The 144,179-nt window shown below is 37.3% G+C and overlaps 2 protein-coding genes and 1 long non-coding RNA gene across 3 annotated transcripts in view; 1 reads left to right on the forward strand and 2 right to left on the reverse strand.

The window, feature by feature from the left end:
- Nucleotides 1-7,581: 7,581 nt before the first annotated feature.
- LOC144226307 (uncharacterized) lies at nucleotides 7,582-23,683 on the forward strand. The gene is made up of 3 exons (XR_013333599.1): nucleotides 7,582-7,789; nucleotides 14,022-14,130; nucleotides 23,592-23,683. It is a non-coding gene; the product is annotated as an uncharacterized LOC144226307 (long non-coding RNA).
- A 17,426-nt stretch (nucleotides 23,684-41,109) lies between these two features.
- SCIN (scinderin) lies at nucleotides 41,110-117,038 on the reverse strand. The gene is made up of 16 exons (XM_077757630.1): nucleotides 116,803-117,038; nucleotides 109,873-110,027; nucleotides 104,563-104,724; nucleotides 92,606-92,755; nucleotides 71,386-71,478; nucleotides 68,322-68,454; nucleotides 67,576-67,664; nucleotides 66,550-66,765; nucleotides 58,491-58,609; nucleotides 58,318-58,408; nucleotides 54,961-55,131; nucleotides 48,480-48,657; nucleotides 48,081-48,202; nucleotides 44,873-44,950; nucleotides 42,607-42,667; nucleotides 41,110-41,982 (listed from the first exon to the last, which is right to left on the reverse strand). Exons 1-16 carry the CDS (start codon nucleotides 116,999-117,001, stop codon nucleotides 41,855-41,857), a joined length of 2,145 nt encoding a protein of 714 aa, XP_077613756.1. The 5' UTR covers nucleotides 117,002-117,038; the 3' UTR covers nucleotides 41,110-41,854.
- Nucleotides 117,039-143,299: 26,261 nt separating this feature from the next.
- Nucleotides 143,300-144,179, reverse strand: part of CUNH7orf78 (chromosome unknown C7orf78 homolog) — a 5,125-nt gene continuing 4,245 nt past the window's right edge. Inside the window, exons 4-5 of the mRNA XM_077757631.1 lie at nucleotides 143,772-143,851; nucleotides 143,300-143,438 (exon numbers count right to left, since the gene is read on the reverse strand). Of these exons, the coding sequence (XP_077613757.1) occupies nucleotides 143,300-143,438; nucleotides 143,772-143,851 (219 nt within the window). The remainder of the gene's footprint in view (nucleotides 143,439-143,771; nucleotides 143,852-144,179) is intronic.

Below are 144,179 nucleotides of genomic sequence, written 5' to 3' on the forward strand. Positions count from 1 at the left end.
AAAAAATAGAATACATAAGAATAAATTCAACTAAGGAAGTATAAGATCTGTATACTGGGTGCCTGGATGGCTCGGTCAATTGAGCATCCAACTCTTGATTTCCACTCAGGTCGTGATTTCAGGGTCATGGACATGAGCCGCATGTTGGGCTAGTGAGCTAGTGTTGGGTTCCACACTGAGCATGGAGCCTGATTATGATTTCCTGTCTCTTCCCCTTTGCCTCTCTTCCCTGCTTGTGTGTTCTCTCTCTAAAAGAAAATAAATAATAAAATAATAAAAAAGATCTGTACACCGAAAAGTTAAAAACACTGATGAAAGAAATTAAAGAGGACACAAAAGATTCTCTGTGTTCATGGATTTGAAGAGTTAATATTGTTAAACTGTGCGTACCAACCCAAGCAATCTATAGATTGAATGCAATGTCTCTCTATATTCCAATGGCATCTTTCACAAAAATAGTAAAAATAATCCTAAAATACATGTGAAATCACAAAAGACCCCAAATTACCAAAGCAATCTTGAGAGAAAGCTGGAGGTATCACACTTTCTGTTTCAAAGTGTATTTCAAAACTATAATAATAAAAAGAGTATGGCACTACCATGAAAACAGACTTAGAGAACAGTGGAATAGAACTGAGATCCCAGGTATTGTCATGCACATATGCTCAACTAATCTATGACAAAGGTGCCAAGAATACTCAGTAAGAAAACGATAGTCTCTTCAATAGAAGGGGATTGGAAAACTGGATATTCATTTGCTAAGAATGAAATTGGACTCTTATTTAAAGACTTAAATGTAAGACCTGAAACCATGAAACTTCTAGAAGAAAACAGAGAGAAGAAGCTCCTTGACATTGGTCTTGACAATAATGTTTTAAATATGACACCAAAAGCGCAAGCAACAAAAACAAATATCAGTGAGTGGGACTGCATCAAACTAAAAAGCCTCTGTAGCACAGAAAAAGAAACAATCAACAAAATGAGAATATAACCTATGGAATAAGAGAAAATATTTGAAAAGTGTCTACCTGATAATAGAGAGACATGGGATTAATGCCCAAAATGTATAAAGAACTCATAAAATTCAATAGCAACAAACAAAAGAAAACAAAACAAAAACACACCGAAAAAACTCCACAAAAAACCCCACAATAAAACAATATAAACATAATTCAGTTAAAAATGGGTAAAGAAACTGAATGGACATTTTTCCAAAGAAGACACAGTAATGGCCAGCTGATACACCAAAAGGTGCTCAATATCACTAGTCACCAGAGAAATGTAAACCAAAACTACAATGAAATATCACCTCACATTTGTTGCAATGGCTATCCTCATGAGAACAAGAGGAAATCTGTTGGTGAGGATGGATAGAAAAGGAAACGCTTATGCATTGTTGGTGGGAATGTAAATTGGTACAGACACTATGGAAAACAGTATGGGGTTTCCTCAAAAAATTGAAATAGAACTATTACATGATCCAGCAATACACTGAAATCACAATCTTGAAGAGACATCCCCCCCTATGTTTAGTGTAGTATTATTCATAATACTAAGACATGGAACCAACCTAAGTATCAGTTGATAAATGGATAAAGAAAATATGGTATAAGTATACAATTGAATATTATTCATCATAGAAAAAGAAGGAAATTCTGCCATTTGCAACATGAACAAACTTGGCAGGCAATATGCTAAGTGAAATGTCCGACAGAGAGAGAATAATACTGCATGATATCATTTATCTGTGAATCTTAAAAAGTTGAACCATACAGGGCCACCTGAGTGGCTCAGTCAGTTGGGTGTCCAACTTCGTTTCAGGTCATGATCTCATAGTTCCTGAGTTTGAGCCCCACGTCAGGCTCTGCCCTGACAGCTCAGAGCCTGGAACCTGCTTCAGATTCTGTGTATCCCTCTCTCTCTTCCCCTCCCCTGCTTGTACTCTCTCTCTCTCAAAAATAAATAAAAGCATTAAAATTTTTTTAATAAAAAATTAAACCATAGACACAGAGAGTAGAATGGTGGTTGCCAAGGGTTGGTAGGAAGGAAAAAAGAGGAGATGTTGGTCGAGGGTACAAACTTCCAGTTATAAGTTCTAAGGATCTAATATACAGCATGACGACTATAATTAACAATAATGCATTGTTACTTGAAATGTACTAATAAAGTAGATCAGAAATGTTATTACCACACACACACACACACACACACACAGGAATGGGAGCCTTGTGAGATGATGGATATTTTAACTAACTTTATTGTCGTAATCACTTCACAATATATCAAACCCATCACACTGTACACATTAAACTTACATGATGTTACTTGTCAGTTACAGCTCAATAAAGCTGGAGAAAAAAAAGATGTGCCAGCAAAAGGATATTTTCCTGAACTTCAAATGATAGAAGAAAAATGGACACATTTTATGTTTCTAAAGTGTGTTAATATCATTCATATTCATGGTAAACTATTCAAGTTTCATAACCTTATATCAGAAAATCTTTTTGAGCTAAACTCCCATTTTGAATTGTCTCTTGAACTTCTCTGCCAAAGACCCAGAATGTTCAAAATTTAATTATCACCTTATTACTACTGTTGCTGAAATATGGCCCTATTCTTTTAGTTCCTGTTTTGGCTGATGGTAGTTCATTTAATAGCCCCAGGCAGAATTTCAGGGCCATTTTAAAAATTCTCCTATGTCCCACTTACAATTAGCCACCAATGTCTCTTTAATCCATTTCTTTCTTTACATTCCATTTCCAGTACTTCCATCTGGTTCTCATATTGTCTCTCCTAAACTAGTTAATTTACCTCCTAACTGATTTTTCAGTTAATAGGCAGTGGCGCTGGGATTTGTCCCCTATGTCTGGCACCAGTGTTTGTTTTTTTCTGCATTACACTCTGGGGAGTCCACATTTAGGCTAATTCACTTCGATCCACCACAGCACAAAGCCATGGTACAATTTTGACAAGACTTTAAAAAGAAAATGTCGGAAGGGAACTAAAACCTCAGATTTACTTAGAATGACTCCTAGATAAGAATTCACCAGGCCGATGTGTCCAAAACCCTCCTCGTGAGCTTCTTTTGTGGACAGCTTCAAGGACTAGCTTCACCAGGTTTTAAGTCCATGGGGCAGTTTACTGTTTCTTCTGAGAGGGCCATCGCATGCCTCTAGACACCTAGTCAAGGCCCAGCTGCCAAAAGGCACAGCGGTGGAAAGCTATCATGCCATAACACAAACAAGGTCTACTCTCTGTGTCCCTCTGGCCTTGGCCCTCTTTCTGGGCATGACTGACAGTGAGAATGTCCAGTGTAGCAGCACCCCGGTAAGGCTATTGCGTCAGAACAGAGGCGTCCTGATTCTGCTCATTTTAACAAGCACTGTGTGTTATATTTGACTTGAACAGTCCAGTCCTGTCCAGTCATTTTTGCATTTCTTCCCTCTGTCGTGAGCATTGTGATCCTCTTCAGCACATTCACGTTGTCTTTTTGGAACGCGCCAAAGCTCAGTCTTTAGGTAATTTCATCTAGCACCACGACTTTAAACGCCCTTTACTCCCCCAAATTTGTTTACAACCTGGACCTATTCCCGGAAATTCACAACTGAGATGAACACAAACATCTCAAACAGTTCCTAAACCTACTCCTCAGACTCAGTGTTTCCCATCTTCTACATTAGCACCCAATTTACCTACTTGCTCAGAGCAAGAACCTAGGAGTCTTCCTCATGTACCGTATCTAATCCATCCACAGATACATACATCCAAACCAAATTACTTCTTACCCGCCCCCACTTCTCCCTTACCACCCCACTCTCCAGTCTATGTCCAGTGTGTTTCTGGTCCTCTTGTGTGGTCTCTCTGCTTCTGCAGGAAAGTTCTCCCCCCCAGGCACAAATGTCACCCCCTGAGAAAGGCCATCCCAAACATCTTATCTAAAGTATCTGCCCAGACCTCCCTTTCATCTCTGCCATCACTTTCTATCCTTTACTCTGCTTTATTTCTTCTTCCTGGAATTTGTATTTGTTTACTGTGTACCCTCACTATCTGTCCCCTTTTCCATTATTTATAACTTCCAGCAGTCAAGGATAATGTCAATATCATGCCATTCCACCCCCAGTGTCTACTTCGGTGTCTGGCACATAGTAGGAGGTCAGAACTTATTGAATGAATGTTTAATAGCCTAAGAATAATTGCTCAAACAGGAACCAATTGACCCCCATAAAAACAAGTAATAATCTTAAAGGCACAACTCTACACAAAGAAAAAACCAAACAAATAACGTGTACATATTGATTCTTAAATAGGCAACAGACCCTAGAGAAACAGCTTTGAATGCACCATTATGACAAAATAGAGTGCTTAGCTTCCCCAGGTGAAATATTTTTATTAAATTTAGTACTTATTTCAGTACTCCTGAGACTAGTCATCAGGTACTTGCTGTAACTAATGTAACTAAGGTAGCTAATGGACCCTTTGCAGTGTTTTTCTCAATCCCCAAAGTAAGGGGACCCAAAGTAGTGTACAGATTTTTGCAACTTTTGAGGCAATAACTAATTATAATTTTGAGAATAATAATTTCCTCTACCTTCACACCATCCATGTTTCAAATATCTTAGTTCAATTTTCAGCCAGATTTTTTCTGTTTTCAGCTTTTCCATTTCTTTCTTTTCACCCAATATTTGTTTTTTTTGTTTTGTTAGCAGTAGTTATCCTGTGGTGGGGGTAGGGGGACAGTATCAGAGTACAGGTGGTTGACACTGTCACACTGCTCCTCTTAGATAAGGAGTAAAAAACATTACTACAGGGGCGCCTGGGTGGCTTAGTCGGTTGAGCGTCCGACTTTCGCTTAGGTCATGATCTCTCAGTTCGTGGGTTCGAGCCCCGCGTTGGGCTCTGTGCTGACTGCCAGCTCAGAGCCTGGAGCCTGTTTCAGTCTGTGACTCCCTCTCTCTCTGACCCTCCCCTGCTCACGCTGTCTCTCTCTCTCTCTCTCTCTCCTAGAAATAAAAAAAAAAAAAAATTAAAAAAAAAAACATTACTACAAGTCAAGAATGGGCAGAAATTCCCCTTTTCAATTCTTCAAAATGTATCCTTATACTTTTAAGGTCAAGGATTCATATGTGCCTGGTACAGAATACATGGTAATCAATCTTAAAATGACTGTTTATTTTATTTAAATTCTTTTCTAATGTTTATATGTTTTTGAGAGGGGAGAGAGGCAGAGAAAGGGAGACAGAGGATCTAAAGCAGGATCCATGCTGTCAGTGTAGAGCCTGACACAGGAGCCAAACTAACAAGCTGTGGGATCATGACCTGATCCCAAGTCAGACACTTAGCCAACTGAGAGACCCACGCACCCCTTGAAATGACTGTTTAGAACAACCATTTATAATTGAAGTGCTCCCCCTTTTGCCAAACACAGTATAAGGGATTTAGATAACTAATTTCAAGTTCTCTAATCTATACTGAACTTCTGTGTAGTTAGAGAAATTAGTTATTACCCAGAATAGAATTGACATCATAGCTCTTTTGGGTATTTTAATTAAGACAAAACCACAATTTTAAATCTAGCAAAATGATACATAGTAGAAATATTGCCTCATATACACCCCTATTATTAAAGAATTCCTAACAGTTAAGGTATCTTTAAATGAGCTTTATGAATATATATAAACAAACAGTAGATTCTCTTTGCAAGAAACCGTCCAAGTAAGTAATTTTGTTAGGACAATTTAGAAAAACTATGGCCTAATATCCTAGAGCAAATGAGAAGAGAAAGTTCTGTTACATTACTCTGAATCCCATTTTTATTTGTTTATTAATTTACTTACTAAAACACCAATTTCATAAACAGTTTTTAGAGTAGTAGCCTAGTACTGGACTAGATATTTAGAAAACCACAGTTGATCTTTGCCTTAATATGTGTGTGTGTGTGTGTGTATGTGTCTGTGTATGAGTATATCTGTGTGAGTGTTTGTGAGTGGGTATATGTGAGTTTTTATAATGACATTAGAGTAGTTGACCAGGTAAGGCAAGTTATAATGTGGAAGGGAGGCAAAGGATAAGTCAAACAACTCAATATGATTTATAATCCTGAGGAAAAAATGATGAATTTATGATGGTAAATGATATAATAAACTACTTTTTCATTGTCTTACATTTAGTATTTAATGGCAGCTTGAAGTTTGGTTTATTTTAAAATTATAAGTCAGGTAGAATCTTTGCTTCCCTTCTATGCATTTCCATGTACTGATAAAAAAAACAAAATACTAGGAACTTTGCTGTTGACAGATGCAAAGAAAATATTATTTAATCAAGAAAAAGGGGCGTTTGGGTGGCTCAGTTGGTTGAGCATCCGACTTCACCTCAGGTCATGACCTTGCGGTATGTGAGTTTGAGCCTTGAGTCAGGCTTTGTGCTGACAGCTTGGAACCTGGAGCCTGCTTCAGAGTCTGTATCTCCCTCCCTCTCTCTCTCTCTCTCTCTCTCTCTTGCTCTCAAAAATAAATAAAACATAGGGGCACCTTGGTGGCTCAGTCGGTTAATCATCTGACTTCAGCTCAGGTAATGATCTCTCAGTTTGTGGGTTCTATCTCCGCCTTGGGCTCTGTGCTGACAGCTCAGAGCTTGGAGCCTGCTTCGAATTCTGTGTCTCCCCTTCTCTCTTCCTCTCTCTGTTTATGCTGTCTCTGTTTCTCAATAATTTCTGTTAAAAAATTTAAATAAATAAATTTAAAAACGAAAAAGAAATAGATGATGATTGGGTTGCCTGGGTGGCTAAGTCAATTAAGCTTTCTAATCTGCCACCCTTCCCTCATCCCCCCTTCAACACCCCCATTCCTGTGCTCCATCCACATGAACTACTGCTTCTCCAAGAATCCCCTAGCATATATACCACACTCTGAATCATGTTTTTCTACTTTTTATACAATGCCCACAATGTCCCATATCCATTCCCTTCCCAGCCCTGCACTACCCCGTGTCACCTTGGAGATCTATTTATTGTTCAATACACGGTTCCGGAGGCTGCACTTTGGTGAGGCTTTTCTCAGTTTCCCAATCAGAGTAAGTCACTGTTTTCTTTACGCCACTTCTGTTTCATGTATCTACCACTACTTAAGCGCCGATCCCTTTGAAATTCTGTTTTCATGTCTAGTTCTCCTGCTAGACTCTTTGATCTCCGATGTCTTGCGCAATGCCAGTACAGAATTTATCACAGGCAGGTGAGTTATTAGACTGATTATAATTTAAATCCAGACACATCTGCCATGTAAAAGTTGCCAGCTGCCTCTCTGACTGCGAGTGAGTGTAAGTCTCATTGAGGCGTAATTTTGGTTTGTAAGGAAGCAGTTTAAATGCCCTTTTTAGTTAAATAAATGCAAGGCAATTAGGTAAAGATAGCCTGGGGAACAAGACATAAGGGGCCACTTTTTGTAAACAGGACTGCCAGGCGAATGGAATTGTTAGCTAGGAAAAGGTACAAAACATTGTCTAAAGCCAGGGAACATCTTGGGTGGAAAAGGAATATAACAAATGTATCTTATTGAATCTTTTTTTTTTTTTTTTTTTTAGATTGACATGGCCACAACTAAGATCTATAGGAGGAAGAGGCTTCATGTGGGAACTTCCGTAAGAGAAGGAAGGGGAAGGTCTGCCCTGGGGACCTGGACTCAACAGCCGGGTTTGAACAGACGTGGGAGAAAGGTCTGGTTCTGGTGTACACCACAGATGAGTGCCACAGCCCGCCCTCATCCAGTCTTCCTAGCACGGTGGACTTCCGCCACAGGTAAGCTCCCTCTTCCTTTATGTCAGAACTACTGCAGTCTTTGAAGACATCTCAGCCAATCATCAATTATGATAGTAGGTCTTGTTTGGAACAGCAACACTGCTGTACAGACCAAAGTAAAGTGGCTCAAAAACAGGCCACTGGGAGACTGGTCATATGGTCATATTATCCTCGACTCTATCATCACAAAGTATTTAAAAGGAAGGCTGCTTCTTTAAATTCAGTTCCTATGGTTATGGGATCATTTAAGGAGAGACAAGAGGCCCCAAGAAGAAGATGCGGGTCTTCCTGCTAACCTAACATTTGATTCTGAGGTGGTTTTATTTTGTTTATTTACTTTGAGAGAGAGAGAGAGACAAGGAGAGAGAGAAAATTCCAAGCAGGCTCCATGCTGCTGGCACAGAGCCTGACATGGAGCTCAAATCCATGAACCATGAGATTATGACCTGAGCTGAAGTTGGATGCTTAACTGACTGAGCCACCCAGGTGCCCCTGAGGTGGTTTTATTTGGAAAAATAAATTTTGTGATCTTACTTTTAACCTCGGCTCTTGAGGTGGGTTCTACCAATTACAGAGCGAATAGTCAAAGATTTTGTTTTTCCATTTAAGGAATGCCAATTTCAGATCTGTGGTTTAGGAAGATTATGCTGACAAAAACTGGTAGTTTTTGAATTAAGTCTGAATTAAGGTTAGTAACACAAACTGATACCAGGGGTGAGAAGGGTATCATATCGCTCTCATGTATTTAGCCAGAGTAACCAAAAAAAATGTTGGAACCATTAACGAAAAACAGGAAGCACAAAGGTGAATCAGCATGCGAGAATTTAACCAGTCTGCAATAAGAATGCAGGTGTGACATGGTGGTGATGTAGGCGTACATGTACAGAGCGGTCGAGCATGGTGGTTTTCAAAACTATTACAGTTGGAATGTTTAGATTACAGTTAGATATGTTATGATTGATTAAGCAGGTAACACATTTTGATTTTCTCACACTGTTACAAACTGCCATTGATTATAATAGGACCATGAACGGAAAGTGGGAGGTAAATAATGATTGGAAAACAGCAGCAGCATTAAAATAAAAGATGTTTTCTTAGGCAACAGCCACTTCGTGTGGCTTTGTGCCTCCTAGGTCAATACTTTTTAAAAGTGGTGTATCTACAAATTCCTGGGCTATTAAGAGTTCTGGAAGGGCAGTAATAGGCAACTCTACATGAAATCATATTCACATTTGCTTGATTTTGTATCTATTATGTAGCCATATTCATTATCATTTTAAAAAGGTACAAGAAAACTTTTTTTTCTATATGACTAAAATTTTTCAGATTCAAATTCTCTTTTTCATTTTTCATTGAGGTACTTGCTTTAATACCATACTTTGTGGTAATGCATGGTCTCTTAGGAATGTAACTCTAATGTATGGTCAAAAGATTTTAGTTTTCCCACCCAGATCCACCAAATCAGACTGCCTAAGGCTAAGTTCTTAAACAACTTCTAGAATAAGAAGTAACTGGAAATTACTGACTGAAGTTGATGACAGAAGACGGTACAGAATAACTTTCTACTGGCATAGATGCAAGGTAGGTGTGATTACTAGAGACAAGGGGAGGCCAGAAACTTGGAGGAAAGCCTGTGTTTTCATGTTGATAGAAATTTTTTTTTTAAATATTTTTTATTTATTTCTAGGAGAGAGAGAGAGAGACAGCGTGAGCAGGGGAGGGTCAGAGAGAGAGGGAGTGACAGACTCTGAAACAGGCTCCAGGCTCTGAGCTGGCAGTCAGCACAGAGCCCGACGCGGGGCTCGAACCCACGAACCGCGAGATCATGACCTGAGCGAAAGTCGGACGCTCAACCGACTAAGCCACCCAGGCGCCCCGATAGAAATTTTTAAAAGTTGCATTACGCTATACAATTGCTCAATTGTCAGGAGGAGGTCAGAAGAGATGGTGCCAGAAGCGATGGGAGTCAGAAGGGGTGTGTTTGCTCTGGCAGAGGGACTGCTTGTCCATTATGCAAATGATCCAGGCCAAAATGCATGAATATTGTGATGTTTGTGTGTGAACTGAAAGGGGGCATGAGCAGANACATTGTTAAGTACTGATGCCTAGTCTTCCTTTCATTAGAAGGGAATGTAGGTCACACCCCACTCACAAGGTGAGGCTGCCAAAGTAGAAATCAGTTAACAGTGGAGCGCTGAGACAGGAGTAAAAGAGCGCCCTCTGTAGGTGATACCATATCAGAGGCCGTCTCAAACAACCTTGGTTCTTACAGATTCTACTAGCCCCATACCTGCAAACAGACAGGCATTTAGAAAATATTCAGAGTCGGGGCGCCTGGGTGGCTTAGTTGGTTAAGTGTCTGACTGCCAGCTCAGAGCCTGGAGCCTGTTTCGGAGTCTGTGACTCCCTCTCTCTCTGACCCTCCCCTGCTCACTCTGTCTCTCTCTCTCCTAGAAATAAATAAAACATTAAAAAAAATTTAAAAAAAGAGAAAATATTCAGAGTGAATACATAAGCAAATTAAGTGTGCTTCAGGGCCATTGTGCCTCATCTCCTCCTCTGCTTGTTTTTGGGGCATTGAATGAAATTACACTGCATATGCCAACAATTGTTAGATAAAATAGTACTTTATTTTCTGTGATTTCATCGCATTAAAAATAGTATTTTATTTATATATGATTACTTTTATTTTTTTAGTTTACTGAGGAGCACAGAACTTATTAACTAAACAGCATTTTAGTTATAAGTAATTAAGTCTTAAAGATTACTCTAGGGGCACCTGGATGGCTCAGTCAGTTAAGCAATCAGTCTCAGCTGAGGTTATGATTTCACACTTTGGGAGTTCAAGCCCTGCATTAGGCTTTGTGTTGACAGATCAGAGCCTGGAGCCTGCTTCAGATTCTGTGTCTCCCTCTCTCTCTGCCCCTCCTCCTCTCCTGCGCATGCTCTCTCTCTCTCTCTCTCTCAAAAATAAATGAACATTTAAAAAAATTAAAGGTTACTCTAAACTACTGCCATCTTTGGCACAAAACAGGNAGTTAAGCAATCAGTCTCGGCTGAGGTTATGATTTCACACTTTGGGAGTTCAAGCCCTGCATTAGGCTTTGTGTTGACAGATCAGAGCCTGGAGCCTGCTTCAGATTCTGTGTCTCCCTCTCTCTCTGCCCCCTCCTCCTCTCCTGCGCATGCTCTCTCTCTCTCTCTCTCTCTCAAAAATAAATGAACATTTAAAAAAATTAAAGGTTACTCTAAACTACTGACATTTTTGGCACAAAACAGGTAAACTGAGCAAAGATGCAGCATTGTGCCTGACCTATTAAAAAGAAAGATAAAATTGTTGGCTATTTGCAAGTAATTTAATGAACAAACTGAATCCTAAGTTTGATATCCGATAAATCATTAACATTTTATAAAAATCAGTTAATGAATACCAGAAGGACAATTATAATTTACAAACTTACTTTGTTTTTCTAAAGTTTATTTATTTATTGTTTTTGAGAGAGACAGAGGCAGTGTGAGTGGGGTAGGGGCAGAGAGAGAGGGAAAGGCAGAATCCCAAGCTGGCTACTCACCGTCAGCTGCATAGAGCCTGATGTGCAGCTCTAACTGACAAACCCCTGAGATCATGAGCTGAGCCAAGATCAAGAGTCAGACGCTTAACTGACTAAACCAACCAGGCACCCTTACTTTAAAAAGAAGCTTTCCACATTTATCAATTATCCTCCAAACTGCCTTATAAGTGAGATCTGTGTGATTTATCTCAATTTTATAAATGAAGAAACTGAGGCTCTGTAAAGTTAGGTCATTTATTTGCTAAAGGTCACTGAGCTAGTGTTTTAGAGTTTTAACTTGGCTAGGTCCGGGTAAGAGCTCTGTCTATGACCACATTCTGACTTACTTTGGTATGTGGAGAGCAAGAGAGGGAAAAAAGTTATTTCAAAAAGTTTCCAATATAACACACTAGGGGAGCAAAAAAAAAAAAAAAAAAGGAAGATCAATATGTTCTTGTTTTGAAAGTATATTTTCTGCTTTTAGCTTATTAATTCCTCAGTATGCTTCACTTATCATGAAGATACAATATTTGAGAGTTAATAACTATCAGTCTGGAATCTACTGAGAGTTGGTAACAAATTTATGATATTCTCAATCCAAAAGGATTGCCCAGTCTTAAGGTATGTCCAGGTGTAGTTTCAAAATAGGGAATGAAATCAAGGTTAAAGCTTACTACTCATAGAGAAACAACGAGTGCTGAGGAAGTATCCTGCTAGCTTCTATTTAAAGATAACACTGCCTTTTAGTAGAAAGTTGGGTATTACACTGAGGCTTTTAGAAATCAATTACCATTTAACATTTTATATTCAAAACTCTAATTTCCAAAGAATTAAAAAAAATTCCATTTGTTTAGATTTTACTCAAATATTAAAGATTATTATATTATTAGGTACAGAGATTCAAAGCTGTAATGAATTCCAAGAATATGTAAATATTTGGATATTAAAAAAACATATGCAACTGCTGATGGGAATACACAATGGGGCAGCTGCTTTGGAAATTGTCTGGCGGTTCTTCAAAAGGTTAAAGAGAATTACCATAGAAGCAGGCAGTTCCACTCCGGAGTATATTCTCAAGAGAAACAAAAACATGTTCATGCAAAAATTTGTATATGAATGTTCATAGCAGCATTATCCATAATAGCCAAAAAGTGGAAACAATCCAACTGTCCATCAAATGGTGAAATGGATAAACAAAATGTGGTGTATCCACACAAAGGAATACTGTTTGGCAATAAGAATAAATGAAATACTGTCGCATACTGTGCGAGAGCGAACCCTGCAGACATTCAAGGTGAAAGAAGTTAGTCATAAAAACCACATATTGTATGATTCCATTTGCATGAAATATCCAGTATGAGCAAACCTATAGAGACAGAAAGTATAATTATGGTTCCCTTGGGCTGGGGAGAGAGAGGGATAGGGGAAAATGGTAAGTGACTGCTAATGGTCTGGGGTTTCTTTTTCATAGTGATAAAAATGTCCTAAAATTGATCTTGATGTCGATTGTACCACTGTGAATATGCCAAAACCATTTAATTATTTTTTTTGAAGGAGGGCAACAGTAATCTCTCAAAAACTAACTGGTTTTTCCAAGTAAATCAAGTTTCTTTTACAAAGACTTCCATGCTTATTCAGATACAAAAATATATAAATCTAGCACAATCACAGGGGTAAAAAAAGAAAAAAAGATTGCAATGCTCCAGTTTTTTCAGACAGCCCTACAGGCCATCATTCATGGTGTGTTCAGAAAAGCAGACATTTGACTGAATTCATTGCAGTTCTTTTACTTCAAAGGGCAAATAGTATCAGGCTTTGATAGATCTTGAGTCTTTGTATCAAAATGTCTGCTCATCTGAAGAGTGATTAGCTGACAAGGAAATAATTAACATGTACTAGCTTCAGTTACATATGCAAGACTTCAAGAAACAACACAATGCTTTGGAGAGGTTGAGTTTAGGATTGTGTCTGCTACTTGTTTTCATCTCACAGATAATTCATTCCAAATAAGTATAAAAATTGCACTGCTACAACATCAAAGAGGACTAAACAAAGATTAAGCAAAGGTATTTGGCAATCCACTGTGCCAGGAGATGGAGACACAAATCTCAGTTTTGGCAGCTGTGTTTGTATACATTCTAATCCAGCCTGACACTCGGACTCCTTACCAAGCTGAACACACATGCAACTGGTAAGACTTTGGCATAAACACAGTGTTATGTATATGAATTCCTTTTGCAGCCTGAGATTTATGTCTTGGAAATTAAACATGCATGTGTGCAGAGGCAGAGTATAACCACACATATGTACAATATTTATAGAGTCTTTTCTTGCCAGCACTGTGCTAGGCTCTCGGGAAATGAGATGCATATTGATACCTATTTATAAAAAAAAATGTACAAAATACAAGATGTTCTGTAACCATTGTTGTAATAGGTCTCACCACATATTATCTTCCTTCATGATGTTAGTGCTAAACACACTATCAATTATTTAATCAAATACATAGAACACTAAAATTTAAATTTGCTTTCGTTTGCCCCATGCCTCTTTTACATACGTAACTTGTGACTAAGTGACTAAAGGGACAAGGACGGCAGGTTTCTCTTTATCCATCCTGAGGAACTCTGACAACAAATCATCTCACACATGGAAGAAAGAAACTTTTTGTTCTTTCTTAGATTTTTGAGATATCTGCAATTATCTACCATGGCAACTCTGGGATTCTCCTGAGATGATGGAATTTTCAGCATTATCTGCTGATGTTCTGGAATCACAGTCCTCACTGAGGTAAGAATTAAAGGTGACTGCATCGGAAAATCTATTTTTTTTTTCCAGGAAACCCTCAACTACAATACTTTGGTCTCTGTGTAACAGTTGAGGTTTCAAGCTGCCAACAAAGGAAATCAGTTCCAGTTAGTTAAGCAGAAAGGGAACATGTAAAAATGTCAGATAGTTCTTTGAATCTGCGGGAGAGCCAGAGACCTTGGCTTAGGGGCTACACAGCCAAAGCCTATGCCAAACTTCTTTCAAGAATTTTTTGTACAAGCTCTTTCAATGATGTCACCTCATACTCCCTCCTCAGCCCTTGAGCTTCCATGGTAACTGTTCTCACAGAAGTCAGGAAACACCATTAGGGCTGCAGCCAACAGATAAAGCTTGCTCTATCAGATCCTCCTTGATCACTCACTCAGCAGCTTTGAGACCTTAGACACCTCTTTCCACCAGATTTCTTGGATATCATAGTCTTGTTTTCCTCTTCTTTCTTTGGCCTCTTCTTCTGAGTGTTCTTAGAAGCCTTTATTTTCCTACTATTTTTCTTTTAATGTTATTATTTCCCAGCTTTTGACTTTGACCTCACCTTTTCTTTCTCCACATGCCTCTTTGGGATTCTGCATTTCCTCTCATGGTCCTGAATATCATCTAAATGATGACAACTCCCAAATCTGTCTCCTCTACCTAGAGATATATCCTAAGTTCCTGATCTGTGTTTCCAAGGCTTTACCTCACATGGCCTCATGGACATGACAAACTCAGAACGCTCAAAACCAAGCTCATATTCCTCTCTCAAAGCTTGTTTCTTTCCACACTCTGTCTCTCTCATGAAATGATAACCACCCTCCCAGCTGACTGAGCCAGAAAACTGCCATCACCTTTGCTCATCTATTCGTCTTACCCTTTATACCCAGCCATATGCAGAGTTCTTCCTACTGATTCACTACTTCAGTATCTCTCCGAACTATTCACTTCTCTCCATCCTTGAAGCTACCACTCTAGTTTATACTCTTACTATCTCATGTCTGGATGGCTGCCCAGCTTCAGTGGCTTTCTGCCTCCAGTTTTGCCCCCTCCAGTACATTTTCCACACTGCAGCCAGGGAAACGTTCTATTATGCAAATGTTGCTACTGGCTTCTTTATCTAAAATCTTTTAGTGGTATCCCAAAGTCTCCAAGGATAAAGTCCAAACTCTTTAACATGTTTTAAAGTCTTTCACTGATCTTGTTCCTGCTTGCTTGTCAGCCTTAATCTTTTCTTTTTTCTTAGAGGTTTTATTTCTAAGTAATCTCCACACCCAATGTGAGGCTTGAACTCACAACCCTGAGATCAAGAGTGTCATGGTCTTGACAGAATCAGTCAGGTACCCCTTGTCAGCCTTAATCTTCACACACGATGCAGCAGCTGTATAGACTACATGAGATTCCATCCAGCTGTCTGTAACTAGTGACTCAAATAACTGAAATTGGAGGTGGTTTCATTATTATCATTTTTGACCATATCAAGAAATTCAAGGGTAGACAGTTCAGGGCTAGAATAGTGACTGCAGGATATCATCAGCCTCTCAGTCTCCTTATTATACCTTTCTACACTACCCCTCATTGCTTGGCCCTTTCTCCTCATGGTTCTTTCATGGTCTCAAGATGGCTGCTCCACCTCTAGAGATACATCATATTCCAGATAGGAAATGAGGGAGGAAAAATAAGGAAGAAGAGCCAGCACGCGTATCAGGAGAGCATCAACTAAACATCTGTTTATGTCTCATTGGCTAGAATCCTGCCAAATGGCCCTTAATTATAAGTCCAAAATGTTGTTTTCTGGGTGTGTTTTTATATCTTTTAACATAGATGTTTTTCTGAGTTCTGTTCATAAGAAAGAAGTAGAAATTATAGATGGACTAAATAATAGCATTTACCACAGGAGCTTTCTCTGAATTCCTGAAATATGAAACATTTTCTAGAAGATGGAAAATGGAAACATTTTCTTGTCATTGTCGCTGTTCCTCTTTCCCCTGAAATAGTTTCTCACAACACTTATTTGCCTGGCTAACGTCTACTTAGTCTTCAGGTCTAGCTTAAATAATACTTCTGATAGAGTATCTTCTTTCAGGTCCGCCTATCCTACCCTTCCTCAGATTCCAGACTAGCCTCCTTATGTACTCTCAGCATGAGTGAATTTTTAAAATGTGATATAATTTTCTCTTTAATGCTCCAACTTTTTCACTAGACTGTGCCTATCTTGATTACCACGGCATGCTTGTAGCACATAATGTATGTACTCAATATAAATTGTAGAATGGATATGAAATATACATGAATTGGATGATGGAAAGGATATCTGTACAGTATATATTATAATATATAGCTAATACAGTATAAGGAGATCCAAAAAATTAGAACATACTTGAAAATAAATATAGGGTGAATCATATGAAGTAGATTAATTTTTTGTAATTAATAATATGTCCCTCTGCTCCCGTTGTGGTACTAGAATTATCCTTCTCTAGGCTACTTGCTTATTTTTCTCAGAGTTACCATACTCTAGTGTTAGTATATTTAAACAGTTCACTGAGACTCAAAGGAGCTAGTTATTTTGAAGAAATGAACAACTAGTATAAGGATAAAGATTAAAAAATATACCAGGTAATGGACCAAAGGAGAGATTCTAATATTTTTCTCACCTGGGCAATAAAAGCTTTCTAACTTGACAAAATAGTTATATTTCCACTTAACAAATTCTTTTTTTCTTTTTTTCTTTCTTTGTCTTTCTCCTTCCTTCTTTCCTTCTTTCTTTCTTTCCTTCCTTCCTTCCCTCCTCCTTTCCTTCCTTCCTTCCTTCCCTCCTTCTTTCCTTCCTTCCTTCTTTCTTTCTTTCCTTCCTTCCTTCCTTCCCTCCTCCTTTCCTTCCTTCCTTCCTTCCTTCCCTCCTTCTTTCCTTCCTTCCTTTCTATTTTTATTTTAGAGAGAGTAGAAGTTGGGGAGAGGGGCAGAGGGAAAGAGAGAATACAAGCAGGCTCCACGCTCAGCATAGAGTGGGGCTCAATCCCATAACCCCGGGATCATGACCTGAGTTGAAATCAAGAGTCATTCACTCAACCAACTGAGCCACCCCTCCACTGTATTAATTCTTATACGTGTTTTAAACTATCAACATCAACTTTCAAATGTTATTATGCATCTTCTCATACTTTCCAATATCTTAGCAGATAATAAATAAATATTTGTTGGATGAAATAGGTACCAGAAAAGTGGCATTTTCCTCATATTAAGAGGGAAATAATGAAGATTTGATAAAACTTAGCTTAGAATTCTTGTTGAGGGATTTTCATATTGTGCAGAAGGCTAAGACTCCATCCAGGTTTCTTAGGCCTAATTTTTTTCCAGGGCAGAATTTTGTACTTCTTTGCTAATCATTTTCTTATGACCTATACGGATGATTTAACACAGAAATCCTTACTTTTGGCTAAACATTGGCTCAAAATCTAGATAAATTATATGAATTAATGCTTCCTGAAAGTTGAAGAAAAATTAAAACATAAACTGGAAATTAAGATTCAGTATGTGTTTATATTGGCTAACATCATTCTAAGTGAGACAGCCATCAGAGAATATGCTTTGGGAAAACAAGCCTTAGCTCTGAATCAAATATACAATTTAACTCTAAAGTTTCACCAATATGAATAAGTGATGGCATCTGATGGCATTTGTATTTTCAGTGAGCTATCATGAAGTAGTGGACACAGGATGAAAACAATTAAATAAAGAATAACTCGAAGGCATAAGTGAAGTCAAAAGTCAACTTATAGACCATTACTTATGCATTCTACTTATCTTTATCTAAATTTCTCACATGCTGCAATATGGTGGGCCTTGTGGATTTTTCTGGGAAAATGTTTGCTCCAAAACCTAGAGCTAGTATTTCCCCATTTCTTCTCTCTTATTTACCCCTAAATTTATTGGGGTATAATTGGCACATAACATTATGTGTGAGTTTAAGAGGTACATGTTAATTCGATACATTTATATATTGCAAAATGATTACCACCCCTTTTTTTGTGGTGAGAAAATTGAAGGTCTGCTCTCTTAGAATTATTCAAGTATATACTGCAGTATTATTAGTTATAATAATGTTAAATATTAGGTCCTCCGAATTTTCTTTGTTTTCTAGTCCTTTCAGTAAGCTACCGCCAAATCTGCTCAGAGCCCCCACTGGCTCCACAGGCCATTAGAAGGTCTACCTCCATAGCCATCATTGCTTCCCCATAGAAGTTGCCAGAATCTGTCAGGGGAATTATTTTTTGTGCTTTTATTGTTTTTTAATCAACTCTTTACTTTGAATTTTGCTTTTTTCTCTTAGCTTGTTTTCTATAGCTTTAATTTTAATTCATCTTCTAACCATGTGTATGACACTTTCAATGCAACTTCCATGTTAGGCTGTGCTTCTCATGGGTAACCAGTTTTCCAGTACAGCACAAAGAACTTCACCTTTAGTTTCCTACCCTTACCCTATTATATTGCCTGGTATCTTAAAAAGAGTGCGGCGGCTAGCAGCACCTTGTTCTGTATTTGTTAACAGGTTACCAAACCATTGGTACATTTTCTCTCTCGCTATCCAAAATGTTTCACTTCTTCCAGTCCAAATAAACCCCTTCTCTTAAAACTGAATCTCTCTCTCAAAAAAAAAAAAAAAAAGCCCACTGCTAACTGCCCTTCTTCCCCCTTTAGATGTCCTCCAACCGTAAACACACCACTCAGGCTTGCCTCTGCAGAAGTCAAGAGTGATAGGTGGCAGCCCTGCTTCCCCTGGGCTGATTACTCGCCTCACAGAACCACCGAGCCACGTTTGGGGAGCCAGGGATACCAAAGCACTAAATGATGCCAAGCCACACTCACTCCTCACCTCAGCCAGTATCCTTCCTAAGAAGGTTTCAAGGACGTTTTTCATGTTCAGCTGTTACAAGGTCACAGTCTTCTTAACTTCTGAGAGATAAACATATAGATGGTCCATTGATGTGAGCAGGATTTCTCTGTGTATTTAATCAGATTCCCTCCTCTCCTGACAAAGACAGGGATGAGGTAGTGGTACACATTTAGTCCTGGCAGATCTTAACTATTTTGATATAGAAAGACCCTCCGGTCTTTCAGTTCCTGCTCTGAAATATATTCTCTATTTTAACTATAGAAAAGCTGCTCCAGAAGCTCCTGGATGGCTCAGTCGCTCCTGAGTGCCCAACTCTTGATTTTGGCTCAGGTCATGATCTCACAATTTGTGCAATCAAGCCCCATGTTGGGCTTTATGAAGACATAAAGACATAGAGAATCTTGAGATTCTCTCTTTCCCTTTCTCTGTCCTTCCCTGGCTCGCACGGCCCACTCTCTTGTTCTCTTTCAAAATAAATAAATAAACTTAAAAAATTTTCTTAAAAAAAAATAGAAAGAAAAAGCTACTCCAGATTCTAGTGTAGGTCTGGGTAGTGGGGAGTTTTCATTACCAGGTAGAAGCACTTAGACAGAGGCGAGTGTTGGCTAATAATGGGTCGTAGAAGTGAAAAGTATATGCTCTGTGTTCACATCACAGCTCAGCTAATTTTACCAGCTTATACTCTGGACAATATCAGAAGGACGTATGTCTGTCTAGGCTTTTACTCTGTGCATAAACAAGGAAACGTGAGTTGTGGTGTTCATTTGTACCTGTGAATGTGACCTCATTTCAAAAATGGGTTCTTGCAGATGTAATTAAGCTCTTGAAATTAGATCTTCCTGCATTAATTGACTGGACCCTAAATCCAATGACAAGTGTCCTCATAGGACACAGTAGAAAAGACACAGTGAAGGAAAAGACACAGTGAAAAGTGCCATGTGAAGGAGTCAGAGGTTGGAGCTGTGTGCAGTGAGCCAAGGAACATGTGGAACTTCCAGAATCTGAAAGGGAGAAGATTCTCCATAGTGAAGAGACCTCATAGTGAGTCTTCATAATGAACATGACCCAGAGGAGACCTTGATTTTGAATTTCTGACTTCCAGAAGTGCGAGAGAGTAAATTTCTGTAGTTTTGCACCACCAAGTTTGTGGTAATTTGTGATGGCTGCCTTAGGAAACATACGGTTTGTGACAGTAATAAAATAAATACAATTAAATAAGATTTTTAATCCTCCTGACTTCCCTTCCTATCTAAGGAGAGAAGCATTCTTGTGTCAACTCAGCCCTGCATTGTTTGCTTGATCGTGGGGAAGGGTGCAAAGGAGAATAATGTCGAGAGCAGGAATCGGGCTGGAAGCTGAGGACAGGGAGGGTGGCAACAGAATGAGAAAAATTAGGAAACGCGAGCAGCCGCTGTGAAGAGCAGATTTGGAGGGAGGCCTGCTCTGTGTTCTAATGTGTTAATTCGCCTCTGGCTGCCTTCTCAAGAGAATTTCGACAAATACTGGAGCGACTTCAGAGGCTTCCTGGAGCTGGGTCTTTGTTTCTTTAGGACGCATTACTATGCTGAGATTAGCGTGGCGGTGAGGAGCGCTTAAATTAGGTTATACTTTTATAATCAGAAAATAAAGGTAGTTTCTCTTTGACAACACAAAAGTGTGTGTGTGTGTGTGTGTGTGTGTGTGTGTACACACACCAGCGTACTCTTGATATATTGTATTCAGAGATGGCTACAGGTGTTCGGGAAAAGAAAAGATTCCTCTACTTCCCCCCGGACCAGGGACGCCCTGACCCGTGCAGACTGACGCTACCAGAACGTCTGCCTCCAGTTGGACAACAGATGTTTCCTGCTAGTCCTGAGAGCTTCCATCCCTGCACGATTTGCCTGGGAAACTGACCCCCAAAGTTCTTATCTAAAAATGGAAATTACTTGTCAAATCTGCCTTCCGGGCGCTGTGGCACTAATCGGGTTATAATCTGCTGTAGCCTGGAGCAGCTGCCGAGAGCCCCCAGACTCTCCCTCCTTCGCCCCGTAGCCCGCATATCTTAGCACTGTAAATGTGCCAAAATCTACATGCGGGGCCTCTCCCCAAAACGACAACAGCAGCGCCAATAGCAATATTATGGAACCCTTTGAACCCCAGCAATCAATTCACAGAGAAGCGCCAAACATGAGAATACCCCTGCTCTGAAAACTTTGCTTTTCTTAATTCCCATTTGATCCTGAAGGAGCGAGGCCACTGTGTGTACCAAATACATACAGCAGGCTATGTATATAAAAATTCCAAGGCCAAGTGTGATGTGACCTGTGTAAAGTGAGGGACTGTGTATTTGGCATGGGGCAGACTATGGGCAGGATTTGCCACTGTGACATTTTAACCAACCACTGTATTAAACGTATTAAATATGGTTTGGAACAGGGACAGTGATTTGTATTATGTTTACTTGTTATCTCTGTCTCCAGGTTAAGTGGTAGTAAAATGGATTGTTTAAACCATTTTCTCCCGGATGACCAGAGACACTGATTCTGGATTTTATCTCCCTCATTAATACAAAGCTGTCGTGGTGGAATTATGTATCCACACCAAAATGGCACGTGATGTCTTACCTCCGCTCTAAACATCACCAGTTCATCTCCTGATTCCATAGACAGGTCTGCCTATCTGATGTATGGCTTCTGATTTTAAAGATGGTATTGAGATACAGTCAAGTCCGTTTTTACCTGTCCATTGTTTACCATCCATAGAGAAGTGGATTCAATCCACAGACAAATGGGTCAGTAAATGTGCTTTTCAAAAAGCATATGCAGTGGTAGTGTTGTTTACATTCACCGCACTGAATTAAAAAATGTAACAGCTCCATCAGAATTGGTTATTCTCTATACCAATTACATTTTCCATTTCTCATATTCCACAAATGCTCCAACATCACTGATACCTAGAGGTAATCTATATCTAAAAGAAATGATAAGATTGATATGAATACCTCCAGGACTCCTTCCTATAGGCAAAGGGCAGGGAGAAGAGATTGTGCAAGCTAGAGAGAGATCTTATGAGTGAGCCTTGTGTCACCTTTCATCACAAACACCCTTTCCAAGCATCTGGTCCTTATAAAATGAGGGAGACAGTCAGCCTCATTTCAATGACCTGCCTGCCTTTTTTCATCTTATTTCCTAAACTCTATCTGACATGAGCTTCATTATGTATCTACAATGTTGGCGAGACTCTTTTCTAGAAGATAGCGTTACTAAAGACTCCATATTCAGCTGTTATTTCCAGTTCACCGGAAAAGGAAGAGGTCGGGAGGGATTTCCACCTGTATGGCGTCTTTGGTGGGTCAATGTGCTGGTGAAGACTTGTCCCCGTTCATCTCTTCCTCTGACCATTCTAAGGAGTTAAACACCCTGTTGCCCCTTACAGCCAGGGATCACCAGTCCCCTGGGAGGAAAGACCTTTAAAATATTTTCCAATACAGACCTCGCACAAGTGAATGCCAATGTCAGATAATTAGGAAAATTGAAATTATCTCATTTTTGTTTGCTTGTTTACTTGGGAGTTGACATTAGCCAGAATCATTTGGATAACATCAACATTAATCTTCTTTCGTGAATTATTAAAACCTTAGACTGTGTCGTAGTAAATTTGCAGGAATAATATTTTAATTCAGTACTGTTTGCAATCAGTATGGAAATGTATTTTATGATCAAGCATTTTTAATAAAGGTGTCATTTTTCTCATTATAACATTAAATATAATCCCTCTAAAGAAAATGGATTTTGTCATATTAACTAAATCAAGAGGTTACAGAAAACATTATGACTACTGAATTCTTATTCTGGCACCAAGAGAAAAATGTATTAGAGATCATCTTTCTAAAGAGATAGAGGCCTGATGAAATAAATGCAGATTTCATAGTCAATTATATACGGAAAATGACTGAATACAGGACTGCTGTTTTCAAATAATAGTCAGCTGCTTTTCACATCAGCATGAAAGAGAAAAACACAAAACAAATTGCAAGCACAAGGGAAACAATACATCTGATTTGCCTTCCACTGATTGCATTATACAAGGAAATTGCTCATCAGTATCTTTCTTTCTTAGCCAATGCAAAAAATAAATAAACAAATTTTATCACTTAAAAATTTGGTTATATCCTTTGGTGCACTTTTGTATGCCTTTTTGTTGTGATTGTACCATAGAGTGAAATTTCTGGGTTATAAGGGAAATTTATGTTTATTTTAATAGAAAGTGAAAGTTCTTCAAAACCAACATATCATTTCAACTTTGAGCCAGCAGTGGATGAGTGTTCTAGCTGCACCATATCCTTACTAGTGTTTTTACTTGGTATTTCCAAGTAAAATATTTGATTTTAGGCATTCCCTAATGACTACTGAAGTTGAAACACTTTTTATAGGTGTAATGGCTTTATTTATATCGGGTTTTTGGTTTGTTTATTTGTTTTTTATTTTTATTTTATTTTTTTTATTTTTTTATTTTTTGTGAAGTGCATTTATAAGCTTTTCTCCCAGTCTCTCAGGTTGTTTTTCTTACCCAGGGACCACAGCCACCTGGAATGAATGGTCATTCTACATATGCTGGGCATATGCAAGCCTTTAAATTCAAACCCTGTTCAAATGCATTAGGCTTAAAATAAATGTCAGGGCTTTTTTTCCTATTAATTCAAGGTAAGTTTCAAGTTACTATTTTTAGAAGAAGGACTGGTTTCTCTATACAACAGGACACATTTACAGTGTGTTGCTTTGGGAAATTACTGGCATGAGAAGTGTTCCATGGCTGATTGATGAGCCTGGTGGATAGATACTAATGTTTAAATCTATAGTGGTTTTCTAACCATTAGTAGAGGCCAAATGCTGCTAAAAATACAACATGGAGGCAATTCTCTTTAGAAAGACTTTTAGAAGTGGGTGGTGTGAAGAATAATTTGATAAGCTACTGAGATAGGAGATGGGAATAGTAAGCATTATGCTTGAGTAAATACAGATAATCTCTAAATGGCTCTCCAATACAGAGGGTAATGCAGGACTTCTGATTGGCTGTATTCTTGTAGGAAAATGTAGCATCTATTTTTCTTTTATGGCTTCTGAGAGCATATGTTTTTGCTGTGATGCATTCAGAAGTTATATAACTGTGCTTTCTTCTCTTCACTTTCTTTTGTGTAGGTTAAAACTCTTGGCAACAGAACTGAAGAGTTATTTTAGGTTTTCCAACCTTATCATCTTCCTGTCTATCCCATCTGAGATTGCCATTCAATAAATAGTAACTGAGACCCTACTATATGCCTAGAAATCAGAGATAAGAAAGAGCTACTAGATAAACTACAGAACCATAGTCAAATACAATGTACATCGAATCACTAAACTTGTGGACAAGTACTCTTTAAATATTTCCTTCTCACCAGCCTTAAATAAGTATATGAAACTTGCTTCATAAGATACTTATAAATATATTTTAATATTTTTCACTCCATTATTATTCCTGGAAATAGTTAAATGCCTTCCTATCTCATTGTTGTTGAATGCTCAAGTGCTATCTTTATTAGTATACAGGTCAATGCCTATTAGGTAAATGTCAGTACTGACTGACGTGACCACAATAAGCTCCAAGGAAGCCTGAGAAATTTCAGTTATACCTAGTCAGCACATATTTGCTAAAATTTTGGTGGGTTCTATGATTAGAAGGAATTAAGAGATGTTGAATACTAGAGGACACATAGGAGCTTCTACTATGACCTATTTGTATGGTAGCTCGATTATCTCCTGTCTCTTTCATCCCACACTCTTCTAAGCATCAACAATCCAGTTTATCCCCAAATCTAATCTCTACATGATGCAAAATTATTTCTACAAACCCTAACGAGGCTTCATCAGGTCCCATGATCTACACTAGTAGGTACTTTCATGACCACACCCACAGCCCTCAAGTCCGCACACATGAGTACAATTAACTCTGACATACAGGGATGAAAGACAACCAGGAAAACTATAAGAAAAATTTCCACCTGCACATGCAGAATCACTTATCTAGAGCAGTACTGAGATCTTGCTGAGTGGAAATTGTGAGGACTACCCTTACTAGTAGTAGTGGAAAAGATTCCTCAATGAAATCCTGCTCTGCTGTCTGAAGCTCAGGTTTCTCGGCTCTTTGCTGAGATGATCTCAGGAGGTGCTTTCTGACTAAATAATCACAAATGTTTGTAGATTAGACTTGTGAGTTTTCCAGTGGTATAATTTGCTTACAACAAGAATTGACTCCCTATCTACTTGGCTCCAGGAACTTGTATATAAAATAAACCATGATCTGAAGCTTTATCTGGCTAAAACCCTAACAGTGCTATCATTCCTTTCTCCCTTGAATTAAGAGCAGCTACACTGGGTAGAAAAACGCCCTTAATCTGATTTTGGATTGGCTCACATTCCTGGTTGAGAACTCTTAAAGGAAGGCTCTTGAACGGAGTCCTGAGTGACAACTTTATCTACTGTTATTTTGTTTATAGAAACAGTTGGCTTTTCCAAGTTACTAATCCCTTAGTCAATTTAGATTAAAGGCCACCTGCTCAGAATAGAGCAGATTTAGATCCCTTTTCATCCCTGCTTTAAACTGATTAATTCTTGCCTGACTTCATCTTTCTCTTAGAGCACATTGCTAAAAGCTGCATGGAACAGCCAACACACATTAACATCTGCACTTTCTCAACCTTAAGAGGCATCTGATCTGCCTTCTTAGTTTCCACTGGTAACAGTCGTATTGCATGTTTTACCGTACAAAGGATTGCTGGCATCTCCACCTACAGTATCTATTTACTCACTCTTAGCAAGTCTATCTTTAAGGCAGGATGCCGTACATTCGAACATTTTTTATGAAAAACTCCACTTATGATATCAGTTTTTATATTAATCAGGGTACAGGCTGACCTGCTCTATAGAGACTCTAATGATAGAATGTTCTTTCTTTTTATCTAACAATCTTAAAATAAGCAGATCCAAGTCATAGTAGAGATGACTTGGCTTCTGTCATCCACTACTGTGGCTTCTGTCTCTTGGCCCAAGGTACGTATTTAAGCTCTTATCACTTTCCAGCTAGTGGGAAAGAGAATAGAAAAGTAGAAGACAAAGAACTTCCTTTTTAAGGAATTGACTAGAAACCTGCCCTTATAACTCAAGGAACTTCTCAGGTTTTTTGTTTTTTTGTTTTTTGTTTTTTTTCCCAGAGCGAGAGAGAATACCTCTCTAAACTTCTACCTCCTACCTTCTGAATGTTCAATATAACTGAAATGTCTTACTGATGTGCTTGTTGGTAGAAGCCTATATATGGTAAATGCAAGAAGTGAGTGAGTACATCATATGTAGAACTTGAGAAACTTAACAGATGATCATAGGAGAAGGGTAGGAAAAATAAAAACAGAAAGGGAGGCAAACTATACGAGACTCTTAATTTTTTCTTTTAATGTTTATTTATTTTTGAGACAGAGCTTGAGTTGGGGAGGGGCAGAGAGAGAGGGTGACACAGAATTTGAAGCAGGCTCCAAGCTATCAGCACAGAGGCCAATGCGGGGCTTGAACCCATGAACCTTGAGACCATGAGCTCTGTTGAAGTTGGACACTTAACCTACTGAGCCATCCAGGCACCTGATAAGAGACTCTTAAATACAGAGAACAAACTGAGGGTGGCAGAAGGGGACGTCAGTAGGAGAATGGGCTAAATGGGTGATGGGTGCTTTGGAGGGCACCTGTTGGGATGAGCACTGGGTATGTATATGTATATGTATATGTATATGTATATGTATATGTATAGGTAGGTGATGAATCACTGGATTCTTCTCCTGAAGCCCACAACTACACTGTATGTTATCTAATTTAAGACTAAAAAAAGTTTTAAGTGAGTAAATACATAAAATGTTTAATAGCATCCCTATTAGAGATGGATCTTTCTTCCAAAAAATTCCTTCCAAAAAAGAAGGAATTTTCCCTGTCTTCTGCATAACTGTTGTTTATTTTGTTTTTTACTTCTCATCTCTTCATATGTGACCAATCTCATCAAGCACAAAGTACTAGTAAGAGTTTCTGGCATTCAGTTTTATTCATGGTCACCTCACCCTCATCACCATTATTGTCTTATTTATTCTACTCAATCTCTTACCTCAAGGTTTCCATGAGAAGTGAACAATTAATTATGCTTGTAAATCCCTTCCTTAGCCTATCCACTTTTTGATACATGTGTTTATTTTGGTTTACTTCAGACGGTCTTTCTTATCTTTTCCATATTCTGTACATCCAAAGACTGGCCATGTTCTTGTTCACCGTCTCATACTCTTATCATTTGGCTTAGCCTGGTGTGGCAGTTTAATGACCTTATTTCAACAGTTATACTGTGTTTTCTCCAACATCCTTGCTCACCAATGAAGACCACCTTATATATGTGGATTTGAAGGTGAGTAGGCAAGCAAATGCGTCCTTAACTATTAGAGAAACTGAGGTTAAAAAGCTGTTTAGTGATTCTAGGGCACCTGGGTGGCTCAGTCAGTTAAGCATTCCACTTAAGCTAGGGCATGATCTCATAGTTTGTGAGTTCGAGCCCCTCATTGGGCTTTGTGCTGACAGCTCCGAGACTGGAGGCTGCTTCAGATTGTGTCTCCCTCTCTCTCTGCCCCTCCCCCACTTGCACTCTGTCTCTCTCTCTCTTTCTCTCTCAGAAATAAATAAACATTAAAAGAATTTGTAAAAAAAAAAGGCAATTAAGTGATTTAGCTAATACATCAATTGCAACTAGTAATGATGGAGCCAGGATCCTTCCAAGGTCGTTACGCTAAAGGCCCTATGAAGACACCATGCAGTGTTCTTTTGTGTTGTGGTGGTATCCTAACCAACTACACTGCTTTCTGACAAAGCAAAGCAAATCCAACACATCAGTAATCTTTCCATTATATTTATATTAAGTGTCATCATAGGGATGTCCATAAGGCAATCGGGTTCTGCTAAGACTGAGTAGTTTCCTTACTGTGGGGGAAACCATGCCTGGAATGAAATGACACCTTTTTCTCTTTGGTTTCACTTAATGATTATCCTGAAAGTCAGAAAGTACTAAATACATTAATAAACTAAAAACCCATAGAGCTAGAACTTTTAGGAGCATAGAATATTTTAGCTGACTATAGGGTACCTGTAATCCTTACTAGGAAACAAAACATAGTAACTTTGTTTATTCATGTCTTTTCATTAAAAGCTGTGGAATCATTATTCTGTGGGTATTTTGGCCTACATAATCTTTAGAGCCTGGGGCATTTTTGGTACTGGAATGAAATGATTTGCCCCTATGTACCATTTATACCGTTTCCTGAGAAATATATTGTGTTTGGCAGCAGCCTCTTTTCCTAACGAATATCCTAAAGAAGTGGGTTGTGTGGATTCTATAGGGACAAGTAGGCATTATATAAATTTTCTGCTTTGAGTAACAGATGACCTCTTGGGGCCTAAAACATTACAAAGGCAAGAATAAAATGCAGACTTAAATGAGCAGCCAATTCAAAGATTGTAAAACCAGATATTATCCTTCATGAAGGTTCATGTAAAATAATACTTGACCTAATAAAAATAAGACCTTTTTTTGAAGTACTTTTATATTCAGAAGTCAAAATTTCAAATAATGATTCTTCTCACTGAAACCTGGGCTGAATATTATGTACCATTAGAAGCCTGTTGGCTAACCTCTCTAATGACCTGCTAGGATTATCAGTCTAGCAATATCTCTACTCAGATTCTTCAAATATAGGAAGTTCACAGATATCTGTGCCTGAGGACAGAAAAATGTCACTCTCAAAAACCAAGGCTCAAAATGATCTTATTAAATTAGATCTGTGGCTGTTCAAAATATTTTGGTTTTGGCTAAAACCAAATGAAATATTGCCCCCCACTCCCTTATCTCCATAATTTCCCCATATTTACTTTTGTCTTTCAAGTAGTGTTACTATAATTGTACAGATAGCAACTGCCTTATGTAAGCCCAGTACGAGAAAATTATTTTTGCCTCCACTTATAAGATTCTCAGGGTGGAGCAAGGACAGAAACTTTGCAAGAATTTTGAAAGAGATGAAATGCCGACTAGGTTCCCCCTCCAGCTACAATTTATTTTTGATTTCGGAAATGAGGGTCTAGGCTAAAGGTGGAGATGGAAGAGAGTGGGAAAAGTCTATCAGTTTCTCAGCTTTCATTCAATATGCCAACCGACTATTATACTGGCTTCTTTGTATACCCTTCTACCCAGTATGGTAGGTGGAATAACAAACCATCAGAGAGACCACATCTTGTCTGGATGTGGCAAAGAGATGGTACATATGTGATTACATTAAGGATCTTGAGATAGGGAGATTATCCAGGAAGATCCAGTGTAATGACAAACTCCTTATAACTGAAGGAAGGAGAGGAGTTAGGAAAATAAGAGTAAGAGAAGAAGACATTAATAATGGTCACATAGCAAAGTCAGCTAGGGAGAGAGAGATTGTTGAAGATGCTGCACTACGAGGTTTAGGATGGAAGAAGTGGCCACAGGGTAAGGAACGTGGAGGGTACTAAGAGTTAGAAAAGACAAGGAGGGGGATTCTTCTCCCAGACCCTCCAGAAGGAATGTAACAGTGATGACCTATTTTAAACTTCTGAGCTCCAGAACTGGAAGACAATATATTTGTATTGTTGTAAGCCACTAAGTTTTAGGATAACTTGTAACAGTAGCAATAGCAAATGAATATACCATGATTCAATAATGATTTTAAATATGGAATATCAAAATTGTAGTGTGGACTACCAAAACTCAAATGGGAAGAAATAGAAAAATGTGAACAGACCCATAACTAGTAAAGAGATTGAATCAGTTATCAAAAATCTCCCAACAAATAAAAGTCCTGGGCCAGATGGCTTCCCTGGGGAATTCTACCAGACATTTAAAGCAGAGTTAATATGTATCCTTCTCAAGCTGTTCCAAAAAATAGAAATAGAAGGAAAGCTTCTGGACTCATTCTATGAAGCCAGCATTACCTTGATTCCCAAACCAGACAAAGACCCTACGAAAAAGAAGAATTACGGGCAAATATCCCTGATGAACATGGATGCAAAAATTCTCAACAAGATACTAGCAGAGTTAATTCAACAACATATAAAAAGAATTATTCACCATGATTAAGTGGGATTCATTCCTGGGCTGTAAGGATGGTTGAATAGTAACAGGTCAATCAATGTGATACATCACATTAATAAAAGAACGGATAAGAACCATACAATCCTGTCAATAGATGCAGAAAAAGCATCTGACAAAATACAGCATCCTTCTTAATAAAAACCCTCAAGAAAGTCGTGATAGAAGGAACATACCTAAAAATCATAAAAGCCATATATGAAAAATGTACAGCTAATACCATCCTCAATGGGGCAAAAATGAGAGCTTGTCCCTGAGATCAGGAACACAATAGGGATGTTCACTCTCACCACTGTTTTTAACATAGTGTTGGAAGCCCTAGCATCAGCAATCAGACAGCAAAACAAAATAAAGGGCATCAAAATTGGCAAAAAAGAAGAAAGAAAGAAGAATTGGCAAACTTTCACTTTTTAAAGATGACATATACTCTACATGGAAAACATGACAGACTCCACCAAAAGGCTGCTAGAGCTGATACATGAATTCAGCAAAGTCGCAGGGTAGAAAATCAATGTACAGAAATCAGTTGCATTTCTATATACCAATAATGAAGCAAAAGGAAGAGAAATCAAGAAATTAATCCATTCACAATTGTATGAACAACCATAAAATACCTAGGAATAAACCTAACCAAAGATATAAAAGATCTGTATGCTGAAAACTGTAGAAATCTTATGAAGGAAATTGAAGAAGACACAAAGAAATGAAAAAACATACCAAATTCATGGTTTGGAAGAATAAATATTGTTAAAATTTTAATACTACCCAAAGCAATCTACACAATCAATGCAATCCCAATCAAAATTGCACCAGCATTCTTCCCAAAGCTAGAACAAACTATCCTAAAATGTGTATGGAACCACAAATGACCCAGAATAGCCAAAGTAATATTGAAGAAGAAAAACAAACCAGGAGGCATCAAAATCCTGGACTTTAGCCTCTACTACAAGCTGTAATCATCAAGAGGTATCGTACTGGCACAAAAACAGACATATAGACCAATGGAACAGTACAGAGAACCTAGAATTGGATCCACAAATGTATGGCCAACTAATCTTTGACAAAGCAGGAAAGAATATCCAATGAAATAAAAGACAGTGTCTTTAACAAATGGTGCTGGGAGAATTGGACAGCAACATGAAGAAGAATGAAACTAGAACACTTTCTTACACCATACATGAAAATAAACTCAAAATGGATGAAAGACTTAAATATGAGACAGGAAATCATCAAAACCCTAGAGGAGAAAGAAAGCAATAACCTCCTTGACCTCAGTCACAGCAATTTCTTGCTTGACACATCTCCGAAGACAAGAGAATCAAAAGCAAAAATGAACTATTGGGACCTCATCAAGATAAAAAGCTTCTGCATGGCAAAGGAAACAATCAACAAAACTAAATGGCAACTGACAGAATGGGAAAAGGTATTTGCAAATGACATATCAGATAAAGGGCTAGTATCCAAAATCTATAAAGAAGTTACTGAACTCAGCACCCAAAAACAAATAATCCAGTGAAGAAATGGGCAGAAGACATGAGTAGACACTTTTCCAAAGACACCCAGATGGCCCATGGACACATGAAAAGATGTTCAATGTCACTCATCATCAGATAAATACAAATCAAAATCTCACTGAGATACCACCTCACACTGGCCAGAGTGGCTAAAATTAACAACAAAGGAAACAACAGATGCTGGCAAGGATGTGGAGAAATGGGAACCCTCTTGCACTATTGGTGGGAATGCAAATTGGTGAAGCCACTCTGGAAAATAGTGGGGAGGTTCCTCAAAAATTTAAAAATAAAACTACCCTATGATCTAACAGTAGCACTACTAGGAATTTATCCAAAGAATACAGGAATGCTGATTCATAGGGCTTTTGTACACCAATATTAAGAGCGGCACTTTCAACAATAGCCAAATTATGGAAAGAGCCTAAATGTTCATCAATTGATGAATGGATAAAGAAGATGTGGTTTATATATACAATGGACTACTACTTGGCAATGAGAAAGAATTAAATCATGCCATTTGCAGCAACATGGATGGAGCTGGCAGGTATTATGCTAAGTGAAATAAGTCAGTCAGAGAAAGACAGATATGTTTTTCACTCATATGTGGAACTTGAGAAACTTAACAGAAGACCACGGGGGCAGGGATGGGGAAAAATAATTACAGAGTCTCTTAAACTACAGAGACTCTTAAATACAGAGAACAAACTGGATTTGGGGGCAGGGAAGAGGGGAAAATGGGTGATGGGCATTAAGGAGGGCACTTGTTGGGATGAGCTGTGGGTGTTGTAAGTGATGAACCATGGGGATCTACCCCCAAAACCAAGAGCACACTTTACACACTGTATGTTAGCCAATTTGACAATAAATTATATTTTAAAAAATAAAATAGAAAATTGTAGTGTGTAAAATTTTAAAAATTATATACATACTTGTATCTACATGTTTTAATATCTGCTAAACAATTATGTCTTAAGGTCTCTATTTCATGGTGAGAAGAACATGGCAAATTTTGTTAACTAATTTGAAGATCTTATTCATCCTTTATGTGAAACATCATGTTTAGAACAAAAAAAAGCAGCTGTCCTATCATGTGGTAATGTCTTATTTTAGATTATTTCCTTAAATTTCCCTGTGGTAACACACAACTTTCTTTTCCCCATTGAAATGTAGTTTCTCAAGGGTAGGGAATTTTGGCCTTTTGGTTTAGATAAATAATCCTTTGTTGCAAGGGGCTCTCCTGTGCTGTAGGAGGAATAGTGGCATCCCTGGCTTCCACTCACAGATGCCAGTAGCACTTGATGTTCCCCAGCTGTGATGACAAAAATGTCATCAGACATTTCCAAGTGTCCCCTAGGGAGCAAAATTAGCTCTGGTTGAAAGTCAATGCTTTAGGTAACGCACAATTTGGCAATAAATACCCCTTGGTCATCCATGACAACATTCACAAGAATATGGTGATATTACTGCAAGATTATCAGAAAGGCAGTTTGTTGTATGACTAAAGCAGGCTGACATTCTGCCTAAAACATTTCATCATGGACTGCCTTGGTTTTCTTCTTGCCTCACTAAGATCTTTTTCTCATCCTCTTTGCTGCTCCTCCCCATCTCTCACGTCTCTCAGTGATGGAACATCCTGGGACTCAGTTATCATCTCAGATGCCTTCTTTATCTACACTCACACCCTTTGTCATCATGTCCACTCTCAGGTCTTTAAATCTATCTATGCACTGACTCATAGCAAATACACGTCCCTGGCCATGAATTCTCTATTGAACTTGAAGAGCCTACTTGACAACTTTCACTGACTGTCCAGTAGGCTAAGCATCTCAAAAATGAACACGTTCAACTCTGGTTTCCCAGTCAGACTTCTCCCACACTGTTTCCCAGCTCAATAAATGGCAACTCCTCTGAGAATCAATTCCTCTCATTTTTCTCACACTCGTTATCAAATCCATTATCCTCCTATTGACTTCATATTACCAACATATCAGAATCTAGTGCCCCCTCACCACCATCAGCTCTGGCTTAGATCCTAACCAGATGCTTTCCTTGGGCCTCTTTTTCTAGGTTTGCCATTCTCAGTCTCTTCTTGACTCAGCAGCCAGAGGGAAAATGAAAATGCCACAAGTTCTATGTGATCTTGCTTCTACTACCTTTCTGCCTCATCTCTCAGACTTCTCCATCCCTCTCAATCCTCTTTAGCCACACTACCTTCCTCACAATGCCTTGAACAAGCCAGTTTCTTTTCCCTCTGTATGAAAGACTGCTGGTTACACCTAGAGATATGGCCAGGGTATAAGTCATTAGTCATGGTTCTCCAGAGAAACAAAACCAATTGGAAATATGTATGCATGTGTGTGTATGTGTGAAATGAGAATTATTTTTAAGAAATTTGCTTACATGATTATGAAGACTGAGATGCTTTCTACAACTTGGGGACTCAGGAAAACATGTGGTGTAAATTCCAGTCTGAGTATAAAGGTCCTGAGAATCAAGATAGTTGATGGTGTAAATCACAGTCCGAGGAAAGAAAACTGCTACTTGAGTTCAAAAAGTTAAATAAAGAGAGCCAATTGAACCTTCTGCCACCATTTTGTTCTCTTCGGGGCCTTCACAGAGTGAATCATGCCCATCCATAGTGGGGAAGGCCATTTGCTTTACTCAGTCTACCAGTTGAAATGCTAATCTCTTTCAGAAACACCTCCACAGACACACCCACAAACAATCTTTAAACAGATACCTGGACATCCCATGGCCAGGTCAAGGTGACACATAAAGTTAACCATCAGAGAATTATCTCCTCCCTTCCTTTTGGTCCCTGATGAAATGTCACGTTAGAGAGGACTTTCCTATCCACTCTATCTAAAATAGAATTCCTCATCTCACAATTGCTATCCCTCTTTCTAGCCTTGCTATATTGCAGAATACATATACTGAATATTTGCTTCTTTTCTGTCTCTACCCACTAAATTGTAGCTCCACTGAGGGCAGGGCATCCTTAACTATCTGCCCTCTGATGTATCGCTAGTTTACACACACACACACACACACACACACACACCAGGATATACGTGCCAGCATAGCCTGGAATGTAGCAAATATATCATAAAATTAATATGACTGCACTCTGTTGAAGCTCAAATTTAGAAGATAGTATAAAATAGTTTTAGACTAGAACACAGCTACATCTGACCTGCCTAGAAGCACTATTCTTTTTCAATCTAAAATAAAAGTAAGACTGTATTTCTCAGCGTTTTCACAAACTAGCAAAGACTATATTTATTAACATGGAGAAAGAGAGCCCTCTACCGTGCTGTTTAGGTATACACAGTTCTGAAGATTTTTTAATGACTTAATTTTTGTTTTAATCAGAACATTGTTTTAATGAATTTGAAGAGATTTATAAATAATTTCCATTTTGATAGCTTTAAACTAAAAATATATTTCTCCAGTAAATGAAGTAAATCTTACATGTTGTCGTGTGGATTTATTATAATAGAATTTTCACTGCCTCAAATTTGATTTGAAGCCAGAGTAGGGCAGGGACAGAATTTTTAAGTCAAAACGATGTTTGCCAGTGAAAAAATACTGTGTCTGAAAGATAAATAATTATAGTTTTTGCTATTCCTACATATGAAAGTAATGTAAGTATGCTTCCTGGTTAATGAAAAAGCCTCTAAAGTTGGAGAGATCTTCATTTCATTTGCAGAAGGCTCTAGTAGGTCTCTAATCATGTTGCATATTATAATGGGAGCATTTAAAAATTATTAATGTCCAGATCACTTTCACCAAGAGTACTTCCTCTTTTTCAATCTTTGAGCTTTCTAGTTCTTTCTCTTATCTTATTGAACTGGTTCTCCATGGAGGAACCATTTTGCTTCTCTGTCTCCCCAGGGACATTTGAAACCATCTGGAGGCATTTTCAGTGGAGGTCGAGGACAGTGATATGGGTATCTGGTAAGCAGAGGCCAGAGATGCTACTAGTCATCCTGTAAAACACAGAACAACTCTCCCTCTCCCACAACAAAGAATTATGAAAATGTCAGTAGTGCCAAGGTTTAGAAACCCTGCCTTATTAGGCTGCTTATAACCTCCAGTAAAATATGGGATAGAAATGATGAGAACAAACAACTGTATCTTGTTCCAGATCTTAGTGGGAAACATTTGGTCTTCCTCTCTTATTTAGGACCTAATATTTTTGCAGATACCCTTTTCAAAATTGAGGAACTTCCATTCTAGTCCTAGTTTGTATTATGAATGGTTATTGAATTTTATTAAATGCTTTCTGCATCTATTCAGATGTTTAGTTTTTTCTTTTAATTCTGTTAATAAGGAGAATTCTTGACTAATTTTTAACTATTAAAATGGATTCCAGGGATAAACTCCTCTGATTTTTACATATTGTTGGATTCAGTTTGATGTATCTCAAAGGTTTTAGGTAATACTGGTATGTAGTTTTTCTTATGTCTGCTTCTTTTTGATATCAGGGTAATACTAGCCTCCTAAATGAATCAGGAAATGTCTTTTTTTTTTTTTAATCATTATCTTCTATTTCCTGGAAGATTCATGTAGAACTGATTTTATTGCTTTCTTAAATGTGTGATAGAAATCACCAGTGAAGTCCAATTAGTCCTACACTTTTCTCTGCTAGAAGGTGCAACTATGAATTGGTTTCTTTAGTATGTGCACACATTGCTATTTAGATGGCTCTACTCTTGAGCTTTATTAGTATCTGTCTTCCAAGGAATTTGCCTGGTCATCAATGTCAAATTTACAAGCATAAAATTATGTTTCTTATTTTCTTTTCAGTCTCCATAGGTCCTATGGCAATACTGCCCTTTTCCCCTTGATACTAGTAATTTAAATTTTTCCATTTTTCTTTATTAGTCTGTATTCCTCATTCCCTTCTCCCTGCTTTCTTTGGGTTTAGGTTATTCCTCGTTTGGTTTCTTAAGGCAGACGCTTGCATCATTGACTGAAGGCCTTTCCATTTATCTAATGTTAACATTTAAGGCTATAAATTTCCTTTTAATACTGAGTCAGCCATATCCTACACCTTTTGATAGGCATCATTCCAATTTTCACGGAGATAAAAATATTTTCTCATTTCTCTTGTGATTTCTCCTTTTATCTAAATATTTAGAGATTAGACAGATATCTCCTTATCATTAATATCTAGTTGAATTCCACTATGGCTAGAGAACATTTGTTTGTATGCTTTTTCAATGTCTTAAATTTGTGGAGATTTGTCTTCTGGCCCAGAGTATTATTTTCTCTCTTGGTGAATATTTTAAATGCCCTTAAAAAGTTACGTTGCTATTATTGGTGGAGTATTCAGGATATATCAATGAGGTTAAATTGGTTGAGAATGTTGTTTGAGACTTCTCCATCCTTACTGATTTTCTTCTCTTCTACCAGCCATTGAGAGATGATTTCCCTATTGTGATGGAACTCCATGTTTGTTTCTATTATTTTCAGTTTCACTTACACTTTAGCTTTTTGAACCATATGAACTTGATCTAGGCACATACAGTAAAATGTGGATCCAACCTTCCCTTTTTCTTCTTCCAGCACCAAACTAGTTTATCATTAATATTTTAGGTAGTGTGGTAAGGATGATGTTTAAGAGAGAAAATTAGAGAACTTGTAAAATACATAGCATACTTTAAAAATATTTAATGTTAAGTCTTTAAAACTAAAAGAGAAGAAATCATGGTAGAGAAAAAAAAGATAGTGCAAGAAAAACGTTCCAAAAATACATTTTTGAACTGCAACATATACATCCTCTCTCTCTCTGTATATATATATGTGTCTGTATAAAGTGAATACTATTATTCTTTTCTTTATTTTCACTAGAATTCCATCCCTCTGAATAACCTGTCCAAATAGAAGTTATTTTCAAGCCAATTCTCTAACGGTCTTGCAAAATAAAACAAATACTAAGAAAAACACTCGGTCCTTTTATATAGATTCCTTGTATCCTTTGTCTTTTGCTCAGTTAATGCTCCAAATCTGATTTCTTATTTAAAATTCCTGAGAGGGTCACGTGAGTGGCTCACTTGGTTAAGTATCCAACTCTTGATTTTGGCTCAGGTCATAATCTCACGGTTTGTGAGTTCGAGCCCCATATTAGGCTCTGTGCTGACAGTGCAGAGCCTCCTTGGAATTCTCTCTCTCCCTGTCTCTCTGACCCTCCCCTGGCTAACATGCATACGTGTATGCTCTCTTTCAAAATAAATAAATAAACTTTAAACAATTAAAAAATAAAATTCCTAAGATGTGCTACTTCTGACTAGAATATTTATTTCTTGTTGGCACTTTGTTTTACTGGATTCACTAAATTTTTCTAGTCACATATTTCATACAAAAATGAGTGTGCTATAATATTGGATGCAAAGAAAGGTCTGTAAAAGAACTAGTAGCTGAGGAGTAACTTATGTTTGCTTTGGCTTTTCATCACAAAAATCTTTGAAGGAAAATCAAAGAGAAGAAAGAAATCTAAGTTTCATATTAAAAATTAATAATAAGCAATTGTTCCACTCAAGAAAAGCAGAAAATTATGAAACTTTCATATCACTTTAGGCTGTATACAACTGCATTTTAAAGTCAGGAGACTAATTTCTACAGGGGTTTACATATCATTTGAGTTTTGAGACTACACAGTACCATAGATTGATGACCATTTTATAATCCAGCAATCACCTTTTCAGAGATACATAGGTTCCCCTGCCCTCATAATGATTTTACATGATTTGCAGGTGTTTCTTTAACCACTATCAGCTTGGAGTATGAAACTAAAAAAGAAACTCCCTAGCTCACCCTTCCCAGGTAATATTTACACATCCTTTTTCCCATTTCTCCACCAGCTGCGCTCCACTTTACTAAATGTAGGGCTTATAAATCTTGATGTAGCAGCTGTAGTTGCTGGTAATTTCTGTGGTCACCTCCAGTGTTTCGGCTGGGCATGTTGCTCAGTAGATACATCCTCCTCATTGTGCTTGTGCTGATGACGTGGGGCTGTCTCCTGAGGTGTCACCATCTCTGCCTTGGAGTACGTGGGCTTAGGACTCTTAGGAAAGCAATGTTTTCATAGCTCAGATCTACAACAGCAGTTCAGCTTAAGATGCATTTGTTCCGGTCCAGAGGTGAAAGGAGGCATCTCCCTGCTTCTTTAGAACACAGATATAATTCTCCTACCTCTGCACCTCTGCACTTGGTTTTTTTTATGTTTTATTTATTTCTGAGAGGGAGAGAGGAGAGCGAGTGAGCAGGGGAGGGCCAGAGAGAGAGCGAGATACAGAATCTGAAACAGGCTCCAGGCTCTGAACTGGCTGTCAGCACAGAGCCCAAAGCAGGGCTTGAACCCATGAACCGCGAGATCATGACCTGAGCCGGAGTCGGACGCTTAACCGACGGAGCCACCCAGGAGCCCCTGCACCTGTGCACTTGGAATGCCTTTTCCCTGGGTGTGACCACAAGATTCAATCCCTCCCCCTGTCTATTCCATGTTCAAATATCATTTACTTAATAGGGACTTCTGGAACCACCCTGTTAAAATTGCACTCTTCCCCACTCTCACTTAATATATCCTGTCCTCCTTCCCTATATATCTTCCTTCCACAGAATTTATATTCCAACATATTTTATAATATACAGTGGCCCCCACCTATTCTGAGGGATACATGCCAAGATACCGTGTGAATGCCTGAAACTATGTTTAGTACACAATCCTACATATACTGTTTTTTTTCTGTACGTACACATAGCTCTGATAAAGTTTAAATTATAAATTAGTTCTTGCAAGTGCATACCAACAATAGCAGTGCAATAGAACAATTTAACAAGATACTGTAATAAAAGTTATGTGAATGTGGACTTTCTTTTCCTCTCTCAAAATATCTTAATGCACTGTACTCACCCTTCATCCTGTGGTGACGTGAGATGATAAAATTCCTGCGTGATGCAATGAAGTGAAGTAAATGGCATAGCGTAGCTTTAGGCTACTATTGACCTTCTGCATAGACACCAGAAGGAGGGTCAGCTGCTTCCTGACCACAGCTGACCACAGTTAACTGAAACCATGAAAAGCAAGACTGAGGGAAAGTTGGGACTCTGTATCTACTTAGTGACTTTGTTTTTGTTAGCTTCTTCCCTGGAATATAAACTCTCTGACAGTTTGGATTTTGTCTGTTTCATTCATGTTGGATTCAAAGTGCCTAGAATAGTGTCTGACACCAAATAGACACCTAATAAAAATATTTACTGAATGAAGGAATAGTCCCTGGAAGTGCAGCTTCTCGCTGCTTCCTTACCACTCACACAAGCTGTATTTACTTTTCAGTCATAATGATACTGGACCCACTTCTCCACACCAGGACCCATGCCAAGACCCAGTTTGAAATGTACATGCCATTAATTTCCAACTGAGAGAATGTGAGAATTTCTCAGATCACTCCTTGGCTCTGATTCCCCTTTCCATGGAAATGTAGCTTCTCCTCCTCAATGAGCCTCCTTCTAGCCTACTTCCAAAGTTGGTTTCTACTTTATTTGATCTCCACCTTCTACCCCAAATCCTCTGTTATGGGGTCTGTCAAATTATTTAAACAAGGAGATCATTAGACTGATGTGGCTCTAATGCTGTGGAGACCTATGTAAGGAAACCAAAATCTAAGCCTGTAAATGCCTCAAGATTACAAAATCAAAATCTGAGGACAACCAATCACGAACAGTCACTTGGGCTTTAAGCCTAGCCAGTCAATAATATGCTTATTTTGTTTTACTCTTTCTCTATAAAAGTCTCTTCCTGAGTTCCTTCTGGTAGAGTACTCCTAACTGCTTCTAGTTTGGCACTGCCCAATCCAAATGGATTTTTTGCTCAAATAAACTCTTGAAATGTTTAATATGCCTTGGTTTATCTTTTAAAAGGGACCAGGTTTCCCATTCACTATATATTTAAAAACCTTCATAATTATGTAACCTTAGAAAGGTTGTTTAATTTTGACTACTTAATGAGGATGAATTAAGAAATATTAAATTCTAGGAGTGCCTGGGTGGCTCAGTCAGTTAAGTGTCTGACTTCGGTTCAAGTCATGATCTCACAGCTCGTGGGTTCGAGCCCTGAATCCAGCTCTGTGCTCACAACTCAGAGCCTGGAGCATCCTTTGGATTCTGTGTCTCCTTTTCTCTCTTCCCCTCCCCTGCTGTGTGTCTCTCTCTCTCAAAAATAAATAAACATTAAAAAAAATTAAAAAAGAAGTATTAAATTCATATTTATTTGTGATTAAAAGTATTTAACCTTAAAACTAATTATGTAATTAACTCACATGTCATATTTGAATAAAATGTCACGACAAAAAACCTTTTCAAAAAGAGGTGTATTTTAATGATGAAAGACAAGCTTAATGAATTTTTTTGTACATAGCCTTTGTAGTATTAAACAAGTACTGTCAAATACATATATCTAAGCAGATAAGGATACAATTATTTTGTCATGAAAAAGCTGTGATTTCAAAGGTCTTTAAAAAGGAAAAAATGGTAATTCTTACTCTTAAGAAATGACAGTTGGGAGTTAATGGTGTCAGAGTCATATTGGCTGAAGAAGAAAAATAACAACAAACCCTAAACCCCCCTTAACATCAACCTCACCACAAACATATAATCCTTTTGAACACAAAGGAGAATAACTTCAAAGGCATTAAGGCTTACTTCTCTGGCATATTAAAGAAAAAGTTTGGCTAATGGCTCCTGATTTATAAAATTCCCTGATAAACTCCCCTAGATTATGCATAAATTTCCACTTTTAAAAGGTCATATAAAAAGATATGAATCCCAGTTTCCAGCAGAGCTACTATTGGTCCATAACAAAAGTTTACTTGAGGTTATTTAAAAATACTAACATAAGAAAATTCTTATTTTTAAAAAGAAAATTTTTTAAAAGAAAATTTAACTAGAATTTCAAGCTAACATTAGGTATGAAAAAAACAGCCATATGGCTGAGGTTAACTTTCTAAAGTCCAACAAGCAAGAAAACCTTCCTCCCCCCCAAACAGCAATGGGACAGTTGCGCCATAACATTTGTGTGGTTCTTCCTACAAAAACTAGTTTACCACCGGTGGGAGTCCCAGCCCAGGAACCAGCCTGTGAATGTGGGTGGCTCGTGGCCCTGTTTTACGATGACAATTGGGGTCCTCCTGTCTCTTCCAGAAGGGTCTGTCTCAAGGTACATTTTAGCTACAAAGAATGGGCAGAGACATACACATTCGGTTAGTTCCAATGGACCTAAAATAATGACAGAATGAAAAGTCTTCCAATTAAAGTGATGAATCACATTTTCGTTGCCGCCAAAGTAGCCAAATGCTGTTCCATATGAATAATTCCTTATTGATTTCTCTCAGCTCCTATGGATTGCATGTGAGTGTCTCATGACTGCCTGAAAGTAAACTAAACTTTATAGAATAATCCTTATGGCATACTTTTTCTTATACTTTTCAGTAATAAAAAGCAATTGTGCCAGAAAGAACAGCATTCCCCAAAAGGAATTTTTAAAAACTTAGGTTATCACAGTTATAAAGGTTTCAACAATTTCCATATAGAACATTATTTCAGTGAATTTAAAATTTTCTGCACAAATTGATGTAATCGTATTCTAAATTAGGTAACAAAGTCTATTTTTCTTATTCTGAAATTCTTGAGTTTAAAAGACTTCCATTACTCTTTAGTTTTGAAAGCGAAAGCTTATTAGATTCTCCTCGGTTTTAATGTGCAGTTTTGAAGAATGTGCTGGAAAGAGCAGTCAGGGACTCAGACATAACCATTCAGGGTAACTGCCATCATTGTGCACGGGATTTCACTTACCAGACTTCAGAGATTCTGTTCTCTCGACTTCATTGGCATCTTTGCCAACCCAAATAAAAATCTGGAAAATGGAACAATAATAATATGTACTGTTTGGGGAGTACTGATTCGGTGCAAGCCCTAAGCCAAGGGCTTCTCACACGCTGTTCATTATACTCTTCACCACAAGCCCAGAAGTTAAGGATGTGAACAAGGAGGTGAAGAGAAGTTCCACCACTTTCCCAATGTTTGCCTTATCAGGACACATCTAAATTGATATCCAGCCAGTTTGACTCCAGATTTCACACTCTGATATTCTGTGTTTACATAGTATTTTACAGACTTGCTCCAAACAAAATATTGGCCACTTTCTGCACCCACTTCTGGGGTGGAGTGTGTAATGCAGTCATTATCTCTGTATTATTATGTGAGGACCACACTTAGCTTGTTTGTGGAGACCTCAGACTCCCTTTAGGAACCTCTGACTTCACCCTGTAGTTTACACCTATAAAACTGTATCCTGTAACACTTTGGTAAAGGTGCTATAATGTTTAGTATTTCAATACTGAGGTCTTTAAAAAAATTTTTTTAATGTTTTTTATTTATTTCTGAGAGAGAGAGACACAGTGTGAGCAGGCTAGGGTCAGAGAGAGAGGGAGATACAGAATCTGAAGCAGGCTCCAGGCTCTGAGCTGTCAGCATAGAGCCCTACATGGGGCTCAAACCCACAACCTGTGAGATCATGACCTGAGGCAAAGTCAGATGCTTAACCGACTGAGCTACCCAGGCTCCCTGAGGTTTTTTTTTAAACTGATATAATTATAAATTCTGTACATATCCTTCTTGTCAAATGTGTAGGTTGGGAGCTGAAAAACATTCTTTTGAATTACTTATATTTAAATCACTTTAGAGTAACTTGTTGGCAGAGAAATTTTGGTCAAATTAGTTTTGGCTGTATTCTAATTCACACTGGAAGTACTGAAATATCTGCTTGCAGGGCACAGAACACACCATGAAGCATGGGAATACAAATGAAAAATGTGATTAAAAATAAGTCATAAGGGAAATATTCTAAAGTATCTGTGACTATAGGATTGACTACAAATGGAAATAATTAAATTCTTCTGAATAAGGAAACATCATTCTCATTTTAATTCTTAATACACAAAGATGTTTTGACATGAGGTTTTAAATTTCATATTGAGAGCCACCTGGGTGGCTCAATAGGTTAAGCGTCTGACTTCAGCTCAGGTCATCTCACCATTTATGAGTTCAAGCCCCATGTTGGGCTCGTGCTGACAGCTCAGAGCCTGGAGCCTGCTTTGGATTCTGTGTCTTCCTCTCTCTGTCCCTCCCCCACTCATGCTCTGTCTCTCAAAAATAAATAAACATTAACAAAAAATTTAAGAAAATAAATTTCATATCCACAAATAAGTGATCCATTCACCTGGGGAGAGTCTGTAGCTAAGATGTCAAATTCAAATATGATTAATTCCAGACCAAGAAGCTAAGGTGTAAAATAAACAAATGAGTTTAGCAATTAAGAACAGACCTATAAGTAACAATTAGTGGGGTTAACTCTAAGACTAGGCCTAATTCAGGGATAAGGGTTTCGTAATTGTTCTATACAATTTAATTCCTAATATATGTATTTTTCCCTTTTACTATTTAATGAATTTACATAAAGGTTAAAAAAAAAAAAACCCAAAAGCCAATTCTCATATATGGCATGCCAAATCACCATTCTTTTTTCTCCAAATATATGTGTGTGTGTGTGTGTGTGTGTGTGTGTGTGTATAAAACAATATGTATTTTACTGTATAGATTCAAAACTATTCTGCGTTTGTTTCTTCCCCAGGGGAAAGGTGCTCTATGACTTCATGTCAGATTTCAAGAAAACTTCTGAATCTCTCAGTCTTCCTCGTGGCACTGTACCCCCATGGCATTGTATCCACTAACGCTTTTACCAGTTAAATGAATAGATGAATGCATGAATAAGTTGGAGTGAATGAATTTTACAAATAAGTGAAAAATGGAAGTGTTTGTTTTTTGTTTTTTTGCCTAAAATTATACAGAAACAGATGGTAGCGATAGAATTATTTCCACATTAAGAAATCAGTTTCCTATACATATCAGTTTTACCTTTTGCTAAACTATGTTGGGTCTTTCTAAAATATTGCCTAAATCCATAGGTCTATTTACTATTAGACTTGCCATTTTTCAAAGTTGGTTTTGTGAGCTCCCAATGATAAGCACACTGTCTTGTTACTATCAAATCAAGTTTTACCTGTTCCCAAGCATCCAGTAACATGACATCATCTTCTGCCAAATCATCCTGGGTGAACTCTCCCGGAACTTCTTCAATCTGAAATGTATGAGAAAGCTTTATGATCAAACAGTAGAGCAGTAATTTTTCTAACATACAAGCTACAAATGCATTGTATTATTTTAGAGAACCACAAAAATAAAGTTTAGTAGTCATTTTTTTGTTGTTTTGGGGTAATAAAGATTTAAACAATTGTTTATCTGTTTACTCATGTATCACAAACTGATTGAATCTTGTCTGGGAAGCATAGTACTTAATATAAACACTGCACCTGAATGTCTTAGGTAGGCTACATACAGTGTGACCACAGCTCTACGTCCAGTCCTAGTGACAAGCTGCTTCACCGATTTCTGTCACCTTTGTAGTCCATAAAGGTATTTGAGTTTATGGTCTAAGTATTAAGCTATCTTTTATATTGTAGGTCAAGATTATTTTAATAAAATTGATAGGTCTGATCATTTTTTAAATCAATAATTTTTGACAAGATGATATAACAATATTCTATAAGCAAGGTTTTATTATTATTATTTTAAATGTATTAAATTGTATCCTCTATAGTTAACATCACAGGGCAATGGGGAGGGTTAGTTTAATGCACTCACCACTAGCGGGCAGGTATTAATCTGAAGTTCACAATGTTTAAAGGATTCTGGATAAAGACCCCGCCGGTATTTAGGAAGGTGTGGTAGATTGGATGATAGTCCCTTTGGTGTGTGACTTTGTAGTATAGTCAAGTAAGTGGAGGTAACCTTGGCCCTGGCCATGTCAATTAAGCAGATTAGGGGCCCTCTTTTACTCCTGGGTTCAGTTTTGGGAAAAACAGGCATGAATCCAACCACAGCCCAAAGGAGAACCTCCCAGCTGGGCCCAGCCTAGGTAAACCTGGTCCCAGGCAGCCTGTAGCCCTCTGAGCAGAATACATATTTGTTATAACCTGATGAGATACTGAGACTGCTATATAACAAACAAAAACTATTTACCAAAGGCAAAGAGTTTATATTATCTTTTTACAGAATTTTTACCAATCACATAGAGATTTTAAAAAGCAAAAACCTGAAATATCACTTATCCCATGCCAAAACCTATTCTAATCCTTTATATGTAACGAATGACTTAATATTCACAGTAATACTATAAAGTAGGTACTAGGATTATCCCTATTTTATAGATGAGAAAACTACAGCACAGAGAAGGTAAGCAACTAGCTTAAGATCACACAGCCAATAAGTAATATCACCAAGTAAGTGATATTGCATGGGCAGACTGGTTCTAAAACCTGTGTTTTTAACCAACATGCTCTGCTATCTTATGCGAATCTACAGGGCTACAGTTGGCTTTCCGATTGTGATGATAAGATCAAACAAACACCTGTTAGTGACATTTCTTTTCCTTAAATTGTGAAGGGAAGAGTAGGAGTTCCAAATATCAAACAAGAAAATGAGTAGGTGTAGAGAAAAAGCATATTGCCATTAAATATGTTCATGACAAAGAAAAAAACAAACAAAAACAAAAACATAAAGACTAATAGATTTTTCCAAACTTCACTGAGAACAAAGCCTAGTTACTATTTTTGTAAGATATATCTTCATTGGAGACAAACATGTTATTTAAAGCAATATTAGCATATTTTGTATACTAAGAAGAAATTACAGAAGCATTAGTTGAATAAGAAGTTGGTTAGATGCCATATAAAAGTAACAGTCAAAAGAGTAAAATAGATTTTTTTCTAAAAAGTTTCTAAAATACAGGGATTTCCTAGAAAGTAGGTGAGCAATTGTGATGCCCAACAACCAAATATTTATCAAAACTCGAATTTTTAATTTAAACCTTTAACTTTTAGGTGAAATCACTTATCAAGTGTGGTTTGAACATGAGCAGTTTCTTCTTCAAAGCATTTTTTAATGTTTACTTATTTTTGAGAGAGAGAGAGAAAGAGAAAGAGAAAGAGAACAAGTGGGGGAGGGGCAGAGAGAGACGGAGACACAGAATCTGAAGCAGGCTCCAGGCTCTGAGCTTACAGCACAGAGCCAAATATGGGGCTCAAGCTCACGAACTGCAAGATGTGACTGGAGCCGAATTTGAACACTTACCCACCTGAGCCACCCAGGTGCCCCAAAGCATTTTATTTCTGGCAAGCTATGTAGCTGGGAAAAGACTTCGGCAATTTCCGTGTGAGTGTGTGTGTGTGTGTGTGTGTGTGCGCTGAAAAAAGCTTGTATTCACCAAGACATGCTGACCAAATCTTCAGATCAAATTATATATAGGAAAGAAGTTTGTCCTTTAAATAAAATATTTACATGAAACTCTAGCATGTCAAACAGAGAAAACCAAATTTTTATGGTTGAATTGAGATGAAGGGCTGTTGTCCAAGATATTTTGGAGCCCAGTATAAAATCAGTCTTGTACACAAATACTTTTACTTTGAAATGTCTGGGATTCAAAGCCTGTGAATGATTATGAAATACAACATTTTTGCTGATTTCAGTTAATTTGCAGGTGCATGTATAGCTTTCTCTGATTCTGCCCAATGATCATAATATTTCCATAACATTTTTATTCAGTCAATGTGGTGAAACCTTTTATTCTCTGGGAAATTGAAGTGCAAAGTTGACATAGTTTGATCACAAACCACTACGGTTTCCCAGAGAAAAGTGTCAAATTATTAAATTAGTAAATCCAACCACATGCATATTCATAACAACCTCATGTTGACACAGGTGCAAAGTAGCTGGTATTTTTAAGAGCAGTTTGATTTATTTAGTACTTTACAGTATTCCTATGCTTTCACATCCATTACATCATTGACTCTTTTTTTTAATGTTTATTTAACAATTTTGAGAAAGAGAGATCGAGTGTGCATGCATGCGTGTGGGGGAAGGGCAAAGAGAGAGAAAGAGAGGCTCTGTCTCACAAACCATAAGATCATGACCTGAGCCGAAATCAAAAGTCTGATGCTTAACCGACTGAGCCACCCCAGTACCCCACATCATTGATTCACTGACTCTTACATTGATCCTGCATAGAGCTAAGATTATCATTTATGGTTTGTAGATAAGCAAGCTAAAACTGAGAATCGTAGCACTAACATGGCTGAAAAGTATTAAAGCCACACCGGAATGCCTCTCCCAAGGTTATTCAGTTCTACCCCTGTGTTCGGCAAGACACTCACAATGAATCTTCCAGTTTTGTTAGAGCAGCCGTAAAGCCGGGGCGGATGGTCTTCTGCCTGGGTTTCTAGTAGTGGAGAGGTCTGGTATTCCTTCTTCCCTCCAAGGGTATTCCAGAACTCCTCTGTGAAAAACACAATGAGTTATCCAATGCATTTCCAGGAGCACAGAGTTGGTATTGATTTACATTAACAAATGTATTACTTTACCTTGACTGTAATGTTAAGAAATTACTTAAAAATGGCAGGTACCATCACCCACTTTTGCAACTAATAGAAGGATTTTTAATGCCCTATAAACATTACAAAGGTCCTATTTACCAAAAAAAAAAAAAAAGTAACACGATTAGCAATGATACCAAATAGAAGTCCTGGCTCTGTCCTTCACCCCATAGTACACACCTGGCTCCTTGCCTTCCGAAATCCTTGTGGTTTTGCATTTGAGGACACTTGCTATATACTCTGCTCCTTTCTCCTCTTCCTGGCTAGCGCCTTTTCCTATCCAGACGTAGCCATTGTTTTGCCGCAGTTTCAAGACAAAAACATCATTGGAATTCAAGGAATGTGCATCAACATCTACCTAGAGTACAAAGAAAAATAACAGAGTGATTCCAATTCATTGCTGTTCCCTCAACAAACACGCCTGAGAAGCTGTGATGGACAAACCATCCTTTGCCTTCCGTCCTGATCCCAGGGTGGCATTACATAGGACACCACTATGGTCTTAGAAATATTGGGGCACCTGGGTGGCTCAGTCGGTTAAGTGTCCCATTCGTAATTTCCCTTCAGGTCAAGATCTCATGGTTCATGAGATCAAGCTCCATGTTGGTCTCTGTGCTGGCAGTGAAGAGGTTTGGAGTCTCTCTCTCTCTCTCTCTCTTTTTCTGTCTCTCTCTCTTTCTCTCTGCTCCTCTCCCACTCAAGCTGTCTCTCCGATTGTCTCAAACTAAATAAATACTTTTTTAAAATAAAGAAACACTAGTAGCACTTTTCTCTGTGTCACTCATAATGCTCAACTGCCTCCAGACAAGCATGGTACGCTGCAAATAAAATTACCCAAATGTAAGGGATAAGTAACAAAAATGATATTCAAAGAAACCAGAAGAACAAGTATGGGCTATAAATGATGGTTGGCAAGTGAGTGTAATATACACAAATGACACACATAAAGCAAAAGATGTTCAGTTTTTCTTTCCTCAACTTAAATAGGTTCTTCAGATAATCAAAGGGACCTACCCAAAGCAGCTAACAGATTTAATGCAATCCCTATGAAAATACCAACAGCATTTTTCACACAACTAAAATAGACAATCCTAAACTTATTTATTTGTTTATTTATTTATTTATTTATTTTTATAGCCAAAGTTTATTGAGAGACAATCCTAAACTTTGTATAAAACCACAAAAGACCTGAATAGCCAAAGCAATCTTGGAAAAGAAAAACAAAACTAGAGGTATCACAATTCCAAACTTCAAGTTATATTACAAAGCTGTAGTAATCAAAACAGTATGGTACTGGCACATAAATAGACACACAGATCAACTGACCAAGATAGAAAGCCCAGCAATGAACCCACAATTATATGGTCACTTAATCTTTGACAAAGGAGGCAATAATATCCAATGCGAAAAAGCATCTTCAACAAATGGTGTTAGGAAAACTGGACAGCAACATGCAAAAGAATGAAACTGGACCACTTTCTTATACCATACACATAAATAAACTCAAACTAGTTTAAGGATCTAAATATAAGACGTGAGGGGCGCCTGGGTGGCTTAGTCGGTTAAGCGTCCGACTTTCGCTTAGGTCATGATCTCGCGGTTCGTGGGTTCGAGCCCCGCATCAGGCTCTGTGCTGACTGCCAGCTCAGAGCCTGGAGCCTTTTCAGAGTCTGTCACTCCCTCTCTCTCTGACCCTCCCCTGCTCACGCTGTCTCTCTCTCTCTCCTAGAAATAAATAAAATATTTAAAAAATAAATAAATATAAGACGTGAAACTATAAAAATCCTAGAAGAGAGCACAGGCAGTCATTTCTCTGACACTGGCCATAGCAAAATTTTCTAGATACACATCCTGAGGCAAGGGAAACAAAAGCAAAAATAAAATATTGGCCCTACATCAAAATAAAAACTTCAGCACAGCAGAGGACACAGCCAACAAAATTAAAAAACAACCTACTAAATGGGAGAAGATATTTGGAAGTGACATATCTGATAAAGAGTTAGTATCAAAAATATACAAAGAAGCTATATAACCCAACACCAAAAAAAATCAAATAATCCAATTAAAAATGGGGAGAGACATGAACAGACATTTCTCCAAAGAAGACACAGGTGGCCAACAGACACATGAAAGGATGCTCAACAGGGAAATGCAAATCCAAACCACGATGAGGTATGAGGTATCACCTCACACCTGTCAGAATGGCTAATATCAACAACACAAAAAGGTACAAGTGGTGATAAGGATGTTGAGAAAAGGGAACCCTCCTGCACTGTTGGTGGGAATGCAAATTGGGGCAGTCACTGTGCAAGACAGTACGGAGGTTCTTCAAAAACCTAAAAATAGAACTACACTATGATCCAGTAATTGCACTACTGGGTATTTACCCAAAGAATTTGAGAAACACAAATTCAAAAGGATATATACATGCCTATGTATACTGAGGCATGTATATATTATTTATAATAGCCAAATTATGGAAGCAGCCCACGTGTCCATCAATAGATGAATAGATAAGAAAGAAGTGATATATATATTTTTTTCATAAATTACATAATGGAATATTACTAAGCTATAAAAAGCAATGAAATCTTGCCATTTACAACAATACAGGTGGAGCTAGAGAGTATAATATTAAGTGAAATAAGCCAGTTAGAGAAAGACAAATACCATATAATTCATTCATAAGTGGATTTAAACAAATGAACAAAGGAAAAGAAGAGACATACCAAAAAACAGACCCTTAAGTATAGAGAACAAAATGATGGTTACCAGTGGGGAAAGGGGAGGGATGGAGGAAATAGAAAAAGGGGATTAAGAATACACTTATCTTAGATGAACACTGAATAATATATGGAAGTGTTATCACTATATTGTACACCTGAAATTAACACAACACTGTTAACCATAATGAAATTTTTAAATTGTTAGAAACACCAAACAACATACAAAGGGACACCTAAAAATCCTAGAACAGGAACTGGAGTCCAATGTTGGCAAAGAGATAACAATGCAGATTTCACTAAAAGGTTCTCCAGGCTCAGATAAATCACAAGTCAAATTATTAAAGACAATAGCAGATTAAAAACACAGCACTGATATGCTCTTTCCTTCCAACCAAGAAGCCGTGGCCACTCTCTGGGACTGGCCAGGTGAACAGAGTTGTGGTCCCAGTGGCCACAGAGGAATGAGAAGGACCCAGCAGGGCCAAGACTTTGGCCCAAGGGCGAGGCTGAAAGTAGAACCTTATGGTAAGACAAGCATGTGCAGTGTCAGGCCTGGTAGTGAACCCGAGTGTCCTAGGATGGGCTTCTGCCTTCGTGTCTATGACCTTGTGATTCTGTGACTCTGTGTTGGACTCTGTGAGAGCCTGTGTCTGACCACATAACTATGTCACTGACAGTATGTGTACGACATTCTGCACTACTGTGGGGCTCAATGTGATGAAGAACCAGTGAGCAAGACTGAGATGGTGCAGTCATGAGAGAGGAAGAAAACCCAAGTGTGGTATTCTCAAGGCCAAGTTCAGAGAGCGTTTCAAGAAGGAGGTGATGCTCAGCTGCCAAATGATGGCACTTGGCTGACTGGGTTGAAGTGCCATCATCTAATGTAGAAAGCTGGATTTCACCAGGTTTGCCAGCACCCTGTCCCCAGAGAGAGCACTGGAGGAGGAAGGAATCATTGGAAGTTCTATTTTTTATTTTTTTAATTAAAATATAGTTGACACACAATCTGTTGGAAATGCTAAAGATGTGTTCCAGGGGTTGGTAGCATTCAGGGAAGTACTTATCATCCTTTTTCAGTAGAAACAAGGCCTCTTGGACTAAGAGTCAAAGGAATCTATCGGATGTGATGATGGAACTTGATAGGAACCAGGACTTCCAATTTCTCATCCAAATGTCTCCTTATTGGTACAGAAGAAGGAGCTTGGATGATAGACAGGGGACAATGGGCCCACACAGGGACTAGTCTGACCTCAGGGAGGTAGTTCCAAAATAGAATATTATAAAATGGTAGCCTCCCAGGAGAGGAAAACAGAAAACCTTACAAACATGGCTTTGACTAGCACATTTCCAAGAGCTGGGATTGTGAAGACCAGCCTTGAGAGGCTGAAAGGAACCACAGGAACTGCATTATAAGCAGCTTGCATGTCTCATAAAGATGTGCAAGGAAGAGACCAGGAATGCAAGGGTTCTTGTCAACCCTTCCATCTGAGATCAGCTGAGTGTACCTGCAGATGAGAGCTTAATGGTTAATTTTATAGATTTAAAAGTAATTAGTCATAGTCGAACACATGAGAATCTGCTTACAGAATGTTCTGGATGAGATCAGTATACATGATAGCATTTAAATGACATGACTGAATGCATGTCACCATGCAAAGGGCCAAAACTGAGCCTTGGGGGGTTTGGAAGACACACAGCAGAGAAGAAGCAGAAACTGGTTTGCTATGAGAAGTGGAGTGAAAACACTCAAGAAGTTTGGAAGAAACCTCATGAGCGTGGTGCTTCAGAGGCCTGGAGGAAAAAAAAAAAAAGTGTTTCAAGAAGCCAGGAAAGGGCCATTGTGGCAAAGGCTAATGGAAGTTTAAGGAAAGAGGTCAGAAAAGATGGTAAATGGGGGGCACTGGCAACTAGGTAACAGTGTAGGAGTGGCGGGAATGGATGCCTGAGGAGAGTGGCTTTACAGAGAAGAGGCTTAAACATGTGAGTGAGTGAGTGAGGGCGATGCTTTTGAGGATCTGGGCTCTTAAGGCAGAGAAAGGAAATGGTAACAGGGAAGATGGAAGTCAAGAGATAGTTTTTAAAGGAAGATAGGAGTGTTTTGAAGGCATGCTTGTATTTTGAAGTAAATGATCCAGAAGAGAAAAATACACTGATAATACACAAGAGAAAGGAGATTACTGCCAGTCACAATGATGAATGGGAAGTAAGACAAGAACATGGGACAGAGGGGAATCCAAGGAAGCCCATTGGAAGGCAAAAGGGTGGGAGGTTCTGGACAGAAGTTGGTGGTGGCAGGTGGTAGGAATTTGGCCTTAGGACAGAAGTCACATTTTGTTTGTTTATATAATATGTATTGATTTATTTATCAATAAATTTTTACAAACATTGCTTTGCATTATTAATTTATGGATAAGAGTATATCAATATCAACTTATAAAATAATGTAGTATTTATATATAAGTAACTGTTACAAAGTATTTATAAATTGTTAAATATAAACAAATTTATTCCATGTAAGAGGCAAGAAGGTGAATATATATGTACAGATGCAAGCACGTTGGTGAACTTGGGGAGTAGATAAGGTGACTCTTGTGTGATTAGGTCTATGTTCTCTGAGATCTCTGACTCAGTTCTCAATAGAGAGCAGGCATGTTGGGAGATCTGGAGAGCGGAGGATATGAAGGGTGTGACTGATGGCGAAGATGCATGGGTTCAGATTTGAGATTGCTGGGATATACATCTTAGAGTAAAAGGGCCAAATGACAGGAGATGGTTGCCAGAGATTAGATATCTGAAACAGATTTCTGAGGTGCTGAAGTAATTATCAATGGTAAGGTTTAGTACAGGACCACAGGAGTGTGAGATAAAAGGGGTCAAGGATAAGATTGTTGGATGAGAGAAGCCAGAGTGATGGAGAAAGTGAAACAATGGCTGAAGCCACTTAATATAAGAGGGGAAGGACTGGCCACTCCACGGTCAATGGCACAAGGAAGCTGAGGGAGGGGGAGTCTGATAAGGACAAAAGTCAAAGAGCCAAGGGTGGGCAAAGAGGGTACCCCATCCACCCCCATACCTGGGAAGAGGGCACTGGGGAAAAACACCTGCCACTTGAGAGGGGTATGGGAACCGATGTCCTCAGGGGACAGCCATAGTGCAAAAAGGGGGAGAGTGGTTTAGAGAACAGATGGTAGTGGAGGGATGCTATGACCCACCTAGCTTCAAGGGCTCAGCTGAATGGTTTGTGGGAAGGGGAAGTGTTGGCAAATGGGTCCAGGTGTGGGGAGTACAGATTGTGCAGGGCAGTTTAGGGGTGACTGGGGAGACTTGGATTTCAATGGTGACTGAGGTGTCTGGGTGATGAACTATGATAGACTGTCCTAGAGGTCAAAACACTCAGCCATTTAAACACCTGTGTCTGCTGGCCTGTCCATACCTGGAGGTCTTCTTCTCTTATGACCCACAATATGGGGTTTGATTTCTTTCACAGTTGCTGTCAGAAACAGTTTATTTGGCCAGTTGAGTTATGGTTCTGGCCCAATGTGTGCTGAAGCTTACCTTCCACAACTGCCACACCTATACAAAAGGGCTTTCCCTCTCGGATTTCCCCAGTAAGACCACCTGGCCATCGCCTGCCATCCATCTTCCTCCAGGCCTTTCAAGATAAAGCTTCAGCTTCCTCAGGCCTTTGACCGTTTGATCTGTTACATTGCTCTTAAAATGTATTTGTTTTGGTACAAGGCACATGAGAAGTGTGACAGGCCTGATATCTGAAGCTAACTTGGTTCTCCTGCTTTTAGAGATTTTTTTATTGTGAACCAGGGATTAACTATCGAAATAAAAGGAATTTGCCAATTTTTTTGAAGCCTAGTATTTGTTGATGGCTCAGGTCCACCAGGAAGTCCATAAACAGGGCATGTTTTATTGAATGATATTACCTCCATGATTCTGGTGATAGACGCCAGGTTTCTCCGGACTTGAAAGAGGCGTGTAGGGGGAGCCGGTGCCTGACCTCCTTTCTTTGATGTTCCATTCTTGTAAATAATGAGTGGTTTGTCTTTGAACAAACTCAGCAGGTGAGCAGGCTCTTTGCCTTGGGAGACTCGGATCTAGGGGCGGGGTGGATAAAAGAAATGTCATAAAGGATGCAATGAAAGAAGGTTGTATTTCCACATGTGTTATTTTCCTTTCTGAAAACAAAACAAAAAATAAATTAAAAATGAAGCACAGGAGGCATGATGATTAACAGGTTAATGCAAATCAAGCGCAATTTTCATAAGAATCTGCCTCAAGGATCTGTTACTCAGGACACAGCACCCTGAGCAGTTTCTTCTCAAGGGAAACATCACCATATTGTGCCACTCTCTGCTTCCAGAAAGTATAAGGAGGTAAGGCTGTCCATCTACATCTCCAAAAGAGAAAACACAACAAAGTGCTGACGTATGCCATCATTTATAAAGGTTACTCATTTTCAACCAACACTTTGCAGATGTTTACTGATGCCTTTGTTTCTGAAATGTTTTGGACCTTGTTCAGAAGGGGAAGAGATGTGCATTTCAACTTCCAAAAATAAGACAACACCAAAGCATATTTCTTATTTCTACACCTCTACGACAATGAGATGAAAACATGTGATAATCTGGGGATGAAGAAAGATTTCAATCCAAACACCAAAAGCTGGAAAAAAACCCCATAAATTGAATATATTTTGTATTTCTTATCTACAGAAATGGTAATAGATTTGCTAAATATAAGCACCTAAAAATATGAATTATAAGGACTCTTCAGGATAAGGAAATTGAAGAAAATAAACAGTAAACCATTTAACTTCACCTATTAGCTGAACACCAGACATTGGATTAGAAATGATTCTCTTGTTTCTGACATAAATTACTGATGTAAATTTTTACAGAAAGTTCAAACTTTGTGTCAGTTCTCTATTTTCTTCAATTATTTTGCACTATGTTAAAACTGAACTGTCTCAACTACCCTGGTGTGTGTGTGTGTGTGTGTGTGTGTTTTAGAAGCCAAGTAAACAGGAATGCGGATGTACATACCATAGCCTGGAGGCCTAGGAGCACTGAAAATAACTAACTTCACAGAGATCTTTCTTTTTGTTTTGTTTTTAATTTTTTTTAAGTTAGTTACACACCTACCAAGGAGCTTGAACTCACAATCCTGAGATCAAGAGTCACGTGCTCTACTGACCTAGCCAGCCAGGTGCGCCCCACAGATACCTTTCAGTTAGCAGACATTCAACTAAGCAAGTATCTCCGCCCAACTGATGAATGGATAAAGAAGATGTGGTTTACATATACAATGGAATACTACTTGGCAATGAGAAAGGATGAAATCCTGCCATTTGCAGTAACATGGATGGAGCTGGAAGGTACTGTGCTGAGTGAAATAAGTCAGTCAGAGAAAGACAGATATCATATATTTTCACTCATACATGGAATTTGAGAAAATCATGGGGGAAGGGTTGGGGGAAAAACATAGTTACAAACAGGGAGGGAGGGAGGCAAACCATAAGAGACTCTTAAAAACAGAGAACAATCTGAGGGAGGAGTGGGGGAATGGGGAAAACGGGTGATGGGCACTTGTTGAAATGAGCACTGGGTGTTGTATGTAAGTGATGAACCAAAGTAATCTAGCCCAAAAACCAAGAGCATGCTTTACACACTGTATCTTAGTCAATTTGACAATAAATTATATTTTTTAAAAAAGAATAAATGTTAAAAAAAACAAAAAAAACAAAAACAAAATAAGCAAGTAGCAACTTATACAAATGTCTTTTAAGTCACAGCTCCAAAGCTTGGGATGAGGTTAGCCAGGATTACCTAAAACTACTGCTGGCTTGGCATTTTCCATAACATTGAAAAAACCTCAGCTGCCAACTTAAAAAAAAAGAGGGCCACTGATTAAGATCCATTTTCCACTGCTAAATTACGATAAAAGAGCTAAACGGTAAGTTGAAAAATCTTCACTACTGTTAGTATACTCTGCAAAGGAATTTAAAACAGCAGTGCAAGACTGGAGTTGTTTATATATTATTGTAAACTACTGCCATCTAGTGATTAAACTAAACATTACCATTTCATTATAAATTTAAGATTCAACAGGCTAACAGTGGAAATTCGTTCAATGGGTATATCAAACATTTTATTATGAAATATAGAATTTACAAAGCATAATGCATATGTTCAAGGTTTTTGCATAATTTGGTAAGGAACATTTTAAAGATAAATTAAATGACACTGATGTCAGTTCTTAGCTGGAAATATTTATTTCTTTTTAAAAATTGTCTATTTATTTTTGAGTGAGAGAAAGAGAGAGGTCAGGGGAGAGGTGGAGAGAGAGAATCCCAAGCAGGCTCCCTGCTGTCAGTGCACAGCCCAGCTTGGAGCTTCATCTCATGAACCATGAGATCATGACCTGGGCTGAAGTCAAGAGTCAGATGCTTAACCAACTGAGTGAGCCATCCAGGTGTCCTTAGAAGTATATTATTCAAGAAGTGAATATAATAGTTCATGTGAAAGTAGATTTCATTGCATTTAAAGGATTCAGTCATCTTGCTACTTTGTAAAAAAAAAAAATTAAAAGTTGGGGAGTGTGGGTAGCTCAGTCAGTTAAGTGTTTGACTCTTGATTTCAGCTCAGGTCATGATCTCATGGTTTGTGAGATGGAGCCCCACATGGGCTCTGTGTTGACAGTGGAGTCTGCTTGAGATTCTCTCTCCCTCTCTCTTGCTCACTCTCAAAAATGAATAAACTTAAAAAGCTAAAAATAAAAGCAAATAAAAAGTTAACATGCACCTTTACATTTAGTTCTAATTTGCTTTAAATTTAGATCTAACTTCCATAGAAAGATGGAAAAGAAACCAGCTGGAAAACCAAATTTAACCTAGATTTTCTATACAAAAGTATATGACTTACTTCTCTATTTAATTATTACTTTTTAAGAAGTAATTACACTTTTACAAAGATTTGAAAGCTGGAAAGTGATCAGCTCTAAGTAATAACTTGGGTAGAACAGTTTCATGTCAAGTACCTGTCAATTCTTTTGGTTCCTTAGGTTTGTTAATAGTTTTTTTGTTTGTTTGTTTAATTTTGTTTGCTCCTTCTTGTCCAGAATCTGAGAGAACTACCATGACATGAGAGTAGGAACATTTAAATTCCAAAATGAAAAAAAAAATAGTATTTAGAAAATGTTCAAATTCCCAGCCCAACCTGAGAAGAAAGCTTTCACCAGTTATTGGGATAGCAAAACTTCAAAGTAAAGTGAAACAGCCTGACCTGCACAGCCTGTCCTCCGAGTGACCTGTCCAGCTGAACAGTCAGGAAGGCAGATGTCGTCAGCTCATCTCTTGTGGCATTTGCTCCCTGCCTAGAGGAACCAAAGCAAAGTCAATTAGCTTGTATTTGAGTTTAAGACCTTCTAATGTAGGCATTTCAGAGACTTAAGTCACCATGAAAGCTCAAGATGAAACCAACTGTTCTGACATGATAGGTTGTAGAAGCTATCATTTCTTTTCATTTCTTTGAAGGTACAAACGAACATCGCGCCATGAATTGCCCTGTGTATTATCTAGAACGACACATGATAATTATTTTTTATCCCCAATATATGGGAAAAGAAATCGAGGCCTGGCTCCTTACATTACTTTAGCTAAGTAATCAGGTCTGTCTGACTTCAAGTTGAAGCTGCCTATTTTGGGAATCCATCTCTGCAGTAAAAATAACCCATTTAGTAGAACGTGAGCCTGATCCATTAGGCTGGCTATTAGAAGCATCCTATCTTTACATGAATGTTTGGTGACCGTAGTAACGAATATCTGGACCCAGAAAAATCAAGGAAATAATCATAAGAAGTAGGCAATGGAGAGGCCCCATTTTGTCTAGAATGATGAAGAATTACTAATAAAACCTTATGTGAGGTTGAACTACCAGCAACCCAGACAGGGATCAATAAATCAGTTCATCCAGTTCATTTGCCGTTTCTCTTCCTAACGTAGCTTGTGGCTAGAACTCCAATCACTGGCTTAACCTGTAAGGCAATCTTTGGGAGATCTGCTTTTTTGATGCGTTTGTGAGTGGGGGGCGGGGAAAGCCAAAGCACTGAGCATTGTTTGTTTCTCATCGATTCTCCCACCTCTGTCTGACTAGGAGTTAACAGGAAAAATACTAATTCTGAAACTGGATTTCAGAAGTTAACGAGATCTTTACTTCTGAAACTTTAGGAGTGACTTACCTACTTATCTCATACCCAGAACAGATTAGCAATAACTTTCTATCCAGGGAAACAGACACATACGTATACATATACACATAGAAACCCTGGGTGTGGGAAAACACCGGGTACAGGAAACATGCTTTGTTTATTTAATAATGTTTCACTAGACCAGCAGAATCAAGTGACATAAAAATGTTCTACAAAGGCCAGGAAGAAAGAAAAACAAGGATATGCTCATGCAAGGCACACATTTAAAAGAAAATAAAAAGTTATCCTTAATAAAGACATCATAAAAATATAGGCTACTTAACCTCCAGCCCCTCTTTCACGTGCTGTCAAAGAGACCCATGCTCCCATCCACATAGATTCAGACTAATTTGTTTTATGGATCTATGACCTAAGGGGTCAAATACTCCACTTCAATCAAGACATAATAAACTTGCTCTTTGCCTCTAGTTTTGAAATCCTATGTTGGGAGGTGGAAGGGGGAGCAATCTACTTGGACATGCTTTCCTTTTTATAAACCATTGATGTTTGTTATTCATTAAAATAAATGCCACATAAAAATAGAATTTACTGCTTTGAGAAATTCATCATTGCCATTGTTCAATGTTTGTTCAATTTCAATTACTTGACATCCCAGAGAAAAGATCATTGGTGAAATTATTTTTCTCCTATCCTGTTAGAATATAAGTGGTTTCAGAAATTAAAAAGTAAATTTGTATAGTCAGTAGTTGACTTAATTCTAAAATTTTTTTTTAAATGTTTTATTTATTTCTAGGAGAGAGAGAGAGACAGCGTGAACAGCGGAGGGTCAGAGAGAGAGGGAGTCACAGACTGAAACAGGCTCCAGGCTCTGAACTGGCAGTCAGTGCAGAGCCCAACGCGGGGCTCGAACCCACGAACCGCGAGACCATGACCTAAGCGAAAGTCAGACGCTTAACCGACTAAGCCACCCAGGCGCCCCAGTAGTTGACTTAATTCTAGTCCTTCACCTTTTACTGTACCTCCTGGACTTAACCTACATATAGCCCTGCACTGAAATTATCACATAAATTGGGAAGTTGTTAGTTTTGAAAGCTAATCTTCAAGAGATCTGCTTATTTTCTAAATGTCTCTTCACTGCCTTTATAGAAGCTTTTGAAGTCCTACAAAACATACATTAACACACTCAAATGTTTAACATCTGTGATATTAAATGGTAAAGACTCTCAAAAATAGGACTCTCAATACCTAATTTTTAGTCTTGATATCTCAGAAATCATAAATCGTCATCACAGAAACCATGAACACATAAAATTGGAAAGAAGAAAATTAAATGACCTCCCCTTCCTTCCCAGGCCCATCCCAAAGACAGGAGCTATGAAGAGTGTGGCAGAGTCTCACACTTTTCCCTTTGAATTTTGACAGTGAGGGCCAAACCTGTCCTCTTCCTAACTTTCTTATCTCAGTGACTCCAGCACTACACCCTTGTGTATGGACCAGAAATTTAGGGGTCACCTTTGATTTGCTCATCCTCACTATTTCACATTTACTCTTTCAGATGTCAACTCCGTAACACTTTACAAACTTACTTTACACGTCCCTTCCCTGTTGCCTTTACACTGAGTTCTGATAATCCCATTATCATCCAATTGGGATTATTGCAACACATTCCCAATGGCCTCCCTGCCACCAGTTTTCTCCCATTAGTCCATTCTTTCATATGTCAACCAGAATAATTTCTTTAATATGAAACCAATCATGCTACTCCCCTAAGAAAACTCCTTGATTGGTCTCCAGTGCCCTGACAGTAAACTGCTTCCTCTGCAGGATGGTTACAAGGCCATTCACAATTACTCTCCTTCTAATTTCTCTGATTTTATCTTTTGCTTCCTAAGTTTGCTGCAGCCATGTCGTTACCGGTAAGTAGGTTGGAGCACACACCCTGCATTGCTAAGAACAACTTCCCTATTTGCTTGTCTGACTAGCTGCTACTTATGCTCCCACTTAGATGTCACTTCTTCTAGGAGCCCTTCATCAATAGCCTAGGAGTGGATTTGGGAGTCTGTCCAGAGCTCCCCAAAGACCACTCAGCTTGCTTTTATCTTAAAATCCTTCATACTTCAATGAAATGCTTGCTAATAATCTGCTGATTCTTTTTTTTAAAAAAGTTTCTTTACTTTGAGAGAGAGAGAGAGAGAGGGTGTGCATGAGTGCATTACCAGGAAAGGGGCAGAGAGCCAGGGGTAGAGAATTCCAGCAAAGCAGAGCCCAACATGGGGCTCGATCCCATGAATCATGAGATCAGACCTGAGCTGAAACCAAGAGTCAGATGCTTAACTGACTGAGCCACCCAGGTGCCCTTCTTCTGGCTCTTTTTAAAGTATAAATTCTTGGGGCGCCTGGGTGGCTCAGTTGGTTAAGCGTCCGACATTGGCACAGGTCATGATCTCACTGTTTGTGGGTTCAAGCCCCGTGTCGGGCTCTGTTCTTACAGCTGGCTCAGATCCTGGAGACTGCTTCAGATTCTGTGTCTTCCTCTCTTTCTGACCCTCCCCTCCTCATGCTCTCTCGCTCTCTCTCTCAGAAATAAACTTAAAAAAACATTAAAAAATAAAAAAAATAAAGTATAAATTCTTGAGACACATTGTATATATTTCTTTACCACTGTGTCTTTAGTATCTATCTAGCACAGTGCTTGACATATAGAAAGTGCTCAGCGAACACTTTGAAATGATTTGAGAAATAATAATTGCATTGAACATTTATAATCTGATTTAGTCTGTTTTAGTTATATTCACAGTTATTTAGGTAGGCTGCAAATTGTTAATTTTTCAAAATATTCTCTTGAATTGCTTGTTTAGTCTTTCTTGTTTAAGTGCCACAATCAATTACATTTTTTTATATACAAAAGAGAATTAAGAGAAGACCAAGAAACAATATAGAAGAAAGTCTGACTGGGAACAACTGATTTATCCCTATAAATGCCATGCTTTGCACAAACACTGTTCAGAATTAAAACTGTAGAAAAGGAAACTGCAGAAGAACATAGCTTGTCGCAGGGGTAGCTGCTCAGCTGGAGAATTTAAGGAAGCTGTAGATCAAGGTATAAAATGCTGCTTCACTAGTTACCACAGTTGTGCATTTGGGTTAAGTTACTTAATCTGTTTGATTCCCTCCTCCCTTTTTGTCTTTTGAAAATAACCTGGTTGTGAGAAAGAAATAGAATATATGGAAACAACCAGCACTCTGCTACACAAACATGCTGCTCAAAAAAAAGTAAAAGAAAAGAAAAAGAAAAATGGTTGCTATGAAGATGACATCATAAACACCCAGTCAAATAGCTAAATATGTTCATCTTTGATGGGATACAACGGGACCCATTGCCTAAGGCAGTGCCTGTCAATCACGAAAGTGCATATGAATCATCTGGGGATCTTGTTAAAATGCAGGTTCTGCTTTAATGGGCCAAAGGAGAGTGCTGGAATTCTACATTTCCAACTAGTTCCCAAGCGATGCGATGCTTCTGGTCTCTGGACCACCCTTTGAGTACAACGAACTAATAGGATAAATATAATCACCCCATCTTCTACACTTCGTTAGGCTCAGTGCACTGGTCAGTGGGAGTCATAAGTGGTCACACTGTAGAGATGGGGGTGACTCTNATGCCCCAATAGCTTTTTAAAAAATGATTTTCTTCTTTGAAAAAGAAAGAGAGAGAAAGAGCACGCGTACAAGCTGGGGAGAGTGGCAGAGGGGGACAGAGAACCCTAAGCAGGCTCCATGCTTAGCTCAGAGCCCTGTGTAGGGTCTGATCTTATGACTACAACCTGAGCTGTAATCAAGACTCAGGCTCTTAACTTACTGAGCCACCCAGGTGCCCCTTTTGACTTTTTTACTTTAGAGGACGTGAAACAATTCATAAGTTACCTCTCTAGCTTACAAATTAAGCAATGAGACAAAATTTTATCAATCTGACAATTTGTTCATTGACTTTTTAAGCGCTTATATAGATTTTTTGCATCGTTCATAGTACTTAGCTCAGGTCTGAGCCTATTGATTAATACATACCTATTATTTGATTGATTAGTGAAAATAGCACTAGACTCCAGAGGAATAATGAACTAAACTACTCAGCTCAGAAGAATATCTCTTAGTTTGCAGAACATTTTTCATCCATCGGAAGATACCTGGTTTGTTTGTTTGTTTGTTTGTTTAAAAAAGATTTTTTTCCCTGCACTTTAAAGCATGAGACTATTATTTTCTCAGGCAAAAGTGGCAAACTGGGACCAAATAATCAAGACGCCGATGGCATGACTATTTTCCAAAGGTGCCAAGTAGGCAAAAGACTGGAAAGACAAAAGTAGTCAGAACCAGTGTGTTTTCTAGTTTCTCATCCTCATCACAGATTAAAGACACTGCAAGCTGGAGAGAGCAGAGTTACAGATGAACCAGGAAAGTAACAGAAGAGCCCGCCAGACACTGTGTGCACACACTCCCTCCCAGGGAGGGGCAGGTACACCCCTTGCTTCAGAATTTGGAGACATGAGCTGGTGGAAGAGCCTGCCCGTGCCATCCTGGTGAGCAGAGGGGCAGAGGAGAAACTCCAGTGCTGCCGGGCTCAACCCAAAAGCCTAGAGAGAGCCCCAGATTTCAGCAGTCCTGGGGGGACACAGGACGACATCTCCGAGCTGCTGTGACCTGTGACAAATGGAGGTTGCAGCGGGGACACAGTTGGTGCTGGGGAGCCAAATGTGCCACCAGGCCCACTGGGCAGGAGACAAACCCAGACCAGAAGCAGAGACCCCTCTGTCATTTCTCCCTTTGAGGTTCCCACAATCCTAGACACCTTGGATTCTCACTTCATGTCTTTGAAAAGAGGAAAAACTACTTCATAAATCCCTTTACCCTATACTTTGCTCCAAACATAGGTGGCAAGTCTTGAGAATGTGAAGATAAAATACTCAATTCCTACCCTCAAGGCACTGATAAGAGGTCTAGGAGGAGAACATTCTAAGTAAATGAACAATCCTGCTTGTAAGTTTGTAAGTTAATGAACAATACAGGGGCTCTGAAAAATATTCCATTTGGTTTGAGCACAAAGGCTTTCCAATGGGGAGGGAGGAAATGCTTCTCAANGATTTTTTGCATCGTTCATAGTACTTAGCTCAGGTCTGAGCCTATTGATTAATACATACCTATTATTTGATTGATTAGTGAAAATAGCACTAGACTCCAGAGGAATAATGAACTAAACTACTCAGCTCAGAAGAATATCTCTTAGTTTGCAGAACATTTTTCATCCATTGGAAGATACCTTGTTTGTTTGTTTGTTTGTTTAAAAAAGATTTTTTTCCCTGCACTTTAAGGCATGAGACTATTATTTTCTCAGGCAAAAATGGCAAACTGGGACCAAATAATCAAGACGCCGATGGCATGACTATTTTCCAAAGGTGCCAAGTAGGCAAAAGACTGGAAAGACAAAAGTAGTCAGAACCAGTGTGTTTTCTAGTTTCTCATCCTCATCACAGATTAAAGACACTGCAAGCTGGAGAGAGCAGAGTTACAGATGAACCAGGAAAGTAACAGAAGAGCCCGCCAGACACTGTGTGCACACACTCCCTCCCAGGGAGGGGCAGGTACACCCCTTGCTTCAGAATTTGGAGACATGAGCTGGTGGAAGAGCCTGCCCGTGCCATCCTGGTGAGCAGAGGGGCAGAGGAGAAACTCCAGTGCTGCCGGGCTCAACCCAAAAGCCTAGAGAGAGCCCCAGATTTCAGCAGTCCTGGGGGGACACAGGACGACATCTCCGAGCTGCTGTGACCTGTGACAAATGGAGGTTGCAGCGGGGACACAGTTGGTGCTGGGGAGCCAAATGTGCCACCAGGCCCACTGGGCAGGAGACAAACCCAGACCAGAAGCAGAGACCCCTCTGTCATTTCTCCCTTTGAGGTTCCCACAATCCTAGACACCTTGGATTCTCACTTCATGTCTTTGAAAAGAGGAAAAACTACTTCATAAATCCCTTTACCCTATACTTTGCTCCAAACATAGGTGGCAAGTCTTGAGAATGTGAAGATAAAATACTCAATTCCTACCCTCAAGGCACTGATAAGAGGTCTAGGAGGAGAACATTCTAAGTAAATGAACAATCCTGCTTGTAAGTTTGTAAGTTAATGAACAATACAGGGGCTCTGAAAAATATTCCATTTGGTTTGAGCACAAAGGCTTTCCAATGGGGAGGGAGGAAATGCTTCTCAAAAAGGTGCAGCTTGTGACTTCACTGAATTACAAATGAGAAGTGGGAATGAGAGCCTGAGGGAGGAGGGGAAGAGCCCTCAGGAAGTGGAAGGGTGAGGCAGGAAGGAGGGCAAGGATCTAGTCACAGAAGGCCTTGCAGGCCCAGCTGAAGATGGAGGTTCCCAGGAAGACTATGCAGAGCCACTAAAATATATATTTTTTTAATTATTTTTAACTTTTTTAACATTTATTTCTTTTTGAGAGACAGAGACAGAGCACAAGCCAGGGGTAGAGGTAGGGTAAGAGAGAAAAAGAAGACAGAGGAAGAGAGAGACAGAATCTGAAGCAGGCTCCAGGCTCTAAGCTGTCAGCACAGAGCCTGACGTGGGGCTCCATCTCATGAACTGCGAGATCATGACCTGAGCCAAAGTCAGACCCTTAACCAACTGAGCCACCCAGGTGCCCCACCACTAGAATATTTTATAATCAGATGTGACATTACCCAGTTCTCATTAAGTGAAGTGACTCAAGAGTAGAGTGTGGTGAGAGATGAGTTAGGGAGAATTATTAGGAGGTTAGTAGCATGTTTTTGTCAAAAAAAAGGAGTAACATCAACCAATTGAATGCTCTCAAAATATCAGTGATTTTAGCACATGTCCAATTTGCTTTGGGAATGTCTGTAAGCTACAAGGAAAGGACTAACTAATGATATTTGGTACATTCAGAGCTCACACGCTCACTGGACAATCCCAGTTCCAAGAGCTGGAGACATTCTGGACCAGGAAACAAGATGGCTGGGTTCCACGTGTCTAAGATGATAAGTAGATGATCTTGTGCAGATCACCTAACTTCTTGGAATCTCAGCATACACTTTGTAAAATAGGACTGAAGGTTAGAGAGCATCTCCTCCAGCTTTAAATTCCCTGATTTGATATATAGTCATGGGTCACCTTTATTAATAAATAAAATTCATAGTTTACAAAGTTTGTAGTTTCCTAAAGTTACATCTCCAAGTACACTGGCATAAATGGGCTTGATGAAAACAAAAACCACAAAGAGAAATAGCCAAATACCTCCACTTCGCCAGAACCATCATCCACCATATTGTGCTGGGCTGCCATCTGTGGAGAACTATGTAGTTTTGAGGCATCAAATGGAATTTGTTTTATACGAGCCACTTTCTCAGTGACGTATACTTTCCCGAAGCCATCACTCTGATCTTTATCCCTCCAGTCCTTAAAGAACTGTTTGAAGATTGGTGTTTCCCCTCCTTCTGGAAGAACTTGAATCTAAAATTTAAAAAAGATAATAATTATGCAAAGGGAAATAAGCGACTGGAAAAAAAACATTCAACCAGGAGTGGAGAAAAAAACTAAGCAAATGAAAATGACTATCTTGGTTTCTGTGATGACAGATGGAAACTTAGAAGCTGGGATCCTAAGGGAATGTAAAATGGAAGGTGACCAAATATGAAGGTAAAACAATCCAATGCCTTTTGTCACAACTAAAGTGATTGCCATTGAATTCGGATGTTTGAAATATGAACAGAATTCTTTCAAATGTAACCATCAAGTCAAATACGTTTGACTGGTTTTTGCATTAGGTTTATAAGAGGTCTGTAATCTGGAAGAAATAATCTCATTATGTTACTTGTGCTAGTACGTAAAAACGAAAGAAAGAGTGAGTCTGAAAGACTCAGAAAAGTAACTAGAATGTGTCTAGGCTAATTTCAGTGAAGCCAAATATTGTCTGGGTGTTAGTCTATGTCTGCACAGCTTGCTCTAAGGACCAACTGAAAAGTGCTCTCAGTTAACTCAACTGTGGCTGATTATCTTGACTGAAATGCTGTGGAGGAAGCAGACAGGGTCTTATTTGCATCATACGGTCCCACGGAAGGTCTGATCTCGTTTCTACAAAATTCCATCCTCTACAAAGCTATGGGTCTAGGGACATAGGATGCCATGTAGCACACACATAAGTGATGACTGACTCCCATGCATATATTATTTTGAACGAAATTCTCGCACGACTTTTGTGGCAATATGATAAACTCCCATGTTCTTAATTTTTTCTTCTAGCCAGTTCATTTCCACACATACTTGGGTATTGGTGGAATAATTCATTTGCTTTAGGAATTCTTCAGCTGTCTTCATTGCAGCCTTTCTCTCCTGTGGATTAGCATCTTTACCTAAAATGGAAGATAAATTAAAAAGACAGAATCTTAGGGCGTCTGGGTGGCTCAGTCAATTAAGCATCTAACTCTTGATTTTGGCTCAGGTCATGATCTGGCAGTTTGTGGGTTCAAGCCCCGCACTGGGCTCTGCACTGTCAGTTCTTGGGATTCTCTCTCTCTCCCTCTCTCTCTACCGCCCCCTACCCTACTCTCACTATCTCACTGTCTCACTCCCTCAAAATAAATTAAAAAACTTAAAAAATATAAAATATAACATTCAAAAAAAAAGAATCTCAGAGAGAGAAGATATATGATTAAGAAATACTTGCACACCAAGCACTGAACGTAATTATAATTTAAATAGAACACTGAGAATGGTAAAAATTTCCTAGTGTGTTAAATATATTTAGTAACATCATAATGATCACTATATATATAGAAAGACTCTTTTCAAATTTCCCTAATGCTTTCTTTAACCCCATCATTCCTGGCAAATGATATCAGTCAGAAGAAGATATGGTGTTGATGTCTGCATTTTATATGAGGTGTTTACAGGTCAAGTCTCAAAAAGACAGGCTTTTTTTTTACAATCAGAAAAGATGTTTCATTTACCTTTCTACAGAAATGGCTGTATATCTGGAACACAGCCACAGTATGAATGGCATTTTTTACCTTTCCATACGAAAATTTGTTTTGCAGCACCGTGGTCCAAAATAAAGCATTCTTCAGAAAGCAGCATTGCCATGGAGAAGGGGTTTTCTTCTGCCACCATGGTCACTCTCATGGATCCAGTGGCATCTGAAACCTAATATAAAAACCATGAGCTTGTTTGCAGATAATAAAAATGTTTTAAAATTTCATTATGGTGATGGTCTGTAAATGTAATAAAAACCATTGAACTGTATATCTTAAATGGGCAGGGAATGTAAATTATATCTCAACAAAGTTGTTTAAAACAAACAAAGCCATGAGTGCTAATACCCTAATAGGCTTTTTAAAAGATTTTGGACAATTAACAAAACTAAAAGACAACCTACTGAATGGGAGAAGATATTTTTGAATCACATATCTGATAAAGGATTAGTATTTAAAATATATAAACAATTCATATAACTCAACACCAAAAAATCCCAAATAATCCAATTAAAAATGGGCAGAAGACATGAATAGACATTTCTCCAAAGAAGATATCCGGACTGCCAAAAGACAAATGAAAAGATGCTCAACGTCACTCATCATCATAGAAATTAATAATGGGTCACCTGGATGACTCTGTCAGTTGAGCATCTGACTCTTGATTTCAGCTCAGGTCTTGATCTTACAGTTGTGTGAGATCATGAGATCAAGCCCTAAATAAAGCTCTATACTCATAGCGCAAAACTATACTCATAGTGCTTCAGATTCTCTCTCTCCTCATTCTCTGTCCCTCTTCCAAATGCACAATTACTCTCTCTCTTTCTCAGTCTCTCTCTCCCAAAAATAAATAAACTTAAAATAAATAAATAAATAAAAATTTAAAAAAATTTGAAAAGTTTTTTAGGGTAGAGATGCCTGAGTGGCTCATTCGGTTAGGCATCTGACTTCAGCTCAGGTCATGGCCTCATGGTTTGTGAGTTTGAGCACTGCATAGGGCTCTGTGCTGATAGCTCGAACCCTGGAGCCTATTTTGGTTTCTGTGTCTCCTTCTCTCTTTGTTCCTCCCCTGCTAGTGCTCTCTCTGTCTCTCAAAAATAAATAAACATTAAAAAAATTTTTGGAAGTATTCTGGGCTAAAAGCACCGCTGATAAAAAGCCAAGTTTTGATACTGGACCTAATACATCAGAAAGTCATAGTGTTAATAATAATAGCTAAGGTTTGTTGAGATTTCTATAAATTGTAAACACCAGGCAATGACATTTACATGATTAGTTTCTAAATTGTATAGTGATCTTTTCAACTAGGTAATAATCTTAAACTCACTGCACACATGCAAAAGCTAAAGCTTAAACATTCATTCATTCAACATTTACTGAGTACCTACCATATGCCAAACATTGTGCTATGGAGGAACTGGCATATTTTAGTCTATGCTTATAGATTTTTTCAAATTAGGTCCTGTAATTTAAGTATATTTTGTGTAAATTGTCAAAGTAAATTTCCTCTGTCACAAATACTTATTAACTTAGACTCTTGAAGTTTAGAAATAACCACACAACATTTTTTTAAGTTGGAGGTGGTCTTCAAAACGGAAAGTGATATTAATGCCTAGGTTAGAATTCACTGTTTTTCAAAGGGCAGCTAGTAAACTGCAAGATAATCACCTGGGCATTGGATAAATATTCCATGGACCTTCCTAGATCAGTGGTGGGGTTTTGCAGCATTGTGGTAGGGCTTGAATTCTGTTTTTTTAGAAACTGCCTAGGTGATTCTGCTTCCCAGCGTTGTTCTACAATTCAAAATTAAAGCATTTTCAGACTTTGCAATTTATATGAATGCAATACACTAGATATCCACTAGAGGGAGCAATGTTACATTTTTCACATTTAAAAATACTTAGTTTATTATAATGCTGTCCAAGAGGGAGAACGTTATTTGATGATGTGGCATAAAATATATTTGTTAAGCTGTTGAAAACGGGTTTTAGAAAAAGTAATAAAAAAATCTGCCACAAAGTCCAAAACAATTTTTGTATGTCTTATATTAATATTTAGCAGAAGTGGTAACCACATTTTCCTTTGCCTTCTAGGAAGGAAAGAATCCACTTCCCCTTTATAAAATGCAAGTTATAATACACAAGTTAGTAACTTGATCTTCATTCAAAATCAGTTTCTGAGCTAGAAGTTCCCTTAAAGAAGAGCAAATGTAACTCCTTCCTGTGATGCCTGATGACTACTTGGCTCTGCAGGGAGATTAACCCTCTGCTCCCAATCATGTACTTGGAAAGTTACAAGGGGAAGAAACTCTTGAAGGATCCCATTTGAGCAATCTCCTCAACTTGTGCATTTGTGGCTTCTGTTGCCTTCACCAACAATAAAATCATAAAATTGTGAAGTTGGAAGGAACATGAAGAAACTTCTAATGTAATGTCTCTCTCTGTTTTTCAGCTAAGAAAACTGAGGCCTACTATGGTCCCTTTGCCCAGGGTTATCACCACAGAGGTGACATGGAACTCGGTCCCAAATGCCCAGGACAGTGCTGTTTTTACCCTGTTTCCTCCCAGCTGTTTGGTTTGATAGCTTTTCCCTCCTGTAACAAAGAAAGGTTTCATTATGGCTAAACAGGATTTTTAAAATAACGTGAAGATTCTATAGTTTATCAAGACTTTATATGAAAAAGCTTACCACACTCGGCTCTACTCCTGAAACCAATACTACATTGTATGTTAACCAACTTGAATTTTAATAAATTTAAAAAAAGAAAAAGCTTTACCAACTATTTTTATTCCATGAAGGAAACATTTTATTAAATATCATATATCAAAACATACTGTTGCAAACTAGCACAGCAAAAATATATAATTTTACTTAAGTTGTAGCAATTATTTCACTTATTTGGTGTTTTTTAATAAAAATAACAAAAAGCGATAAAAAGAGGAAATTTAATAGACATACTAGAGCAAACAATGGATTCCACCTATACATTTCTCTTTGAGGGCAATGAGAATAATCAGCTATTGCAGGGAGTCCCTTCCACAACAGGCCTCCTGGCTGCCTCCAGTCTAGTAAAAACAACAGAATTCTCTAACAGTAAACTCACCATGTAGAGTTTGGCCATTTTCCTGTTGGTTATGTCTGCTATGGTGTCATCATCATCATTTCCATCCCTAAGCTCTGGCTTTGTCCCTAAAACCTGGGAAAAAAGTGAACAGATAAAAGATAAAGATCTCTCATTGAAGGATGCAGAGTTAAAAAAAAAAAAAAGTAAATCTATCTTACATTTCTAAAGACATAAATTATAAAATATTTGTAATTAAAATGACCAGGCTCAAACATTTCTCAACACTCATACTGCATTGGCCTTTTCCCATGGACCACACCAATTGCATTAAGTAAACAAACACTGAGTTTGCTCATGATGGGAATTTCCAAGAAAATAAAAGCCTACACTTGAAAGTAAACATGTTCATCTTATTGAAGATGACCAGGAATCAATTAAAATATGAGTTCTAAATTCACTTCCATAACAATTTCTTCTTGTGACCTCTGCTTCAAGAATCAATCTATAGGTTTAATTACAAAGACTTGGATCAAATTACTATTTGAGGGTGGAGTACCATTATCATCACTGACATATTATAGCCTAGAAAAAGGACAAGTTCTTGACCACACAATACTATATTTCCTGCTGTATATTTGGCACTTATAACAGTGTTGGGAGCATAAGAGATGCTTGATAAGTAGTTGTCAAATGAATAAATGAACAAATCCATTTATTCTTTGCTATATAGTATAGTCCAAAAATTCAAGTACATAAAGTATTTAGTAGAAAAGTATATTTGAATCTGCTTTGATTTTCTACACACTTAAAATCAGAAAAAAAATAAGTGTATAAAGCAACTTAATTAATCAACATAAATGTCAAAGATTGTTAAAGACAGGATAAAAATATAAACTTACTCTAAGCAATGTGACGTTTATAACAACATAAACATAAATTCAAGTTTAGAACATACAAAGAAGGTATTCCCTTAGATTCAGTAATATTTTGTATACAATGAAATTCCTTGCCTACTGTGTTTTATATCCATTAAAAATACATTGCGTGAAAATACATACTGCCAAAAACCAGGCAACAATAAAAATGTACATAAATTCTAATCCTTGTTCGAGTATGGGTACTGCCTGGAGTTTAGAAACTCATTAAAGAACTTATTTTCTCTGGGGACGTGCTCATCCTTTTGTTGACACAATTAATAAAACACTTTATTGTACCTACTAAATGATTACAATATAGTTTTCCTTTTTTGCTAACAGTAGGATCAAGACAAAAATTACAACACTTGCAATCAAAGGCACATTTTAAAAACAGTTTTACTGTGCTAGAAGTTTGTAAATTTTATAAGAGCAAGAAAGGGCTCTTCAAATACCCTTTTATAACTTTACTCCAACGAAGAGAGTAGTTTGGAACCAACGGTTTGGGTTGAGGACATACCTAATACTTGGAAGTTTCCCCGTGGGTCATGTGAGTCTGAGATTTAGTGCACGTTCTTAGTTTTTAGGCAACAATCCCCATATGAGGCAAGGATCTTATTTAGCTTCTCAAAGGACTATAGCACCATTGGGAATTGAACTCACAGGATTTAACAGAAACAGACCTAATTCTATGGATAGGGGGTGCTGTCCATTGTCAGGTACCCTCAAGAATCATTTTAAAATTCAGTTCAACAACTAGGCATTTACCAAATACCTCACTGGGATATACAAATGAGTTTCTAACCACTTAGATCTTAAGTACTTTACATCTTGCCTAGAAAGAGGAAAATAAACACGTTCACATTATCAACTATGCCATATGTTTTTATCTTTGAAATAAACAATAAATACAGCTTTTCTTTTTTTCTACAGCTAGGATAATATCTAAATTTGAAACACTCATTTTACGTTTCTCAAGTGATTAGCAATTTAACTCATGAAATCCTTTGTGTGTGAAATAACATATATTTTGACAATTTAAAGAGGAAGGGACACAGAGAAGACTTATCTGAAGATGTTTCTTAAAAATTTCACCTATTGTTCTAGCCAAGATCAGTCACTCGAGCTTTGAGTCTCGCCATCCCTCCACTTCCTTCAATTATTTTCCATAAATTTCCACTTAAGAGTATATTCATCCTTTAACATGCCCCAAACTGAACTCAGCTTTTCACAATACTGACAGTTCTCAATTCCCAATTTGTATCAGTGAATCTCTGTTCTATTTACCTGGACTTAAAATCATGTGGCCCATTTTGAATACCTCCTGTCCTCCATGTTGAATCTCCTACTAACTTAGTCATTAAATTCTACTTGTTAATAATAATGTTTGGAGTCATTTATTCCTGTCTCTTCCTTAATTTCCACTTTACTGCAAATCTCTCAAAACCTGAGGGACATGTTACACCTACACCTGTTGTCAGTTCCCTCCTGCCGTCAGGTTCACCTCATCTTTTCATTCAGAAATTATCCTGCACACTGACTGGATAAAGTTACTTCACTTTACTCCCAAGTTTCAAGAACATGACTCAAGATAAAGGTTTATATCTTATAGCTGCATCAGTGATTCTTAAAGGTCCAATATGCTAATGCAACATTAGTAACTCCGTAACCTGATAAAATATACATTCTCAACTGCCAGCCATTAAGTCATTATGTCTAGGGTGAGGCCCAGGAATCTGCACTCCAGATGCTGCTGAATTGGCTGCTTACTGACAGAGCCAAAACTTCTATCTGGATTCCAAAGCCCCTTGAGAGACTGGATGCTACCTACACTGCGTTATTTCTTATTTCTTAATATTCTCTACCAACTCCCCTCCCCATGATGGTGTTTTCAGTGTCCCCTGTGGGAGCCACACACTTTCCTCCCCCAGGGCTTTACCTAATGCTGTACATAACTTCTACCTAGGCTAACTGCATGTGGTAGAAGCAAAACTGAGCAATTATTCTTTGGCTGGTTCAGCTCATCATAATTAGCACAGTAATAGTTACTGCTTATTGAACATCTACTATGAGTCCCACACTGTATCAGGAGCTTTGGACACATATTGTTTCATCTTTATAGGAGATTCTATGAACCAGACACCATTATCCTCATTTTACAGAAAAATGTCACTGATGCTCCAAGTCATGAAGTGACTGTTTCACAGAACTGTTCAGTGTTTGAGATTTAAATTCTGTCAAAGTCCCTTTAATACCCTAATTTCAGTACTTTTTATAATACTTAGTTGCCTACTTCCCTAAATCAAGGGAAAATAGGAAAGTCTGTGAAATGGACAAAAGGATTCTTTCCAAGAATGGTGTCCAGGGGCTCCTTCTGGTGATCTGATACCGTAATGTTATTTTCTTTCCTTTTCTTTGAGTAATCTTCAAGCCCAGAAGAAGACTGATACCAGCAAATGATTTTGTCCACAGACATGCACAGGAATTTTGTCTGGTGGAGATGAAAATAATTTCTGCCCTGTGAAAGAGGCCAGCTTTGCATTTGTCAGCAAATTCATCTCAATGCTGATCACCAGAGCAATGATTTAACCCAATATTTCTATTCTAGTGGTTTTTTATAAAGAAATAATTGAAATACATACAAAGAATCAACCTAATAAGTATTCATAATAGCATTTCACAGTATTAAAAAAAACACAAACCACCTAAATGCCCAACATGAAAGGGATTAAATATATTAGGCTGTTATCTATGGAATGGAAAACTATAGAGACATTAAAATATTATACAAATTTTTTGATGGTCGGGAAAATGTTCATAATGTTTCAAGTAAAAATTTATATTGCAAAGCATTATCTGTACTAGGAACTCTTTCTTATGCAGGGAGACACAGATGAAAAGAAAGATTATGAAGAATTTGGTTATGTTTTACTAAAAGGTGGGACTTGGGGATACATTCCTTCTCTATTATGACTATATTTTATAAAATTTCAATAATAAACAGGTATTTTTCTTTAATAAATAAAACTGTAAAGGCTTTTATTGAACAAAAAATATTGACTTCTTTTTTTGTATTTATTTTCTCTCCCTGTGGAATAGTTGGCATTCCTTCAAACGGAGTAATTATAACTTCCTTTTAACTTATAATCTACCTTAAGCTTCCACCTCAGGCTTCCTCAATCAATTCATCAAAGATAGTAACTATTCCTGCTGGATTCCTAAATGCTCTAGGTATTTTGATCATATTCACAGTGGCACAGGGGCCTTAATTTTTCAACTCGGAATTAAGTGGTTTCAAAGGTCACAAGTACCAATTTTTTGCTATAGGTGTGATATGAATAGAAACATGGGAACATCACTGTCTTCTCTGTTAGTCAGTATCATAATAGAAACGTCTAACAATTTAAGATACAACTCTAAGTACATTAGAGAGATTAGACATTTGTGTAAATACAATTTTGTTCTATGCCTAAATAGATCTGTTCTGCTCTTCACTCCTTACCTTCAACAGTTCAATCCAAAGTAAATCAGAAGATATTTATATTAAATCACGACAGCACATACACCATCTTGCTCTATTTATTCATTCATTTACTTATTTATTTACTCTACTTCCATCTTGCTTAAATTCACAATCTCCTAGCTTCATATTTTCTGGGTTCTCACGATGTGGGTCAAGACCATCCATAGGGTCTTGTGTTTTTTCTCTATGACCCATTGTGACTTTTTCCTTTAAATATAAACAGGCCTACATGTAAATTTGTTTTAGAAAAGAAGGACCAGGAAGTTAAGAAAAATGTTGCTCTATCTTCATAATCCTTACTTAATTTTCACGTTTACATCTGCCTTTGTTTATTTTGAATCCTTTAGCCAGCCCCACCAAATAGGGATATGAAACTCCAACCTTTACAATCTTGCTCTCTTAGGATGCGGTTTCTCTCTTTTCTACAGAGAAGTCAGGATGTATGGATAATGTGCAGTACGTATTTGGAGTGAATAGTAGGAAAAGAGGGGATAATGTGTGGCCTGGAGGAAGGACAGTACCTAACTCAAGACTCCAAATCATTTTGGATGAAAATGTTTCATGTTAGTGTCAAGTCCTAAAAGCACTTAACAGAGAGGGTCTTCTATGTTTCTCAACTCTGATTTCAGCTTGACAGATTAGGAAACTGAGGATAGAGAAGTTAGGAGTTTGGCCTTTGGTCCAAGTCTTATAAATTGTAAAGCAAAGGATGTAAACCCCAGGCTTCACAATTCCTCCCATGGTGCTCACCATAGCAAAGGAGACATCATGGTCACTTTAATCACGTTAGTACAAATGGCTATTTCTACTCTCAGTAAAAATGAAGGAACCTCTCAGGTCCTAAGGGGTAAACTTTTAATTACCCAGAAATTCCTGTCTTATTTTCCTTCCCCAAATGGAAAAAAAATTAATTGATTGCTAACACATGGTAAATAGAAATAAATTATAAGGACGAAATATAGCCTGGTTAGTATGGTATATTTACTTGCTTCAAGGCATTTTATGGCTTAAGTCAGATAAATATTTGATAGCAGGAAAGACAGAGATATAAAATTACAGGCAATTCTGAGAAATGATGTGACTCCACTTAGCTGGCTCCACCTAATCTGATATGAGGTTCCAACATTTGCTGTTCCCAGTGATGTGCTTCTCTGCCTCTGAAATACCTTTATCCCTTTATGGAGAAATCAAATAAAAAGGGTAATTTAATATATCAAATAGTGGGTAAAGTTATCTTAGCTGAGAGAAAGCATGTGAAGTGCATGTTTGGATAAAAGGATAAAGTGAATTGCAAGTCTGCAAGAGATGTTTGGTTATTTGATAATCTGGGCCAGGACTGCCCAGTGGAATTTTCTGTAATTTAAATATTCCACATATATGCTGTCCAATATGGTAGTCATTAGCTACATGCAGCTACTGAGCACCTGAGATGTTGTCAGTATAACCAGGTAACTGGATTTTTTATTTCATTTCAACTAATTTAAATCAGAACTATAATAGCCAGATGTGTCTGCCAATGCTGCATTTGACAATGTAGTTCTGGAGAACTCAGGGAAAGCTGTGGCTTTGGGGAACTCACCATGATGCAGGTCTGATTCTCAGTGACGCGGTAACATCACCAGATTAGATATTAGATTTAGAAGGTCCAATTCACAAGAAAGTTAACTCATAAATTATAATGTGAAAAGCACATTCACAAGTTATCATACTATGGGAACATACTTATAAGACACTATACCATGGAAAGTTAACTCACAAATTATTAAAATACATAAGCCAGAGTGCCAACTGATTAAATTAGAACAGTTGTTTCAACTGGCTACATTCTAGAACCATCTGGGGAGTCGTGATAAAGAGTACTAAAGTCTGAAACTGAGCCTAAGATTCTGATTGAAGCCTGGCATTGTTGTATATTTTCAAAGCCTTCTGGGCCTGTTTAGTGTTTAGTGGCATTAGCTCTGTTAACACGGTTCATCCATCTCAATCATCAGGACAGGTCTGCCAAGCATTCCTGATATTCAAATAGCTTCCTAGGGAACCGCTTTCCTGGACAAATTGTCATGGCCTGGCAGTCACGAAGCTGCCTGGAACAAATCTCAAGTACAAATTTTTAGTTCATCTGCCCTTTCTGGGAATCATTAAATGATTTTTGTTTTGTTTTGTTTTGTTTTGTTTTTGGAAAGACCTCAAACCCATTTGGACATTTCTACCTGATTAGTGCTTGAATAGACAGTTCCACTGTTTGCCTCTGGCATTCCAAATTTGTGTGTTTCACAATGAGCACATTCCTCCTTGTCTTCTTGACAATCCCTTCACTTGGCAGGATCCGGCACTCTGAGCTCGGAGAACCCACTGAGTGACTGTGATTTTCTTTCCACACTTCCAATGGTCTGATAATTAATACCACTCATAATCATCATGATGATTAAGTGAAATAATGTATGTGAAGTGACTGTCGCTATACCTGGCACATAGTGAGAATTCCACAAAACTTAGATCTTGCATCCTTTATCCACCTTTATATACATTGAATCAAACAAGCCTTTGTCAACGGATCATTCTCTTTCTTTGATACGACCCTGCGAATCACCACTCTGATTCTTTGCATGATGATTTTACCACTGAACTTCTAGACACCTCCCTGGGACTTACACTTATTCACTTATTACTTGTTTATGTCTTGATCTAATGACGTCATTAAGTAGTCTATGTCTTGACAGCATACCCGTGTCAAAGTCTTACATTTTAGATTTAAAATTACAACCAGTAGATCTAAATATCCCTCTTCAAGCAAAACCTAAAGAATAGTCTCCTGTGTATCAACAAATGAATAATTAGTAATGCTGAGAAAGAAAATAAAACTTAGTAATCTCTTCTCTTCTTTGAAGTTTCTCCACAATTGAGAATGCATGATGCCATTAGTCCTTGCTTATAAAACTGATTCAATGATCTTCCATGTGTTTCCGTCATATCTCCCCATTTAGCCCCGTACAAATGACCTTATTTTTTTGAGTCAGGATCCATCAGTTACAGTTTATTCATCAGTAAGGTTTATTTGTGGAGTGTCTATGATATACCAGCAGCAAAGGAAAGGGCCAGAACTGTAACAGCTAATAAGTTAGCTGTGGTCCTTGTCCTCAGTGAGCTGACTTTCAGCGCAGGGATGCTAACTAGGTTTCACCTGTGCTTCCTAACTCTCACTACAGACAGCGGCTGCAGGGGCAGTCTGCAGGGAAAGGTTCTGAGTTTGCTTCCAAATTTAGTGAGAAGGTTTAACATGATCTACCAGCTATTTCGCTCTCGGAGAGGTAGGAGAAGTGGCAGCACACATTCCATTTGTTTTTAACCCCAAATATATGAAAATAGCTTGTAAGGATTCTCAAATTCAGAAATGTTTCGAAAGTAGACGAGTCCAGTGAGGATCACTCTCCTCCTCTCACGGCTGGCTCTCTATCATAATGCCTCTGAGCTTCTTCCCTCATAACTTGTGCTTATTTTCACCAACTATGGAGATTACCAGAGGAAAAACTACCATTGGTTGGATGGGAAGAGGAAGGGAGAAGGAGAAACTGCCTTTCTTCTCCATTTTCTCCTTTTGAGGCAAACAAGGAGACAAGAGCTACATAGGGCTTCCCAGTATGAAAATATGAGCTAAATAAATATCCAGGAGCGTTTTTTCCATTGTCCCTTTTCACCATACACACATATGCACATATTGACATAAACTTAGTTCATTTTATCTCCTTCTATCCCTTTAGGGAGAGGTCAGTAAATATGACTTACATATTATATTTAATCAGATTATGTCATGTTTTATGGCAAGAGTGCTATGACACTTCCTCTCTAGCTCCATAATTCAGAAAATTTCCAAGCTCCGAAATTTAACAGAGCAAACTCAAAATGGCTTTCATATACTCTCAGGTACCTGAAAAATATTTCCATGATTTTTATACTCACATTTCAAAAAAAAAAGGATTATCTTTCCAAGAAAATGTCTAGCCCAATTAACCTGTGTGACCCTCCATAGTAAAGATGAAAGGCTTTATGCTGACAGTAATAAATATGAAACAAATGTACTGAGTACAAACATTATGCTACCAGGTATTACTTATGACATGGAATACATAAAATAGGTATGACTGTCAAAAGTGTGTGGCAGGGGCACCTGGGTGTCTCAGTCAGTCGAGTGATGGCCTCTTGATTTTTAGCTCAGGTCATGATCTCACAGTTCAGGGGTTCGAGCCCTATGTCGGGTTCTGCACTGACAGTTTGGAGCCTGCTTGGGATTCTCTGTCTCCCTCTTTCTCTGACCTCCCCCCTCCCAAAAATAATAAATAAAATTTTTGGCCTAATTTTTGGAAGTTATAAAAGAACTTGGCAGCAGATAGAATTCCCATCTGTCTGTATGTTTAAGACCACTGCTCTGTACTGAAGACAGCCTGCATGTGAGTTGTAGCTCTCTGTTCCCATTCTCACTTGGGCAAGTTAGGCAGCCTCCCTATGACTTACCTCCTTCATCTGTCAAGTAAGGGTATAGAGATGCCATTGGTGCTCTGCCCATCTCACCGTGGTCTACCTTGGATGTCATTTGTTGATGATTTCTTAAAGGTCAAAGCCTTCTGCTCTCTGATGGCATTATCGGGCCACTGAGCTGTACTGTATGCATATGCAAGGCAGGCTGGAGTTCTGGGGAGTTAACACTCCCGAGGAGTGACCCCCAACTAATGAAGGATGGCAATTACCATCTAAATCCTACACCTTCCTCAGCCTCAGCTGATTCCAAAGTGTGTTCCACACAGTTTCTCACAGAGTCCCTCTGGGATTAAGCCCCAGTTCCTTGTAGCAGTGAACCATGTATTCACAAATTATTGCCTCACTTTACTCCTCCTTGGTGCTTCCAGGATCATCTCCCAAATAACCACCTGCCCCTAAGCTCTTGTATAGAGTTTGTTTCTGGAGGAATGCAAACCAAGACAGTGGATAAGAGATGCATCTACTTCCTAGGGCTGTTGTAAGAATTAAATGAGCTCATTCTTGTAAAGCCCATAGAAGGATTGTAGGCGCTACATGTTTGCCATGATGGTGGCTGTTGTTACCTCCTCTGCAGCAAAAATAAATCCATCACAACTTTTTTTCCTTAGATTATGGAATTTCTGTGTTAATGGTAAGTAGTATTTGTATGATATAAAGAAAAGTACAACCTGATAGATTAAGGAACAAACAACAAAATTCAGCCTGCCAGTGAGCCACTTGCCCTTACCCCACAGAACAAGATGAGAGAAATTATGCCATCACGCAGCAATAAGGTTCCATGACAGTGAGTATTGCAGAAATGGGTATTTAATTGTAGTACATTTGCTACTTGCTTTGAAATAGTGTTTAATTAATGTATTTGTCTTGCCACATGCGCTCTGTCAGACTTCATTAAAATCAGTTTTCAGTTTTGGTTTATGTTTTAGTTGCTAGAATTCATTGAAATCAGGCATTGACATTTCATTTCTCTGATATGCATGGCATAGAACTTCATTTCCCAATATATTTGCATGGCTTTTGTTTGTTTGCGTGAAGCTACTCAGATATTTTAATATTTTTTAACCGTGTGTTGGTACCTTTCTCCTGATTAGTAAAATGTTATGGAATACCCAGAACTGAGGATTGCCTCTTGGTTTCCATGAAAAATATACTGTATTTACCTGAACAAACCATGCTTTCCTGAAAAAGTCACTTTAAAATCCTTTTCTATGAATATATATAATAATCGGATACATATGTATACATTTATATCCTAAATAATGTAACTATAGAATTGGACTGGATACCCTTACAAACATAATAGTATTTCTAATAGCAATTACTGGTTTTTCATTTGCCCAAGGACTGCCAATAGATCCCAGCTCCACCGCAGTGTGATCCTTGGCTATCAATAAACAGGATTTAGAAGCACAATCCAAATGGTCCCGGTTTTAGGGAGTTCTTTCCAATATGTGAACACATTTACTCATGATAGTAAGCAAATATCAACTACAAAATGAATACTAGGTAATTATGAATTGCTGAATCTTGGAGAGTCAACTTTTAATGTCTGGGCTTGGTTACTTCTTAGCATAAGACAGAAGAGGAAACGTGTAAAATTAATACCGTGGCACCTGGGTGGCTCAGTCAGTTAAGCATCTGACTTGATTTTGGCTCAGGTCATGATCTCACAGTTTATGAGTTTGAGCTTCTGCATCAGGCTCTGTGCTGGCAGTACATAGCCTGCTTGAGATTCTCTCTCTCTCTCTCTCTCTTGCTCTCAAAATAAATAAAATAAACATTGGGGCACCTGCGTGACTTAGTCAGTTAAACAGCGCACTCTTGATTTCAACTCAGGTCATGATCTCAAGGTTCGTGAGTTCAAGCCTGTGTCAGGCTTTGTGCTGGTAGTGCACGGCTTGCTTGAGATTCTCTCTCCCTCTCTCTTTGCCCCTCCCTGCTCTTTCTCTCTCTCAAAATAAATAAATAGACTTAAAATAAATTTTAAGTAAACATTTAAAAAATTAATATTACTGTTAATAATCATTAGTATATAATTAAAAAACTAATTTACAAAATAAATGCCAAGAAATTATGACTCACTAAATCTTAGAGATCTGGTTCTTTGATATCTGAGTTTGGTTAATTCTTAGCACAAGGGATAAGATGAAACTGACCTAAAACTGTTGAAAGAAAATAGTCTTAATGTTAGTTTTTTTCATTATATATGATCACTAATATCATAACAAACACAAGGAATGATATAAATACAGAAAATGAAACCTGCCATTCTAGTTCAATATTTATATTAGTTTATTGATGCAGATATAGACTGCACGGGATACGATCTAACCTTCCATATAACCCATCTGTCCTAGAATTATACTATCTTATTTATAGCTTCTATCACACTAGCCTCCACTTCAGCTGCAAACGAAAGGAGAAATTACCTCCTTCAAAAGTGATTGCCAAGTGCTATTAATTTGAGTTCATTATACAAAACAGACACTTGATCAATAAGGTCACAAGTCTTCATATTGACCTTTAGTGTGACAAAGTGGAAGACTATTTGAAATATTATATTGCAGCATATGGTTAACTACACTATTGCTCTATTTCTTAGTGACTGAGCCACCCAGGTATCCACTGTTGCTGTATTTCTTATCTTTGTTCAGAATATTTCACCTCCCCACACTGGATGAATTGAGTACCTGAATTAAATGAGACCTGAACTTAATACTAGAATCCAAATAAAAGACTCATTAAAATAAATGGCAATGATGAATGTAGCCTTGAGCAGTACCTGGCACATAGTGTACTATCAATAAATGGTAAATAAAAATAGCTATAGCGAAAAAAAAAAAAAAAGCTATAGCAACCATAGTGTTCTTGAAAGTATTATAACGCTGTGGTATATGCTATTTGTTACTATAATTCTTTTATATATACGTACATATAATTTATTGTCAAGTTAGCTAACATACAGTGTATACAGTGTGGCACTTGGTTTTGGGGGTAGATTCCCATGATTCATCACTTACATACAACACCCAGTGCTCATCCCAGCAAGCTCCCTCCTCAGTGTCTATCACCCATTTTGGGATGTGAATATGTATTTGAGTATTATGGCTAATAAGCAAAATGGAAAAAATGATTCAGTTATAATGCAACAGAGAGAAGAAAAGGAAAGCTTCCCATTTGAGGGTACCTTTGATATTTCTTTCTCTCTACTCAGGACTAAACTAGAGAGAGTGGCAAATATTTTGGATCATAGTAAGTTAAAAATCTTTGGATGGTTAAGCCCATAAATGGACCTCCTCTTTCCACATGGCTCTCATTATAAAGTTATTTCAGACAATGAGTACTGATGAACTCCTATGTGCCAGACACCATGCTATAAGAATGGGAAATTACAAAATATTTAAGACATTGTTCAATTTCCCAAGAATTTACAAAAAGACCATAGAAAATAATGGAAGGATAAAAAAAGGAAGCTAAAGTTACTTGGACAGCACTCAGGAAGTGTTTACCTGACAAAACCTTTGTCTCTTCGTGTCAAAGTGTTTACTTCGTCTATTGACCAAATTAATATCTAAGGCAACTCAAATTTCCACCCTTACAAAGTACGGAGTTGTGAAAAACAATGAAATCAATAAGAGGGGAACAGAAAATAGTTTACTAAGTGATGGGGGTGCTATTACACTCCCACAAAACAACTTTATGTCTTATATTTAAGGAGCCCAAAATATCTATGTTTGTTCCCAGATGCTAAAAAGCAATGTGATTTTTATGTATTATTATTTTTCTCTGAATTTTCAGACCCTTTAAAAAATACTATATACTCATTGTTCCAAAATGGTCATGAGGGGAATTTTCAAAGCAGCTCCCTATTTCTTTCCTTTTTTTTTTTTTTTTAATGTTTGCTTAATTTTGAGAGAGAGAGAGAGAGAGAATGCGAGCAGGGGAGGGACAGAGAGAGTGAGACATGGAATCCAAAGCAGGCTTCAGGCTCTGAGCTGTCAGCACAGAACCCAACATGGGGTTCGAACTCACAAGCTGTGAGATCATGGCCTGAGCCGAAGTTGGACGCTTAACTGACAGAGCCACCCAGGAACCCCCTTTTTTTTAATGTTTATTTATTTATTTTTGAGAGAGAGAGGGACAGACAGACAGACAGACAGAAAGAGGCAGGGAGAGAGGGAGAGAAAGAATCCCAAGCAGACTCCACACTACCAGCACAAAGCCCAACATGGGACTCAATCTCATGAACCAGGAGATGTTGACCTGAGCTGGAATCAAGTGTCAGATGCTCAACTGACTGAGCCACCCAGGTGCCCCTACCTCCCTATTTCTATTTTTGGTATCATTTGCTACTCTTCTAAAGGTAAATGGGGACTGATTTATCTAATTAAAGATCATCCCCAGAAAATAGCTTCTCCCACTTTCTATAGCAACATTTTCAAAATGATCATGCTTGATTTAAATATTCAATATTTTAAAGACTAAATTTTGATCCCATGGAAATTCAATAAACACAACATTATGCTATGAAACAAACATTTCCACAGAGAAACTTTAAAAAATTTTTTATGTTTTATTTATTTTTGAGAGACAGAGAGAGAGAGACGGTGCAAGCAGGGGAGAGTCAGAGAGAGAGGGGGAGACACAGAATCTGAAGAGAGGCTCCAGGCTCTGAGCTGTCAGCACAGAGCCCAATGTGGGGCTTGAACCCATGAACCACGAGATCATGACCTGAGCTGAAGTCGGATGCTTAACCGACTGAGCAACCCATGCGCCCCTCCACAGAGAAACTTTCACAGAATTCTAAATTTCCAAATTTCCAAAAATTTCCAACTTTTTTCTTTCTTAATCTTGACTTTGCATGGTACAATGTATGACTATTCCAATGCTCAGGTTATTAGATGTTCAAAATCGCTCCCAGTTTTGCTTTTCTATAAATTTAGATTATATAAGAACTTAGGAAGCATTAATAATGTGCACAGCCTTTTGATGTTAAGTTTGGGGGAAAAGTAAGACAAATATATTGGGTGATTTCTATACTTCTGTAGTTCCTTGGAGCTCATGGGGCATATTCACTTCTAATCTAGTGATGTTGAGAGGTAGCACCAGGACGGTGGGCCACAACCAAGCAAAGTGGTCAAGGTCAACGGACAGCAGTGCCATGTGCTAGAGAGAGAGAGAAGTGGGGTTTTGTGGTAGCTGGACACTAAGTGGGGAGGTGAACTGACCTGAAAGGAAGGACTCTACAGATTAGAGTATCCAACTACAGCTCCCAAAAACATGCATTTTTATCATAGAATGAAAAGTTTTAGACTCCAGCTACTTCTTTTTTTTAATTAAAAAATTTTTAAAAATGTTTTTTATTTATTTCTGAGAGAGAGAGAGACAGCATGAGCAGGGAGGGGGTCAGAGAGAGAGGGAGACACAGAATCTGAAGCAGGCTCCAGGCTCTGAGCTAGCTGTCAGTACAGAGCCCAACACGGGGCTCGAACCCACAAACCGTGACATCATGACCTGAGCCGAAGTTGGACACTTAACCGACTAAGCCATCCAGGCACCCCTTTTTAAATTTTTTTTAATGTTGATTTATTTTTGAGAGAGAGAGGACAGAGTGAGAGTGGGGGAGGAGCAGAGAGAGACAGAGACACAGAATCTGAAGCAGGCTCCAGGCTCTGAGCTGACAGTGCAGCACCGAATGTGGGACTTGAACCCACGAGCCATGAGATCATGACCTGAGCTGAAGTCAGAGCTTACCCAACTGAGCCACCCGGGCATCCCAAGACACCAGTTACTTATTTCTTAATGTGCTATCCTTTCACCTGAAGTACACGCCACCTACCACATGGGAAGGTATTGCCATCAATATAAACAAGCCCAAGACTCAGCTATTACTTTCCAAAAGGTTAGTTGTTAACTATCCATCTGCAGATAGAAGACTAGAAGAACATATGAATTGTACTTATCAAAATACCAACTGCTCTTCTATAAATGTAGTTGATTTTAAAACATTCAATAGGTCGTCTTTTTCATATCTTCACCAACACTATTACCTAAAACATAGTATCTCTTTTTAGAGATACTACTATCTTTAGAAAACAGAAAAACAAATGTAATGGGTTTCTGGTACCATGCAGTTCACAGTTCATTGTACTAGTTATCCAAATATGAATGATCAAGTAGTTAGAGCTACAGAGGCAACACAGATATAAAGGCAGTGTTGTGTCCTCCCTCAAGGAATTCAGCCTGGCAAATTATAACACATACACTTTATTTTGAAAAATACTTGGGAAAAATAGAACTAAATTTTTACTCTTTGCCCAAATAGACATCTCTAAAGAGTAACTGAAGAAATACTTACACTATTTCACTCTAGATTTTATTTACAAGATACCCAGATGGGCATGTCACACACATCCAATCAACTTATTAAGAGAATGACTGAAAATGTTGTTTTATTTTCAAGTTGTCAACTACGACTTAGAATAAGATGAACACAACCTCCTATTGGGAGATCCTTTGGAGGTTAATCTAGCCTATATGCTATTATCATATAGCCTAAAATACATGAGTTTTATCATGAGAAGGCTTCCAATAATGGTGGTATCCAACCATGCTTTCTGGTATCTGTGGGCCCTCACCATCTGCTCCTACTTTCTGACTTTATCTTAGATCTACTGCATGCTTTTCTTCTCAGACAATAAGATAAGTAATTTCTGAGGTTCATTGGGAACAAACACAGTGCTCTGTAAACACTTATTAACTGAGATGCAACATGATATTCCAATTTTCTTTCTTATTGTCCAGAAGCTGAAAAATGATTGTGCAAGACTTCCCAGGGAGCCTTAGTAATTTTATAAAAGCAAGAAATCTAACAGTTCACCAATATAGCAGATGCTTACAATTTCCTTGTAGCATAGTTACTGCCAGTATTCCACCACTAGTATTTACAATGATTATGGACTTAATATGCTCATTAAATTATATTGAAAAAAAGTCTTTCAAGGTTAGAAAAATTAGTTGATTTCTGTTGTCATTTCAAAAAACTTTTGCCCATTCTACATTCTCTTTTTGATATCTACCAGATGCTGCTTTTTAGAAAATGAGTCTATAAAACAGATGAATTAGCAACCTTAGCAATTTTTCCTCAGGGCACTCTTATAGCTTTCCTCCTAATGTTTAGAGGATGAATAGGACCAGTGAAGAAAGTATGGAACCTTAGGGCCAGTGGCATATTTAATTCTCCTTCACATTCATTGATTGTTTCTTTTCAGGGAAAGAAGAAAGAGAAAGAAAAAAGCTTTACATAATTTATGTGTAGTTTTTCCTGGTAAATACATTTACAGTGATGAAAAAACATGTACAGGGTAAAATGTGATTTTACCTACAGGTTTTAGTTTAGTTCCATGGACAGAATAATTTTCATATTTAGGTAGATGAGTTTTTAAAAGTGCTAAAGAGACAGGAAAGAGGCTGAACATGTACCCTATTTTCCCAGACAGTCTTGTTAATACATGTTGTCTCCTAGTTTTGTCTAATAAGGGACCCCTTAATTACTATCCCAAGTATTTCAGTTGGAATGGTAAATTTATGATCATAAAGTTAAATCATATTAAAATTACATGAATATAATAGTATTAACAGATAGCTAAATATCTAAAAGTAAATTGAATTATTCAAAAAACTCTCAGTAAAAGTATTTCTCACTATTTATTGTGTTGAGCACTTTGATGTGTTATGCATATTTCAAATACTCAGCACCCAGTATGGAATAATGATAAGAGAATCATTTAACTGGTTTATAAGTCCTGGATTTTAAACCATTACTAAACTTCATATAGAGACCTTCAAAGTTTCTGAAGATAAATAAACTTAAAAGAATATCATTAAAAAGGAATCACTTAAAAGGACCATTTTAAAAGATTTTTAGGTTTTTAGAATCCTTTTCTAGCAATATAGTTTCATTAGAGTTTCAGAAAAAGAAATGAAATTCCATTGTCTTCAACAAGGAAACCTTTTGTGTGTGTGTGTGTGTGTGTGTGTGTGTGTGTGTGTAACTTCTGAAGCCTATCAACCCCCTTCTAAAAAAAATGCTTTTTAATTACGTAAAATAAAATGCAAAGTATTACAATGGAAATCTGTTATATTGGGGTACAACTATCAAAATGTATTTTCTGAATGTGATAAAGTAATACGTGAGTAATATATGTTATTTACTCATTAAATAACAATACTGAACAGCAGGTCTAATAACTATCATAATTACCAAGAAGTGATGAACAGCAATGATATTTTAAAATTATCTGCTGGCCATCTGGATGACGAATGGATCAAGAAGATGTGGTTTATCTATACCATGGAATACTACATGGCAATGAGAAACAATGAAATCTGGCCATGTGTAGCAACATGGATGGACCTTGAGGGTGTTATGCTTAGAGAAATAAGTCAGGCAGAGAAGGACAAATATCATATGTTTGCACGTATAGGAGGATTAGGAGGAACTTAATGGAGGACCATGGGGGAGAAGAAGGGGGGAATGGTGGGGGAAAGGGAGAGAGGCAAACCATGAGAGACTCTTGAATGCTGAGAAACAAACTGAGGACTGATGGATGTGGGGGGGAGATGGGCATGGAGGAGGGCACTTGTGGGGATGAGCACTGGGTGTTATATGGAAACCAATTTGACAATAAACTATTTGTAAAAAAATAAATAAATAAAAATAAAAGAAATTGAAACCCCCCCAAAAAAATTATCTGCAATAGCGTAATCTGAAAAGTCACAATGCTGCTTATGCTACTGTTTAGTCAACTATATTTACAACTGGAGAAGGTTTTTATGAAGAGGTTAGTGGAAATAAGGTAATTTTCTCCTAACCAAGTTCATGACCTCTTTGAATTTTATCACTGTGAGTACAATTATAAGAAAGCCTAGAGAGGCACCTGTGTGGCTCAGTTGGTGGAGCGTCCTACTTCAGCGCAGGTCATGATCTTGCAGTTTGTGGGTTTGAGCCCCACATCAGGCTCTGTGCTGACAGCTCAGAGCCTGGGTCCTCCTTCAGATTCTGTGTTCCTCTCTCTTTCTGCCCTTTCTTCTCTCTCTCTCTCTCTCAAAAATAAATAAACGTTAAAAAAAAAGAAAGCCTAGAAAGTCAAACTAGTTTATTATAGGTGCATGATTAATTTATCAAACAACTGTTCATCCTTGTGATCAGGCTACAAAACAACATTTGTAAAAACCAGAAGTCCAACAAATGCTTTTAGAAGGAAAATTCATTTGTAAATGAGACCTGTGAAATATAATGCAGTATATACTGAATGAACTGAATAGAAAGCAAAGTAGGTGTTTTCTAGGATATTTTAAAAACCAAAAAATGAAAATCTATAAGAATAAGACATCACATTTTATATTATGAATTATGTCCCTTTTCTCTAACATTAATATTTTAGAATCAAAGTTATATTTTTACAATTTTTTTCTTCAGGTTTGCACTTCCTTTTAAAATTTAACAGTGTAGGGGCGCCTGGGTGGCTCAGTCAGTTAAGCGTCCGACTTCAGCTCAGGTTATGATCTCATGGCTCATGGGTTCGAGCCCCACATCAGGCTCTATACTGACAGCTAGCTGAGAGCCTGGAGCCTTCCTCAGATTCTTTATCTCTCTCTCTGACCCTCCCCTGCTCACGTTGTCTCTCTCTCTCTCTCTCTCTCAGAAATAAATAAAACATCAAAAATAAATAAATAGAATAAAATTTAACAGTATAATACTTAAGCTTTTTTTTTCTCCCAAAAGTCTGAAACAAATCCAATAAGCAAGTGTATTAAATGTACAGATGCACAGTTCAGGCCCTCAACCTCAGTGGCTTCGCTTCTTGCAACAGAGTAGAAAAGATTTGGTAATTAAACACAGAAACTGCCTAAGAGACAAGGTGGAATGATCCCAAGGGGACCAGAAGCCACCCTGTCCAACCCTTTACTTCACAAATGAGGAACCAGAAACAACAGAGGTTAAAGGACTTGCTTGGGACCCAAGATGACAGGAGAAAAGCTCATCTGAAAGTTAACACAGCACCTCCTCCACTGCTCCACCAGGGCGCATCTTACAGCTGGGTCACACCTACTAAAGCATAATTACTGAAACAAGAGGTTACAATCAAGTAGAAATACATCCAACTTATAAATTTTTGCTTCCAAATATGAAACTTGAAAGACTTAAACGGTGATTACATGTCAGAACAGGGGCCTCTAAAGAATATTAAAAGTTAAAGAAGTTGTGTTTTGAAGAGTTTTCAAAGTCTAATTTATTAGCCATGTTATTATGACTATTCAAAAGCCAGTTAATCCCTAATTCTACTTTGTTTTTTTTAATATCCTTTTTTTCCTGATTATAAAATGAAAACACACATCTATTATAATAAATTTTGAAAATTCAACGACAAAAACAGAAAAAAATTAACAAGCAGTCAAATCCCAAGAGCCAAAGGCAATATTGGCAATACTGGCAATATTTCAGCATATTTCTTTCCAGATATATATGTATATACGAATATATAGCTATATACCTACATATAAACTTATATATTAAGATATTATTATATATAAAATCTTATATCATGCCTTTTCTCTTAGCTTAACCTTGAACATTTTCCCCACTCAATAAAAGTCACTTCTCAAAAATCCCTAACATGAATATCTGTGTTTGGTGGTTATTAAAATAATAAAGTTTGAAGATATTACGATAATAGGGGCACCTGGATGGCACAGTAGGTTAAGCATCCAACTTCAGTTCAGGTCATGATCTAGTAGTTGGTGAGTTCTAGCCCCACACTGGCCTCTGTGATGACAGCTCAGAGCCTGGAGCCTGCTTTCGACTCTGTGTCTCCTTCTCCCTCTGCCCCTCCCCTGCTCATACTCGCTCTCGCCTGCTCTCTCTCTCTCTCTCTCTCTCAAAAATAAATAAACATTAAAAAAGACATTGCAATGATAAAAGTATCTCACGTATAATTTTTGATCGGTGGATTATGGAGACTATTACTACATCAAATAACTCTCATGTATAAAAACACTGTAAATCAAAATTATTAAAAACATGTGTATGGAGGTGCCTGGGTGGCTCAGTCAGTTAAGCGTCCAACTTCAGCTCAGGTTATGATCTCATGGTTCGTGGGTTCGAGCCCCATGTCTGGCTCTGTGCTGACAGCTAGCTCAGAGCCCGGAGCCTGCCTCAGATTCTTTATCTCCCTCTCTCTCTGGCCCTCCCCTGTTCACGCTGCCTCTCTCTCTAAGAAATAAAATAAAACATTTTAAAAAATGTGTATGAGACAGTCATTAGAAAAATTTAGTGTAAATAGCTAAAATCATTGAGGAAAATGTATAATATCCCAGGAAATCAGAAAAATTAAAACTCAAAGAGATACCACCTTTAAATGCAGGAGGATTCAAGACAATATCATAACAGTAAATTTTGATGGGGTTCTGTAAAGTCAAGAAGAAGCAAACATTTGTACAAACATTTTAGTGCATGACTTACCACAGGGGATTCAATAAATAATGTGGATTGAACACATGAGAAACAAGGTACCAATATGTATTAAGACACCTGAATATTACTATACATTTGACCAATAACCGTAAGGGAAAATATAAAATATATACACTTTGGCACTCACTGCAGTTTTCTTAAAGGTGAAAAACTGTTCACAACTATATGTCTAAGACTGCTATAACTGTTAAGTAAATAACATAGGTATAAAGAGCTATGGAGATAATTTTCAAATTAATTGAACAACTATACTAAAATCATAAGTGTCTTGCCTTTAATTCTCAGTTTAAAATAACTGAAGTATTTAAAATATTGGTATATTTAATCTCTTGGAATAAGATTTTGTTTCATTCTTTTAGTATAATAATTAACTTTAAAATTGAAAATATGCCTATATTAAAAAATATATATATTCAGAGGCCCACATGAAGAAACTATTATTTTACTTCCAAAATATATTCCTACAGTCAGTCTCAAAAGAGCTACCCATCTGTCCTGTATGACAGAAGATTAAGTCAGCACATCCTCTGGTGGTCAAACCAAGGGTGAAATAAAACAGTCATGACTTTCTATTTTCTCTGTACCATCACTTAGATAATCTTGATGTTTCCTCTTACCTAACCTTAGCCTAGACCCAGTATTACAGAATTTGCTAAAATTAACACACAAAAACGCGCATGCGCGCGCGCGCACACACACACACACCACACATACAACTTAGAGTGGTAAAACTTTAAAAACAAGTTACAAAACCTTTTGGAGCACTGATGGTTCACTTCCATCTTCCACCACAATTAGCTGTGATCTTCCTTTCCTTTCATTGTCCCGAATGCCAATGGCAACCTGGCTTGCCTTCAGACGCTCATATTTGTTGCACGAGGAACCACACCACTGATAAATTTCCTAAAAGAAAGAGACAGATCTTTTGACCACAGAAATAGGTGGAGGACATTTAGCCCTGTTGTAATACTCATTGTATTAAAAGATATAAAAGATATACAAAAGATACAAAAAATAAAATTAAAATTTTCTATCACAGAAGTATATATGATTTTATACCTCATTCTATATCCTGTTGCTTTTGGTTAGCATTATAACAGCCATTTTTTAAACATAGAAAATATAAGTATACACTCACCAGTCTTTGTATATACCCACTAATTTTAATTTATAAAAGTAAAGTTGTATATATTACTCAAATTTAAAATAATAAATTTACCATAGTTCAGAAAGGTAGTCAAGAATCCGTTATAATAATGTGCTCTTGATTTATAAAAATTGATCTAACACTTCTATAAAGCAACCTAATGAATCTTATCAAGAGCCATAAAAAGAATTAAAACCTTTGACCCAGTCATAACACTATCTGGAATTCACTTGAATAAATTATTCATAAAGATTAGGGAAGACTATGTGTACAAGGGTGTTCACTGCTATGTAATTATATTAGTGAGGCACTGGAAAGACAGTCAATGTTCAGGATAATAGGATATTATATGCTATTAAACAGGATAATAGTTCTATATAATTGTGATCCATTGAAAAAACAGATACTAAATATCAAAGTTAATTTTAACACAGAAATTTATAAAAATAAAAACAGAATGACAGTTTTGATGCATTGTAAAGTAAATAGATTATATTAACTGCAATTTAGATTAAAACATTGTATGTTTTAGACTCAGGTACAGTGTTTAGAAGGTATAGACACAAATGTAAAATAACAATAAAATACCATTTTCTACATTAAATCTGGTTTAATGAAAGAAAGAAAAATGTAATGGTACCTAGGTTTGGTGGGGGTATGAGAATGGGCATGATCACACTCTATTTGGGTTGTATAAACTGACACAATCTTTTTCTGAGGGAAGTTTGGCATTTTATCAAAAAATTATATGTGCCTTTAGGATCAGGAAATTCCATTTCTAGTTATATCACAGAAATATTCAAACATGGTTTCCAAATACAAAGAAACAAACAAAACAAAACAAAAAAGCCACAAATGTCCATCAATAGGAGATGGCTGTGTAGGTGCTCTGCAGATATTGCAGACTATTTCTCAATGGCTAAAAACTGAGGAAAATGTTTAAATACTGACACAGAAAATTATTCAAGTTATACCATCCAGAATAAGATGAAGGCATAGAATAATATAGTTCTATTTAAGTGGAAACATAAACATAAGCTCTGTTTCTGTGTTTTCAGAAAATGACTTTTAAAGATACACAGTTTTACCAGATGGAGAGAGGCATGTATACACAAAAAGAAAGCCTTCAAGTTTTACTGTATCTAAGCTAAAAGAGTTTTTTTTTTCTTTTTTAAAGTCACTCACATTTATTAGGTGCCTATTATAAGCTAGATGCTGGGGAAAGAGAGAAGAATGAGAAAGCTAGCAAGAAGAAATTGATATGTAAACAACTAATGCTAATATATTTGCACTACACTTGGTTTTCAAAAGGGTTCCACATTGGGTTCCTGAAGGCAGTCTTGGAGAGCTGGCTGGCACAGTGTGGAGGCAGACCCCAGTGGCAACACACCAGCCATATGACCCTGTGTTTACAGTTTTTAAAAGAGCACATCGATTAACAACAACAAAATCAAAGAGCGCCCAGGCATTCAGAGAGATTAGCTCTTTTCTCTGGTGATTGAGACATTTTCAGTCCAGAGTCATTTCTTTATTCAAAATTAGTTTACTGATTGGCTAAAATAGGCAGGCTCTCTTCCAGGCCCTGGGGACCCAACTTTGAATCACAAAGGCTTGGGACAAATTCTCTAATTCCTCACCCAACAATGTTCCTGATTCACCTGTTCCATATTCCTCTTCAAGAATAAAATACACGTTTTAGGAATTCAAGCCTTTATAAGAAATAAAATACAGAAGACTATGCCTTACAATTCCTTTCACTCTAAAATCTGAACTAGTCAACGTAGTCAAGGAGCATTTCTTCATTGTTTTTAAAGGACTGGTACACTGCTATTGTTTCTTCTCTAATTTCTTTTCTACAGCTAGATATCAGAATTTGAGACTCACATTTGGAGTCAATTTAAATACCATGCCCAGGTCATCAGTTAACAGAGTGAAAACAAATGGTCCCCAACAATTAGTCAGTGTCTATCACTGAGCATTAAAATCAGATGGTGGGGAAGGAACGGTGATTTTTAAAAATACAGATACCTGAGCAATAACCTCTCAGGTGTGTTCTGGTCTGCCCTATTTTCTGAACACACCTCAGATGGTTGTAGCATTCAGCTCAGTGCTGCTGGGTGCCTTAGCACAGTGCACCTAGCAGGCATTTACAAAGAATCTGCAACATCTAATTACCCAGTGTAGCCAAGCAGGCTTCTCTGCTACGTGCACCTAGCCTCTTGACTCAGATTTTTGTTCTATGCTATTCCATGAGGCTTTGCAAGTGATTCTTTTCTCAGTACGTCTGAGAAAACAAACTTCCAATATTTACATTACAGAGAAATATAGGATGTAGATCAGAAGATCAGATCTGTGGATTTCTCAGACTTAGGAACTTTCCCTACTGACTTGCTCTACATTTATATAATTGTCCAACAGGTGTTTATGTTCTCCCTACCTTCAAAGAGGTAATATAAAATCACGCTAGATTTTATTAGCTTCTGTAAAGCATTATGGAAGCTTGGTAAAATGTGTTTAGAAATGAATTATAGATAATAATTTAATTATTATTTAATGTAGAATTTTACAATATTCCATGAAACCAAAATATTTTCTATGATATTACCTTGGGCTGGGAGTTTCTATGTGTAGTATCAGTTCACAGATAAATTTAGATATAGAGAACATTCTTCACCATTACTGATAGACCTCAGTTTCCACTTTTAAAATAGCAAAAAGAATAAAGCTTAATATACCACAATCCATGATGTCAAGATCTACTACAAAGCTACAGTAATCAAAACAATATGGTGCAAGTTCAAAAACAGACACTTAGAACAGAGAATTCAGAAATACACCCATGCCTATACAGTCAATTAATCTATGGCAAAGGAGGCAAGCATATATAATGGAGAAAAGACAGTCTCTTCAACATATGGTGTTGGGAAAACTGGACAACTACATGAAATTGAGTGAAACTAGACCACTTTCTTTCACCACACACAAAAATAAACTCAAAACAGATTAAAGACCTAAATGTAAGATCTGAAACCATGAAATTCCTTAAGGAAATCATAGGCAGTAATCTCTTGGACATTGGCCCTAGCAACCTTTTTCTGGATGTGTCTCCTCAGGAAAGGGAAACAAAAATGAAAACAAATAATTGAGTTGACATCAAGGTAAAAAGCTTCTGTACAGTGAAGGAAACTATCAACATAATGAAAAGGCAAACTACTGAATAGGAGAAAATATTTGCAAATGATATATCCAATAAGGGGTTAATATCCAAAATATATAAAGAACTCATACAACTCAACACCAGCAAAACAAAACAAAAAACAAATAATCTGATTTTTTAAAAATGGGCAAAGCACCTGAATAGACATGTTTTCAAAGACATACAGACAGATGTCCAACAGACACAGGAAAACATACTCAACATCACTCATCAACAGAGAAAGGCACATCAAAACTACAATGAGATATCCCCTTACCCCTGTCAGAATGGCTAGAATCAAAAAGACAAGAAATAACAAGTGTTGGCGAGGATGTGGAGAAAAGGGAACCCTTATGCACTGTTGATAGGAATGTAAATTGGTGCAACCACTGTGGAAAACAATATGGACGTTCTCAAAAAATTAAAAAGAGAACTACCCTATAATCCATGAATTCCACTGTTGGGTATTTACCCAAAGAAAATGAAAACACTAGCTTGAAAAAATATATGCACTCCATGTTCACTACAACATTATTTATCATAGCCAAGCTGTGTAAGCAGCCTAAGAATTCACTGATAAATGAATGGATAAAGAAGACACACACACACACACACACACACACACACACACACACCCAATATTACTCAGGCATGAAAAATAATAGGATTATACCATTTGTGACAACATAGATAGGCCTAAAGGGTAATATGGTAAGTAAAATAAGTCAGAGAAAGACAAATATCAGTATTTCACTTAAATGTGGAATCTAGAAAATAAAATAGACAAACAAAAACCCAGAAACAGAATCATAACTACAGAGGACAAACTAGTGGTTGCCAGAGGGGAGAAGGGTGGATGAAATAGGTTATGGGGATTAAGAGATACAAACTTCCAGTTGTAAGATAAATAAGTCACAGGGAAGAAAAGTGCAGCATAAAAAGTATAATCAATAACACTGTAATCGTATTATATGGTGACAGATGGTAACCACACTTATTGTGGTGAATGCTATGTAATGTATGGAACTGTCAAATTACTATGTTGTACACCTAAAACTAATATAATATTGTATGTCAACCATACTTCAATAAAAAAATTTTAATAGTGAAATCTTATTTAGGAAATGCTCGTAAAAATAACAAAACATTTAAAAGTAGAATTTTCCTTTTCACTCAAGATAACCCAATCACTAAAGAACTCAAGATGACCAAATCACAAAAAGAAAATTTCTTATTGGGCATGAAAATAAATGCTTTGTGTTATGCTTATTCTTTTATTATTTATTTTGTGCTATTTCTATAAAAGTGAGATTATCTTATTTACTAGACTTAATTTTCCATGGTTAATTGAGACATGAAATACAATAAAATGTACACTATGCTTATAAATTGCCAAAAGCCAGAATTGTTTAAAGAGTTAAATTAATTAAAAAATCCTTTTCTTTCAAAGTGGCTTAAGTTTTTCAGCAAAATAGATTTCATATGATCATGGCAGCAACGTGTTAAAACATCCTTTACATTTTAAACGAAAATCTATTTAAATTTTAAACAGAATTTTAGCAATCTGTTAAATTTGAGCAATTTAAATGCCATTATGGGTGGATGATGTGTTTAGGACGTCTCATTTTAACAAAGCTCTACTGTGCTGAAATAAATGTGTGCAGTACTATTAATAAGTTGTGCTGACAACACTTACTTTATTCAGAAGTATTGGTTAAGACCACTTCACCACTCTGTGCACAAGGAAACTCTGTACTCAACTGGCCTTGTGCTTGAAAGATTCTCCTATAATTTTACTCACGCTGATTTTTGGAAACAGTAAGCTAAAATAAAAACCCAAGAATGCTACACAGAGCTAAAAAAAAATCCCTGAACTGATGTAATAGGTTGATATGTATTACTACAATAAAAAGTTTTCACTGTAATTTAAATTGTTCTATTTATAATATTTTAATGGGATTTATATAAAAAGCCCGTTGTAAATCTGATTTAAGTAGACTAAACATTGAAAATTACAAAGCAAGCACGGTTTCAGAGGCAACTATTTACCCTCTAGGATCCTAAGGAATTTGACAATTCAACACTAAATGTTACACTTCTTTGGGTGAAGGGACATAAAGCCAACCCCTTGTCAATATGGAAGCAAGCATCCATTTGCTTCAGAATGAAAAGCGCTTAAATTCTGGCCAATATTTGCTGAGGTACATATTACTCATGAACACTTTATAGCTGAAATTTGTAAAATTATAATTAACTCTTAATATACAAACTATTAAAGGAAAATAACATTACTCTGGATAACTGGAAAAGTACATAAGAGAGTAAAGATAAATCTGTTACAGGCAATTCGTCTGGACCACCAATAAGAAGAAATAAAAGCAAGTGAGTGAAATTTATGGAAACAACCACACTGAGGACAAACTAGAAGTTTCCAAAATTTCCTTTAAACGCCGTGGTCAGAGCTAACATAACATCAAAGTTCAGTCAAACCTCATTTGAGAACAGGAAATAAGAGCAGAAAAAAAACAATGCTTAATGATGCCCTTGAAGGGAAACAAGATTTCAGAAGCTGAGTTTAAGGAGCACCCACAATAGCCCATGTGATATTGACTCATAACAGGCAAAGAATTCAGCACAGACTTGTTATTCTTTTGTCTTTTTCTAAGCTTTTTATTCTAAATATATCTATGATTTTTATAAAAGGAGAAGAGGGGCCAGACCTCTTCCTTTCCCTTGCCTCTACTGGCTTTATTTTTACTGTGTGTAGTTTTCCATTAGATCTAGTTAACCAAATATAAAAGTTCATTCAGATATCCCTTTCTGCTAGAGGCTCTCTAAGAATAACTTCAACATGCTAATGGCTTGCGGAATACCTCCTCTTTTTATTCCAAAACTTTAAACCATGACTTTCTAATTTTTTTTTAGCTTTTGGACGAACAAGTGTTTACTTACATCCTATTTTGTTGTTGTTCAAAGCCAAGCCAACCCAATAGGATTCACTGACACATATGTGTATTTTTAAAAACAGCTCTGATTGAAGAATGGAAGATGAATGGAGTGTGTATGCATGGCCACTAAAGGCTTGGTGACCAGAAAGGAAGGGATTGCATATGAACTAGGGCACAGAAATGGTGACAGAGAACAACTGAGGAATACCTAAAAGGTGAAAGCCTATAGGACTGGTGAACAATGCCCTTTGGATGTTGCTGCAAGACCAGGAGAGGGGGACATGACTTGGGCCCTTCTTGCTTGGCTGCTGTTAGTGAGGTCACCAGGTGACAGCTTTGGGAGCACTGCTTTCACAGTGATAGTGGGAGGTGGTGAAATTATGTTCTCTATACTCTTCAGGGTACTTGGCAAATCAAAGAAGTTTTATAGTCCCTTTTCATCAAAATTTCTGCCAGCCATGTAAGTTGGTGACTTAACTATTTTAACTATTTTTAACTGATTTACTGGTTTTTCAGATACATAACCCTGAATTTTCCAGCACCTTCAGACATTTTCCATATTGAAATGTTTCTCAACATGAACTGTACAATAAAATGACCCGGATTGAGGCCCAAAAACTACTTATACCCAATTCCATCCCAAAACTTTAAAATCAAAAATTTCAGGGGTCAGATCACACAGTCATCAGTACTTTAAAAACGTATTCCTAGTGATGGAGCAACTGGGTGGCTCAGTCAGTTAAGCGTCCAGCTTTGGCTCAGGTCATGATCTCACGGCTAGTGAGTTCAAGCCTAGCTGTCAGGCTCTGTGCTGACAGCTCACAGCCTGGAGCCTGCTAAGGATTCTGTGTCTCCCTATGTCTCTGCATCTCGCCTTCTCACAGTCTCTGTCTCTCTCAAAAATATAGAAACATTTGAAACAATGAAAAAAATCTCTAGTGATCCTAATGTGAAACTGTGGGAATTAAAACATAAATCCCAATACCTTGGAGTTGTCTCTCTCAGTGCCCTTGTAACGTGTCTGTCTGCATTCCAGCACTTCTCACCTTCTACCTTGTCATACTCCAAGCTGTGTATGTGTCTGTGCCTCTCACCATTTGAGAGCACCTGAAGGTCAAAGGTTAGCTGGTTTTCACCTTTACTTTACTTAGGTATCCAGCACACACTAAGTGTACAATAACTATCATTCATCCCTCTTTTGTTGCGGGGTAAATTTTTAGAGACTTAACATTAGGTTTATCTTTCCCATTATCTTCTCTTGCTGCCTCAAGGGTTTTCCCTTATCAGTCTAGTGGAATGCATTACTTTTGGGTAAGGACAAATTTATCCAGAACAAAGATTTTGTCTAGTTTTTTTTTGTTCTAAAATAAACATTTTTAAGTCATAGCAGACACAAAAGTCTGAAAACCAACATAGGTTTAATTTAAAAGAGCCTTGATTTTGTAAAAGTTCTCTAAAGGAAGGAGTGAGGATGCAGCAATTTATAGAAATTTGGTTTTGTACAGCAAGAACCAGAGTCTTGGCCTGAGGGGCTAGAGTGTACTGCAGGAACCACAGAGTAGGCAGCACTGTGAAATAGTGTCAGAATGATCTGTCAGGTCCAAAGACAGATACGTAGATGACAGGAAATTTGATCAGATACAATGAATCTTTGAGAAGAGCTCAGTACATTCTCCTCCAACACATTTGTCATTTATTCATCCATGATCCTGAGCATTAGAGTAGAAACACCTGTGGGCAGTGTCCAGGCAATCAGACCAATGGCTACTGACTCACTGTGGGTACAGTGTCCCCACAACTGCCTGTGGTATGGAAAAAATAAGGCAGAATTCCTGAAGAGCTACTGGAATGGCTGAAAAAACCAGAAAGGGTCTTGCAGTGGATATGTGGGCATATCAGAAGACCAAATAAGGCCATGGATGTTTTCCAGCAAAAATCTTTGGACAGAGGCCAAAGCCCAAAGCCTAAAGCCCAAAGCTCAAGAATGAATGAAAGGACTGAGACTCAATAAATGACAGAGAGGAGTGAGGGCTAAAGCCTGCAAACCAGACTCATTTCCATTCTTAACCTGGTCTCCCATCCCCAGTCCATAATATCACACACGCATCCCTTGTACTTGACAGATGGAAAAGGGGATACGTGAGTTAAGTATGATTTGCTTTAATGATAAACAAAGCTCACCTTAATAGGGCAAGATTATTTTATTTTTAACCCTTCTGTAGCAATAGAAGCTTAACTCTAAAGTCAAGTTGAGCCACAGTGAAAAAAGAGAATTATATCTCTATATACATGACTGCATGAGACTATACGCTCTATGTTGGACAGACATACATTTGTTGAAACATCTGCTGAGTGACTTTAAGTTCTGGGCTTTATACTATGGACAAAGTGAGTGAGTAAGGCTAATAAGGACAGGCAGCATGGAAAATTCTCAAGGCAACTCTGCAAGGTAATAAGAAATATGAGATAAAAACTTGCCTAATTCTACAGGAGTGCGATGTGGGACAGGGGACGAAGGGAAGTCAAGGAACACATTATAAAGAAGCAGTATCAGAGTTAAATATTTAAGGAGGAGATGATAATGGGATGCTGACCAAAGAAAAGTGTTGCAGAGGAAAAGTGGATTCTAGGCAAATGAAACAGTATGTGTAAAAGAAAAAGCATGGTGACTTGAGGGGAAATCTCATGCTCAGGGCAATGAGACAGTACCATGATGATGAAGAGCATGGGAAGGATTCAGGAGACACTTAGGAGGTAGAAGAGAGTAGACCTAGTGGTTGACTGAATGTGCAGCCCCTGGGAGAAGTCATCTGGATGACTTCTGGATTTGGGGTTGGAGGTCTGAATGACTGGTAGCTCCATTCAACATGATAAGAACAATAAGATATGAAATCATTTTGGAATCAGAGGGTAAATTTGTGGGTTTCATTTTTAGACTTGTCCAGTTTGAGGTTCTTGTGATACACACAAGAAATATCTGGGAGGTAGTGTGAAATACTGACATAGAGATTAGTCAAGAGGTCCAAGGGAGATCATAAAATTGAGATTTACCAATGGGTGAGTAGTTGAAGCTTTGGGTGAGGATATGTTTGTTTAGTAAGAATGAATAAAGAGACAATGATCAAAAGTAGAATCCTTAAAAAAATAAAAAAGACTTGAAGGGGTGAGCACACCAGGAAAAGAAGGATGAGAAAAAAATGGCTTAAAAGGGAAGAGAAGAAGGGAGTCAGGGGAGGAGTGACGCTGAAGCAGAAGGGGTTGATCAACAGTGTCAACTGCAGCACAGGAATGGAGTGTGTAATGTGCAAAATGTCCACTAGATTCAGCAGAAGGCATTATTACCCATAAGATGAACAGATTCAGAGAAATGGTGGGAGTCAAAGTCAGGAAGTGTGGGTTGCAGACCAACTGATAAATGAGGAAGTGAAGATTGACGTTTCAAAGGAGCAGGAGGGAACAATGAGGGGGCGAGAGGTTATAAATAGCAAGGTGAGTGGGGCAAAGCTGCATAACTGACCAAACAAGTTAACAAGGAAACAGAACATGCCCAACAGCACAATTAGTAACTCACCACAGAAATTCCTCCTCCTGTGAAATCCAACTCTCCCCTAGTGGCTGACTCTGACACATATTTCTGAAAGAGCTCCAGATCCCAAGCTTTAGGAATAAGGACTTTTTTTCATTATCATCCGCCTTCTGTAGTTACTGATGGCTTTGTTGCAATATATCTAGGTGTGATTTTATTAGGTCATTTCCACAACTACCTCAGCTACCTCACAGCTTTAAAAATAGTGGGGAAATGATGATTAATAAATTCACCAACATTAACATTTGGAGAGTTCAAAAGCACCTCTCCAAAGATTCAGTACATTCCAGGTTCCTAAAATCTAGCCATGTTCCATATTATTTTATGAAAACACATTGAATATAACATAGTTGATTTAAATTATCTTCTAAAATGTCAATGATTTTAACTTCAAAGTGATTAAATGGGTCATTTTACAATCTCATGCTTTTAATCAAGGTGGTTTAAACTGTCATATCAAGGAAATATTTACTGTAGTCCCACATCCTATAATAGCAAATGTTTCTAAGGTATATGGCATATCATATTAATGATAGTGATTATTTATCAAAAAGGTTGGCTTCCCTCAAACACAATCAAAATACAGGATTTAGGTTATATCCATAACCTTAGTCTTGACCAGGTGGCTCTAGTTAGATGAGAGCTTTAGATGTCTAACCTATATTTTTTCATACTTGTATAATAAAACAAACTTGAAGAAAATGCACTGGCTTCTTTTTGTGCTAATTCAGAAAGCGGCTATGAAATTGTGAACTCAATTACACCTATTAAAATATTGTAATAGAGAAAAATTTGTTCTGATGTGCTTCTTAGTTGACTGTGACACACCCCAAAAATAAAGTCTCCAAGGTAATTGCAAGATCTTATCACCGTTTAGAAATTGTTGGCAAAACACCAACTGGTTAAAGGTTAGTAACATAAAAAGAGATCATGTGAGTAAAAGAGTGTATGTAGTACTCCAATGCTTGTTTCCTACCAGGGTATCCCTTTGGGATGTAGAATATTTCTATAAATAAGAGATAATCCAACCCAACTACCTCTACAACAGAGTTACTCCAAATGTCTCTAACCAGGCATGAAAGCAAGAGATAACTTGAAAGTCATTAAAGGTAATTAACTATATAAAAAAATATAATTTACTAATAAACAGATAAATGTCCTTGAATCTCCTAATACAGGCTCTGCCCCTATTTTATGAGCCTGGAGTCCTTGCAATAATACTGCTTTTTAAGATAACACTGATTAATAAGTATACATGAACTTAGAGGAGCCTCTCTTCCTGGAAGAAAATGTAAGTCAGATACTGCCCATTCCATTAAGATGATACTTGATATTTGTACTTGTGCCTTTTAACAACCTTAAAATAATTAAAAAGTGTGAAATAATATGGTGTACTGTATGTGTGATATATATACTATAATACCTCCTAAAAACACCGCAGGCAGATGAACTCATTCTGTGTCCATTTGAAATTCTAGAACCTTTGCTTTCCGGGGAAATCAATTTTCGCTTCACATAATGTTTTCCCACACCCAATTAAGGACAGAAATAATTAGCGGAAGCTCTGTTCAGACACAAGGGTAAATCTATTAAAAATTACTCAATGCGTGTTCTATGGTAGGAAGAACTAAATCACTACCCCATTCTAAACCTATCAAAGAAAATAAAACTTTAAATACTTGCCAATTCGTCATATGATATGATTGCCTCTCTCATAAACATGACCTCTTTCTAGTGTGTAGAAAAGGGGATTATCTTCCATGGCAGGTATGTTGGATTTGATTTTAAGACAATTCGCTTTCCTTTAGTAGACTGCATGTGTATATGACTTACCGTGCCAAGGTCAATGATGAAGCAGTCACCCTTGTTGAAACTGTCCCAGCTAAGGGGAACTTCTGTGGCCCTGACCACTCTCCGGCCCTTCACATGCAGGAGCCTCTGAGCAGACAGGTCATTTGTGAGAACGTGATTTAGCCCAGATGCCACACCTCCAGCCTGATCAGTGGGAGGAAAACAGAAAACAAAACAAAAACAGATGAGGCTTCTAACTAAATACAAAAACATAAAACCACAGGTGTACAAGCCAAAACTGCCTGCCAGGCCAATATAAAACAGCCACCTATAAGCATGTGAAAAATTAAGTACGCAGAAGAGAATGACTTGGCAAATCAACACTTTTTTAAGGCCTTTTGTCTTTCCTGTTTTAACCTTTCAATTTAACACTGCAAGTATTTACTCAAAACCTTCAGTGCATGAAACCTGTTACATAAATGAAAGGAAGCAGAAGCTCTTGTCCTTTGGGAACTAATGATTCTCAAATCACTGAGTGAGAAGACAGATAAAACATCAGGGAAGGAGACAGGAGAATCGGGGACAGTCAGAGATAACAGGACCAACACAGGAGAGAACTAGACACCCCAAAATTCCCATGTCACACACAGTGTTAGGACAGAAAGGGGAGTTGAGTGCTGGCCAGGTATGGGAGGATCCAACTTATGGTCTTTGTTACAACATTATTAAAAAAATCTTTGCTCCTTTTATTCCTGGAAATTCAGGCCTGAGTATTTATACCCTAAATTTGGTTGCACATCCCAAAACAAAATAAAACTATATTCAATTAAAAAATATTAAAAGAGGGGCGCCTGGGTGGCTCAGTCGGTTAAGCATCCGACTTCGGCTCAGGTCAAGATCTCACAGTTCGTGGGTTCGAGCCCCATATCGGGCTCTGTGCTGGCAGCTCAGAGCCTAGAGCCTGTTTCCAATTCTGAATCTCCCTCTCTCTCTGCCCCTCCCTCACTCATGCTCTGTCTCTCTCTGTCTCAAAAATAAATAAACTATACAAAATTTTTTTTTAAATGTTAAAAGATTGGAGCTCCTGGGTGGCTCATTCACTTAAGCATCTGACCTCAACTCAGGTCATTATCTCACAGTTTGCAAATTCGAGCCAGGGGTCAGGCTCTGTGCTGACAGCTCAGAGCCTGGAGCCTGCTTTGGATTCTGTCTCCGTCTCTCTCTGCCCCTCCCCTTCTCGTACTCTGCCTCTCTCAAAAATAAATAAACATTAAAAAAATTTAAATAAAGTATGTTAACAAAAATAATTAACCATATCAAATACATCTTCTTACATTATTTGAAATCAACTTTTAACTTTTCTTTTTTTCTATAATGTTAGAAACAATAATCTTTATTTATTTCCTTAATTATGAGGCAACGTGCATAATAAATATGGAGTGTAAGAAAATCACTTTTATTGCTCAAAGCCTCCTACAATAATATGGTAAGAAAATTAGCAGTATAGGAAACCTGTAAAATAATCCAATTTTCAAATTTATTACATAAATATACACAGTAAATTCAAAAAAACAAGTTAAGCTGCCTATGTAATCATCAGCACATTCTTGAAATATCCACTGAGTTTAAATTTTCACCATTCTCCAGGAAAAGACCCTCGTGAATAGAAAGGTTTTATTACTATGGGCTAAATTCTGACTTTGAGACCATTGTAACCACAAATTTTAGGAAACACGTAATAATTCCTCAGCCCATAATTTTACAAAAAATACCATAAATGAACAAAGTATTATACAATAAAAATAAATACAAGTTTTCATCTATATACTACTGTTCTTGGTCATTTCACATTTTTTTAATATGAAGACTTTATTTTTTAGAGTAGTTTAAGTGTAGCAGAAAAGCTGAGGGGAAGGTTCAGAAATTTTCCATATATCCCTGACCCGACATGCATATCCTCCCCCATTATCAGTATTCCTCACCAGAGTGTTAAATTTGTTACCATTGACGAACCTATAATGACATATTATAATGACACATTATTATTAAGGACCCAAAGTCCTTAATTTAGGTTACACTTCACTTGTGCATTCTTTCAATGTGAACAATGTATAATGATGTGTGTCATTTTGCTTTTTTAAAAATAAATACATTATGGTCTGAAAAACAGTGTAAAAACACTGTGATCTGAGAAAAGTTATAAAATACAAAACAGACTTAGACCGAGGATACTTACATAGCATTTAGGCTAGTGTCATATAGTGAATCAACAGACTGCTAACAGTCTGAACACTTAACATTATTTTAAAAATTATTTTTTTTAATATTTGATGTGAAAAAGGCACAAAAAGGAAAACTGTAAGTTACATATGTGCTTGTATTTGATAGTAAGTGCTTCTGGAATAGTGTTTGAATTAACCCTAGAAACTCCCAGTCTCTTTCTACCTTCACAAGGCAGAATGAAAGCAAGGTGCATGATCCTCTAAATCAGTGGCACCATAAAAAGTTTTGCTGACTGACGGATGTTTCATGGTCACTATTACAATCATGGCTGAGCTGGGTCTTGGTCTTGTTCAGCTTGGGAAAGGTGTGATTCACCAGAGATTTAATATAAGGGAGTAGTGGTAAATAATAGTTATCTATAATGCCTTCCCCAACCTGCTTAAAAACCTCATAAAGAAAAAAAAAAACTCACATCATTTAAATGACATGAGAAGATGGTCTTAATGTTGCCTAGCTCAATCTTTACATTATACATGGCAACTAAATATGACTGTTGTTGGCTTGGTAAGGGTAGGCTTTGCCAAACTGTGCCCATTCCAAACAGACACAATACCCTGTTGCATAGAGTAAGCTTAAGTAAGAAAATCATCATGATATTTGAACCATTTATTTATGTTTAGAGCATCATAATATAATGATTGTCAGCTTAGGCACTGAAGTCATATGGTCACCCAGGCACTTAACAGCTATTAGACCCTGGCAAGTTAAATCGTTTCTCAAAGATTGTGCTTACTTACCTTAATAGGGTGACAGTTTTAGAAACTGCAGCATGGAGCACTACTTGGATTAAATGAGATAATACACATGAAGTGCTTAGCATATTCTTTTAAGCATGAAATTAAGTATAACATAATCGTCTGCTATTCTGGGTGGCAAGTTATCTTTGCTTCCATATTTCCTACCAAGTACTTTGCAATTGCACATGTTGTTATCTGCTCAATGTCACTAATGACATGACAGTGAAATGATTTTTTTGCTGATAAATTTGACCTCCATTTGGAAATATCTTCTTTCTCAAATATGCTGATTTGTGCTGATTTTGATATTGATAATTAGAAGATAATTATCACTATAAAACTGCTTTTTATATCCACTTTTAAATATATATCCAGAAGTTTGATTTCAGTAGTCCTGAAGAGGACTGAAGGATTAATATCACAAGTTCTTACTGATTGCATATGCACTATATATGTATTTTATTATTTAATCTTCAATCCTTATAACACCTGTATGAGGAAGCTTTTTTAATGCCCATTATGTATTTGGGGAAACTGAGCACAGAAACTTTGCATAGTTGCCCTGAGCTAAACAAGTTATATGCAGCAGAAATGGGTTTATCACCGAGATGATGTCATAGTATATGCTGTTAGTAACTATAAGACCTGGCTTATTCAAAATGTTGAGTTCATTGACATAAAGTTTCAGGATCATTTGACATAAACTGTAGGAACTCATGAGAATTAAATAAAATGGGAGGTAATGGTTTCATATTTAGGGTTGCTCATAGCCTAGAGTCTGATTTTTAATAGAGAAATGATTTTAAGAGAGAAGAGAACTTGTAAGTGTTTATTCTCATCACAATGGAATCACAAAATATTCACTAAGGTTCTGACCAGGTAAAAGTAGAAACAAATCTTGTCATTGTAGTAGACAAATTTAATATATATTCAGAATTCTGGTTTAGCTCTGAGGTTTTAGGTTTTCAGAAGGCTAACATGCTCAAAGGGTGAGGTGGGGGGGGGTCTGCAGAACACTTGTTAGAGCAGGTTTGATTTTGAAAGATTGCTTCTAAGCTGTTGGTCTAGGGAGGTATTTCTTACGCTTTAACCGAACACTCCTGGGGGCCAGGAGGATTGTGAAGGGTGTCCAGTCTAGAAGAGTCACAGAGAGAATTCCAGAAAAAAGTCTGTCCTTCATTGAAGGTTGCCTTAAAAGGAGAAAACTATTTAACTTGTTTCTGTTTTTGATTTAACCAAAAGCAAAGCCAGTTGATGATTAGTGTTTCTAACCGAAAAACATAAATGGTGTGCATGTGTGTGTGGTAGTATATGTATATTTGACTTTGTGAGGCTGAACCACACATAGATTCAACTCCATGCTGTTTCATTTGTATCATTTCCAAGATCAACCCACACTATTTGGGAAATGTGCATATAGCTCTTCCTATTAACTGGAAATGTAATTGTTATATTGTATTAACATGTTCCAGAAAAACAGATTCCAAGTCCTGGGTTATTTGCAGTAAATTCAGAGGTTCTCTAGGATAGAATAAAAAAAATATTAAGGGGTGCCTGGGTGGCTCAGTTGGTTAAGCGCCTGACTTCAGCTCAGGTCATGAGCTCACGGTTCATGGGTTCGAGCCCCGCGTCAGGCTCTGTGCTGACACCTAGCTCAGAGCCTGGAGCCTATTTCGGATTCTGTGTCTCCCTCTCTCTCTGACTCTTCCCTACTCACACTGTCTCTCTCTCTCAGAAATAAATAAAACATTAAAAAAAAAGTTAATACCCAAGTTGTCAAAACTTAATTACTGAAGTAACTCCACAAAATTGTTAAGGGCTTTCCTGTGAACATTACTGAGAGCTCTTAACTTTATTAAAAATTGACCTATGAAATGACATTAAGTAAGAATATTTCCCATATTACACTGACTTTCCACAACTTTTATTGAGTACCTACTGTGTGTCCAGCAGGTACTGGTATAAATCAGTAAAGAAATAGATTGAAACAAAACCAAAGCAAAAAGCCCTGTCCTCCCTGAACATTCATTCCATGGAGTCATGAGGTGTGGATGGATCAGAAGAGAAAGGAGGTCATAAAAACAGTTCAGGGGTGCCTGGGTGGCTCAGTCGGTTAAATATCTGACTTCAGTTCAAGTCGTGATCTCACAGTTTTGTAGGTTCGAGCCCCACATTGGGCTCTGTGGTGACAGCTCAGAGCCTGGAGCCTGCTTCAGATTCTGTGTTTCTCTCTCTCTCTCTCTGACCCTCCCCTGCTCACACTGTCTCTCTCTCTCTCAAAATTAAATAAAACATTTTAAAAATTTGAAAACAGTTCAAGAGAGCTGCTTACCTTGTATTTCAGTCCTCCTTTGAAATAGCCAACAAAGTCAGTAGATTCATAGCCTTGGAGTTCTCTACACTGCACCGGCTTGCCACCCAAATAGTCATCCATCTGAACAGTAAAGATGGCAGCGGCTGTGTATTCATCCTGAGTACACTCTTTTCCTGAAAATCCAAGGGACAGCCCCTCATTTATCAAGCAAGGAAAAGGACTAAGGCAGAATTTCTAGTAAGAAAAAGCTCTGATGTTCTTTGAGTTACATAGCAATATAATCAACCATCTTAGGCAGAACAGTCTTTAAACAGAAACGGTATAACATAAAAATATTATTTTGCTAATATCTAAAAGAATTGTTTTGCCCTTGTTTTTTAAATCTTTTAAAAAAAAATTTTTTTAAAGAAATACTGCTGTCTCTATATGCTCAAGAAGATATAACAATATATTCTAGTAGGATTCAGATTCATTTGGTAGCCAGATCAGACTATGAGAATGTTTTCCAATTGTTTTAGCCTTTATTAACATTGATCTTTAGGCTTCCGATAGGACAGTATGATAATATGTGTAATATTACAACTATGTGAATATAAACATCATAGGCCATAGATGAATACCTTTAGAAAAGCAAGTGGTTTGTAGAGTGGGAAATGAATGTAACTTGACCTTACCCCTCTTTTCAAGGACCACAGTCCCTACTTCATTATTTTATTTGTGTTAAGATCATATTCTCTGAGGGGAAAGGGAGAGTATAGGAAATAGATGGTAACATCTATTGAAGGTGATGTTATTTTTTACCAGGAATTTAACACACAACACACACTTAATTTGCACAATACTAGTATAGATCCCATCTAGCTAATCTCACTGAGGTCAAAATACTATTTCACATCCTTCAGGGTACACAAGAATCAGAACTGGGACAGTCCTGAGGGGAACTCAAATTTTATAAAAGACATTTCAAAACCCTTGCTACATCTGAGCTGTGTGCAAATCATGAAGGATTTCAGAAATAATAATATAGCTAACATGTATACCTTTAAAGTATCCTTGCACTGGGCCAGATACTGTGCTAGTGATTTTACATGGATGATCTCATTTAATCTTCAAGCAACCGCATGCAGCAGAAATATTTTCTACCATGTTACAACAAAAGAAATGGAGGCTTAGAAAGGCCAAGTAACTTCCCTGAGGTCATAAAGTTGACCTTTGGTAAAAACACACCCTAGAAGCAGGTTTCTGTGATTCTAAAGCACAGGCTCTTAAAAACTACAATACCAATAGGTAGTTTTTTTTATACCCAGATTCTCAGTAGCAGAAACATTTTGTGCTGATTGGGGTAGTTGTTTTTCTCCATGTATAACTGTGGTAGAAAAGTCTAGAGGCTATAGCAATATTACAGTTCACCTGAAACCCCAATACTGTGAGTATTCACCAAAACTGAAGAAAGGAAAACAGTCAGCTATATTAATGGAAGAACTGTATTTCTTGACATTCCTCCCTTACTCTTAAAGGGGACCTGTATAACACATTATCTTCTCAGGGGAAAAAAATCCACTAGCTAGAAGAATATTTGACATGGTATCAATTTTGTGAACTTCTTTTGTGGTCAAAAGAAAAAAAAAACACATAAGCAGTCTTACAGTTCAAAAGAATACTAGTGTCATTCTTCTGCCCACTTTCCCATCCGTAAATGAGAATACTAATAAAAGCACAGATGTAGATTTGCACAGAGATGTTTTAGAGGGAAGCTTAAATCAAGGTTAATATCAGAAGTGTTAAGATAATGTGTTTGACATAAACATTCTTATAGAGTACAAGTTGAAACACAGATTTCTTTAGACAGAGGTAAACGGACAGTCATGCAATTAGTGAATGAACTGGAAGTAAGTTAATTAAATTATGCTATCATTTGTCGATGCTTGCATACTGTGCTGGGTCAAGGGATATCCGTATTAATAAAGTAGAGGGTTTGCTGTAAAGAATTTGGAAGGTCCTAAAGAAGCTTTTGAATGTGAAAACTAGAATCCAATTCAGTGATATCATGATGCAATGCTAGCAAGTGTTCAGAAACTTATGTACTTGCTCTACGAATTTTGTTTATGACTTCATTTATTTTCCCTTTTCTGATCTTACCAGTGTCTTTCAAGTTATGTTACGTTCTTTTGTTATGTTCTTTTATATTATGTGACCTTATACTATACTTGTACATAGGCTGCAAACTTGCTAAAATCCTTTTGGGAATGTGATGATTTTATATATAAAATAGATTAAAAGGGAGGTCTAATAACTAGGCTAATCGAATAGCCATTCATGAAAAAAAACTCTTCCAAAGTTACAAATCCAAGGGAATAACCCCAACTTAATAAACAGAATCTACAAAAAACTCACAGATAATTTTTTTTTAATTTATTTCTGAGAGAGAGAGAGAGAGAAAGAGAGAGAGAGAGAGAGAGAGAGCACGGGAGGGTCAGAGAGAGAGGGAGTTACAGAATCTGAAGCAGGCTCCAGGCTCTGAGCTAGCTGTCAGCACAGAGCCCGATGCGGGGCTCGAACCCAAGAACTGTGAGATCATGACCTGAGCCAAAGTCAGATGCTTAACCGACTCAGCCACCCAGGCGCCCCGATAATACAATTCTTAATAGTGAAACACTGAATGTTTTCTCCGTAAGTTGTAACATGGGACATCCACTCTTACTATTCTTGCTTAACATAATATGGGAAGTTCTAACTATTGTAATAAGCTAAGAAAAAGAAATAAAAACATATACATTGGAAATGAGGAAATAATATGTCCCTATTTAGAGATGACAGGATTGTCCATATAGAAAATATGAAGAAATTCACACACACACAAAAAAACTCCCAGAATCTTGCATTCAGCAAGATAGCAGGATAAAGGTTAATCAAAAACAAAAATCAATCTCATTTTTTTTTGTATACAAACAATGAACATGCAGAAATTGAAATTAAAAGCAATACCATTTATAATCACTCCAAAGAAACAGATGCATATTTAATAAAACAACTATATCATCTCTATGCCAAAAATGATAAAATGTTGATTTAAAAAAAATCAAAGACCTTAACAAATATAGAGACATAAGATATAAGATCCCATATAATAAAGATTTTAATTTGCCCCAACTTGATCTACAAGCTTAATGCTATTCCTGTCAAAATTACAGACAAGTTTATTATAGGTTACACAATTGGATTGTAAAATTTATATGAAAAGGCACAGGCCCCGGAAAAGCTAAAACACTTTTGACAACAAAAAATAAGATTGGAGGAATAACTCTATCTGATGTTCAGGTTTACTATACAGCTACAGTAACTAAGACAGTGTGGTACTGGTGGAAGGAGAGACACACAGATCAAAAGACCAAATTTGCCCCAGTGGTAACATGTTTCAGACTACAGTATAGTTTGGAACAGTACAGTATATTAAAGCACAAATATATAAGCACAGTAGGGCACAGAATGTAGATACCAGGATACAACCCTCCTATCTTGGTCATATTTCCCCAATTTCACTTGTGTTCATCTGTGTGTTTGTACATTTAGTTCTCTAAAATTTGATCACCTGTGTAAATTCATGTATTGATCATCCCAGTCAAGAAACTGTACAGTCAGATCACCAAAAAATATAAGGTGCTATGTTGCCTTTAGTGGCAAAGTGATAGAAGGATATGTTGCCCTTTTATAACTATCACCCCCTCCCACTTGCACCACCCCCTCCCCACCCCATCCCTAACCCCTGATAACCACAAATCTAAAATTCTGTCATTTCAAAAATGTTATATACATGGAATCATATGCCAGAGAACCTTTTGGCATTTTTTTTTTTCACTCAGCATAATTTCCCAGGGATTCATCTGAGTCATTATGTGTATCGATTGTTTCTTTGTATTGCTCCATAGTGTTCTCTGGTATAGATATACTACAGTTTAACTAGTCACTTGTGGAAGAATATCTGGGCTAATTCAAGTTTTTGTCTATTCAAATAAAGCTGCTAGGGACATTTGTGCATAGGTTTTTACATGAATCTAAATTTTTATTTAGAAAATGAAATGCAATTGCTGGGTCATATGGCCGCTGCAGTTTACTTTTATAAGAAAGTGTCAAACTCCCTTCATAACGGTTGTACCATTTTATAAGACCCCCCCCCCCAGCAATGTATAAAAATCCAGTTTCTCAGCATCCGCACCAGCCCTTGCATGGTCTAAGTTCCTTGTACTGTATACTGTATACTGTAATCCAATTCTTTTGATTCTCAGTGCCTTGCAAGGAGCCAAGCACAGACTAGATACACCACTGGAAAGGAGAAATGACCAGGGTGTGTGGGTGTAGGCCCTGCATGTGACAGAGTAGCTTTATTACCCAGTCATGCCCACAGCCATGATGCTCTAAGAAACTAGAGGCAGAAAGTGGATGCATTTAAATTGCTAGATACAAAGCTAAAAAAAAATGTTTTTAGGAAGGACCAATACAACTTTTAAGTTATATGCAACCAATTATTACTTCGTAAAGTAAATAAAAGAAAAAATAATAAAAGGAAATAATCTGAGGTATGCAAGGGCATTGGAGAAAGCCACTGAGGGACAGAGCAGGGAAGGTGGCTCTTGCTCTAGTCTTCTATTCCGTGTCCTGCTTCTCCTGGTTTCCGCTCTCCTCTTACTTAACCTGTTTCTTTCCTTCTGTCCAATCCACCTTTTCCATCCCAACCTGGTTCTAATTCCACTGTCTTTCATCCTCCTTCCAAATGATTTCCTATAGTCAAACCTCCTTTCCCCCTAAACTTTCAGCTCTCCCTCTTGGACCATTTTTTCTCAGTCTGTCTCTCTGATTAGCCCTAATGAATTGATACAAATTCAAGTCTTGGTTAGAATATTTTGGATGAAATCCAGCTAGCTTCAGGGAACTAACGTAGGAAGAACTGCTAAATAATTCCATCTAAAGACCCTGGTTACTGTTTTACTCTAAACTTTTCCATGCTCCCCATGAATTTCTCATGGACTAGATTCTTCGCAATTACCCTCATTTTCCTTTTTTCTGTCAAAGCTCTTCTACTTCCCTGCTTCCCCAGAACTACAAACACTGTGTCTCTTTCATGGTGGGTTTAGCACATTTTATCTATGTTGTATCACTTTTTGTCTTATTGTGCTTTGAAATTATAAACTTTAAGGGAAGTCTCATAAATTATTCACATGTAAAAATGCTGTATACCATGCTGGGCACACTGAGTAATAACTGAATTCACTTATTCATTAACATACTATTAACTTCAGCTTTAGCAGATCTTTAAAATCATGAAGTGCTTTTGCGCAAGGCATTTTCTATTATAATTTTTGAAACTGGTGAGCCCTAAATGAATAATGTGAATAATGAGTTAATGTGAATCCTTAAACCTTAAAAAAACAATTTGCTTAGTAAGCTTCTTTGGATAAGAAAGAACCTATTAAGCAGGAAAAAAATATTAAAAAAAAAAAAACCACCTGTGTTCACAGCCTTCTTGCAGCCTCCTGACAAAGTCAAACCTAACTCATGTCTACAGCAGAATATGAAGTCTTTTCACACTATAATTCACCAAAATTACAAATGTGGCATTTCAGACACTCATAGTCATTCCAGATTCAAGCTCTGAATAGAAAGATCCAGATGAGGACATTACTATTCTATCTGGCATCATTCATTCATGAATATGGTTTTATATTAAGGTTTCAGTGATTTCTCGTGTAAAATATAAATCAATCACTGTCTAATACGATAGGAATAATGACACTACAATAGGAAACCAGAATGTGTCTGGAACTCAGCTTGAGCTTCGCCAAGTAAGCACAAAATTTTATTATCAATTGCTATAATACAAACAGCCCTTCCCCCTCTTTATATTTCTCATTTGGAGTGTCTGCATGAGGTGTTCACTACCATTGAGAACATCATTTCTCAATGTTTTTCTGCCATTTTATTTCTTAAAATAAATATTTTATTTATTTTATTTATTTTTTATTAAATAAATATTTTAAAAAATATCTTTTTTTCTTCAAGTGTTAGAAATAAAAATGATGGCTTTTCAAGGACTTTAAAATGTGTGTGTGTGTGTGTGTGGTTTCGGTGTTCTCCCCACAGGCTCAGGAATACAGCTAAAAATAAAGAAACAGACGTCTAGGGGAGGCACTCCAGTCTAAAAAGAAGGCAGTAAGTCTCAGATAATCGGCACGTTGTTAGAAGCGGTGTGCCCACTGGCACAGGATCTTACGGGGAGAGGTTGGACATTCAGGATGTTTACGAGTAAAAGTAGAAGGTGGAAAAAGTAGAACACACAAGGCCCAGTATTCTGACAGCCTGGCGCAAGTGCAGCCCAAAATAATTACTACTGCTGAAGGAGCTATTTTGTTTCCCACGGTGTCCTTGTTCAAGTAGATAAATAATAATATTTCTAAAATTATTATAATAGAGCAACTCATCTAAATAATATGCCATATAAAGCTATTTATTTATACTGACGATATCCGTATGATGTTTTTCCTCTCTTCCATCCAGGGTCGCCAACATCCTGATGAACAAGAATCTGTCAGCAGAACGTGTGAGCAAGTGAGTCATGATTTAAAGCAACCCAGAAATCCGTGGAGAACTAGAAGCTGGGGCCCAAGGGCAAAAACNCAGAAGGCGAGCGGGACTCGGCCAGAGCCGGTGCGCTCAGCAGCCGCGCTGGGCGGGCGTGGGGGTGCACACTGGAAGGTGAAAGCGGGGAGAAGCTAGAGGAAGCATCCTCGAAGCCCGGGTGACAGGCCTGACAAAGGTCAAAGCCCAAGGGGTAAGACTGCTCCCGACTTCGCCGAGCCCCGCGTTTGCAGCAGCGTTCGCACCAGCGGGCTCCGGGGNTCGAGCCAGCGCATCTCAGCCCCCCGCGCCGGGGTCTCGCAGCCCGCACCCCCTTACCCAGCCAGAAGTGCAGGCGGTAGGCGAAGCCCCGTCTCGCCTCGGCCGTGTGCAGCACCAGGTAGGCATCCCCGACGTAGAAGTCGCCGTAAGCGCCCTCGGGCACCGGCACGAGCTCCAGCTTCTCGACCCTCCAGACCTGCAGCCCCTCCCGCTGGCCCGCCCGGGCGAACTCCTCGTGGTACAGCGCCGCGGCCATGGCTCCTGCGCGCCGCGCTCCGGGGAAGGGGCGCGGGACCTGCTCTACGTGGAAGCCGGACTCACCCGGGATGGGTAGAAGGGACTCTGTTCGCACTCTTTATAGGGCTCGCCCCACAGGGAGGCGGGGCTCGGAAGCGGGAGGGGCTAAGTACCCTAGGCCCTGTTGCTCGGAAAGTGGGGGATCCCCTCTCAATTTGAGCGAAGCGCCTAGAACCCGCCGCCTACGCCCTCCTCCCAGTTAGCGGGAGAATCAGAATCTCGGAAATCGTGAGATCCGGAGGGAACTTACAGAAACTCCTGGAAATGCCTCCTGGTCTGAGGAAGGACTTTTTCCCCCCTGGCAGCAGATGGAGGAGATTAACGACTGAAACTCTGGTGGGCGCCAACGTTCTCTTAAAAAGAAAACCGATTACCCAGATAGCAATCTTCATAATCACCAACGCCATCATTTCACTTGCCAGTGTCTCCATCTCTGATAGCTGAAATTTCTGTCTTGATCTTTCCAGTTAGAAAATGCCGTGAAAAACAAAAATGTCAGTTTCTTGGAAAAGACGAAACCCTGGACGGCTGGTGGTCTTACGCAGAAGACAGAGCTCGGTAAACCCGCTGGGATTCGGGCGCTGTGGTTAAGCTCTTTGCTTCTTTTGGCCAGGAAAGACAGCAGCCCTCCCCCTGGGGTGTTGTTATCAAGGGCGCAACTTGCCTTGTTGTTGAGTTGCCTGTTACCGGGCTTCAAGAGAGTGATTTCTCAGTGTTTATTCTACACTTTTCGCTTTTGCAGCTCTGTAACATGCATGTGGAAGTTTCCTTTTTACCTTGCATTCTTTTAACAGAAGCTGGTATGGCAAAGGCTTTTGTTATTGAAAAAGCCAATCACTAAGGATCTAAAGATTTAGAAAACTGATTTTTATGCGTGTGCATTTTTCTTTCACTGTTTCCCAAATTACAACAGTCCCCGAAAGGTCACTAATAATATACAATTCGATTTTCCTTAATGAATTCATGTTTTTAAATAGGCATTACATGACTATGAGAAAAAATTCAAAAGTACCAATGAGATGACACAAGTAAATGATTTGTGTCCGTTAGATAGAAAATGTTCACTAATGAGCTACTATTTTGTGACAGGCGTTCTTTTGCTCCTCTGATTACCTCCTCCATCCTAAATCCTTTGGTCTTCCCTTAGGGCTGACTTGCATGGACTAAAGCAACTGGTCTTTGATGACCTCTAGTTTAGAATTTGATTAGAAATCAGAGGGAAAGCGGTCAGAATATTTATTTACTTGGTCCCTTCTACCAAAAGTCAACTGTACGTTTAAAAACAACAACTCTGTTGCTTTCTCTGTTTTGTGTGTGTGTGTGTGTGTGTGTGTGTGTGTTGGGTTTTTCTGTCTCTTTTTCTTTTTTTTTTTTTTTTTTAGTTTGTAGCAACTGCCCCTTTGGGTGCATTTTCCTTCTTGTGCTTTCTGTCCTTCAACTTCTATATATTCTATATATAGGCTCTTTAAGAAAAAACTCTTAGGATTTCCTATTTTGTGAATGTCATGTGTTTATAGGTTGAGATACTGATTGATAAATGTTATTAACTATATTCTCTTTCTTTCCCCCTCCTAAGCAAAACAATAAAAGGTAGGTATAATGAGGCTCATTTTACAGAAGAGAAAACTGAGGCTTTGGAACTGTGCATGGCCAAGGAGGAATTCAAGCTCACTATGCCTCATTCAGAAACACATGCTGTTTACTAAAACTCATTCTTTCAGTCCACTTATCTGGCTAAGATTTGCTCCCATAAATATACTTTATATTGTTACTTCTTCCAACGTGTCCCCAGAGAAGCTTCTGATCTAGCATGTCCCATGCAGCACCAAGAAGTTTAGTTTTAACATTGTCACTGAGGCATTATATGTCTTAGTTTCCTTATCTGTAAAGTAGGAATCATGTGTTCTCTTCCGTCTTCTAGTGAAAAATTATGAGAACGAGTGATCTAGACACAAGATAACTTAAAAATCAGAGTGACCACTTAAGTTTAGTTTCAGTTTTAGCAATAATTCCTTTCCTGTTAGTGAAAGAATTTCTTTTAATGGAGAAATAAGAATAAAAGGAAATAATTTCCTTCTAGTGAAGAAGTAAGAAAGAATTTTGATATGGAAAAGTGTAATTTCCTCTTGGTTAGGCCAGGACTAGGGTGAGGCAAATGAGGCACCTGCTGGGATGCAAAATTTAGAGGGGCCACAAAAAAAGATCCATAATCATGATCAATTCTCTTTTAAGACAGTATTTTTAACAAGTCAAAATTGATGCAAAATATCATGATAAAAATTTTTAAATTTCAAATAAAAACAGAATTGTTAATAGTGCTATCTGGGTCACATCGTAGGCAAAGGAAAAATACTTCCTTTATTTAAAGTTTTGAGATTTGGTTTGTCATTGTTTTGCATTAATTTTGGTATTTTTGCAAGTATCGCACCGAGGTATTTATTATTGATCTTGATTACTTTTCAACTGATTGAGCTCAGAAAGGTTACCTGACATTGCTGTGTCTCATTTTTCTCACCTGTATAATGGGAATACTAATTTTAAAAAAGATGTTATAGAATTGTCATGAATATTAAATGGATAAATAAATATAATCCTGGAATAGCACGTGGCAAATAGGAAATGACAGTGAATTTAACTGAAATTGCTGAGTAGTTAATCCACTTCTCTAAATCCACTCCTCTAAGAACGTCTCCAAGTCTAAGATAAGGACTGTCCATTTTTCTATACAAAAAAGTTTCCTAAAACCAGACAACAAATTCTTTTCCATGCCTTTATATTCTCTCTCTCCTATTCTAGGCTCTGAAAAGTGGATTGTTTTCTCCTATTCATGGTATAGCCCTTCTCCCATATTTGTCTGTTGAAGTTTTGCCCATTCTTTAAGGTTTAATTGAAGATATCCAGATACATCATCATTGCCCTGGCTCCACTGAATTTCAGCATCTTTTGTGTTCCCAGTGCTCTTGATGTACAGTGACAATACTGGAAACTGCAATCTCACAAGATTGTAGGCTCGCTCAGAAAGCAGGCGTCTCATCATTTCCTTCTCTGGCTCTGTAGTAATACATGCTGAATAGGTGTAGTTCAATAGTTGATTTTGGATTAAATTACTTTTTATTTATTTATTTTTTATCAATTTACCAATACACTCTCAGTCCAAGTTGAAGCAGCCAAGGTAAATATGTCTTTTACTGAGAATCAGGAGGTTTGAGGTGTGAGGACTGTGGTTAAATACAGGAAAGGTGTTCTTCTAGAAGACTATTGCTCAAGAAGAAATGTTGTGCATTTAATCTTTGAAATAAATAACAGTGTTAAAGAATATAATTGATTCATTGTGCAGTTAATTGGAATGAGTCAATAAAACAAAAATAAAAACATACAAAAAATTTGTTTCCAAGCGATCTTCATTCCTCAAGTTATAGAAGCTTAGAGTTGAGAGGATCTTGTTTTGTTTCCGTTACTGAGTTGTGACCACAGAATCATTGAAATTAAATATATATCAATGACAGAGAGTATATTATTTTCCAGAAGAGGGAAATGCTTCAAGATTGGTATTTATTTGCTTTCTTTTGTCTATAATAATGAAATAATGTATTTAAAAATACATTTGTTTAGAGGCACATGGGTGGCTCAGTCGGTTGAGCATCCGACTTCAGCTCTGATCATGACCTCAGGGTTCCTGGGTTTGAGCCCTACATTGGTCTCCATGCAGACAGCTCAGAGCCTGGAGCCTGCTTAAGATTTTGTGTCTCCCTCTCCCTCTGCCCCTCCTCTGTTCACACTGTGACTCTCTCTGTCACAAATAAATAAATATTTAAAAAATTTTGATAAACAGGGGCACCTGGGTGGCTTAGTCGGTTAAGCGTCCGACTTTCGCTTAGGTCATGATCTCCCGGTTCGTGGGTTCGAGCCCCGCGTCGGGCTCTGTGCTGACAGCCAGCTCAGAGCCTGGAGCCTGTTTCAGTCTGTGACTCCCTCTCTCTCTGACCCTCCCCTGCTCACGCTGTTTCTCTCTCTCTCTCTCCTAGAAATAAATAAAAAAATATATATTTTAAAAATTTTGATAAACACATTTGTTTTACTGGTAGTCCTGCTACATGGTAATAACTTTTATTTGATTTCCTCAATGATTCGAGGGTGTATTCATGGAACCTGGATTCGGAAGACCTGAGTGTTGTGAGGATCAAAAGAGATAATGTGTTCCAAAGCTGTGAGAACCAATCAATAAACACAGTTAATAATTAGCAAAAGTCCTTTACCCCAGTACCTATCAAAGCTGTGTGATTACTGAAAGTGAAAATGCACTCTAGGGAAGTATATTTAAATTGTTCTTGACCATACTAGACAAACTAGAACTTTAAAAAAAATTCACCATTTTTTTTAGCTTCAGTCAGGATCTATGACTTTCCCTTTCATTGATTAATTTAAAATTAAACATAATACTATAAAGACATGGTCAGGGGTCAATAATGTGGTCAAGGTTTCATTGGTCTTGAATGTCTGCCATTTTGATAAATAATTCATTTCTTGTAAACCTACTTGCCACAGTGGGTTGATTCATCACTTTTTTCTTAATATTTTCATTACATATAAAAATCAGTTATAATTTTTATTATATAGGAAATAGCAAACCCCTGCAAGATTATTGAGAGAAAACACCATCTTTATTTTAAGCATTTACATTTTAAAGAATGCTTATGACAAAAGGAAAGGTTAAGGATCCAAAGTCTCACAGAGATTTATGATTTAAAATGTTAAATTTCGCTTGAAGCTTGTGTTTATGCAGAGATCTGAAAATAATTCTGGTTTTAAAATATTATAAAATTGAGGCTAAAGCCTGAGATTGTAGCAGCTTTTTCTATTTGCCTGATTTCTCTAAATGTATCTATTATCCTAGTTAACATTCCATTCAGTTTTGTTTGGTTATAGCCCTAACTTTAGCAGCCCGTTAGAAATAACTTAAGATTTTTCAAGAACTATGTCAACAACTGCTTACAATATTTGAATGTCAGAACTGTGTGACCATAGAGAATGATGGAAATCAGACGTGGTCAGATCATCATTTTGAGTGTGGGTACTTAACAAAAATAGGGTTAATTAATTGACCTAAACCAAATGGCAATTATTTAAAAGAGCCTTCATAGATTGAAGGTATGCTTCTCACTGACCAAAAATCACTTCCTTTAACAAATTCTCTTCTTGACTCAACATCTTTTTATATAAGTCTAAATTGAACAATTTGGTATTCCTTTTACTTTTAGCTTCCTCTTATCTTGATATTTTGAGGCTTCCCTAAAATCACAGGCTTCTCTGGAATATTCAAAATGACTGGAAGGATTTTTGAAATGTTTTTTTTTTTAAACGTATTTTAGAGAACACTGTTCTGAATCTGGAATGAATCACCCCCATGTCTACTCAGTCCCTCTCCTGAAATGACAAAGATTAAAAATAAGCCATTCAATGACTATTGCCTGGACACTTGGTTTTCATGCTTCCAATTGATGCCCACTGAGGAAAACTGGAAGGCAGTTTGTGTCACCAAAGAAAGTGTGGGGCACAGGCATTCTTTCAAAGGCAAGAACCCCTTTTAATTTCTTCCCACTATTTTATTTTAATATTTATTGTGAATATTTCTGATTACAATAGTTACAATCACTGAAGACAATTTCGAAAGTACCAACTATGAAAAAGATTCTAATTATTGCACAACCTATAGTTAAGTTCTGATAACATTTTAGACAAAGTTAAGATCATGATATGAAACTCTATCTTTTGATTAATAATTCATCTGTCACCAATAGTACATAGGTCTTTTCACTGGGTGAGTGGGGCTATAAACAAGATAGATTTCCACAAGCTCCCCAACCCCCCTCTCCGAGAAATCCTGACTTGTTGGGTGTGAACAAATCCCAAGTTGTTTTTAGAGCCTTTGAAAGTATGTCATAATTTTAACTTTTATTTTTATTTGAAAAATTATAAGGGAATCACACAACCACATCTTTCTTGCTCTCCATTTTAACAAAAATGTTATTATTCAGCAGGTGAATACTTGTCCTTAGCCCATTGAAGTCCACTTCTTAGAGGCTGCAAAATTTTGCCCATTCGATGCATATCCTTTCCAAATGTTTGAGGTGATACAGATGTATTCGTGCATCTTCTGTCTTTCTCTGTGTATCCATCCATCCACCTCTATCCGTAGTGGTGAAGAGCACAGACATTGGAGCCAGCAGTCCTGGGTTCACTTTCCTGCTCTGCCATATCTAGCTGTGCAGCCTGCGGTGGGTTACTTGGAAGCTCAGTTTTCTTGTCTCTGAAGTGGAGACATTTGGGGCACCAGTACCTAAGCATCTGCTTTCCACTCAGGTCATGATCTCGCAGTTCGTGAGTCTGAGCCTGCACTGGGTTAGCATGAGCCCTGCTTCTGTCTCTCTCTGCCCCTTGTTCACTGTGCCCGCTCTCTCTTTACAAAAAAAAAAAAAATTGGAGGCATTTGATATGATAGGATTGTTGTCGATTAAATAAGTTAATACAGATAAAGTGCTTGAAAGAATTCTTGCCAGAAACTAAGATTCTCAATAAATGCACATTATTATTCACACACACACATACATACACACACACACACATTTCACCCTAAATGGAGTGCACATTCACTGCATTTAAAAGTGCCTGCTTTTAAAAACTTAATAGATTGCGGGGCACCTGGGTGGCTTAGTCGGTTAAGCGTCCGACTTTCGCTTAGGTCATGATCTCGCGGTTCGTGGGTTCGAGCCCCGCGTTGGGCTCTGTGCTGACTGCCAGCTCAGAGCCTGGAGCCTGTTTCAGAGTCTGTCACTCCCTCTCTCTCTGACCCTCCCCTGCTCACGCTGTCTCTTTCTCTCTCTCCTAGAAATAAATAAAACATTTAAAAATTTTTTAAAAAAAAACAATAGATTGTGAATACCTTTCAGGTACTTACATATAGATTTACCTCATTAAAAATAATAATAACCTCTTTGTATTAACATATGATTTTTCTAATTAATTTTGGTAGTTTTAAAGTGCATCAATTCAAATACTGTGTCAATAAACAAACTCCTGTGCATATTGTTCTTTATATGTCTATGTCACTATTTCTGTATGAGAGATTTCTAAAAACAGAATTTCTGGGTCCAATGATTTCTACATTTAAAAAAATGTTAAGTTATTATCACATTATATTCTATAAAATAGTATATGAGAATATCCATTTTCCCATACCTTAGCACTAAATGTTAATCTTTCATTGAAAACAAATTGCTTCCAATCTATTGCATGAAAATTTTATCTCATCTTTTGAAAATTTTTATTTCTGTGATATTTGTGAGGTTGAATACCTTTCAAAGTATTTATAACCTATTTGTATATCTTATGAGAATTGCATATTTATATCATTTGCATATATATCTTCTGAATTACACATTTTTTAATAGTTTGTAGGTGAAGAACATTTTTCCTTTCATGTGCATTACAAATATATTATTTTCAGCCTTTACTTTCTCCTTAGGGAGTCCTTTATAACCTGATGTTAAATACAGCATAATATGCTATACTGTAATAATCTGGGGGCTTTGAATTTCCTCTTTACATCTTTTTAGCTCATGTAAAATATACTTTGTGTTATCATATAATGAGATATATAAATTTTTCTTCAAAAGTGATAGCCACATTTCTCAATATGATTTGTTCTATAACCAATAATAGGTATTGATTCAAAATATATTCATCATACATAAAATTATTATACCTTAGCTTTGTACTTAGTCTACTTATTATTCATTTATCTGTAGCATGCTTCTTTTATCATGATAATTAGTTTTTCCTTTTAACTTCTGCAATGGCAGATCTTCACTAAATATTTTTTCAAAATTTTCTTATCATTTATTACATATTTGTATACAATTATACATTATTACATATTCAAAAATCTGTTGAACATTAAAATTTTTTGTAATGTTTATTTATATTTTAGACAAAGACAGAATCCAAGTGGGAGAGGGGCAGAAAGTGAGGGAGACACAGAATCCAAAGCAGGCTCCAGGCTCTGAACTGCCAGCTCAGAGCCCCATGCGGGGCTCGAACTCATGAGCATAAAATCATGACTTGGGCTGAAGCTGGACACCCAACAAACTGAGCCACCCAGGCACCCCAAACATATTAGTTGAACATTAAATTTTACATAAGTTTAGTCTACTATTCTGGGCACATGATATAATCTTGGCATTTGGTCATGTCTTGGTTCATGTAAGTCAATAGTACTTCAGGATTTTTAAAAATTCTTATTCCTTAACTTTTTATAATTGAATATATGATATATTTGTGTCTCCCCATGTGTGCTGTGTGTATATAACTATATATATATTATATATCGTTATATTCTTGTATATTGCTAGTCTGATATTAGGCTCATCTTCAAAATTAAAGGAGTAAAAACGACACAATTACCTCAATGGATGGTACAAAAAGATTTGATAGTGTTTAGAAGTTACTAAATGTTATATTTTAGAAAAATATGGAGGTATTAGAAAAGTTTTCATAAAAACATTGAAAAAATGTACGAATAAAAACTGATACATTCTTATGTGGTTAAATTATAAATAAACATATATTACTTTTGAATATTTTGTGTGTGCCATATACTGTGTGTTTTCATACGTATTACCAGTTTAATCACACAACAGTCATATTAGGTGGACAATGCTATTATCATCTCCATTTTCAAGAAGGGAAAACTGAAGTACAGTTGGGATAAGAAAAGTCACAAAGTTATGTTTGTACTCAGTGCTGAGCTGTTATCATGAGCTTACCATCTGAACCATAGGGAACCCTCAGACATCTACAAGCTTCAGTTATGAACACATCCAGGCCCCAACCAGATGAGGTAGCCTAATTTATGAGGAATAGTAAATTGATTTGACATGAAGTTAGATTTACCTCAGCCAGACTGTTGCTCTTAAAACATGGAATCAAAGACAGAGATTGAGAGATAATGGGACCCTAGGGACTGTGTAGTTCTTGATTCCAGCAATTACATAAATATTTTAAAAATCAACATTATATTCTAAATAAATAAATGTCAATACCTTTGATATTCAAAGGAAAATGGATATATTTCTAGAAAATGCAAAGTGCCAAAATTAACACAAGAAGAAATAGAATATATAAATTGAACAATATATTTTAAATAAACAACATTGCTCTAAACCAAACATCTTCCTTCTAGAAGTTTTACATGTGAGTTTTGCCATGTATGTTTCCTATTTTATAGTAGTTTGTCTAGAAAACGGGGAAAAAGCTGCTAAAATTATTTTAATGATGCTATGATAGCATACTAATCTCAATATAGGCAGTTTAAGAAAATAAAATTATGGTTCAGTTTCATTCATGAACATCAATATTAATATTATGAATAAAATTTTATCCAACAAAAATCTGTTTTGTTTAAAATAATAATAATAATCTCAATAGATTAAAAAGAAAATCTCCTCATATTCACCATTCTTAGAAAAGTAGGCAGAAGGGGACTTTCTTATTCTAATGACAAAATAACAAATGATAGCATTAACATATCAAATGAAAAATGTTTAGAAGGATTTCATTCAAGGCTGGAAAAAAATTGGAAAACCAGATATTTCACTATTATTCAACAGGACACATAAAGTCCTAGACAATACAAGAAGACTAGAAAAAGAAATAAAAGGTATTAAGAACTTCTAGGAAGAATTAAAACTAGTTACTTGCAGTTGATAATCTGAAAATCAAGAATCTAAAAGAATCTACTGGAATGCTTGGGTGGTTCAGCTGTGTGAGCATCTGACTCTTGATTTTGGTTCAGATCATGATCCTATGGTCAAGGGATTGAGCCTCACGTCAGGCTCCACGCTGGACATGGAACCTACTTGGGATTCTCTCTCTCTCCCTCTCTCTCTGCCCCCACCCCATTTCACGTGCACAGGCACCCACGCTCTCTCTCTAAACAAATAAATAAACATTTAAAAAAAGAATCTACTGACTGACTAGTAAAAATAGTAAGAAAATTCAACAAGATTGTCAAATGATTAAAAGAATGCAAATGATATAAGATGAAATACAAATTCAAAAGAATTAAAATATTATAATTATTTAAATAATTTTAACAAATATTTTAATAAATTTTATAAATATAAAATTGGATTTCTCTATGATTTCAGAATAGAAAGAGACTTTTTAAACAATACTAAATATAGCATGAACTATAAAGGGAAAAATTGATAGCTTTACTACATTGAACTAAAGATGTGCCCTCAAAATAGAACAAATAGAAAATTAAATCATCGACAGTAGGTGTAAAAACGTCAATTTCTATTAAAAACTAAGGGTGTTAAGAGTATGTACAAGGAAAAGGGACACAACAAAAATAATGTCAAACAACCTTAAAGAAAAAGGAATATAAAGCTATAGAGTAATTTGAGTGGCTTCTGAATATATGAAGAATGTGCATTGATTTGAGCTTTATGGTCATTGGAGGAACCACATAAACAGACAATATTTGAGTGCTTACTAGGGTCAGGCACTATTCTAAGTGCTTTTAAAATATAAATGTCCTGATTCACACACCTAATCTCTACAACCACTATGACTCTACTGCTGCTGTTATACAATGTTAGAGTCATCAGATTGCCAAAAGTTTGAGACATAGTATCAAAGGCTGGTGAAAATGTGGGGAAATGAGAAATCTCACATATTACTGAGAGACATAGCTCTCACACAATGTTGCCATTTATAAAACACTGTGGCAATATTTAGTGAAAACTGTAGGTGCATACTCTGTGCCTCCAAATCTCACTCTTGGGTCTACACTCCAGAGATGCTCTTTGCAGATGCACCAGAAGACATGTATAGTAATGTCTCCCAAAGCATATGGTGGTAGAAAGTAGCTGAAGGCAACCTAGGAATTCAAAAGTAGGCATCTGCAGATGTAAAATGTGGTATATGGATAAACATAAGAGGAATCTGTACAGTGTCAGAGCCAATCAGCTGCATTGAAAAAAATAGCTGTGTGACCACATTGTAAAACTATACAACTGAATGAAACAATAAGAAATAGGATGTGACACCTTTTATGCCATGAAAGGCATACCTATGTTAGAAATAAACGCCTTGGACATAAATATTTGCAAATGACCACGAACTATGTGGAATGTTGATTGGAAGAATGCAAGTTAACTGCCTGTGACAGGGTGCCAGGTGAGTGTGGGAAGGGGCTAGATAATGGAGAAATGAACGGGAAGGATCATGAAATAAAACACTCATTGACAATAAAAATTTGGCATGACACAAGGAGCACAATCAATTCAATTCTGTGCACTTGAGATCTGAAATCCTAAAGCAAATAAAATAAATAGATAAATTGAAATACCAACAAAAATTTAAAAATCTACCTGATATATTTTTTAAGATTGGTATGTCAGTATATAAAAGTTATATAGATGGGGCACCTGAGTGGCTCATTCAGTTGAGCGTCTGACTTCGGCTCAGGTCATGATCTCATGGTTCATGGGTTCAAGCCCCACGTCGGACTCTGTGCTGACTGCCAGCTCAGAGCCTGGAGCCTGCTTCAGATTCTGTGTCTCCCTCTCTCTCTGACTCTCCCCTGTTCACGCTGTCTCTCTCTCTCAGAAATAAATAAGAACATCAAAAAAATTTTTTTAAAAGTTATATAGAAACTTAGATCTATTATAATAAGAAATTATGTAGGGATTTAAAGAAATTAGGGGGATTTTTAGAATTATGGAGATGAATATAGTGGTTCTAATTCTCTTTTTCCCTGTATATTCTTTTGGCTGTGTGACAGAAAGTAAAACCTTTAAGTCAGGAAGTGTTTCACATGAATTGTAAAACCTGGGTTACTAATTTACTATTTTATTACCATCTGGCTTAACAGTGTGTAGAAAAATACTTGTTTCTATGACCTGAAAACTTGCAGCCTTATGAACTATCACTACAAAAACATTCAATGATTGTTAAGGAAAATATGCTTTATGTTGCATATGTTAGCTTTTCTTATGGTCTAGTTTCAAAACTTATAATGACCCCAAAAATGTATTTACTTATTGAATCAAGAGAACAGCAAAGAGGAAAAAGCTTAGTGAATACGTAAAGTAAGAGAAGGTAAAAAAAAAAAAAAAAGAAAGAAAGAAAAAGAAAGAAAGAAAGAAAGAAAGAAANTTTCCAGATATAGTAAAATATTTATGAATAAAATGACACAATGTCTGGAATTTACTTTGAAATACTCCAGAAAAGAAGCTGGGGAGAAAGAGAAAAAATGAAATTGGTAAAGTGATACTACTTGTTGATATTGAGTGATGGGCATATAGGGGTTCACTATTCTCTTAGGTGAACTTTTGTGTAAGATTGCAATTCTCCGTTTTAAAGTGATTTTCTTTAAAAAAATTAAATTTGGGCTTTGTGTGGTTTTAAAAATGATTTTGCTATAAATGCCTTCTGAAATATTTATGAGATGAATAAAGCTCCTAGGGCTGCATGGCTGGATACAGTTGGAAGGGTTATGATGCCGTCCAAAAGGCCACACACATTCACGATGAGGTCTGGCTTGACACTTGTCTCTCATTTCCCAAACAACTGGCACGTGTGGGCTGCTTTTCCTTATGCGTGGCGAGTTTTCTCCCTCTCTGAGTTTATGTTTACATATCTTGCTTTTCCTCTCATTGAGCAATTTCCAAATTAAACTGGGAAACAATGAACATTTATTACAATCAAGTAACCTTGTAAAGGAAGAGAAAAGTTTCTTGGGCTTGGGTTTGGATTGATTGATTGATTGCAATTTCTAAAACACATCACAGAGAACAATTACTCAAAAGATTAGTGACTGAAATTGTTAATGTTATTGAGAAAGTTTAAATCAAGTCATTTTATTTACTTTTTAAAGTTTATGTATTTATTTTTGAGATAGAGACAGAGAGAGCGAGCCGGGAAGGGACAGACAGAAAGGGAGACAGAGAATCCCAAGCAGGATCACACTGTCAGTGCAGAGCCTGGTACAGGGCTCAAACCCACGAACCATAGATCATGACCAGAGCAGAAACCAAGAGTCAGACACATAACAGACTGAGCCACCCAGGTGCCTCCCCAAGTCATTTGTTTTAAGGAGGATTTTCTATATTAAACTACTAGTTGAAAATCAGTAACATGTGTTTTGAAGGTTTATTAAAATTTAAACATTTTAAATTATGATTACTAAAATCCAAAGGAGAATGTTGAAAGCCTGAGGAGTACAGCTCTGGAGGTCTGTGCCACACAGGCTTCCCAATAGGACTATGTAACTAGTTGGCTTCTTTACTTGTCATATCAAATAAACCAAGTTCATTCTTTAGAAAAGGGTCACATCAGGGCTTCTGGGTGGCTCCTTTGGTCAAGTGTCCAACTCCAGCTCAGGTCATGATCTCACAGTTCATGAGTTCGAGCCCCACATTGGGCTCTGTGTTGACAGCTCAGAGCCTGGAGCCTGCTTCAGATTCTGTGTCTCCCTCTCTCTCTGCCCCTCCCCTGCTCACGCTCTGTCTGTCTCTCTCAAAAGTAAATAAACATTAAAAAAGAAAAAAAAAATTTTAAAAAGAATCACGTCTTTCAAAAGGTCACCAGGAGGTTAAGTTTTTCGTGTCATTTGGCTGACAGGATAGATTTTCAATTTACATAGCCTTCACCTTTCCCTCTTGGGATTATGAGATTTTAAAGTGAATATTTTCTGCAGAAAGTCCTCTGCCCATCTGTTAAGAGAAGTTTAAAAGTTTTTTGATGAAGTTGGAATTTTCAAGTTTAAATTTCAAATTTAAAGCTCTAGCTCCGTAAAAGGAAAATAATTTGACATTTGAATATTTTCACTTTGTATTTCAACCAGTGAAAGACTGATTCTTCAACTTAAAGAGAAGAGTAAAAAGCATTTTTATGCATGTGTGTCAAACTTTATAGACAAAACAAATATGCCAAATACTTATAGCAGTTTAGGAGGTAGTTTAGAAAAGTGGGCTTTCCAGTGATAAAATTAGAGATGAAAAGATAACTTGAAGGCCATTTCCTGCCCTGTGCATGGTTATAACTCTTAGAAGAAGCACTGAGTAGAGCGGTTTCAAATGTGGACTTTGCATTAAAAAAGAAAAAAAAAAACCAATTGGGTTTGATTCCAGATGCTCCATTTATAAACAGTGCGGCCTTTGGCGACTCAGTGACCTCCTCCACATCTTCATCTGGAAAATGGTGATAATGAATATATGCTGAACACATGTATATAAAATCCATAGGCACACTGTTATAAAGGTTAAATTAGATTTTGCATACAAGGTACATAACAAGTAACTAGAACATTTATACTACGTGCCTGGTAAACATTAATTATTACTGGCTCTGGGATAGCATTTACATTTAATTTAAAATACACAGCAATGGATGTGTATGATTGGCAAAATAATTGCTTTGAAAAGGAGTTTTTAAAAAAACACATTTGTTGTGCCAAATGAGGCAAAATGCAGGATATATCTGCACAGTGAATGATTCTGAATTTCCCTGAAAGTTCCTGAAAGAGATAGTTTTCTCAGTGGAAAATACTTAGATATTAAAACGGCATCTGGTTTGAATTAGCCTTGGAGATCACTGCTCCTTTTGTTCTAAAATAAGTGCTTGATAATCTCTGCATAACCCTGACGATGACATCATTCATTATTTTGTTTTGTTTGGATAGGCGTTGGATTGCTCAAAACCTTCACAAAGAGAAATATAAGCAGCAGGTTATACCTGAACCTTTATGTATTGTTAATGCAACTATCTGACTGTAAGAATGTGAACAGGCTCATCTCTAGCTCACTATTGTTGTGAAACTGTACTCAAATATAGAACATTTTCCTCACTGCTTTCAGTTCTTAATTAATATTCTCACCAACCTCAGAATTAAATCAATATTATTGAGTATCCAATAAAAAGTTTCTCCTCAGACAGGTGCCAATATTTTCTCCCAAAGCTATTCTTTAGCTAATAGGAACTTAATGTATTATATTCATTGACTTTGCATTTTATTCCCTAGAAGTAGTAACTGGGACATCCAAGATAGAGCTCAACTACCTAATGTTGGAGAAGAAAGGGAGCCCAGGTCTTTACGAAAATCACAAGAGCTCTCACAATCTCCTGGATGGCTCAGTGGAGAATCTAGGATCTCTGGGGTTCTGAGAGCTTGACAACACTAACCACACTGAGTGGTCTGCTGTCCTATTTCAGGCTGCACCTGCTTAGAGAATTTTGATGAAAAGTTTAAGAGATGCAGATTCTGGAGACAAACTGTTGATATCAGTTTTAGTTCTGTTACATACTATATGTGACTTAGGTAAGTTGTTTGTGGTTTTTCGAAATGGGAGAGGGGTGGCTCAGTTGGTTAAGTGTCCGACTTCAGCTCAGGTCATGATCTCACGGTTCGTGGGTTTGAGCCCCGCATCGGGCTCTGTGCTGACAACTAGCTCAGAGCCTGGAGCCTGTTTCAGATTCTGTGTCTCCCTCTCTCTCTGAATCCCCCTGCTGACTCTCTCTCTCTCTCTCTGTCTCTCAGAAATAAATAAAATATTGAAAAAAAAAAGAAATGGGAGAATATTAATCCCTAGCTGGTAGGATAATTCTGGGGATTAGTTGAGTCAATCCATGTAAAGTGCTTAGGATAGGATTTAGCACAAAGTAACGGCCAAGTATATAGTAGCTATATCATCATCAATATCATTATCATCATTATGATAAGCATACAGATATATATATACATACATGAACACAGATACATATAAATATGCATACATGAACCAAAATGCCTTTTGGTTTTACCTTGCAATTTTAACTTACAATGCACTACATTTTTAAAGGAAGTACAAGAAAATTTATCTCATTAAAAATTACTTCTTGGGTTTCCTGGGTGGCTCAATTAGTAGGGCATCCAGCTTCAGCTCAGGTCATGATCTCACGGTTCATGGATTTGAGTCCCATTCCAGGCTATGCACTTTCTCTCCCTCTCTCTCTGCCCCTTGCTCATTGCATGCTCTCTCTCTCTCAAAAAAATAAATAAAGTTAAAATAAATAAATAAATAAAAATTGCTGTCTTCTGGCACATTACATTGATGTACCAAACTTATGTTGGTGTACCTTTAGTTTTTCTTTCTAGGCTTTTTGTTTTGTTTTGTTTTTTAAATTTTTAATGTTTTATTTATTTCTAGGAGAGAGAGAGAGACAGCGTGAGCAGGGGAGGGTCAGAGAGAGAGGGAGTCACAGACTGAAACAGGCTCCAGGCTCTGAGCTGGCAGTCAGCACAGAGCCTGATGCGGGGCTCGAACCCACGAACCGCGAGATCATGACCTAAGCGAAAGTCGGACGCTTAACCGACTAAGCCACCCAGGCGCCCCTAGGCTTTTTGTTTTATAAATAATACTTAAAGCTACAGGTTTTTATATGTAACTTTGCGTATGAATACCACTATTTCTGAAGAATACATTCATAGAAGTGACATTAATGGATCAAATTATGTTTCTATTTTAAAAATTTGTTGTATACTTTACAATATTCTCCAAGTAAGTCATACCTATTTATTCTTCTAAAAACCATTCACAAAAATGAAATGAAAATGAAACTTCATGGAAATGAAAGGCTCTGCATTTTCACAGGCCCTATTCATCACTTAGGCTATTAATTTAAGTATTGTAAATCCAGTGTATGAAATTGTATTCCATTTGGTTTTAATTTGTATTTCCTGATTAGTAGTGGAGTTGAGCACATTTTTAAAAATAATTTTTGGCTGTCTAAAGGAATTCTATAACTTTTATTTTTATATTATTTATATATTTTGTTTTGTGTGGGTTCTTTTCCTCATACTTGTTTAATCATTGTGTATGTTAAGATTATTAACTCATTTTCTCATATAGGTGTTACAAATATTTTGTCCCAGCCTGTTGGTGGTTGTGTCTAGTTTTTTTTTTTTTTTAAGTGGGCCTTTCCAAACTGACAATATTCTCTCAATATTGTCTTCTATACAATGTATAGCTTCAGTTTTCTCTTTAGATATTTAATCTGCATATAAAATACTTTGGTATAGCGTGGTGTGTAAGCTTTATATATATAGGGAGCCAATTTCCTCATAGTGAAATACATGTGAAATCAGAGCTAGAAATTGAGAATGGAGAAGACTTTTTTTTTTAATATTTTTATTTATTTCTAGGAGAGAGAGAGACAGCATGAGCAGGGGAGGGTCAGAGAAAGAGGGAGATACAGACTCAGAAACAGGCTCCAGGCTCTGAGCTGGCAGTCAGCACAGAGCCCGACGCGGGGCTCGAACCCACGAACCGCGAGATCATGACCTAAGCGAAAGTCGGACGCTTAACCGACTAAGCCACCCAGGCGCCCCGAGAATGGAGAAGACTTTAAATACTCCTCAGTCCATAGTTCCATCTTGCCATTCAGATGAGTAAGACCCCCAAAAAGAAAACCAAATACCTTGCCCCAGGCTACAGTAATTTGATATGAATGTTAAGACTTGATGGTTGGTCTGATACTACTCTTTTGGCCAGACTGTCTCTTGCCATGACATTTCCTGTCACATGGGTCTGTCTTAAGCAATTTAGCTAGTTCTATTTCATGTTTAGCTTCCTCTTCTAGATATTTTTGCCCTTCCCCGAAATCATAGGTTTTGCGGAATTATTTCAGATAGATAGGAATGATTTTTGTACCCCCTGTAACACATATATATTTTCAAAGCTCTCGTTGAGTTTCTTCAACTTTTGGTCTGGCTCAAACCTTCTTCTGAAAATAAAAAAGTTTAATACTCCATGTATAAATGTCTACCAGACACAAAAATCCTCAGTTTTGTAGGCCAGGCTCAAGAAAGAAAATATGAAATTTGATTCCCAATATATATATGTATTATTCCTAATTTTCCTAATTATATATATGACATATATATGACATATTAATATATATATTAATATATATATATAGGCACACTTGACAGTAATCTTAAAAGGATAATCTCTGATACAAGTTTGTTTTCAGAGGAATGATTTTAACTCGGTTTTAATTAGCATTACCTTATTAGCATTTATTGTTTGTGGAGCTTTCTGTCTTAGAAAGCACCAGACAAGTAGAAATTTATAGGTAATTCATACCACATATTCAAGGAACAGTACTCATTTCTAGTTTATACAAGTTGAACCAAAAAAATAGAAAAAGCGAAAAAATGCCAAACTATTGTTACAAAGCCACATTTTATTTCTGTTGGCCACATTTTCTCAAGAAGAAGTTTGCCTTTAAAAATCATTAGTCCCTTTAAGAAGCAAGGCCCTTTTTCATAGTTCCATTTCTATTTCAATTTTCGATTTCCATTTCAGTTTAAAAGGTCTTCCAAATTGTATTCTGTGATAATGAGAATCAGAATTACTCCCTTATGCTTTCTTCCTATGAAATAAGAACAGTGTACAAACCAAACCTATAAAGTAGAAATGAGAGAAAACAAAAGCACTGAATTTTATTCCACTACAGATAATTTAATATGAACAACTTCTTTCCCTTATTAAATGTTAATTTACTTTTATTGACATATAATTAACACAGTGTTGTATTAATTTCAGGTATATAACATAACTGATTTTTTAAAGGGTAAAGATATAGTATGTTTCTATTACTACAGAAACTTTGTTTTTTTGTGTAGGTCCTTCCTATTCATTTTGAAAAACAGGAAAAAATGTTTTGTTTGTGTAAAGAAAAAATGATGTATCCTTAATTTTAATTTGCTTAGCGAATGTTTAGCAATCTAATTAATATGGGTTGGGAGAATTGATTTTGAAGTCATCCCTGTGTATAGCATAGTGGTTAATAGTTCAGACTTAGCAGTCGGGAAGTCTGGGTTTTATTTCCAGTTTTCTTTAGCAAGTTATATAAACTCTCTTCTATCTTCCACATGTCTAAAATAGTGATAATAGGTTAAAGAATTTTTGTGAGAATTACATTAAGCAACTAATATAAAGATATTTAGAGTAGCTGGCTCACAGTAATCTTCTGTGCATCTTAATTATCTGTGCTATATAGATTTTGTTAGAATAAGTCAATTGAAATTTAAAGTAAAGACTGTAGCTAAAAGCTTAAGCAACATGATATATATGATAAATGAAAATGCCTTTAAAACAACTTTTAAAGACACATTTAGTATCCTAAATAAAGTCATGCTATAGAAAAATTCTATTTGCTATCATTCAGTGTCCTGTGAGTCAATGAAAAAGACTACAATTACTGGTTGGAAATGTTAAGTATAGTGACCCCAAACTTGGAAATAAGCCTGAAGAAGTATAGCACAACCTTTCAACATCATCCTGGGGTACTGTTTAACAGATTTTTTAAGTAATCTAAAACTACACTAATAGGGTAACCACCTGCCACATGTAGTTTCTGAGTACTTGCAATATAGCTAGTCAGAGTTGAAATGCACTCTAGGTATAAAATGGACACCAAAGTTTGAAGACTTAGTGAAAAAAAATGTAAAATATCTCATTAATAATTTGTTGTATTATGTGTTAAACTGATAAATATTTTTTCATGTATTAGGTTACATGAAGTTTATTATTAAAAATATTTTTTGGACATCTGGGTGGCTCAGTCAGTTAAGCATCTGATTTCAGCTCAGGTCATGATCATGGCTCATGAGTTTGAGCCCTTTGTCAGGCTCTGTGCTGACAGCTCAGAGCCTGGAGCCTGCTTCCAATTCTGTGTCTCCCTCTCTCTCTGACCTTCCCCTGCTCACATGCTGTCTCACTCTCTCTCTCAGAAATAAACATTAAAAAAATTTTTTTAGTATATTTTGCTTTTTCTTTTTTTTCAATGTGCCTACTGAACATTTTTTTTAAATTATTTATGTGACTGATATTTTATTTCTATTGGATTGTGTTGATCTACAGAATATACCCTTGTGTAAGTCGCTATTTACTGTTAACTAAGGCCCAGACTCTGTGAAGATACATGTTAACTGGTAGATTTAGTTCCAGTAGGCGTGCAAATGATTTCCCTCTGGCAGAAAAGATTAGAACTAAGATTGGGACTAAGAAATGAATCCTAGAGCATTTTCACCTTTCTACTCACATGTCCTGAATACATTCACCTGCCCAATGTACTTAATTCAGTATCAGCTACATCTATTTTTTCTAAAGAATATATTTTCTTTTCATGGATTACCTACTATGATTTCAGAGAACTTAAATTATTCATAACATCCTTTGGGAAATGATGTAACTCGTTGCCTCATCTTTCCACTTAATGTTGCTTATGTAAACAGAGCTATTAAATCCATATCTGACTTCATTCCAATCAGTTTCCACAGTGAAACTGGAAAGGAGAGGATAATTCATTTGATAAAAATGTTAGTGGCATGAGGTTCTACCCTTTTCATTTTTCATTTGAAGTGAAAATTATCAAATCTTGATCAGAAACAAAGAAATTTCCAATCATTTTTTTCTTTCCCACAAAACTTTTAAACAAAATCTTGGAAAATTATTTTCATATGTTAAAAGAAAGACTTCTCCACCCCCATCTCGAGAACTATAAATTCTCCAAGCCTAATGATCTTCAAGGACATGTTTTTCTTAGTTGGAAATCTTTTTTGTAATATGTTTGAGTGTGTCAAATAAACTTCAAAAATATATTAGAAAAAATTGAAAAATAAAGATTCAGATTTCCATTCAATATGCCATAAATATGCAAGGTAAATTTTTATTGTTTTAGCCCATGCTGCTTTGTAGAAATAAACACAAAGTTTATATGAATAACTCTTGAGTTTTTGTGAGTTTTTTTTAAAGAAATAATTACTGTTACAAGCCATCTGGCATCCCAAAATTTCTGAAACAAAATCTACTTCTGGAAACAACTTAAACTTTAGAAAACCATTGCTGTAGCACAAATTTATCTTCAATTTTTGGGGAGGGGTTAACATCCCACTAGAAACGTATCCAATTTATGTGAACTATTTAAATTCTGATTGCTACAATTTTCCTTTTTTGTAGGTCAAAAAATTTTACCTTTCACCAACTATATCCCCCTAAAAGATATAATATTCATCTTTTAAGAGAATATAAGCTATGTATACAAAATTCTTATTACTATGAAAGATGCAAATAAAATTCACCGTGTCTGTCTTAGAAAACCTTGGTTGTCTAATTTAGTTAGCATTGTTCTTACCTGCCTCTCTCTAGTTTAACTTGAGAGTAGAGCATCTCTTTAACTTTGGGCATTAACTGAAAATCCAAGTTTTATTAACTTTTCACTCATCACAAATCACAAGTCTGATAACAATCTTCTCGTCTATTTTGCAACAAAGCAATTTCAACTTAGGCAATTTTAGTTTGAAAAACGTATAGATTTAGAACTTTCTTATGACTTTAGGAGAGTGCTTATTTCAGTAGAATCCAGCATGATATCAAAATCCATTGATGCTATCCTAAGGAAAGTCACAGAAGATGAACCATCCTCATTCAGGAGAGATTTCAGGAAGCCCTAGTGTGAGACCAGGATTTCCTAAATCAGCTTCTATAAATTCGTGAAGTTTACCATGTACGTCCCTCCCAGGACCAGAAACTTGACTGCAAATGCTATACATCATGTGTTTGGTTCTCTTGTCTTATTATAAAGCCCTTCATCTGAAACCAAGCTCAGAACAGCATGATAGCAATAGGAATCTTTGAGCATGATCACAGCTTTGATTGGGAATGAGAACTATACCGTATTGGTCATATAAGTTTATTTTTGGTTATTTATCAGAAAGTACGCATATGCCACTGTGATCTGAAACTCATTGTGTTTTGGAGCATCATGGTGAATAAGTGCTGAGAACATTCAGTTCCTAATGAGGACTTTGTTTCCTAGTTCACAAAATTAGAATCACGAGGACAATAATGATGCCTAAGTAACTGTCATGTGCTCTGGAGATAAGTGAGTACTGTGCCTATGAAAGTGATTGCACATTGCTGAGTTTGATTTGTAAAAGATGGCTAAACCATGCAAAAGCCAAGGTCTCCTAAATACATCATGTATCACACAGTTAAATCTCCCTTCCATCAGCAGCTGTAGGGTGAAAGATACTGAGGGGTGTTACAGTGAACCATTTTATCTCTAATTTTCGGTAATCTGTACCAATTTGCTTCACAATGAATCTCAACCACTGTCTTTACTCTCTCATTAAGCAAAGCTTTTTAAGTGCCACATTCCAGGTACTCACCTACAAAATAAAATCAGGCAAGAGCCTGGCTCTGAAGTTGTTTATTACCTTGTTGGGGAAAAGAGCAGTACATCACCCATAAGCATGTAATAAAAGTATGCTAGAGGTATGCTCTGGGTAGTGTTTGCCTATAGACGGATGGAGACATTGAAATAAAACAGGTGGGCAGGAAGGGGTAGAAGAAAAATATTGACAGGAAGATTCCTAGGAAATGACTGAAGCCATGTGAGGAGTTTGAGAAGAGTGTGCCCAAGGCTTCTCACTTAGGCAAGAAGGGGGCGGGGGGGAAATTCAGTGAGGCAAGGAATACAAGTGTTAACCAGGTAGAAATGGGATCTTCCCTGTTGTCTGGAAATGAGGCAAAATCCCCAAAAGTGAAAATACAAGGAAAGAAGCTACTAGAAGATTTATTCTCACAGGAATTTTTAAAAGGTGTATTTTTCCATATCTCATACTCTCACTCTCTACTCTATCCTCATTAAGTAAATAAATGATTAAAAGTATAAAGTCATGTTTTTCTTTCTTTAAATAACCATCATTATCCTTGGGGGGGTAAACATCACGGTGTACATATTCTTGTTCCTGTGAGAAAGGAAAGATGGTGATCCTTGCAAAGCCATTCACAAGTTCTCAGAGTTACCATTTATGGAGAATTGAGATGGTGGTTGCTAACAAGAGGAGGAAACTGGCAGGTATGGATGGCTTCTTGCTGAGCTTCAGAAAAAGCAGAGACCACTGTGGTGTCCTTCAGAACAAGGCAGTAAGGAAGTTCTTGGTGGAGGGGTAGTTTCATCTATATCCCCAGGAGATTTCAGAAGGTATGCATTTGTTCATAGAGAAGGGTGCCTACTTCCTACCTAGAGATTAAAAGAAGGGTGGCTCACAGTGTCAGGGAAATGAGAAAGGTAAATATGGGGCCATCTACATGCTCACCATTTGGTGGATTGTACACAGTGTTCCATGAACACAGAAGACTCATGAGCAAACTAGGCTTCAGCAATCTTATGGGAAGCCCTACCAAGAAGGCTGGCTGGACAGGAGTGGGGTCTACCTGTAAGAAGCAGTGGGATGGAATGCTGAGAATGAGATGCTGAAGGTTAGTCCTCATCAAAGGAACATGCAGAATGATGGGACTTTGTCCCAGTGCAGGACAAAGATGTATGTCCAAAATGGGCTCCACCAGAAAGTAACTGTTTGGACACCTGCCATACAGGCAATATCAGTGTCTGATGACAGCAGTCTCTCCTACCTGAGGCTTTTTCCCTGTTCCTTCCTTTGCCCTTCCCATTTTTCCCTTGGGCAGCAACACTTTGCAGATAAAAGGCAGACCAAAAAGCAATGGAATGTAGAAGAGGTAGAAAGAGAAAAAAGGAGATGATGTTCCTTTGTCACTGTAGAGCCCTGAGGCACAGGGCAGGCTTTTGTTGAGAACAAACTAGTTTTGAGACTAAAGTTTTAATTTAGAACAGATGAGGCCTTATATTTATATGTGAGATTTAAGGCAATTACAAGAAAACTTCCCGTTGTTAACTTTTTATTAAAGTTTTACATATATACAGCATAATGTTTGCATATTAAATGTATATTTCTATGAAATATCACAAATGCAATGCATCTACATTACCACCACCTGGATCAGGAATTGTTACACTTCCAGGACCCAGAAACTCTTCATTGTACTCCTTCCCTCTGAGTCAAAGGAAATCAACTTCCTGATTTCTTACACATAGGCAAGTGTTTCTTTTCTATAGAATGGAATAAAATATATTTTATTATATTCTATATACATATGTTTTATATATATAGTATTTAATGCATCTGATACTTTTTTTTTTTACTCATTAGTATGTTTGTAAAACTCACCTATGTAAGTTGCAAATAGCAACACTTTGATCACTTTCTTTGCTGTATGGTAATCCATTGTGTAAATATACCATACTTTATCCCTTCGACTATTTATTGGCATTAGGCTTGTTTCTAGTTTGAAGATTATAACAAAATAACTTTGCTATGAATATTCCTGTACATGTAAAAGTGCATGTATATGTCTTAGATAAATACACTATAGAATGAAATGTCATGTCCTACGTTGTAAACACACATTCAACTTTAGGATATATTACCAAATAGTTTTCCAAAGTACTAGTCTCAATTTAAATTGCCTCAAGCAGTATAGGGGGATTCTAGTTGCCTCATACCTTTACCAATGCTTCATTTTTCTATCTTTTTCATTTTAGTTATTCTGGTTGGTGTACAATAGTATTCATTCCATTGTGTTTCTAACTGCGTTTCCCTCATGACATACGAAGATGAGCACATTTTCATAAGTTTGGTCACTTAGATATCCTCTTCTGTGAGTTGCTTGTCTATTTCAGATTAATTTTCATGAGTGCTAGAGCTGCCTTTCACTCCCTATTTGTGTCTTTTAATGAATGGAAGATTGGAGTTTCAATGCTTAAGTAAGGCATTTATATAAATTTTTTTCTATATGGATAACTTACCCCCCCCCCCTTTTTTTGGTCCTGTTTAAGATATCACTTATTTTCCCAAACTTATTTTAGAAGCATTATTTTTTCCCTTTCACATTAGGATTTATAATCCACATGAATTGATTTCTTTATGCATGGTATAAGGTAGGAATCATATATACCTTTTTAAATGTTTATTTATTTATTTTGAGAGAGAGAGAGCGAGCAGGGAAGGAGCAGAGGGAATCCCAAGCAGGCTCCATACTATTACCACAGAGGCTGAAGTGGGACTCAGTTACACAAACTGTGAGATCATGATCTGAGCTGAAATTGAGTCAGACACTTAGCCAATTGGGCTACCCAGGCACCGTAGGAATTATATATTCTTTTTATTCTAGTCTGAGTTTTTTCATGGCTTTATGTGAACTGGAATTACAGAAAAGACATTGTTGGTACAAATAAAATGATTGAAAAGCTATGGGATCTGCCAAAGATATTCTCAAGCTGAAGAGCTAAAGATCCACAGAGCACATTTGAAAGTCATGTTTGAGAAAAATAAGGCCATTTATCTGAACCATACGTATATCAAATAGTTTTTAAAGGAAAAAATAAATGGGACTATGATTTCAGATTTTTTTTTCATTTTGAGAAACTTGTGGAATATTGAGGTAGATTTGTTCTTAAAGTTAAGAGAAGATGCTTCTAGTGGCAGCTAGGAAGGGTGAACTCTGGTGGAGAATGAAGGCATTTAGTTTGAAATGCTGCCATTAGCAGGAGTCTATGATTTTCTGGAACTGATTTAAGTAACTTAGTGATGGACTGCCCTATCATTTCCTTCGTAAGTGGAGCCTGTATTTGACTATAAGACAGCAGTTAGAATGAAGCCCCTAATTAGTAAGCTCAAGTACAAAATCATCTATAGAGAATCTCCTGCTATTGCTTTGGTGGTCTACACTCTCATGCACAGCAGGATCTTTGCAATTTGAAACAACCACTTTGTAAACTTTGTAAGAATAAGTCTACATCCTATGTCATTGGTGGAGTGATCTCAAACCTACCACTTGCAAACATAAAATACAGTTTTGTCCATTTGAACACAGTTTTCTGGACACTGATCTCTTTATATATCCATCTGTAATCTGAGAATATAGAGAAGCTATAAGCTGAGTCAGCTATAAGGGACCACCCTCTTGTCTGCATCCGAGGACAGCATATGTTATTCCAGTTTTACAGTGAAGAACTGAGGGAGAGTGTGATTGAGTAATCTGCCCAAGATCACATAGCCAGGCTGGGATACAAATCCAGGCTTTCTGTCTTCTAAGACCGTTACACCACTGCCTTAGGGTGTCATGATTTAGGTTTCCCCAGAAGCAGGCAGTTAGCTAGGACTCTGGTCTTACCAGAGGTGGTCCCCAAATGAAGGTAAAATGGTGCCAAGGTAAGCACGTGTGCAAGTGAGATAGGAAGGAAGCCAACGAAGTCAAAGTGGCTATGAAAGTACTGGAGTTTAGCCCCCTGGAGGAAAGCTGGGCAGCAGTGTAAAACAATTGCCTCCATTATGATGTGAGGGCTGCTGCGGCTGGGAGATATTAACCCCCAGCACTTCTGACTTGCTGTGGGCAGCTCCTTTGGCAGCCAGAGATTGCCTTGGACAAAAAGATGCAGATGCTGGTTATTGACAGGTTGGCAGAAATGCTCTAGAATAATAGAGCCTGAAGGGATATGGATAATTCCTGGAGTTGTGACAGTCAGTGGTAGTTCCCCAGAATTCCACTGAACCTAGGAGAAATAAGAAATAAGGAACTGCATTCTTTCAGACTCCACTTAAAATGGTTTAAGCATCATGCAAATATTTCATTATAGTTCTTGTGATAGAGTTTCTGTGGGATAAAGAACATATTATTGAAAGGATCATTTGAGCAGCAAATCCAAGAAGTTAACGTGAGTATCCAACAACAAAACTTGAAGTGTTTGCCCACCCGTTCTTGCATGTTTGGATAAACTTTTCTTCTACACGATCCATAAATGCACTGTATACATCTCGTTGCCTTCTATGTCTCTTAAGGAAGATGGCACAAAGGAAGTTAGCAAAAACAAACATGTACTGACTTTAATTGCTGTTTATCTTTTTAAAATTGCTATTTAAGATCTTAACTTTAAAAGCTTGCTCTGTGTGCTGCATACACATCTTGCTGTTTTTGGACATACAGGGATACAAGGCAGGCTTACTTGTCCAGGGTGGAATTTGAGCCCCGGTAAACATTTGCTTTCTTAACATCTTTCTCTGAGTGTCTGACAAAGTCTTCTTTTCAGGCCTTCTTACTTGAGTATAATTCACTCAATGGGCTGCTCCAAATAAGGTGGCAGAAAATTTGGGGAAAATTCTT

This window comes from Crocuta crocuta, unplaced genomic scaffold, assembly GCF_008692635.1.
Source record: "Crocuta crocuta isolate KB4526 unplaced genomic scaffold, BGI_CrCroc_1.0 scaffold62, whole genome shotgun sequence".
In the NCBI taxonomy this organism is placed as follows: domain Eukaryota; kingdom Metazoa; phylum Chordata; class Mammalia; order Carnivora; family Hyaenidae; genus Crocuta; species Crocuta crocuta.

What these genes read in the sequence shown, in the direction of transcription:
- SCIN (XM_077757630.1), bottom strand. Translation starts at nt 117,001, where the DNA reads ATGGCCGCGGCGCTGTACCACGAGGAGTTCGCCCGGGCGGGCCAGCGG. An exon ending in AAGGAGGACTGAAATACAAG is followed by an intron (nt 104,725 to 109,872) that starts GTAAGCAGCTCT and finishes CCCACTGATCAG; the next exon opens with GCTGGAGGTGTGGCATCTGG. An exon ending in TCGGAGGACAGGCTGTGCAG is followed by an intron (nt 55,132 to 58,317) that starts GTCAGGCTGTTT and finishes CCCCGCCCCTAG; the next exon opens with ATCCGAGTCTCCCAAGGCAA.